Source organism: Chiloscyllium punctatum, chromosome 52 (genome assembly GCF_047496795.1).
Source record: "Chiloscyllium punctatum isolate Juve2018m chromosome 52, sChiPun1.3, whole genome shotgun sequence".
Taxonomy (NCBI): Eukaryota; Metazoa; Chordata; class Chondrichthyes; order Orectolobiformes; family Hemiscylliidae; genus Chiloscyllium; species Chiloscyllium punctatum.
The window spans coordinates 47041452-47185630 of record NC_092790.1 but is presented as its reverse complement, the minus strand read 5'-3'; the positions used below and the strand labels follow the sequence as shown (position 1 = coordinate 47185630).

General features: G+C 49.4%; 1 long non-coding RNA gene across 3 annotated transcripts; it reads left to right on the top strand.

The window, feature by feature from the left end:
- Nucleotides 1-29629: 29629 nt before the first annotated feature.
- Nucleotides 29630-114846, top strand: LOC140470564 (uncharacterized). Of its 3 annotated transcripts, none has more exons than XR_011956525.1 (3): nt 29630-29654; nt 44765-44931; nt 114739-114846. It is a non-coding gene; the product is annotated as an uncharacterized lncRNA (long non-coding RNA). The 3 variants fall into 3 exon arrangements; XR_011956527.1 differs by lacking the exon at nt 29630-29654 and adding an exon at nt 44486-44633; XR_011956526.1 differs by lacking the exon at nt 29630-29654 and adding an exon at nt 44486-44637.
- The last annotated feature ends 29333 nt before the right edge of the window (nt 114847-144179 follow it).

Here is a 144179-nt window from a genome sequence, read left to right as displayed (position 1 = left end):
AAGAAATAGTGGGGGACAGAGAGGGAGGGAAAAGTGGGGTGTGGGGAGAGAGATGGGGCTGAGAAAGGGGACAGAAAGTGGCAGAGATAAGGAATAGAAAGTGGGGGAGTGAGATTGGGGGAGAGAGTGGGAGCAATTGAGAGAGAGAGAGGGAGAGTGAGAGGGTGAGAGAGGGAGGGGGAGAAAGAGGGTGGAGAGAGGGGAAAAGAGGGGGAGAGAGAAAGAGGGAGCGGGAGAGAGGGGAGTGAGATGGCAGTGAGAGTGGGGGAAGATATTGGGAGAGATTGGGGAAAGACAGCGGGGAGAGAGGGGAGAGTAAGAGGGGGAGAGAGGGAGGGAGTGAGAGAGGGAGGGTAAGAGAGGGGAGAGATTTAGGTGACAGAGTGGGGGAGAGAGTTAGTGAAGAGTGAGAGGGGAGAAAGAGATTGAGGTGTAGAGAGAGGGAGTGAGCGGCGGGTGGAGAGAGAGGGTATAAAGAGGGAGTGATGGAGGCGTTTAGAGAGAGGGGGAGAGAGAGGGGGAGAGAGGGGGAGAGAGAGAGGGGAGCGAGTGAGAGAGAGGGGAGTGAGTGGGGGTGAGACAGGGGAGTGAGAGGGGGTGAGAGAGGGGAGAGTGAGAGGGAGGGAGGGAGAAAGGGAGGGGAGTGAGAGAAGGAGGGAGAGTGAGGTGACAGAGTAAGGGGAGGGAGCTAGTGAAGCGAGAGAGATGGAGAGAAAGGGGTAGAGAGAGGAGGTGAGAAAGAGAGGGGAGGGAAAGGGGGAGAGATAGAAAACGGTAAGAGAGAGGGTGAGACGGAGGACAGAGTAGGCGAGACAGAGGGTGTGAAAGAGGGGGACAAGAGAGAGAGGCGAGAGAGAGGGGGAGAGGGGGTAGAGAGGGGGAGAGAGTGTTTGGGAGAGTGGGAGAGAGAGAGGTTGGTGTAACGGGAGAGAGAGTGGGGAGGGAGATGGGTGAGACAGAGGGTGTGAGAGAGAGGGTGTAAGAGAGGGAGTGAGAGGGGGGAGAGAGTGGGGTTGAGAGAGAGAGAGCACGCGAGAGTGGGGCGAGGGAGAGGGGTGAGAGAGAAGGGGAGAGAGAGGGTGAGAGCGAGGGGGTGAGAGAGAAAGGGGTGAGAGAGAGGGGTCGGGGGAAATGTGGGGGTTGGGGAAGAGAGGGGACAGAAAAAGGGGGGAGAGAAAGGGGGAGAGAAAAATGGTGAGTGTGATTGGGGGATAGAGTGGGGAGAGAGTGGGAGGGAGAGAGGGGGACAGTGAGTGGGTGAGAGACGGAGGAGGAGAGAAAGGGGAAAGAGAGAGAGGGGAGAAAGCTGGGGATGAGAGTGGGGGAAGAGAGTGTGGGAGAGAGTGGGAAAAGACAGTGTTGGAGAGAGGAGAGAGTGAGACGGGGAGAGAGGGAGGAGAGTGGAGAGATGGAGAGTGAGAGATTTAGGTGACAGAGTGGGGGAGAGAGGGGGGGAACAGAGAGGGGGGGGGGAGAGAGATTGAGGGGTACAGAGAGGGGGTGAGCGGGATAGAGAGAGGGGTGAGAGAGGGCTGTGGAGAGAACGGGGAGAGAGAGGGGGGGAGAGTGGGGGAAGAGAGAGGGGAGAGTGGGGGACAGAGACGATAGTGAGTGATAGGGTGAGAGACGGAAGGAGGGAGAGTGGGAGGGAGTGAGAGAGGGAGGGAGAGTAAGGTGACAGAGTGAAAAGAGAGAGAGGGCAGCGTGAGGGGTAGAGAGAGAGGGGCTAGAGAGGGAGGGTGAAAGAGGGGAGGGAGAGGAGGCAAGGAAGAGAGAGAGGGAGGGGGAGAGAGGGGGTGTGGGGAGAGTGGGTGGAGATAGAGAATCGTGGGGAGAGAGGGGGTAGAGAGAGAGAGGCAATAGAGAGAGAGGGAGTAGAGAGAGGGGGCAGAGAGCGGAGGGATAAAGAGGGGGAGAGTGAGGGGGAGAGTGAGGGGGATAGTGAGGGGGAGAGTGAGGGGAGAGTGAGGGTGTGATAAACAGAGGTAGAGAGAGGGAGAGAAGGGGGTTGATAAAGTGGGGTGAGAGAGCGGGGTGAGAAAGTGGGGGTGAGGGAGCGGGGATAGATAGTGAGGGGAGAGAGAGAGGGGGAGAGGGGGAGAGAGGGTGGAGAGAGTGGGGTGGAGAGAGTGGGGTGGAGAGAGGGGGGAGAGAGGAGGGGAGAGAGAGGGTGGGAGAGAGGGGGAGAGAGAGGTGGGAGAGAGAGACGGTAGAGAGACAGGAGAGGGGGAGAGAGACAGGAGAGTGGGGGGAAGAGTGGGAGAGAGAGAGAGGGAGACAGAGGAGGACAGAATGGGGGTGAGGGCGGGGGAGAAAGAGCGGGAAGAGAGAGGGAGAGGGGGAGGGAAAGAGAGGGGGAGCGAGGGGAAGAGGGGGAGAGGGAGTAGAGAGCGGGGAGAGAGGGGGGAGAGAGGGAAGAAAAAAGGGAGAGAGGGGGTGAAAGAGGGGGGAGGGGGGAGAGAGGGGTGGAGAGCGGGAGAGAGAGGGGGAGAGAGGGGGGAGAGATGGGGAGAGAGGGGAGAGAGACGGGGGAGAGAGAGAGGAGAGTGAGTGGGGAGAGAGAGGAAGGGAAAGAGAGGAGAGTGAGTGGGGAGAGAGTGGCAAGAGAGTATGGAGCTAGAAAGGGGGCGAGGGAAGAAATTATGGGGAGAGAGATGGGGAGAGAGTCGGGAAGAGACGGGAAGAGAGTTGGGGAGAAAGGCAGGGAGAGAGAGGTGGGGAGAGAGAGACGGAAGAGAGACGGGGAGGGGGAGAGAGGGGGAGAGAGGGGGCGAGAGGAGGGGAGAGAATTGGCGGAGACAGAGGGGAAGGTAGTGGGCGTGGGATGGGGAGAGAGAGGGGAGGGGGTGAGAGAAGGGGGAGAGACGGGGAGAGAGATGGATGGAGAGTGATGTGGAGAGAGAGGGTGAGGGAGAGGAGGCGAGAGGTAGGGGATGAGAGTGATGGGCAACAGAGATGAGGCAAGAGAGGGCAAGAGAGGGGTCGAGAGAGGGGGAGAGAGAGGGGGAGAAGAGCGAGAGAGGGGAGAGAGAGTGGGGGAGAGAGGTGAGTGAGTGGGGGAGAGTGAGAGGGAGGAAGGGAGAGAGAGGGGGTGTGAGAGAGGGAGGGAGAAGATGTGACAGATAAGGGGAGAGATGTAGTGAAGAGAGAGAGATGGGGAGAGAGGGGGTAGAGAGAGGGGGTGAGCGAAGGAGGGGGCGGGAGAAGGGAGTTAGAGTGGGGCAAGATAGAGGGGAGACGGAGATCAGAGGGGGCAAGAAAGGGGGGCTAGAGAGAGGGGGCAAGAGAGATTGGTTAGAGAGGGGGGAGAGAGGGAGAGAGGAGGTGAGGGGGGAGAGAGAGGAGGGAGAGAGAGGGGAGAAAGAGGGGAGAGTGTGGGGATAGAGAGGGGGAGGGGGAGAGAGTTGGGTAGAGGGGGGAGAGAAGTGGGTTGAGAGGGGGGAGAGGTGGCAGAGAGAGGGGAGAGAGGGGGAGAATGTGGGAGGAGAGAGAGGGTGAGAGAGAGAGGCGAGAGAGAGGAGGCTAGAGGGGGAAGAGAAAGGGGTGAGAAAGGGGGACAGAAAGAAGGAGAGAGAGTTTGGGGACAGAGAGGAGGGGAGAGGGGGAGAGAGAGGGTGAGAGAGAGTGAGTGCAGAGAGAGTGGGGGCAGAGAGAGTGGGGGGGAAAGTGGGGGTGAGACTGGGGGAGAGAGAGAGTGTGGGGAGAGTGGGGAGACAGAGTAGGGAGACAGAGTGGGGGGACAGAGTGGGGAGAGAGTGGGGGGAGAGTGGGGGGAGAGAGTGGGGGAGGGAGAGTGTTAGGGAGGGAGGGAGAAAGAGGGAGCAAATTAGGTGACAGAGTGGGGGAGGGAGTTAGTGAAGAGAGAGGGGAGAGAGAGAGAGATAGCGTAGAGAGGGGGGTGAGAGAAAGGTGTAGAGAGGGGTTGAGAGAGACGTTAGAGAGAGAGGGAGAGAGGGGGAGAGAGAGGGCGAGAGAGGGATGTGGAGAGAGGGTGGAGCGAGAACGAGTCATGGAGAGAGGGGGAAGAGAGAGGAGGTAGACCGAGATAGAGACAGGGGAAGAGAGATGGGGAGAGGGGAGGGGGGAGAGTGAGGGGGAGAGAGAAGGGGAGAGAAGGGGAGAGAGGGGGAGAAAGAGAGGGGGTGGAAGGAGGGAAGTGTAGAGGGTGAGTGTGGGTGTGAGCGAGGGGAGTGAGAGAGTGAGAGGTAGAGAGGGGGTGAGAGAGAGAGAGGTGTAGAGAGAGGGGTTGAGAAAGAGATGGTAGGGAGAGAGAGTGGGAGAGAGGAGGGGAAAGATGGTGAGAGAGGGGGCGAGAGAGGGGTAAGTAGAGAGCGGGGAGTGAGAGAGAGAGTCGTAGAGAGAGGGGGAAGAGAGAGGTGGTAGAGCGAGATAGATACTGGGGAAGAGAGATAGGGAGAGGGGAGAGGGGGGACAGAGAGGAGGAGAGAGGGTGAAGAGAGAGGGGGAGAGAGGGGAGAAAGAGAGGGGGTGGAGGGAAGGAAATGGAGAGGGGGAGTGTGGGTGTGAGAGAGGGGGAGAGAGAGGGGAGTGAGTGGAGGAAATAGAGGATCGTGAGTGACAGGGTGAGAGAGAGAGGGAGGAAGAGAGGGAGGGAGTGAGAAAGGGGGGCAGAGTGAGGTGACAGAGTGAGGGGAGAGAGAGAAGACAGAGAGAGGTGCAGAGAGAGGGGCGAGAGAGGAAGGGTGAAAGAAGGGATGGAGATGAGGCAAGGGAGAAGGCGCAAGGGAGAGGGGAAAGAGAGTCAAAGAGAGAGGGGGAGAGAGACAAGCGACAGAGAGGGGGCAAGGGAGGGGGAGAGAGGGAGACGGGAGGTGGTAGAGAGAGATGGGGAGATGGAGAGAGGCAGTAGAGAGTGAGAGGGGGAGAGGCGGGCAGAGAGCGGGCGAGAAAGAGGGGGAAGAGAAATGGGGAGAGTGAGGGGGAGAGTGAGGGGTGTGAGAGAGCGGAGGTGAGAGAGCTGGGGAGAGTGAGGGGATGAGAGAGAAGGGGAGAGTGAGGGGTGAGAGAGAGAGGGGGGAGAGAGTGGGGAGAAAGGGGGGGAGAAAAACTGGGAGAAATAGGGGGAGATGGGGGAGATAGAGTGGGAGAGGGGGCAGAGAACTGGATGAGAAAGAGAGGAAGAGAGTGAGGGGAAGAGAGTGAGGGGTAGAGAGGGATGGGGAGAGAGGGATGGGGAGAGAGGGAAGGGGAGAGAGGGAAGGGGAGAGAGGTGGGGAGAGAGGTGGGGAGTGAGATGGGGAGATATATGGGGAGATAGACGGGGAGAGAGATGGGGAGAGAGATGGGGAGAGAGTTGGGGAGAGTGGGGAGAGAGTGGGGAAAGAGAATGGGGAGAGAGAGTGGGGAGAGAAAGTGGGGAGAGAAAGTAGGGGGAGAAAGTGGGGGGATAGAGATTGTGGAGAGAGAGTGGGGGAGAGTGTGGCTGGTGAGAGTGGGGGGGAGAGAGTGGGGAGGGAGAGGGTTAGGGACGGAGGGAGTGAGACAGAGAGAGGGGAGACAGTTAGGTGACAGGGTGTGGGAGAGAGTTAGTGAAGAGAAAGAGAGGGGAGAGAGAGTGAGGGGTAGAGAGACGGGGTGAGAGAGACAGTATAGAGAGATGGGGAAAGAGGCGGTGAGAGAAGGAGAGAGGGAGAAAAGGGTAGAGAGGGGGACAGAGGGGGAGAGCGATGGGGAGATTGAAGGGGAGAGAGAAGAGCGAGAGAGGGTAGAGGGAGAGAAGTAAAGAGACGGGGGAGTGTGTGTTTGAGAAAGGGGAGAGAGAGGGGGCAGTGAGTGGGGGAGAGGAATGATAGTGAATGACAGGGTGAGAGAGGGAGGAAGGGAGAGAGGGAGGGAGTGAGAGAGGGAAGGAAAGTGAGGTGACAGAGTGAGGTGAGAGGGAGGGGCAGAGAGAGGGTCAGAGAGAGAGGCGAAAGGGAGGAGGAGAGGAGGCAAGAGAGAAGGGGAGTGAGGGAAGAGGGAGGTGGAGAGAGAGGGAGGGGGAGACAGAGGGGTGAAAGAGAGTGGGGAGAGAGGGGAGAGTGTGCAGGAGAGAGGGGGCAGAGAGCGGGGGAGAAAGAGGGGGAGAGAGAGGTGGAAAGTTTGGGGGAGAGTGAGGGGGAGAGTGAGGGGGGCTGAGAGAGAGAGGGAGAGAGTGGGGAGAGAGGGGGAGACAGACTGGGAGAAAGAGGGGGAGGGGGAGATAGAGTGGGAGGGGGGCAGAGAACGGGCGAGAAAGAGGGGTAGAGAGTGAGGGGGGAAAGAGAGTGAGGGGAGAGAGAGGGGGAGAGAGAGGGGGGAGAGGGGGGAGAGAGTAAGGGGGAGACAGAGAGGGGGAGAGAGTGAGGGAGAGAGAGAGGCGAGAGGGGGAGAAAGAGAGGGGGAAAGAGAGGGGGGCAGAGAGAGTGGGAGAGAGAGGGGAGAGAGAGAGGGGAGAGAGAGAGAGGGAGAGAGAGAGGGGGAATGAGAGAGGGGGAGATAGAGTGGGAGAGAGAGAGGGGGAGAGATAGAGGGGAGAGAGGGGGGAGACGGGGGAGTGAGAGGAGAGGGTGAGGAAGGGGGAGACGGTGTGGGGAGAGAGGGGGAAAGAAAGGGGGTGAGGGAAAGAGAGCGGGAAGAGAGAGAGGGAGAGCGGGGGGTCAAGTGAGAGGGTCCAGTGAGGGGGTTAGATTGAGTGGGTTTGAATGAGAGGGTTCAAGAGGGGGAGAGAGAGGAGGAGAAAGAGGAGGAGCGAGAGGAGGAGAGAGACGGGGAGAGAGGGGGAGAGAGGAGTGAGAGAGGGGGAGAGGGACAGAGGGGGAGAGAATGGGGAGAGAGAGGGGCAGAGTAGGGTAGATTGGGGGAGAGAGTAGGGTAGAGGAGGGAGAGAATGGGAGAGAGGGGAGAGTGGGGAGAGAGGCGGGAGAGACGCGGGAGAGAGAGTGTATAGACAATGGGATATCGAGAGAGTGGGTCGAGTGAGGGGGGGGGCAAGTGAGACGCGGTTGAGTGAGGGGTTCGAGTGAAGGGCTCGAGTGAGTGGGGTAGAGTGAGGGGGGTCGAGTGAGGGAACTGAGAGTGGAGTCAAGGGAGGGGGTTTGAGAGAGGGGGAAAGAGGTGGAGAGAGGGGATTAAGAGAGGGGGAAAGAGAGGGGGAGAGAGGGGATCATGTGAGAGAGAGGTGGAGAGCAGGGGAGAGAGAGGGGTTTCAAGTGAGGCGGTTCGAGTGAAGGGGTCGTGAGGTGGGGTCGAAAGAGGCGGGTCGTGAGAGGGTGTCGAGAGATGGTGTAAAGTGAGGGGGTTTGAAAGAGGGGAGGTCGAGAGAGGGGTATCAAGAGAGAGGGATGTCAAGTGAGAGGGAGAGAGGGGGAAAGAGGGAGGGGGAGAGAAAGGGGGAGAGAGGGGAGGAGAGAGACGGGGAGAGCGACGGGGGTGAGAGAGGGAGAGACAGGATTAGTGAGAGGGGGAGGGTGAGGAAGGGGAGAGGGAGTATGGAGAGAGGGGAACAGAAAGGGGGTGAGTGGGGAGAGAGAGTGCTTTCTGAGAGGGGGAAGAGAGAAGTAGAGAGAGGGGTGAGAGAGGGAGTCGAGAGAGGGGGTGGAGTGAGGGGATCGAGTGAGGGGGTCGAGTGAGGGGGTTGAGAGAGGGGGGAGGGGGAGAGATGGGGAGAGAGGGATGAGAGAGAGGGAGTCGAGAGAGGGGGTAGAGTGAGGGGGTTGAGAGAGGGGGAGAGAGGGAGGAGGGGGAAAGGGGGTGGAGGGGGGATAGAGGGGTTGGGAGAGTGAGAGGGAGTCGAGAGAGGGTGTCGAGAGAGGGAGTTGAGAGAGGGGTAGAGTGAGGGGTTTGAGAGGGGGAGAGATGGGGAGGGGTGAGAGAGAGAGTGGGGAGAGAGGGGGTGGAGAAAGGTGGGTAGAGAGAGAAGGGTTGAGAGCGCGGGGTCGAGAGAGGGGCTCGAGTGAAGGGGTCAAGTGAGGGGGTCGAGAGAGTGGATCGAGAAAGTGGGGGAGAGAGAGGGAGAGAGGGGTGAGAGAGAGGGGTGAGGTGGGGAGAGAGAGAGGAAAGAGAGGGGGGTCGAGAGAAGGGGTCGAGAGAGGGAGGTCGAGAAAGGGGGTCGAGAGAGGGTGTGACAGAGGGTGTCACAGAGGGGGTGAGAGAGGGGTGAGAGAGGGGTGAGAGAGAGGTGTGAGAGAGGGGTGAGAGAATGGGTAAGGCGGGGAGAGAAAGGGGAGAAAATGGGGAGAGAGGGCGGAGAGAGAGTGGGCAGAGAGAGGGGGAGAAAGTGATGGAGAAGGGAGAGAGAGTGAAGGGAGAAAGAGGGAGAGAGCGAGGTGTGAGCAAGAGAGACGGGCGAGAGATGGGGCGAGCGAGAAAAAGAGAGAGTGAGTGAGTGGACAGAATGCGAGAGAGAGTCTGGGAGATCGAGAGAGCGAGAACGATAAGGGATTGAGAGAGAGAAAGAGAAAGAGAGTAAGATAGAAAGAGGGGAGAGCGAAATAGGGAGAGATACAGGGCGGGCCAGTGAGAAAGGGACATAAGGGAGAGGCACGCGAGGGAGAGAGAGAGAGGTGCAAGTGTGAGTGAGCGAGGGGACGAAAATGAGAGACAGACTGAGAGATCGAGAGAGAGCATGAAGAGGGGACAAGAGAGAGAAAGAGAAAGAGAGTAAGATAGAAAAAGGGGGAGAGCGAGCTAGGGAGAGATACATGGTGAGCCAGAGAGAGAGGGATGTGAGGGAGAGGCACGTGAGGGAGAGAGAGAGAGTTCGGTGAGAGACAGGAATGAGGTGGAGAGTGAGTGAGGGGGTGGGAGCAAGAGTGAGTGAGAGGGTGAGAGAGAGAGAATGAGTGAGGGGAAGAGATTTGGAGAGAGAGGGTGAGAGGGGGTGAGAGAGAGAATGAGAGTGGGTGGGTGAGAGAGGGGATAGAGAAAAAGAGACAGAAAGTCAGAGAGATATGTCTCAGGGAGGACCAGTCCAGCAGAGGTGAAAGCAGGTCCCTCACAAGATGATGTGAATGAAGCCTAGAATGTAGCTGTACCTTACCCAGCTCTGTGTCTATGTCCTGTCTTCCAGGTCTGAATACAGAAGCTCACTAACTCCTCCCTGAGCTGTTTACTGTGAGTGGTCTTACCGGCTGCAGGATTTACTGAAGGCTCCAGATCTCCCTCTCCATGTCTCTCTGACTGACTAAGCGTCTTTGATGTGGTTATGGCCGAGACAGGAGTTAGGAATTCGGCTGAGACAAGAACATCCTGATGACCTACAGGAGACAGAGAAACAGACAGAATGGGAAATTAGACTGATGCAGTGAGGGTTACACAGAATCCCACAGAGATCTGGAAAATCCCAGGCTCCATCCCTGGCCTGTGCTACTGCGTCTCTCTGGAATGGGGAATTCCATTGGCTCAGGATCTAGAGAAGCTGCAAGTGTGAGGGACACTGACAGAGACAGCAATTAGACCCACACAGTGAGGGATACCACATGGAGAGAGACTGAGTGATATCACCAGAGTGCAGGAAGGTATCAGGATCACACAATGGTCATGATGAAAGGGTTGGGATTCATGGTGCACGGGGATCCGTACTCAGTGACAGGTGAGCTACGAGTGGGACAGGTGATGGCCTCGTACTATTCTCACCCGACTGTTCATCCAGATGTTAATGCCGGCGTCCAGTATAACCCATCTAACTGCTTAATATCCTTTTAGGAAGGAAATCTATTATAGACAGCTGGTCTGGTCTACACATGATCCAGACCCAGAGCGATGGGGTTGACTCTAAACAGCTCTCTGTAATGATCCAGCAAGGCACTCAGCTCAAGGGCAGCTCGGGGTGGGCATGCGATGCTGACCAGCCAGAGACAGCAACATCCCATGAGTGAATTAAACACAACACTGCTGGGAGCAGTGTCCTAGACAACCATGTCGGTAAGCTCATGGGCAGGACTTTAAACTGACAGAGAGGATGCAGGGCCAGGGTTCAGGTGAAAGGAGCTTTCCAAATCCAAAGAGAAATGGCAATGTAGCTGAAGACAAGCAGAAAGGAACAGGAAGAGACAGAGTTTAACTGAAACTGTACATCAGTGAATTGGACTGTGACAAGAAATTGTGGAAAGAGTCAATCGTAATGTTCTTTTTTGGAATGGACAAAGTCTCTGCAATAAGGTGGATGGACTGGGGCACAGAGATAAATGAGATTTAGTGGTGACAGGGTGAACAAAAGGTGGAACATGAATATTTTATTGTCCACCTCCTTGAGGGGTGTCAGGGAGTGCAGGATGGGTAACCCTGACAGTAATGGGTAACAAAGTCATTACAGAGAAAGCATTTGGCCTCAGATGATGAAGCTGAATCAGTCTGAATGCAGATTCTGGGTAACGTGTGTCAAAAACACAAGCAGGAGAACATTTTAGAGGCTGCCTAACAGCATTTCATTGCTCAGACCCTGTTACACATTCCAATGTATTCCTGTGTAATACAAAGGCACTGTGATAATTCTGGGAGACTTCAGTCTTTGTATAATCTGGGACAGTCACATCGGCAAAAGGGATGTTCTCCGAACTCCTCTTTGGATGTTTCTGTCAGTGTTTCTTTGAATAACACGTTGTGCAAACGGCCAGGGAGGTGACTATCTCAGATCGACCGTTGGGTGATGACGCTGAGGGAAGGAGTAATGTCACACTGAGATATCCTCTGGGAAATTGTAGTGTAATGGAATTCAGTGAGATGATGGATTTTTAAAGTGACCATAAAGCACACCCTACAATCACAACCAAAGCCATTGACATGTGTTTGAGAGGAGAACTGACCAAGGTAAACAGGGGAAACAGTGAAGTGTTTGGCTGGAAATGGACAGTACAAAACATTTACAGTCAGAGAGATGTCCGGCACAGAAACAGGGCCTTCGGTCCAACTCATCCACACCACCCACATATCCTAACATAATCTCATCACATTTGCCAGCACTTGGCCCAAATCCCTCTCAACCCTTCCTGTTCGTATACCCATCCAGATGCCTTTTAAATGCAGTAATTGTACCAGTCTCCACCACTTCATCTGGCAGGTCATTCCATACACGCAACACCCTCCACATCAAAACGTCCTTTACGCTCCTTTTATATCTTTCCCCTCTCATCCTGAACCTAGGCCCTCCAGTTCTGGACTACCCCACCCCAGGGAAAAGACCTTGTCTGTTAAACCTAACCATGCCTCTCATGGTTTTATAAACCTCCATATGGGTTACCCCTCGGCCTCAGACATTCCAGGGAAAACATCCCCAGCCCATTGAACCTCTCCCTTTTGCTCAAATCCTGCAATCCTGTCAGCGTCTTTGCAAATCTTTTCTGAACCCTTTCACTTTACACAACATCATTCCGATAGGGAGGAGACAAGAATTGCACGCAATATGCCAAAACTGGCTTATCCAATGTCCTGTACAGCCACAACATGACCTCCCAACTCCTCTACTCAATGCACTGATCAGTAAACACAAGCATACCAAACACCTTCTTCACTATCCTATCAACCTACAATTCTCCTTTCAAGGAACAATGAACCTGCACTCCAAGGTCTCTTTGTTCAGAAACACTCCCTGGGACCTTAACATGAAGTGTATCAGTCCTGCGAAGAGTTGCTTTCCCAAAATGCAGCCCCTCCCATTTATCTAAATTAAACTCCATCTCCCACCCCTCAGCCCATTGGCCCATCAGTTCACTATCCCATTGTAATGTGAAGTAACATTCTTCACTGTCCATTACACCTCCAATTTTGGTGTCATCTGCAAACTTACTAACTATATCTGCTGTGTTCACATTGAAATCATTTATACAATCAATGGAAAGTAGTGGACACAGCACTGATCCTTGTGGCACTCCACTGGTCACAGGTCTCCAGTCTGAAAAAACCACCCTCCACAACCACCCTCTGTCTTCTACCTTCGTGCCAGTTCTGTATCCAAATGGCTGGTTTTCCCTGTATTCCATGAGATCTATCCTTGCTCTCCACTCTCCCATGTGGAAACATTTCGAATACCTTACTGAAGTCTATACCACTCACATCCACCGCGCTGCCCTCATCAATCCTTTTGTTACTTCTTCAAAAAACTCACTATCTTGAGCCATGACTTCCCACGTACAAAGCAATGCTGACTATCCCCAATTTGACATTGCCTTTGTAAACACATGTAATTCCTGTCCCTCATGTATCCGTCTCTCAACGTGTCCACGACTGATGTCAGGTGAACCAGTCTGTAGTTCCCTGACTTGTCCTTACCGCCTTTCTTAAACAGTGGCACCATGTTAGCCCAACCTCCAGTCTACTGGCACCTCACCTGTGAATATCGATGATACAAATATCTCAGTAAGAGGCCCAGCAATCACTTCTCTAGCTTCCCACAGAGATCGAGAGTACACCTGATAAGGTCCTGGGGATTTATCCACCTTTAACCATTTCAAGACATCCAGCACCTTCTCCTCTGTAATGTGGACATTTTGCAAGATGACACCATCTATTTCCCAATGCTATTTCCCAAACCATCATTCTATTCTTTATCTTCCTGGTCCTCCTCTACAGGAAATGTTTGTTCAGTTTCTCCCCCATCTCCTGCAGCTCCACGTGCAGGCTGCCATGATAATTGAGGGGCCTTATTCTCTCCCCAGTGACCCTTTTGTCCTTTATGGATTTATAAAAACATTTTGGATTCGCCTTAAATCTCTTTGCCAAAGCAATCTCATGTCCCCTTTTTGCCCTCCTGATTTCCCTCTATCCCTACACAACACTACACTAATCCCCTCCCTGACTGATCCCTACCCAACACAGCAATCACCCCCTCCCTGACTGATCCCTACCCAATACTGCAATCTCCCCCCTCCCTGACTGATCCCAACCCAACTCTGCAATCACCCCCTCCCTGACTGATCCCTACCCAATACTGCAATCTCCCCCTCCCTGACTGATCCCAACCCAACTCTGCAATCACCCCCTCCCTGACTGATCCCTACCCAATACTGCAATCTCCCCCCTCCCTGACTGATCCCAACCCAACTCTGCAATCACCCCCTCCCTGACTGATCCCTACCCAACACTGCACTCACCCCCTCCCTGACTGATCCCTACCCAACACTGCAATCTCTCCCTCCCTGACTGATCCCTACACAACACTGCAATCTCCCCCTCCCAAGGAAAAAAATAATAACTAGAGAGAAAATAGGACCCTTCAAGGACCAAAGTGGACATGTGTTGCAGAATCGCAGGAGTTATTTCCCCTCTGTGTTGACTGTGGAGAAGGACATGAAGGCCTGGGAACTTGGGAAAGTTAGTGATGATCTCTTGGGGTCAGACCATATCACAGGAGAGGATGTGTTGAATGCATTAGAATGTATGAAGGTGGATAAATCTCCTGGACCTGACCAAACATATCCAACAGCACCTCAAGAGGCGAGGGAAGTACTTGTGGGGTCCCTGCTGATCTTTTTGCCTCACCTTTAGCCACGGGTGAGGTCCCGGAAGACTGGAGGACAGCATATGTTGCGCCCTTATTCAAGAATGGCTGCAAAGATAAACCTGGGAACTATAGATCAGTAAACCTAACATCCGTGGTAAGTAAGTTACTTGAGAAGATGCTGAGAGATTAGATAGACATGCATTTGGAAATACATTTGATTGGGAGTAGTCAGCAAAGCCTTGTGCATGGGAGACCATGCCTCACAAATTTGTCAGCGTTCTTTATTGAAGTGATCAGGAAGTTTGACGAGGGCAGGCCAGTACATGTAGACTCTACAGATTTCAGGAAGGCCTTTGATAAGGTTCCACATGGTACCTTGCTCTGGAAGGTTACATCGCATGGAATCCAGGGGGCGTTGGCAAGCTGAGTACACAATTGGCTTGATGGTAGGAAGCAGAGGGTAACAGTCTGACTGCAGGCCTGTGACTAATGGTGTGCGTCAGCGGTCATAGAATCATAGAATCCCTCCTCTGTGGAAACAGGCCCTTCGGCCCAACAAGTCTACTGGTCCTCTGATGATTATTCCACCTAAACCCATTCCCCTACTTTATTACTCTACATTTACCCCTGAGTAATGCAACTTACTTACATATCCATGAACATTTTCGGCAATTGAGCATGGCCAATTTACTTGACCTGCACATCTTTGGATTGTAGGAGGAAACCGGTGCACCCAGACAAAACCCACGCAGACATCGGGAGAACGTACAAACTCAGTTGGGGTGGCATGGTGGCTCAGCGGTTGGCACTGCTGCCTCACAGCGCCAGGGACCCGGGTTTGACCACAGCCTCGGGTGACTGTGTGGAGTTTGCACATTCTCCCTGTGTCTGCGCGGGTTTCCTTTGGGTGCTCTGGTTTCCTCCCTATTCCAAAAATGTGCAGGTCAGATGAATTGACCAGGCTAAATTGCCCATAATGCTAGGTGCATTCGTTAAGGGTAAATGTTGGGTTGGGAGAATGGATCTGGGTGGGTTACTCTTCAGCAGGTCGGTGTGGTTTGTTGGGCCAAATGGCCTGATTCCATACTGTAGGAAATCTAACCCTAACAGGATCTAACCCACACAGACCATCCTGTGAGGTTGGAATTGAACCCAGATCGACAGTGCTATAAGGCAGCAGTGCTAACCACTGGGCCATTGTGCCGCTGAGCTGGTCAGTGCTCGGCCCATTGCTGTTTGTTATCTATATCAATAATTTGGATGCGGGTGTTTAAGGGATGATTAGAAAGTTTGCAGATTACACTAAAATAAGTGAGGAAGGTTCTCAGCAATTGCAACAGGGCCTTGATCAGCTGGGGAATTGGGCTGAGAAACGGCAAATGGAGTTTAATACAGACAAGGGCGAGATCTAGCATTTTGGAAAGTCACATCAAGAGAGAGGTTTCATGGTGAATGGTAGGGCCTGAAGGAGTGTAGTGGAACAGAGGGACCTTGGATTCCAGGAGCACGGCTCTCTGAACTCAGGGAGACAGGGCAGTGAAGAAGGGTTTTGGCACAATGAGCCCTTCACCAGTCAGGGCATGGAATATCGAAGTTAGGAAGTTCTGTTGTAGTTGTGCAGGATGTTAGTGAGGCCGCACTTGGAGTATTGTGTTCAGTTTTACCCACCTTGCTATAGGACGGATGTTATTAAACTGGGAAGAGTACAGAAGGATGTTGCCAGAACTCAACTAGACAGATATAGAGAGAGGTTGGACAAGAAAGGACATTTTCTTTCGTGTGTAGGAGACTGAGGGGTATCCTTATAGAGGTGTATAAGATCATGGGAGACATGGATAGGGTGAATTCACTCAGTCTTTATCCAAGGCTTGGGGAATCAAGGACGAAAGGGCATCAGTTTAAGGTGAAAGTTGAATGATTAAAGGGAACCTGAGGGACAATGCTTTTACCCAGAGGGTGTTACACATACGGAATGAACTACTAGTGCAAGTGGTCAAGGAGGATACATTTAATAACATTTAAAATGCACTTGGACAAATACATGGAGAGGAACGTATTGGAAGGATATGGGCCAAGTGCAGGGAAACGGGGTTAGTGTGGATGGACCAGTTTGGGCCAAAGAGCCTGTCTCCATGCTGTAGAACTCTATGACTCTATGAGTATACCCAGGTGTCCCATAATATAGAAGCGACCAAAGCAATAGGAACACGAGCAGGGACAAATGTGGAACAGTCCTGCAGAATTTGGCAGGAAGCCAGCCTGGCCTTGCAGCGAAGGATTCCTGGTACAGGAGCTATGGTGAGATGCCCATAGAGAACTGGGGAAGGAAGCTGGAAAGCTCACTCCATTGCCGATAGCCTGGAGGACCCCCAGCTGGGATAAGGCAGCTGGGATCCGGTCACCCCAGGGAAAACTACAGGCTGTGACAGAGCTAGGTCTCCGATACAATGAGCAGGACAGAACGTTGTCGGAAAATCTCACCCAAATGGGACTACTCCAGTTCCAATTGGGAAGAGCCCAATCCAGTGAAAGGAGGGTCTCTGGGGATGGGGAGGCAGCCTCAGGTTACATTGACAATCTGGAAGGACAGTGTATGAGTTCCAAACAGCTGCATGGATCCTGTACACCTGCAACACGGAGCAACACACATCAGGCCCTAGTAGGGGGTGTCAGGAGCAAATACAATCCCTAGGGAACTAGGACCCCTCCCAGAATGGGATAATGTGTGCCTTTGGGGTTCTACCTCCCCAGGGAGATAATGACAGGCTCCACACTGACACATCCACACCCTCTCACAGATGGGGACTCCCACTGCCTGTCTCCCAGGTAACTGCACCTTTTGCCCCCAGCCCTGACCCACAGACGGACCCAGATTCCATGAATCCTGTGGTTACCAAGAGTCAAACAGCTGATGGTCTCACTCCATACACAACAGCCGTTCCAGGCACCCAGCTGGTGGGCAGCACCAAAAAGGCCACTCTGTTTGATCCTGTCTCAAACCCAGATACATTTTTGGTTGAGACAGACTGACAGTCTGTCATACACGGACTGGATGCTGACAAACAAATTAAATCAATCACCATGTGACTTTGTCCACCAGGCCATTCATCCCTCCCTGAGGGACAACAGTGAGGGGGGGGGCATCCATTATGAAATGAAGGCAGCAGTCCTCACTGCTCGAGAGAAGTCCCATCCCGGATTAGTGACAAACAGCGGAAATATTTGTTCCAGGAGAACACCCACACTAACATGTCTTACTGTCAGTTACAGCAGCTCACCAAGGGCTGGGTTAACGACAGCTGTAAGGACACTTTCGGTGGGGCACTGGGCTTGGTGCGAGGGATTCCAGTTATCCCAAGTGACAATGTTAGGATGGGGATCTTTGAAGTCGAAAGTATCGGAATTACATTAAAGAAGGTATTTGGATGGGTTATCATGATTCCCTCCCACATGCTGTGGAGATAGAGGGGACATTGACAAGGACCACACTTACGTAAATGTGAAGGATCAGGCCATACCATGGCATTCCCATCGCCTGTCATGAACGAATTCGGCTCCTCTCACATCAAGCTGTGGTCCTAACCGCACTCACCTTGATATATCTCGGGATACCGGTGGTTAGGATTGCAGGCTGTAACAGATGGGTACGATCATGGTGAATAATGCCCGGATACACCCCCAGGGACTGGAAGGTAGATGGAACTCCCCGGGTGATCACCTTAGTTTCATTCATTTGCAGTGTTTGAGTGTTCCTGTCTGGGCCCAGTATTGATTGCCTGTCCGTAGCTGCTCGGGAGCTGGTTTTGGTGGTGAGCTGCACATTGAACTGTTGCAGGTGATAGACCCACAATGTCCTTAGGAAGGGAATTCCTGGAGTTTGAGCCAGGAGGTCTCATTCACTTGCATTTATTCTGCTCACTGGATGTTGGCTCTGCATCACTATTCTCTATGGATTCTCAGAACGGAATGTGTTTTGTTGAAACAGTTTGGAGAGCCACAGTCACTCAGTGGTTAGCACTGTTACCTCACAGCGCCAGAGACCTGGGTTTGATTCCACTCCTGAGCGACTGTCTGTGTGGAGTTTGTACATTCTCCCTACATCTGTATGGGTTTTCTCCCACTGTTCAATGGTGGGCATTTTTGACAGATTGCCGGTAGTGCCGAGGGATATTCAGGTTAGCTGGAATAGCCATGGGAAATGCAGGGTTTCAGAGATATCATCAGGGGATAGATCTGAGTTGGATTCTCTTCAGAGGGTCATTGTGGTCTCGATGGGCTGAAGGGCCTGTTTCTGCTCTGTAGGGATTCTATGATATCACTTATCAGCCATATGACAATCGGTTTGACCAATGTACAAAATGGTTTTCGCTCAAACAGCAGGCTACTCTGACAACAAACATAACCAGCTTTTAAAATTAGGTTTGTAATTCATTGTATAAGCTTCTTTCTATTCAAAAGACTGGGTGGGGGAGGGGGAATGGGTGAAATGTTGCTGCCTCCTTGCTAAAACACAGATAGACAGCTAAGAGATGCTGGGTATATTGGACAAGTTATACTCCCAAATCACAAAAGCCAGACAGCAGCCAGATGGTTATCCCATCAGCATAATGTAAAAGGCAACAGTTCCCCAGGGCAGACACGTCCCTAATAACGTCTCCACCAAACAAAGGAGGGCCCAGACAGGAAGGTACCGGGTCCTGCTACACAAAGAAACTGACAGGAACAAGCCATCCAAATGATTAGCAACGCTTCAAACTATTAACTGATTCTTTGAATTGGCCAGAAGTATCGAAAGTTCTGGGAAACCATCCAGAAATGAACAAAACCAGGGATCACCTGCAGACTGATCTCTTGAATTTTCTGGAGGCTTTCTGAGGTGACCAACATGGCAAGGGACAGAGACCAGCTCACCATCCAGAGAGAGGGAGAGAGAGAGGGAGAGAGAGACAAGCTGAAGGAAACCCCAGGAGCATGGGAGAGAGGGAGTGTGAAAAACCATTGAGAGAGAGAGAGCTGGAACCAACTGGAATACTGAGTGTCACCCCTCCAGTCTGTCCATGCTTTAACGCCTGTTTGTCTCAGTCTGACTTCCCCTTCTCTCTTTGTCCTTCTCTCTCCCTGTCTGTCTCTTTCTCTCAATCTGCCTTTCTCTCACACCCTCCCTCTCACTGTCTGTCTCTGCCCCATCTTTCTCTCATCCCCCTTCTCCATCCCCACTCGCTCTACCTCTCTCTCTTTTTCTCATCCTCCCTTTCTCTTTTTCTTTATTTCAGACCTGAAAGTGCTCACCCAATTTTGACCCCGCTAAAAACATTTGCCCCTCATTTTAACTCTCCTCCCAAATTTATTCCCTTCCCCAAATACCTTCCCTCCCAAATACCTACCTTACCAACTGTGCCCCCCTCAAATATTTCGCTGCCCCCCCAACATTGCTGTGAGCCCCACTCCCTGAGGCAGAGGGATTTGAGTGGAAAAGTGTGGAGCTGGAAAAGCCCAGCAGGTCAGGCCTGACCCATCGACTCTCCTGGCTGACCTGCTGTGCTTCTCCAGCTCCACACTTTGTAACTCTGACTTTCCAGCATCTGCAGTCCTCACTTTCTCACACCAGTAAGCGAATCTGGGTTGACTGACTCGCCTGAGAGGATTTTAATGTACAGCATGATCCCAGTCCGAGAATTACAGAAGGTTTGCATCACAGATGGAGTCCTTTCTGCCCATCATCCCCCCTCACCCATTAAATGATCCTGGACCGGTTCAGGATCCTCAGGATTGGCCCCTGAATGGCCTCATTGACTATCCTTCCTGTGGAGACCTCTTCACAACCCTGTCTCAGATTTTGCATCACATGTTATCCCTCCCTCCATCTCTCTCTGACAACAGCCCCTCCTTTCTCCACCAACCCCAAAACTCCATCAAACCCTCCCCCTGTCTCTGGCTGTCCCACTCTCTCCTTGTCTCCCACTCTCCCCCTTCCCATGCAGACTCACAGTCCCTGGGCTGGAGGACATAGTGCAGAGACTAACTCACCTTTTGACTGACTGCAGTAATGCACAACAAGATCCCACTCTGAAACTATCGCCAAGTACACACACTGTCCATCTCCCTAAATATATGCCCTTCTCACTCTCTCTCTCTCTCCCTGTCTCTCTCACTCTGTCCTTTTCTCACTCCACCTCCTTGACTCTTACTGCCCATTTCTCTCTCTCCACTTTCTCCATCTCCACTCTCTCCATGTCTCTCTCTCTTTTTATCACTCTCCCTTTCTCTTTCTCTTTTTCTCTATTTCAGACACACTCAGAAAAGTACTTCATGTTCCTTCCACTCACCCCCTCCCCTACAGTGGGGGTAAAACCTAGGAGAGACCAGGCACTGAGGCAAGCTCTTCCCAATGCCCCTTCCCCCAGTCGCTAGGACAGAGCAGAGGGGTCCAGGGAGAAAGAGGGAGAGCAACTACACGAGAGAAAGAGAGATGGATGGACAGACAGTGAGAGGGAGGGAGAGAACAAGAGAAAGACAGGCAGGCAGAGGGGGGTAGAGGAAGTGAGAAGAACTGAGAGAGAGCAGACAGAGACAGACAGAGAGAGAGAGAGAGTGAAACTCCAGGAAGAGAAATACAATGTCAGACAGATACAAGGAGAAAATGGGATGAGAAAGACAGGGAGAGTTCAGGCAGACAGCAAGACAGAAATCCCAGGGAGAGATATAGGACAGAGAGAGAGAGGAGTTACAACAGCAGAGAGATAGAGCTGAGAGAGTGGGGTGGTAGTGGGGGCTATGATGTTGCTAGAGTGATGTACAGACAGGAATAGCAAGATCCCACAGAGCTGAGAGACAGATGCAGAGAGAGATGAGCAAGGTGTTAGTTTTGTGAAAGACTGAATGATTAAGCATTCCTGAAAAACCAGGTGAGGTGACAAAGGGGGAAGGGAATCTACTGGGAAATGTAAACAGGACAGAGATGTGAAGGATGGTGAGAGATAGGGATTGAAGGAAAGATGTGGGAGAGAGAACTGGGAAAAACAAAAACAGACATGAGAGCTGCAGAGAGAGAGGGAAGGAGTGAAATCTGTGGGATCAGATCCCTCTCCAGCATTATGCTCCTTTGTCTCTCCCCGTTCCCACAGACGGCCTGAATCCCACAATTTGTGTGTGTGTGTGTGTGTGTGTGTGTGTGCTCTCGTCTGATAATTCCGTATTGCAGAATAATTTGATTCTCTGTCTCTGTACTGTCCAGGTTTCAGCTCCCAAATCAATACTAAATCATTCACGATTCTATTGAATAGTAGAGCAGGCTCGAGGGGCAGAATGGTCTCCTCCTGTTCCTATTTCGGATGGTCTTATGTCCTTAACACTACCTCCCAGCTCTTGGCCCCCACACTGGAGGTTATGACTCCACAAGGCCCTGATCTGTAGAGTGCTGCACTCTTCCGTGAGTCTCGGAGGGAACCAGCCTGATTTGGATTGGAGTTGCAGCCTCTCAGTGAGAAGTGAAATCTCCTCGAGATTCCCCTCAGTCTCTCATTGTAAGGTGGAGCAGGACAGTCTCGGGGAAGCAAACAGCAGGCCAGGTCTGCCCTGTCCTCCAGCTCCATTTCAGAAGGCCACATGGGAGGGGCTTGGTTCCTTCATCAGCTTCCCGTGCTCTCCCTTCTGGGTTAGGGTGGGGGCCGAATGGCCTTGCTCCTGGCTCTTATTGAGGTGCAGGCTGGCTATGATTGGGTTATACAGGACATGCCCGTGGAGTGAGGTTGGTTACCTGAGTTGGCTGGTCAGTTAGCTTACCACACTAGCTAAAGTTACTCTGAAGGACTCTCCTTCCCAACCTCTCCCCTCAGCTGGGCCATGGTGACCCTCTGATTAAATCCCCACCAGACCCCACTCTGTAATTAGGAGCTGTCCCATGCTCTGGTAAGACTATGGTGACATTACATTGGTTTGTACCTGGAGCTCTGTGTGCAGGACTAGTCACTGCATTACCAGAGGGGTGTTAGTGTGTGGGGAAGGTTTACTGGATGAATCCCCACTGGAATGAACAGCACTCTCCCCCAGTTAAGCCACCCTGACAGGTTTTGTGTCTTTGGAGACACAAGGACCAATTCACCTGAACCAGCAGCTGGATTTTATATTCATGGGCACCTGATAGATTGGCTAGTTTACACACACACACACACACACACACACTCTCTCTCTCTCTCTCACAGACACTCACTCTCTCAAACATACACACACTCTCACTCCCTCAAACACATACACACACACTCTCTCACAAACACACACTCAGACAGACACGTACAAAAACACATAATCCCTCTCTCACACACACAGACACACAGAGATACACACACATGGACTCTCACACACACGGACAGACACTCGCTTTCTGTGTCTCTCTCTCACAGAGATAAACACACAAAACCACGGTTACTGTACAAACGTGGAGGGTACAAACGTGGAGGAAGGTTCAATGGAGAGATCACTTTCCTAGGACTGAACCCTGATCTCGCATGATGACTGCTCTAGGGAGACAGACAGCAACTGTAAATGACTTGTTGGATCTTCCTGTGCACCGCATCTTGCATCGACAGCATTGGTTTGTTTGGGTGCCTGCTTTTCTAGAGAGTCTCCAAGCATCAAGTGACCATACATTGACAACAGTTTTTCTCCAATCCATGTTTAAGACACATGGTGATGTGATTTTTCACTGATTGTTTAAAAAGATCTGAATCTTCTAAAATGGACGTGGCCTCCATCCCAAACCATTTCCACAAGCCATGCTGACCATCCCTAATCAATCCTTGCTTTTCGAAATGCATGTAAATTTTCACTCAGAATGCCCTCCAACAGCTTACCCCCCACTGCCATCAGGCTCACAGCTCCATAGTTCAATGGCTGTTCCTTGCAGCCTTACTTCAATAATGGCCCATCATTAATCACCCTCCAGTCTTCAGGCACCTCACCCGTTGTTACTGATCGGTCCATCTGACAAGGTCATCTCCATCGTTCTGTAATCTAAGGCTATCCTCCTCAGTATTTATCACGCAACCAATCTTCATATCATTCATGAACCCAATGATTAACCATCCACCATTCAAACCTAAATCTTTTCTATCAACCACATCAGTAAGACCCCAACAGTAAGACATGAATAGACAGAGATTTCTAATTGGGCCATCACTGTCTACTTCCTGCCACTCAGCATTCTGCGCCAAATTCCTTGGATCTTGAGTTTTTATGTTCACTATCAATTTCCAGTATGGATCCTGATAAAAGCCTTACTGACCTCCAAGCAGGCGACAGGAAAATATTGCCCTTGTTTACACACGGGGTCACATCCTTAAAAAGTGCAATCCCATTGGTCAGACCTGACCTCTCCTTAACATAACAATTCTGACTGGTCTTCATGAACTCCAGTCTCTTTAAATGCTGATTAATTCTATCTCCCAAAATTGCTTCCAACAGACGTCCCACCCACGATATTAGCCTGACTGGCCTGTAGCTGCCTGGTATATCCCATGCTCCTTCTTGAATAACAGTACCACATGGTCAGTCCGACGACACCTCTCCTGTGGCCAGAGGGGATTTGAAAATGTTTGCAAGTGTACCTGCTACTTCCTCCATCACCTCATTCGGTAAACTGAGATACATTTCCACCGTCTTTGGAGATTTATTGGGTTGTACGAAGGCCACACCACTCAGAACCATCTCTCTCTATATATATGCTCATTCATTTAATTGTATCACAGAGCATCTTCACAATTTCATATCAACACTGTGCCAATGAGCATTGACAAAATGAATCCATTCACTGTAGCCTCTGGGTCCATGCACAAATTCGCACTGTGTTCCACAACCTACTCTTTCTATCATTATCAATTCACCCTTAATGTCACTGTAAAGTCCTTTCAGATATTTATTTCCTCTCTTCGCACTCCTCTCTCCCAGGCAATTAGCCTGCGATACGATTTGGAGGAGTGTGGATTTGCAGTGGGAAGCTCAGAAATAAGGAATACCTGAGTGTGGGGCAGTGGGATTCATTTGGGATAAGCACATGGAAGCTGAGGAATAAACCTCAGTCCTGCAGCATGAAAATATCCCTTTGAGCTGGCAGGTCAGTCACACGAAACGAAAACTCCAACACTGGGAAAAGAGGGTGGTAACCAAATGAAGACGGTCTGTTTGAACACAGTCTCTGGAATCTGGACGTGGGAATCATTGCTGAGCAGGGTATGTAGGAAGCAGATGCAGAAATGTACTGAACAATTTCAGATATTCCTCTTAGGCCACAAGCTATGGGAGCAGAAATTAGGCCATTCAGCCCATCTGATAGTGTGGAACTCACTCAGTGCTGACTCTCTCACAATGCAGGTATCCCCCAAACTGATGCGCTGACAGTGCAGCACTGCCTCAGTAATGATCCTCTGACAGTGCAGCACTCACTCAGTACTGACTCTCTGACAGTGCAGCACTCCCTCAGTACTGACATTCTCACAGTGCAGCACTGCCCCCAGATTGACCCTCTGACATTGCGGCAATCCCCCATTACTGACCCCCTGATAGCGCAGCACTCCCTCAGGAATGACCCTCTGACAGTGCAGCATTTCCACAGTACTGACCCTCCGACAGTACGGCTCTCCCGCAGTGCTGACTCTCTGACAGTGCAGCCCTCCCTCAAACTGACCCTCTGACAGTGCAGCAGTCCCTCAGTACTGACCCTCTGACAGTGTGGCACTCCCTCAGTAATGACCCTCTGACAGTGCAGCATTTCCTCAGTACTGACCCTCTGATAGTGCAGCACTCCCTCAGTACTGACCCTCTCACAGTGTAGCAATCCCTGAGTACTGACCCTCTGACATTGCGGCGCTCCCACAGTATAGACCCTCTGATAGTGCAGCACTCCCTCAGTACTGACCCTCTGACAGTGCAGCACTCCCTCAGTACTGACCCTCTGACAGTGCAGCACTCCCTCAGTACTGACCCTCTGATAGTGCAGCACTCCCTCAGTACTGATCCTCTGACAGTGCAGCACTCCCTCAGTACTGACCCTCTGACAGTGCAGCACTCCCTCAGTACTGACCCTCTGACAGTGTGGCACTCCCTCAGTAATGACCCTCTGACAGTGCAGCATTTCCTCAGTACTGACCCTCTGATAGTGCAGCACTCCCTCAGTACTGACCCTCTCACAGTGTAGCAATCCCTGAGTACTGACCCTCTCACAGTGCGGCGCTCCCACAGTACAGACCCTCTGTTAGTGCAGCATTCCCTCAGTACTGACCCTTTCACAGTGCGGCGCTCCCACAGTATAGACCCTCTGATAGTGCAGCACTCCCTCATTACTGACCCTCTCACAGTGTAGCAATCCCTGAGTACTGACCCTCTCAAAGTCCGGCACTCCCACAGTATAGACTCTCTGATAGTACAGCACTCCCTCAGTACTGACCCTCTGACAGTGCAGCACTCCCTCAGTACTGACCCTCTCACAGTGCAGCACTCCCTCAGTACTGACCCTCTCACAGTGCAGCACTCCCTCAGTACTGACCCTCTGACAGTGCAGCACTCCCTCAGTACAAACCCTCTGACAGTGCAGCACTCCCTCAGTACAGACCCTCTGACAGTGCAGCACTCCCTCAGTACTGACCCTCTGACAGTGCAGCACTCCCTCAGTACGCTTCCTATGACACTGCAGTACTCCCTCAGAACTGACCCTCTGACACTGCAACAGCTCCTTGGCCCTGCGCCCCTGACGGCGCTGCAATCCCTCAGTACTGTCCCTCTGACAGTGCAGCACTCCCTCAGTACTGACCCTCTGACAGTGCAGCACTCCATCAGTACTGACCCTCTGACAGTGCAGCACTCCCTCAGTACTGACCCTCTGACAGTGCAGCACTCCCTCAGTGCTGACCCTCTGACAGTGCAGCACTCCCTCAGCACTGCTCCTTTGACACTGCAGCACACCCTCAGAAATGACGCTCTGACACAACAGCATTCCCTCAGTACTGACACTGACTCTGCAGCACTCTCTTTACACTGACATTTCTACAGTGCAGCATTTCCTCTGTACTGATACTCATACAGTGTGGCATTCCCTCAATACTGACCATCCGACAATGTAGCCCTCCATCAATATAGATGCGCTTCCAGTGCAGCACTCCTTCGGTACTGACCCTCCGATAACGTGGCATTTTCTCAGTACTGACTCTCCGACAGAGCAGAACTCCCTCAGTACTGACACTCTGACAGTGCAGCACTGCCTCAGTCCTGCACTTCTGATAGTCCAGCACCCCCTCAGTATTGACCCTTTGGCAGTGCAGCTCTCCCTCAGTACTGACCCTTTGGCAGTGCAGCTCTCCCTCAGTACTGACCCTCTGTAACAAGACTCACTCAGAACTTACACCCTGACCGTGTAGGGCTCCCTCAGTAATGACCCTTTGAGTGTGCATCACTCTCTCAGTACTGACCCTCTGGCAATGCAGCAATCACTCAGTACTGACTGTCCGACACATAGTGTGGAGCTCCCTCAGTACTGAACCCCTCACAGTGCAGTGATCCCTCAGTACTGACCCCCTCACATCGCGGTGATCCCTCAGTACTGATCCCCTCACAGCACGGTGATCCCTCAGAACTAATCCCCTCAGAGTGTGGTGCTCCCTCAGTACTGACCCCCTCACAGCGCAGTGATCCCTCAGTACTAATCCCCTCAGAGTGTGGTGCTTCCTCAGTACTGATCCCCTCACAGCGCGGTGATCCCTCAGTACTAATACCCTCAGAGTGTGGTGCTTCCTCAGTACTGACCCCCTCACAGCGCGGTGATCGCTCAGTACTGACCCCCTCACAGCGCGGTGATCCCTCAGTACTGACCCCCTCACAGTGCGGTGATCCCTCAGTACTGACCCCCTCATAGCGCGGTGATCCCTCAGTACTGACCCCCTCACATCGCGGTGATCCTTCAGAAGTAATCCCCTCAGAGTGTGGTGCTCCCTCAGTACTGACCCCCCTCACAGCGCGGTGATCGCTCAGTACTAATCCCCTCAGAGTGTGGTGCTTCCTCAGTACTGATCCCCTCACAGCGCGGTGATCCCTCAGAAGTAATCCCCTCAGAGTGTGGTGCTCCCTCAGTACTGACCCCCTCACAGCGCGGTGATCGCTCAGTACTAATCCCCTCAGAGTGTGGTGCTCCCTCAGTACTGACCCCCTCACAGTGCGGTGATCCCTCAGTACTGACCCCCTCATAGCGCGGTGATCCCTCAGTACTGACCCCCTCACATCGCGGTGATCCTTCAGAAGTAATCCCCTCAGAGTGTGGTGCTCCCTCAGTACTGACCCCCCTCACAGCGCGGTGATCGCTCAGTACTAATCCCCTCAGAGTGTGGTGCTTCCTCAGTACTGATCCCCTCACAGCGCGGTGATCCCTCAGAAGTAATCCCCTCAGAGTGTGGTGCTCCCTCAGTACTGACCCCCTCACAGCGCGGTGATCGCTCAGTACTAATCCCCTCAGAGTGTGGTGCTCCCTCAGTACTGACCCCCTAACAGCGCGGTGATCCCTCAGTACTAATCCCCTCAGAGTGTGGTGCTCCCTCAGTACTGACCCCCTCACAGCGCGGTGATCCCTCAGTACTAATCCCCTCAGAGTGTGGTGCTCCCTCAGTACTGATCCCCTCACAGCGCGGTGATCGCTCAGTACTAATCCCCTCAGAGTGTGGTGCTCCCTCAGTACTGACCCCCTCACAGCGCGGTGATCCCTCAGTACTAATCCCCTCAGAGTGTGGTGCTCCCTCAGTACTGACCCCCTCACAGCGCTGTGGTCCCTCTGTACTAATCCCCTCAGAGTGCGATGATCCCTCAGTACTGACACCCTCACATCGCGGTGGTCCCTCAGTACTAATCCCTTCAGACTGCGGTGCTCCCTCATTTCTAACCCTTTCACAGTGCAGTGCTCCCTCAGTAGTAACCCTCTCACAGTGCGACACTCTGACAGCATGGCCATCCATTAGAACTAACCGTCAGAGAGTGCGCACTTCATCATTACTGACCCTCTCACTGCACAGCAATCCCTCCATCTGACTCACTGACAATGCAGCACTCCCTCCACACTGATCCTCTGACAATGCTGCACTCCCTCCATACTGACCCTCTGACAATGCTGCACTCCCTCCACACTGATCCTCTGACAATGCTGCACTCCCTCCACACTGATCCTCTGACAATGCTGCACTCCCTCCATACTGATCCTCTGACAATGCTGCACTCCCTCCACACTGACCCTCTGACAATTCTGCACTCCCTCCACACTGACCCTCTGACAATGCTGCACTCCCTCCACACTGATCCTCTGACAATGCTGCACTCCCTCCACACTGATCCTCTGACAATGCTACACTCCCTCCATACTGATCCTCTGATAATGCTGCACTCCCTCCACACTGACCCTCAGACAATACAGCACTCCCTCCATACTGACCCTCTGATAGTGATGCACTCACTCAGTACTAACCCTCTGACAGTGCAGCACTCCCTCAGTACTGACCCTCTGACAGTGCAGCACTCCCTCAGTACTGACCCTCCGACAGTGCAGCACTCCCTCAGTACTGACCCTCTGACAGTGCAGCACTCCCTCAGTACTGACCATCTGACAGTGCAGCACTCCCTCAGTCATGACCGTCTGACAGTGCAGCACTCCCTCAGTACTGACCTTCCGACAGTGCAGCACTCCCTCAGCACTGACCTACTTTTTTTCTTTTTCACAGAGTCTTGTGGAAATTTGGAGACATAGGGTTTGCAGATTCTGAGGAAGCATGAGAGAGACACACAAACCAAACCCTGTCTGAAACTCTCTGCAATAGACTATTCAGAGGCACAGAGTCACAGAGATGCACAGCTTGGAAATGGACACTCCTGTCCAAGTTGTCCATACCAACCAGATATTCTCATCTCATTTCATTCCATTTGCTAGCACTTGGCTGATATCCCTCTAAACCCTTCCTATTCACATACTCATCCTGATACCTTTTAAATGTCGCAATTATCCCAGCCCCCATCACTTCCTCTGGCAGCTACCTGCATGCCCTTGAATAAGTGCTCAAACATTCATACTGTCGATACAAACTCTAATAAACACCAACCTACGAAAGGATATCATTGTCATTTTCAACCGACCCTTAGCTTCTTCATTACGCTGATTTCAACAGAGGTAAAGAAACAGAGTTAGTGACCATCCACCGTGACCCTGTTATAAAACTTATTTCCAAATGTGGCTTGTGTGTGATTCCCACCCCCTCTAATAGTTGCCTGGAAGGTGGGGGTGGGGTGTACTCTCTTGCTGCAGTCCTTGGGTGTCCCACAGTGATGTTAGGGAGGGAGCTCCAGGAGTTTGACCTGAACCATGTAAAGAGCTCTCTTACTGGAGTGCCCTTTTTAAAGTTGGGAAGTTATTATAGACCAGGAGGACCCGAGAGCTGCTGTCTTGTCAGAGAGAGAGGACTGGTGGGTCACACACCTCAGGTGAGGGGAGAGGTTGAGAAGCTGGGGTCTTCATGGTCATTTCAGACATGATAGAGATTGAACTAACAATGTTGGCATCACGAACCTGTTAGCTGTGGTAACTGACCGCCCTTTGTAGCTGAGGGATTCAATCCCTTTAATAGAGTAAGCTTGAGAATTCAACACTAAAATCAATCTGTACGGACGCACTAGAGACCTGAAACATCAATACAGAGATTGCTGAAGAAGCTAAACATGTCCGGCAGCATCTCTGAAGGGAGAGGGAGAAAGAGACAGAGAGAGAGTTCACCTTTCAATCCAGTGATTTCTGCGGGAAAGTTCCTTCAGAACAGACCGTTTTGAGGAAGAGTCACTTGGAATGTGAATTGTTCCTCTCTCTCTTCACCGTTGCTACCTGCTGAATTGTGCTGAATTACCCCACCATCTGTTGACTTGAGAACTTCACCTGATCCAAGTGTCACTGAGTAATTCAGTCTGTGTTCAATGCCCTGAGGCTGCTTCTGCTGAAAGTTGACAAACAGGTTTAAGGCTGTGTAAGGTATTGTATTCGGAGGGCGGGCTACATGGGAGAACAGATACAGAACAAAGGCACACTGAAATGTTAGGTCTGAGCTGTTCCTTCTGAACTAACATCACAAAGTTACATTGATCAGGATTTTTGTGAAGTGCCTTTGTCAAGTGACCCTTCCTCAAAACGGTCTGTTCTGAAGGAACTATCCCGCAGAAATCACTGGATTGAAAGGTGAACTCTCTCTTTCAGGTCAAACTCCTGGAGCTCCCTCCCTAACATCACTGTGGGACACCCAAGGACTGCAGCAGGAGAGTACACCTCACCCCCACCTTCCAGGCAACTATTAGAGGCTGTGGGAATCACATACAAGCCACATTTGAAAATAAGTTTTATAACAGGGTGACGGTGGATGGTCACTAACTCTGTTTCTTTACCTCTGTTCAAATCAGCGTAATGAAGAAGCTCAGGGTCAGTTGAAAATGACAGAGGGTCAGTACTGAGGGAGCACCATACTGTCAGAGGGTCAGCACAGAGGGAGCGCCATACTGTCAGAGGGTCAGCACAGAGGGAGTGCCACACTGTCAGAGGGTCAGCACAGAGGGAGCACCATACTGTCAGAGGGTCAGCACAGAGGGAGTGCCACACTGTCAGAGGGTCAGCACAGAGGGAGCACCATACTGTCAGAGGGTCAGCACAGAGGGAGTGCCACACTGTCAGAGGGTCAGTACAGAGAGAGTGCCACACTGTCAGAGGGTCAGTACAGAGGGAGTGCCACACTGTCAGAGGGTCAGTACAGAGAGAGTGCTACACTGTCAGAGGGTCAGTACAGAGAGAGTGCTACACTGTCAGAGGGTCAGTACAGAGGGAGTGCCACACTGTCAGAGGGTCAGCACAGAGGGAGTGCCACACTGTCAGAGGGTCAGTACAGAGAGAGTGCTACACTGTCAGAGGGTCAGCACAGAGGGAGTGCCACACTGTCAGAGGGTCAGTACAGAGAGAGTGCTACACTGTCAGATGGTCTGTACAGAGAGAGTGCTACACTGTCAGATGGTCAGTATTGAGGCACTGCTGGACTGTCAGAGGTGCAGGACCGAGCCAGAGGGTTAGTACTGAGGGAGTGCTACACTGTCAATGGGTCAGTACTGAGGGACCACAGCGATGTGAGGGGGTCAGTACTGAGGGATCACCACGCTGTGAGGGGGTCAGTACTGAGGGATCACCGCGCTGTGAGGGGGTCAGTACTGAGGGATCACCGCGCTGTGAGGGGGTCAGTACTGAGGGATCACCGCGCTGTGAGGGGGTCAGTACTGAGGGATCACCGCACTGTGAGGGGGTCAGTACTGAGGGATCACCGCACTGTGAGGGGATTAGTACTGAGGGATCACCGCACTGTTGGGGGGTCAGTACTGAGGGAGCACCACACTATGTGTCGGACAGTCAGTACTGAGTGATTGCTGCATTGCCAGAGGGTCAGTACTGAGAGAGTGATGCACACTCAAAGGGTCATTACTGAGGGAGCGCTACACAGTCAGTGTGTCAGTTCTGTGGGAGTGTTGTTACAGAGGGTCAGGACTGAGGGAGTACTGGACTATCAGAAGTGCAGGACTGAGGCAGTGCCGCACTATCAGAATGTCAGTACTGAGGGAGTTCTGCTCTGTCGGAGGGTCAGTACTGAGAAAATGCCACGTTATCGGAGGGTCAGTACCGAGGGAGTGCTGCACTGTAGAAATGTCAGTGCTGAGGGAATGCTATTGTGTCAGAATTTCATTTCTGAGGGTGTGCTGCAGTGTCAAAGGACCAGTGCTGAGGGATTGCAGCACTGTCAGAGTGTCAGTACTGAGGGATTGCAGCACCGTCAGGGGCCAAGGGGCTGTTGCAGTGTCAGAGGGTCAGTTCTGAGGGAGTATTGAATGATCAGAGGATGCGCCTGTCTTAAAGTCAGTATGAAGGTGCGCCACACTGTGGGAGGGTCAGTGTACGTGCAATGCTTCACTGTCAGTACAGAGGGTCAGTACAGAGGGAGTGCCGCAGTGTCATAGGAACAGTACTGAGGGGAGTCTCACTGTCAGAGGGCCAATACCAAGGGAGTGCTGCACTGTCAGAGGGTCAGTACTGAGGGAGTGCTGCACTGTCAGAGGGTCAGTACTGAGGGAGTGCTGCACTGTCAGAGGATACTACTGCAGGAGTGCTGCGCTATCAGGGGGTCAGTAATGGGGAATAGCTGCAATGTCAGAGGGTCAATCTGGGGGCAGTGCTGCACTGTGAGAAGGTCAGTACTGAGGGAGTGCTGCACTGACAGAGGATCATGACTGAGGGAGCGCTGCACTGACAGAGGATCATTACTGAGGGAGCGCTGCACTGACAGAGGATCATTACTGAGGGAGTGCTACACTGTCAGCGCATCAGTCTGGGGGATACCTGCATTGTAAGAGAGTCAGGACTGATTGAGTGCCACACTATCAGATGGGCTGAATGGCCTAATTTCTGCTCCCATAGCTTGTGGCCTAAGAGGAATATCTGAAATTGTTCAGTATATTTCTGCCTCTGCTTCCTACATACCCTGCTCAGCAATGATTCCCACGTTCAGATTCCAGAGACTGTGTTCAAACAGACCGTCTTCATTTGGTTACCACCCTCTTTTCCCAGTGTTGGGGTTTCTGTTTCGTGTGACTGACCTGCCAGCTCAAAGGGATATTTTCATGCTGCAGGGCTGAGGTTTATTCCTCAGCTTCTGTGTGCTCATCCCAAATGAATCCCACTGTCCCACACTCATCACAGTCGTGTGTTCCTTATTTCTGAGTTTCCCAATGCTAATCCACATCCAGACTGACATCCCACACTCCTCCAAATCGTATCACAGGCTAATTGCCTGGGAGAAAGGAATGCTAAGAGGGGAAATAGAATTCTGAATGGACCTTACAGTGACATTAAGGGTGAATTGATAATGACAGAAACACAGTGAGAATTTGTGCATGGACCCAGAGGCTACAGTGAATGGATTCATTTTGTCAATGCTCATTGGGACAGGGTTGGTATGAAATCGTGAAGATGCTCTGTGATACAATTAAATGAATGAGCATATATATAGAGAGAGATGGTTCTGAGTGGTCTGGTCTTCTTACAACCCAATAAATCTCCAAAGACGGTGGAAATGTATCTCAGTTTACCGAATGAGGTGATGGAGGAAGTAGCAGGTACACTTGCAAACATTTTCAAATCCCCTCTGGCCACAAGAGAGGTGTCGTCGGACTGACCATGTGGTACTGTTATTCAAGAAGGAGCATGGGATATACCAGGCAGCTACAGGCCAGTCAGGCTAATACCGTGGGTGGGACGTCTGTTGGAAGCAATTTTGGGAGATAGAATTAATCAGCATTTAAAGAGACTGGAGTTCATGAAGACCAGTCAGAATGGTTGTGTTAAGTGGAGGTCAGGTCTTACCAATGGGATTGCACTTTTTAAGGAGGTGACCAGGTGTGTAAAAAGGGGCAACACTTTCCTGTCGCCTGCTTGGAGGTCAGTAAGGCTTTTTATCAGGATCCATACTGGAAACTATAGTGAACATAAAAACTCAAGATCCAAGGAATTTGGCGCAGAATGCTGAGTGGCAGGAAGCAGACAGTGATGGCCCAATTAGAAATCTCTGTCTGTTCATGTCTCACTGTTGGGGTCTTACTGATGTGGTTGATAGAAAAGGTTTAGATTTGAATGGTGGAGGGTTAATCATTGGGTTCATGAATGATATGAAGATTGGTTGGGTGATAAATACTGAGGAGGATAGCCTTAGATTACAGAAGGATGGAGATGGCCTTGTCAGATGGACCGATCAGTGGCAACGGGTGAGGTGCCTGAAGTCTGGAGGGTGATTAATGATGGGCCATTATTGAAGTAAGGCTGCAAGGAACAGCCATTGAACTATGGAGCTGTGAGCCTGATGGCAGTGGGGGGTAAGCTGTTGGAGGGCATTCTGAGTGACAATTTACATGGATTTGGAAAAGTAAGAATTGATTAGGGATGGTCAGCATGGCTTGTGGAAATGGTTTATCCAACTTGATAGAGGTTTTGAAGGGTTGACTGAGAAGATAGATGAGAAAGTTTCACATGGGAGACTGGTTAGTAAAAGGTTAGATGACATGACATCCAGGGAGAGAGAACAGCACGGTGCCGCAGTGGTTAGCACTACTTCCTCACAGCACCAAGGATGCAACTTTGATTCTAGCTCCCAGCCACTGTCTGTGTGGAGTTTACACATTCTCCCTGAATCTGTGGGTTTCCTCTGGGTGTTCCGGTTTCTACCCACAATCCAAATATGTGCTGGTTAGGTGGGGTGGCCATGGGAAATGCAACATTACAGGGATAGAATAGAGAGTGTGAGTGTAGGTGGGATGCTTTTCAGACGGCCGATGTGGACCTGATGGGCCGAATGGCCTGATTTTACACTGTAGGAATTCAATGATTAATCAAGAGACCCAATAATGTTCTGAGGATCAGGGCTCCAATCTTGGACTGCGGTGGATGTCGGTCCTTACAATCTGAAGGGGTTTGTGGATAAATGCAGTATGAAAGTTGGGCAGGGCTGTGTTCTGAGGTGTTAAGGGTGTGAATATTTTGTGGAGGTACTGTATGAGGGGCATTGTGGGTATACACAATAGAGTGGTGCTTTCTGAGGTATGAGGGAGCACTGTCTGGTGGTACAAGGTGCAGAATGTAGGAAGGTACAGATACACTTCCCTGATCATTCCCTCAGGGTCCGCAAGGCACACTGGTGTCGCAATTTGGGATGGAGGCCACGTCCATTTTAGAAGATTCAGATCTTTTTGAACAAACATTGAAAGATAACATCACCATGTGTCTTAAACATGGATTGGAGGAAAACTGTTGTCAATGTATGGTCACTTGTCGCTTGGAGACTCTCTAGAAAAGCAGGCACCCAAACAGACCAACGCTGTCGATGTAAGACGTGGTGCACAGGAAGATCCAACAAGTCATTTGCAGTTGCTGTCTGTCTCCCTACAGCAGTCATCATGCGAGATCAGGGTTTAGTCCTAGGAGAAGTAATCTCTCCATCGAACCTTCCTCCATGTTTGTACAGTAATCGTGGTTGTGTGTGTGTATCTCTGTGTGTGAGAGAGAGACAGAGAGCGAGTGTCTGTCTGTGTGTGAGAGAGAGAGTGCATGTGTGTGTATCTCTGTGTGTCTGTGTGTGTGAGAGAGGGATTATGTGTTTATGTATGTGTCTGTCTGAGTGTGTGTTTGTGTGCGTGTGTGTGTGTGAGAGAGGAATGTGTGTGTGTGTTTGAGGAAGTCAGAGTGTGTGTTTGAAAGAGAGTGTGTGTTTGTATGTATGTGTGTGAGAGGAATGTGTGTGTGTGAGAGAGAGGAATGTGTGTGTATATGTTTGAGAGTGTGTGTTTGGGAGAGTGAGTGTCTGTGAGAGTGTGTGTGTGTGTGTGTGTGTGTGTGTGTGTCTGTCTGTGTGTGTGTGTGTGTGTGTGTGTCTGTGTGTGTGTCTGTGTGTGTCTGTGACACAAAGGAGACACAAAGGTGCAAAATCCTAGAGAGGGGGCAGCTGCACAGTCTGATCCCACCGATCTCACTGCTTCCCACTCCCATGAGAGCTCTTATGTATATTTCTGTGTACCCAGCTGTCTCTCCCACATTTTTCCTTCACTCCCTATCTCACAACATCCTTCATATCTCTGCCCTGTTGACATTTCCCTGCAGATTCCCTTCCTCCAACACTCTGCCCCATTGTCACCCCATCATGTTTTTCAGGAATGTTTAATCATTCAATCTTCCCCAAAACCAACACCTTGCTCATCTCTCTCTGCATCTTTCTCTCAGCTCTGGGGGATCTTGCCTTTCTTGTCTCTAAATCATTCTCATTGCATCACAGCAGCCCCCCCCCCCACCCACCCCTCAACTCTCTCAGCTCTATGCTGCTGCTGCAACTCCCACCCCCACCTCTCTCTCTCTCTCTCTCTGTCCTATATCTCTCCCTGGGATTTCTCTCTTGCTGTCTATTTGAACTTCACTCCCTGTCTTTGCCTCCCCTTTTCCCCCTTAAATCTGTCTGACATTGTATTTCTCTTCCTAGGGTTTTACTATCTCTCTCTCCTTTTCTCTCTCTGCCTCTCTCCTGCTCTTTTTCAGTTCTTCTCACTTTCTCTCCCACCCTCTGCCTGCCTGTCTTTCTCGTGTTCTCTCCCTCCCTCTCACTGTCTGTCTACCCATCTCTCTGTCTCTCTTGTAGTTTCTCTCCCTCTGTCTCCCTAGACCCCTGTCCCAGTGACTGGGAAAGGGACATTGGGAAGAGTTGGTCTCTGTGTCACTGGATGCTGTACAGTTAATGCGGGGGATCAACCTTTTCCTGGTCTCTCCCGAATGTTACCCCGACTGTGGGGAGGGGGTTAGTGTAAGGGACATAAAAGGACTTTTCTCATTGAGTCTGAAATGAAGAAAAAGAAAAGGGAAGGGTGACAAAAAGAGAAAGAGAGAGATGGAGAGAGTGGTGATGGAGAAATTGAGGAGAGAGAGAGATGGGGAGTGAGAAACAGGGAGAGGAAGAAGGACACATATGAAGGGAGAAGGACAGTGTGTGTGGCTGAGGAATGGTTGCAGAGTGGGATCTTTCTGTGCATGACAGCAGTCAGTCAAAAGTTGTGTTCGTCTCTGCACCATGTCCTCCAGCCCAGGAGCTGTGGGTCTACATGGGAAGGGGGAGATTGGGAGACAAGGGGGGAGTGGGACAGCCAGAGATGGGGGACTGTTTGATGGGGTTTTGGGGTTGGTGGAGAAAGGAGGGGCTGCTGTGAGAGAGAGAGAGATTGAGGGAGGGACAGCATGAGACACAAAGTCTGAGACAGGATGGAGAAGAGGTGTTCAAAGTTTGGGAGAAGATTTGTAGCTCGGGTGCTCGTTGTTGTGGTTCTGTTCGCCGAGCTAGGAATTTGTGTTACAGACGTTTCGTCCCCTGTCACATCGACCTGGACCCAATATACCGGCTACTGCAGTGGACAGCTGGAACTGACAACCGGAAGCAGCAGAGACAGGCCACTATACATGTCAGAGGAAACATCACAGAAGCGCTTCACAGGAGGCTCCCAAACACTGAGGATGTCACCTAGACAGGGGACGAAACGTCTGTAACACAAATTCCCAACTCGGTGAACAGAACCATAACACGGAGAAGAGGTTTCCACAGAAAGGATAGTCAGTGAGGCCATTCAGGGGACAATCCTGAGGATCCTGAACAGGACCAAGATCATTTAATGGGGGAGGGGGGAATGGGCAGAAAGGACTCCATCTGTGATACAAGCCTTCTATAATTCTGGGACTGGGATCTTGCTGTGCATTAAAACAGCCACAGGCCAGTCAGTCAACCCAAACTCATTTACCTGTGTGAGAAAGTGAGGACTGCAGATGCTGGAAAGTCAGAGTTACAAAGTGAGGAGCTGGGGAAGCCCAGCGGGTCAGCCAGGAGAGTCGATGGTTCTGGCCTGACCTGCTTGGCTTTTCCAGCTCCGCACTTTTCCACTCAACTCCCTCTGCCCCAGGGAGTGGGGCTCACAGCAATGTTGGGGGGACAGCAAAATATTTGAGGGGGGGGGCACAGTTGGTGAGGCAATTATTTGGGAGGGAAGGCATTTGGGAAAGGGGATAAATTTGGGAGGACAGTGAAAATGAGGGGCATAGTATTTTTGACGGGGTACAAAATTGGATGAGATCTTTTAGGTCTGAAATAGCGAAAAACAGAAAGGGAGAGTGAGAAAAAGAGACATAGAGATGGAGAGAGTGGGGATGGAGAAGGGGATCGGAGAAAGATAGGCAGAGAGAGACAAGGAGAGGGAGAGAGTGAGAGAAAGAGTGTGTATGTGTGAGAGAGAGAGAGACAGACAGAAGGACAGAGAGAGAGAGGACAGAGAGAGGGAGAGAAGGGGAAGTTAGACTAAGACTAAGGAGTTAAACCATGGACAGACTGAAGGGGTGACACTTGTTATTCCAGTTGGTTCCAACTCTCTCTCTCAATTGATTTTCACATTCCCTCTCTCCCATGCCCCTGGGGTTTGCTTCAGCCTGTCTCTCTCTCTCTCCCTCTCTCTCTGGTTCTGCCTCTGGGTCTGTGAAACTGTTTTCTCTTGCCCTCTCTCTCTCTGGATGGTCAGATGGTCTCTGTCTCTTGCCATGCTGGTCTCCTCAGAAGGTCTTCAGAGATTCAGGCAATCAGTCTGCAGATAAACCCTGTTTTTGTTCATTTCTAGATGGTTTTCCGGAACTTTCTATCGTTCCGGCCAATTAGGTGAATCTGTTAATAGTTTGAAGCATTGCCAATCATTGGGATGGCTTGTTGCTGTTAGTTTCTTTGTGTAGCAGGAGCCGGTGCCTTCCTGTCTGGGCCCTCATTTGTTTGGTAGATACGTCTGTCCAGAATAACTGTTACCTTTTACATTATGCAGTGTTTGCGCTGTGCCTGGTGTGCGGGTTTTGTGATTTGGGAGATTTCTTTGGCCAATACACCTTGGCTGTCTCTCTGTGTTTTAACCAGGAGTTTGTGACATCTCCCCCAACTCATCCACTTGAAAGGAAAGAAAAGAAGCTTATGCAATAAATTACAAACCTAATTTTAAAAGCTGGTTATGCTTGTTGTCAGAGTAGCCAGCTGTCTGTGCAAAAGCCATTATGTACGTTTTCCAAACCGATGGTCTTATAGCTTCACTTGGAGGTCCCCACTGATGATGCTACCCAGCCAGGTAACGAAACGTCTGGATATCAAACCTATCACCGAGCAAACCTACACCCTAAGTCTTAGAGCTGATAAGTGATATCATAAAATCTTGAGAGAACAGAATCAGACCGTTCGGCCCATTGAGTCCACAATGACCCTCTGAAGCGAATCCAACTCAGACCCACTCCCCCCAAAATATCCCTGAAACCCTGCATTTCCTATGGCTATTCCAGCTAGCCCGAATATCCCTTGACAAAATGGGCAATTTAATATGGCCAATCTGTCGTAATGGCAACTTCAGACAGGCAATCAATACTGGGCCCAGCCAGGAACACTCAAACACTGCAAATGAATGAAACTAAGGTGATCACCCGGGGAGTTCCATCTACCTTCCAGCCCCTGGGAGTGTATCCGGGCATGATTCACCATGATCGTACCCATCTGTTACAGCCTGCAATCCTAACCACCGGTATCCCGAGATATATCAAGGTGAGTGCGGTTAGGACCACAGCCAATGTGAGAGGAGCCGAATTCTTGGATAACAGGCTATGGGAATGTCATGGTATGACCTGTTCCTTCCCATTTACGTAAGTATGGTCCCTGTCAATGTTCCCTCTATCTCTACAGTAAGTGGGAGGTAATCATGATAGCCCATCCAAATATCTTTTTTATACAACTCCGATAATTTGGACTTCATCCTACCTTTGGTCAATTGGGTTAAATAGAATCTCTCATACCAAGCCCAGGTGTTCCACCGAGAGTGTCCTTACAGCTGTTATTAACCCAGCCCTTGGTGAGCTGCTGTCACTGACAGTGAGAGAACTTGGTGTGGGTGTTCTCCTGGAACAAATATTTATTCTGTTTGTCACTAACCCGGGATGGGACTTTCCCTTGGCTGGCCTGCCTGAGCTCCTCCCTCAGCTGTTCCAACATCCCGTTACTGCACAGGGTGTGGTTTTACTGCTCACCATAATCTCTGATTGGGCCGTGGATGATCTGGTTAATCGTGTTGGCCTGACCCTCCAGTTTGGTCACTAAGTGATGGTTAGCCTGATTTTCCACGAATTGTCCCATGGTCTCCTCTGTGTTTTCTGTATTCAGTCTTTCTCAGGCTCATTAGAGAGTTGTTGGGTCAGGATCCTGAGTTTATTCTCCAAATTAGCCAAGTCAGGTGTACTGACCTGTAACACTCCTGCCCTGGGAGTGGACTCGTATACTGTGGCTAAATCATTAAGGAGTTCCCTTTTCTTTTGTCTGTTAATTACTTTTCTGCGTTCTGTGTTTTCCCTCAAATATCCCTGTCCATTGTCCCATTATCATGTGGTCAGTTGGGAACATGATTATTTTAATGGGGAAGGACACCACTGTGATTACTGTATCCCTGATACATTCATTATGATTAGTGTCAGGTTGTGATAAATGTTCGTGAACAAGGAATTCCCTGTGAGTTTAATGCCCAGTCCATTGCGAGAGCCTCGTATGTGTGGGACAAGCTGGAGGAGGAGCCTTCCCTCCTGGTCACAGCCCGTTTTTAATTTTGTTTCTGAGGAATCCTCCCTGGTGGACTTCCTGGGATATTACTGTCCGAAAATGACCCCGAGTCCAGGCAGGGATCTTGGTATCCTACTACCATGCACCCATTCTCGGGGAAACCCTAACAATCGCTTCTGATCCCTGAGCTCCTTTAACACAATGTGGAAATCCCTATTTCATATTCAGCAATTAATTAGCAGAGAGCCCAAGCCTCATTACGGGCACGATTTTGGGTCGAATCCCAGGTGTCCCTCCTCCTTTCTGAGACATGGGAGACAAAGGGTCGGGCCCAGTTTCTCATCGCTAAGAGAGGTGCAGGTCATATCCCCAAAAATCCAGACAAATTGGAACTAGAGTCTCTGGGTGAAGTTGACAGGGGGGAGGGGGGAGCATTCCCCTGGTTGTTGTTCTGCAGTTATGTAGCGCCTCTGCAGGTTATGCCTTATCCTGCCCTCGAGCAGTGAGGATCACTGTCTTCATCTCATCATGGATACCCCTCCCTAGCTGTTGGCCCTCAGGGAGGGCTGAATGGCCTGCTGGACTAAGGCACATGGCGATTCATTTGGTTTGCTCCTCAGCGTCCACTCTGTGTATGACAGACTGTCAGTCAGTATCTGTGACAGAGACGGGACCTTTTTGGTGCTGCCCACCAGCTGGGTGCCTGGAATGGCTGTTGTGTACGGAGTGAGACCATAAGCTGCTTTACACTGGGTAACCACAGGATTCATGGAATCTGAGTTCGGCTGTGGGTCAGGGCTGGGGGCAAAAGGTGCAGTTACCTGGGAGACAGGCAGTGGGAGTCCCCATCTGTGAGTGGGTGTGGATGTGTCAGTGTGGAGCCTGTCAGTATCTCCCTGGGGAGGTAGAACCCCAAAGGCACACATTATCCCATTCTGGAAGGAGTCCTAGTTCCCTAGGGATTGTATTTGCTCCTGACACCCCCTACTAGGGCCTGATGTGTGTTGTTCCATGTTGCAGGTGTACAGGATCCATGCAGCTGCTTGGAACTCCCTACACTGTCCTTCCAGATTGTCAATGTAACCTGAGGCTGCCTCCCCAACCCCAGAGACCCTCCTTTCACTGGATTGGGCTCTTCCCAATTGGAACTGGAGTAGTCCCATGTGGGTGAGATTTTCCTGCAACGTTCTGTCCTGCTCAATGTGTCAGAGACCTAGCTCTGTCACAGCCTGTAGGTTTCCCTGGGGTGACCGGATCCCAGATGTCTTATCCCAGCCGGGGGTCCTCTAGGCTATCGGCAGTGGAGTGAGCTTTCCAGCTTCCTTCCCCAGCTTCTCTATGGGCATCTCACCACAACTCCTGTACCAGGAATCCTTCACTGCAAGGCCAGGCTGGCTTCCTGCCAAATTCTACAGGACTGTTTCACATTTGTACCAGCTCGTGTTCATGTTGCTTTGGCCGCTTCTGGATGATGGGACACTTAGGTATGTTCATAGAATTCTACAGCATGGAGACAGGCTCTTTGGCCCAAACTGGTCCATCCACACTAACCCCGTTTCCCTGCACTTGGCCCATATCCTTCCAATACTTTCCTCTCCATGTATTTGTCCAAGTGCATTTTAAGTGTTCTTAAATGTATCCTCCTCGACCACATGCACTGGTAGTTCATTCCGTATGTGTACCACCCTCTGGGTAAAAGTGTTGTCCCTCAGGTTCCCTTTTAATCTTCCCCTTTCACCTTAAACTGATGCCCTTTCATCCTTGATTCCCCAAGTCTTGGATAAAAACTGAGTGCATTCACCCTATCCATGCCTCCCATGATCTTATATACCTCTATAAGGACACCCTTCAGTATCCTACACACTAAAGAAAATGTCCTTGCTTGTTCAACCTCTCTCTATATCTGTCTAGTTGAGTTCTGGCAACATCCGTGTAAGTTTCTTCAGCACTCTTTCCAGTTTAATAACATCCTTCCTATAGCAAGGTGGGTAAAACTGAACACAATACTCCAAGTGCGGCCTCACCAAAATCCTGCACAACGACAACAGACCTTCTCAACTTCGATATTCCATGCCCTGACTGGTGAAGGGCCCAGTGTGCCAAAAGCCTTCTTCACTGCCCTGTCTCCCTGAGTTCAGAGAGCCGTGCTCCTGGTATCCAAGGTCCCTCTTTTCCACGACACTCGTTCATGCCCTACCGTTCACCATGAAACCCCTGTCTTGATGTGACTTTCCAAAATGCAAGATCTCGCCCTTGTCTGTATTAAACTCCATTTGCCATTTCTCAGCCCAATTCCCCAGCTGATCAAGTCCCTGTTGCAATTGTTGAGAACCTTCCTCACTTATTTTAGTGTAATCTAAAAACTTACTAATCATGCCTTAAACATCCTCGTCCAAATCATTGATATAGATAACAAACAGCAATGGGCCTAGCACTGACCAGCTCAGCGGCACAATGGATCAGTGGTTAGCACTGCTGCCTTATAGCACTGTCGATCTGGGTTCAATTCCAACCTCACAGGATGGTCTGTGTGGGTTAGATCCTGTTAGGGTTGGATTGCCTACAGTATGGAAACAGTCCATTTGGCCCAACAAGCCACACCGACCTGCTGAAGAGTAACCCCCCCAGAATCATTCTCCCCACCAATGTTTACACTTGACAAATGCACCGAGCACTGTGGGCAATTTAGCCTGGCCAATTCATCTGACCTGCACATTTTTGGAATGGAGAGGAAACCAGAGCACCCAAAGGAAACCCACGCAGACACAGGGAGAATGTGCAAACGCCACACAGTCACCCGAGGCTGGGGTCGAACCTGGGTACCTGGCGCTGTGAGACTTCAGTGTCAACCACTGAGCCACCATGCCACACCAACTGAGTTTGTACATTCTCCCCATGTTTGCGTGGAATTCCTCTGGGTGCACCGGTTTCCTCCCACAATCCAAAGATGTGCAGGTCATGTAAATTGGCCATTCTCAATTGCCAAGAATGTTAATGGATGTGTAAGTAAGTTGCATTACTCAGGGGTAAATGTAGAGTAATAAAGTAGGGAAATGGGTTTGAGTGAAATAATCTTCAGAGGGCCAGTGGCTAACAGTGAGGCAAAAAGATCAGCAGGGACCCCACAAGTACTTCCCTCATCTCTTGAGGTGCTGTTGGATATGTTTGGTCAGGTCCAGGAGATTTATCCACCTTCATACATTCTAATGCATTCAACACATCCTCTCCTGTGATATGGTCTGACCCCAAGAGATCATCACTAACTTTCCCAAGTTCCCAGGCCTTCATGTCCTTCTCCACAGTCAACACAGAGGAGAAATAACTCCTGTGATTCTGCACACACATGTCCACTTTGGTCCTTGAAGGGTCCTATTTTCTCTCTAGGTATTCTTTTTACCTTGGCAGGGGGAGATTGCAGTGTTGGGTAGGGATCAGTCAGGGAGGGGGTGAGTGCAGTGTTGGGTAGGGATCAGTCAGGGAGGGGGAGATTGCAGTGTTGGGTAGGGATCAGTAAGGGAAGGGGTGATTGCAGTGTTGGGTAGGGATCAGTCAGGGAGGGGGAGATTGCAGTGTTGGGTAGGGATCAGTAAGGGAAGGGGTGATTGCAGTGTTGGGTAGGGATCAGTCAGGGAGGGGGAGATTGCAGTGTTGGGTAGGGATCTGTCAGGGAGGGGGTGATTGCAGTGTTGGGTAGGGATCAGTCAGGGAGGGGGAGATTGCAGTGTTGGGTAGGGATCATTCAGGGAGGGGGAGATTGCAGTGTTGGGTAGGGATCAGTCAGGGAGGGGGTGATTTCAGTGTTGGGTAGGGATCAGTCAGGGAGGAGGAGATTGTAGTTTTGAGTAGGGATCAGTCAGGTTGGGGGAGATTGCAGTGTTGTGTAGGGATCAGTCAGGGAGGGGAGAATGGCAGTGTTGGGTAGGGATCAGTCAGGGAGGGGGAGCTTGCAGTGTTGGGTAGGGATCAGTCAGGGAGGGGGTGAGTGCAGTGTTGTGTAGGGATCATTCAGGGAGGGGAGATTGCAGTGTTGTGTTGGGATCAGTCAGGGAGGGGGGATTGCAGTGTTGTGTTGGGATCAGTCAGGGAGGGGGAGATTGCAGTGTTGGGGAGGGATCAGTCAGGGAGGGGGATAGTGCAGTGTTGGGTAGGGATCAGTCAGGGAGGGGGAGATTGCAGTGTTGGGTTGGGATCATTCAGGGAGGGGGAGATTGCAGTGTTGGGTTGGGATCATTCAGGGAGGGGGTGATTGCAGTGTCGGGTAGGGATCAGTCAGTGAGGGGGATATTGCAGTGTTGAGTAGGGATCAGTCTGGGGGAGGGGTGACTGCAGTTTCGGTGAAACTGGTTTTTTGGTGACAGTAAAGATGGATGTACAGTCTGTATCTGGAACTGTAACCAACGAATCCACATTGTTCCAAAGCCAATAGAGTGTATGTTGGCTGCAAGATAGAAAGTGCTTTTTGAATTTAAGCACAGCCTCACCTGCCATCTGAGAGATGAGCTGTTCCAAAATAGATAAATGTTCTTGAGGTTTGGCTGCTGTTTTGACCACAATTCCAATTTACCCAATTAGTTTAAGTTGTGCCCAGGATACCAGCAACCACTGGCATTTGGTTTGATTGTTTTGACACCTTGATACTGATTCTAAGAGTTTATTTAGTCGTGGGTGTTATATAAACCCGGTATTTTGAAAGTATGAGGGAGAGCAACTGCCATCGAATAGCGAGCAACTGCTGCCGAGCCCGAGAGCGAAATGGCCATCTCACATCTTCCTCTCAAAGAAATTAGAAAACAATTTTAACCAAAGTACCTTTTCATGTAAAACCTTCAAACAGTGAAAAAAACGAAACAAGATTGCCCAGCGAGATCAGCAGCCAGAGGATTGAATTCAGAGGAACCTGTTTGGTCTTGAGATTAAGTTAAAGCAATGCTTAATAAGTGTCGAGTTTAATAATTGGAACAGTGTACTTTTGTGGTGTTGGAGTCAGATACTAAGTAGGTAAAAGAAGACGACTTGGATTTGTGAACAGTTGTTGTTTAGTGTTTAGTATTAGAGCTAAGAAAATGATTATAATTTTCTTAATGTATTGGAATTTTAGAGTTCTCTGTCCCTTTTACTTTAACAGATTACAGAGTGAACCAAGACTCTCTGGGTGTTTGGTTTAATTAACAGAGACGTTCGACCTCTGCATCGTAACCAATGGCAGGAAATTTCTGATGAGACTGCAATGGATAAGCAGCCCAAAGAAACTGAAAGCTTGATGCTGAAAAATCGAGGCCAGCCATTTCTTTGGTGAGTGGGTTCTAATAATATTATGTAATCACCTGCCACGATTTCTCACTTCACAACAGCTCATAGGTCGCTATTTGGGACATTAGTATAGGGTTGGTTGACATGGAATATTGACAGATTAACTCGTCTGTTTAACTGGCTCAGTACCCATTGAAGAATTTGATTTTTGATGGACACTTAGAGGGTTCCAAGCTGATAGGACTTACCCAGTAGGAAATTTCACTTTCCTGGACAATTCCTTTGGATTATGCTAAGATGGGGAATCTGCTGGTTCCCAGCTCAAACCTGCCTCTACACTGGGATAAAGATTCTCTGTAGGATGTGATGGAATATGCTCCACTTTCCTGTATGAATGCAGCTCCAATAAACACTCAAGAAATTTGACACCATCCAGGACAAAGCAACCTGCTTGATTGGCACCCCACCCACAAATATCCACTCCCTCCACCAAAGATGCTCAGTAGCAGCAGTGTGTCCCACCTACAAATGCAGTGCAGATATTCACGAAAGATCCTCAGACAGCACCTTACAAACCCACAGCCACTTCCATTCAGGATAATGGCAACAAATACATGGGAACACCACCTAGTGTAAATTGCCTTGCAAGCTTCTCACCATCTTGAAGAGGAAATATATCCCTGTGTCAAATTCCTAGAATTCCTTCCCTAACAACGTTATGGGTTGACCTACATGGACAATAGCGGTTCAAGAAGGCAGTTCACCACCAACTTCTCAAGGGGCAACTAGGGATGGGTAATAAATACTGGGCCTGGCAGTGATGCCAACATCCCATGAATGAATTTGAAAAATTGTTTCATGTCGGGAACAACAGGACCCTCCTGTGGCTTCACTAAGGAGTTTTATATATTCATTATGCAAGGAATTTGTGTAAGTCGTTCCTTTGCTGTGTTAGTGATCTTCACTCTGAACCGAGATAATGTTGCTGCAAAAATAAACTTGTTTGTGCACCAACTTAGGGTCTGCAGCATATAACCAAGTTTTGTGAAGTTATGCAGGAAAAGTGAGTCATCTTCAGGATGGACTCCTTGAATAACATAATGTAAGAAACTTAAAACAGAGATGAACAACAGGAGGATGAAGCTCCAAGAGATGATAAGGAGCAAAATCACAGATTTCCTCCTGTTCTCCATCTTTGGGTCTCTGAGCTGTAGATACTCCACAGAATGCAGTTCTGTTGCCCACCGTCATTATTGCTGGTTCACTCTGTGCAGTATCTGCAGTAACAGGATGAGGGAGGAGTTCAGACAGGCCAGCCAAGGGAAAGCCCCACAGCAAATTTGTGACAAATAGTGTAAACATTTGTTCCAGGAGAAGACCCACCCCAATATCTCTCACTGTCAGTTTAAATTACATTCCCTATAATATGGAAACAGGCTCTTCAGCCCAACAAGCCCATACTGGCCCTCTGAAAAGGAACCCACCCAGACCCATTTCCCTACCCTATATTTACCCCTGCCAAAGCACCTAACACTATGAACAATTTAGCATGGCCAATTCACCGAACCTGCACATCCTTGGCCTGTGGGTGGAAACCCATGCAGACACGGGGAGAATGTGCAAACTCCACACAGACAGTCGTCCAAGGCTGGAAATGAAGCCATGTCCCTGATGCTGTAAGGCAGCAATGCTGACCACTGAGCAACCATCCACCCCAATTACAGCAGCTCACCAAGGTCTGGTTTAATGGCAACTGCAAGGGCACTCTCAGTGATAGGGGCTCCAATTATCCCAAGTGACGAAGTTAGGATGATGTCCAAATTAACGGAATTATATTTTTAAAAATGTATTTAGATGGCTTATCATATCGTCCTCCCAGATAATGTGGAGATAGAGGGGACATTGACAGGGACCACCCTTAAGTAAATGTGAGGGAACAGGCCATGCCATCACATGCCCATAGCCTGTCATCCATGAATTCGGCTCCTCTCACATCCAGCTGTGATCCTAACTACACTCCCCATGAAATATCTCGGGATAGTGGTGGTTATGATTGTAGTTTGGAAAAGGCACCTATCCCCACACATGGGTATGATCCTGATGAATACAGACCAGGGGCTATAAGGTAGATCGAACTCCCAGTGTTATTATCACTTTATTCGTATCCATTAATGGGATGTGGGCATCACTGGCTGGGCCAGTTTATTACTCATCCCTAGTTGCCCTTTGGGAAGGATGGAGAATGACAATAAGAGTGACATCAGTGATACCTCCATTGTTGGAAGCCCATCTTGTTCACTCAATCCCCTTCCTCCAGGAAAGCCCTTCATGTACCCCTGGAACCTGGGCCATTAGGGATGAGGAATAAATGCTGACCTCGGCAGTAAGGCACACATTCAGTGTGTATGAAGAATCACATTTCAATCAGTGAGTGAAATGCTCTTGTTTGAAGAGGGCAGCTCCTACTCTAGAGAACAGAATAACAGCTCTGAGATATATTTTCACACATGGAATAAACTGGCTCGATGCAGCATTGGTTGAAATTATTTGTGATCTCGTGATGGGGCTCGCGGTATTTGTGTGGGCAGCATTATTGCTGGGAGATTCCAGGTTCTGTTTTTTGCTATTTCATTATGATATACTAAACAACAACGCTCCTTCATAATTGGGATTAAACTTGTTATTGTAATGAGTTTGTTCATTGTCAGAGTTTTGACACAAAGCTGAGCAATGCTGTCGTGTCAATCTCCCAAAGGAGCTTTCAGACAGTATAAGGCAGCATCTCTGGGAATACATCAGCCCAGAGTTTCAAACAAGGAGCTTGTCAGCTGCCTGAAGGGACAGATCACCTCACATGAAAACATGCATTGACCAACTCAGCAGGTGGAGAAGGTGTCCTACACCATCCTTGTTATTATTGTTGTTCTTGGTGTGGCATAAAGACATTTTGGACTTACTTTAATCTGCTGCTGATCTGCTCTCTGGTTTTACCTTTTGAACAACAACGTCACCATCTCATTGACTGGTCAGCCATATCCAGACCCCAGAACAGTGATAACAATCCAGTGAGCAGCGTTCATGGTACAATTTTCCATTGATGGAGACTCTCAAAGTCACTGCTGCTGCAGAATGTCCTGACTTAAGTATTCTCTCCTCTGTTCTGGTTTCGTATATTCTGAAGGTATGAAGAGAAATCATGCAACTTAGTTCTGAAGAAGGGTCTCCGGACATGAAACATTTACTCTACTTACTCTCTCACAGATGCTTGCCAGACCTGCTGAACAATTTCTGTTTTTTGATATACAAACGAAGCCTGTGTTCACAAGGATCTTGAAGGTTAAGGGCTGATCTGAGTGAAGTCCTCCAAAACATTAACAGAAAAAGATAAATGATTTCCATTGGCTGGCAATTCTCTACCGAGGAGGCACAGTCTGAGAATGAGAGCCAGAGCGTTCAGGAGGAATGTTAGGATGCACATCTACACACAAAGGATGGGAGAGGTTTGGAACTCTCTTCCACAAACGACAGTGCATACTGGAACTGTTAGTCAGTTTAAATGAGGAAGTTTTTTTAACAAAGGAACTGAAGGATACACGTATTTTGATTTGTGAAGCTACATCCATCTACCATGCCACCCAGAAATGTACTCGTTCTCACAGTCTCTGATTAGAGAATTCAAGTCTTGACAGATTGCCCTCCTGGTCTCTGTACGTTGAGGTGTTTGTCATGTACAGATGTGTAGATTTAGAGTGTAAATATCACCACAGTGCAAACACACCCTTGTTGTCACTAAGGGAGCCCTAAATGCTCTGATATACTACACTTAGTCATAGAGATGTACAGTATGGAAACAAGCCCTTCGGTCCACCTCATTCATGCCAACCAGATATCCTAACCTAATCTAGTCTCTATTGCCAACACCTGGCCTGTATCCCTCTAAACTTTACTATTCATATACCCGTCCAGATGCCTTTTAAATGCTGTAATTGTACCAATCTCCACTACTTCCTCTGGTAGCTCATTCCATACACACACCATCCTCTATGTGAAAAAGTTGTCTCCTTTGGTCCATTTTACATCTTTCCCTCTTACTCTAAGCCTATGCCCTCCAATTTGGGACTCTCTCACCCCAGGGAAAAGACTTCGTCCGATCCATGCCCCTTGTGATTTTATGAAACTTGAGTAGTCTCCAACACTCCAGGGAAAACAGCCCCAGACTATTTCAGCCTCTCCCTATAGCTCAAATCCTCCACCCTGGCAATATTTTTGTAAATATTTTCTGAACCCTTTCAAGGTTCACAACATTCTTCGTTTGGAAGGAGACCAGAATTGCACGTGGCCTAACCAATGTCCTGTACAGCCACAACATGACCTCCTAATTCCGATACTCAATCATCTGACCAATGAAGGAAAGCATGCCAAATGTCTTCTTCATTATCCTATCTGCCTGCAACTCTACTTACAAAGAACTATGAACTTGCACTCCAATGTCTCTTTGTTCAGCAACACACCCTTACCTTTAAGTGGATATGACGTGCTCTGACTTGCTTTTCCAAAATGCAGTACCTCGTATTTATCTAAACTAAACTCCAACAGCCACTGCTCGGCCCATTGGCCCATTTGATCAAGATCCCATTGTACTCTGAGGAAACTTTCTTCACTGTCCACTGCACCCCCAATTTTGTTGCCACCTGCAAACTTACTAACTGTACCTCCTATGTTTGCATCCAAATCATGTATATAAATGATGAAAAGTAGTGGACTCAGCACCGATCCTTGGAGCACACCACTGGGCATAGGCCTCCAGTCTGAAAAGCAACCTTACACCACTACCTCTTGCCTTCGAGACAATTCAAATGGCTAATTCTCCCTGTATTCCATATGATGTAACCTTGCTAACCAGTATTCCATGGGGAACCTTGTCAAGCACCTTACAGAAGTCCATACGGATCCCGTTCACCGCTCTGCCCTCATCAATCCTCTTTGTTACTTCTTCAAAAAAATCAGTCAAGTTCGTGTGACATGATTTCCCACAGAAAAAAACCATTGCTACTTTAAAATTAATCAAATTTTGGTCACGGAAGAATGGGGACCACACAACAATCAACAGACAGGAGGGTTTCCTCCCAGTTCGGGAACACTTCAGCGGTCCAGGACATTCAGCCTCTGACCTTCGGGTGACCATCCTCCAAGGTGGACTTCGGGACAGGCAGCAGAGGAAAGTGGCCGAGCAGAGGCTGATAGCTAAGTTCAATACCCATAGGGAGGGCCTCAACCGGGACCTGTGGTTCATGTCACATTACAGGTGATCACCAGTGCACTACACCCACACACAGATATTCCTACACACACACCCTCACATGCACACGGACACACGTACACACAGACGCACACACAGACACCCACACACACCCTTATAGACACACATACTCCCAAACATGCACCCCCTCACAGACTTAAGACGCTCTGCACTCACTGCACACACACACACACACACACACACACTTTCTCACACTCACAACCCCCACCCCAGACAGACACACACACAAAGACCCACATGCACACATATACTACATGTAGTTTGTTCAAAAGCTGCATACATTCATGTAGAACTCTGAGCTCAAAAATGTATGAATTTATGGAAAACTCTGTTATCTCACTTTTTAGATTAGAATCAATCTAAACATCAGGTCATAGACAGAGAACACAGGGGGCTAACACCTTCAACATATTGTCTAGCTATCACCATTGTTAACAGCTAACCCGAGAATGCAACTTTAAACAAAAGGGTTTTGTGATTTACACATGACAGAAGTGAAACTATCACTGTATTCTAACAGATGTTAGGCTGAACAGACAATCAATTTTTAAATGTATAATTTCAGTTAGATCACACTGTAAATTTTTGCTATAAATTCTGTGTTACGATCGAGCCCTCCACTATCACCTGATGAAGGAGCGTCGCTCCGAAAGCTAGTGAGCTTCCAATTAAACCTGTTAGACTATAACGTGGTATTGTGTGATTTTTAACTTGGTACACCCCAGTCCAACACCGGCATCTCCGAATCTTAACCAAACAAAGTTGCCTTCTTTAAGACTTAAGAAATCAAGTGTCTTCCGGCTCTTGTCTCAATTTTAATGTTTCTTACAAGGAGTCACCCATGAAGGAAGCGTTGCTGCAGCTGTTCCCAGTTTTACTGAGATCACAGCTGGAGGACTGTATCGGGCTTTTTAAAATCTCTTTACCTCAGAATGAATTTAATTACACGAGAAGGTGTATGGACATAGCTCACTCAGTTGATTCCTGGGATGACAAGTTCATCCCACGTGGAAATGTTGCGCTGTTTGGATGTATACCCTTTGAAGTTCAGCAGAAATAGGCATGATCATATTGAGACATAACTGAACCTGAGAGGACTTCACAGGCTGGATGCTGAGAGGATGGATCCCCACGTGTGGGTGTGTCGAACTAGGGGAACTGGAGAATGTTTGAAAATGTGGCCTCTTCCATTTCAGACTAAGATAAGGATGGATCTGATAATGTGTTGCCCAGAGAGCAGTGAAGGCTGAATTTGATAGATATTTGATCAACTAGACAGCCAGTGCTTATGTGGGTCAGGTTTGTTGTGGTTGAATGGTCTACATCTGTTCTGATTTGTTGCGCATCATGTCACAAATAGGAGGTGATTTGGTCCAAGGACAATCGCTTTAAATGTAAGGGTGCTCCCATTTCAGATTGAGGTGAGGATGCTCCTTTGTCCTGAGGGATGTGATAACTGTGGCATTCTCATCTGCATGGAGCAGTGAAGATATTCAAGGCTGAGCTCAGTAGCTCCTTGATGGTCGAGGAAGCCCATGTTTATTGGGAACAGAGATGGACAGGGAGTTCAGCCACAGTCAGATGAGCTCTGATCTGTCTGAATGGTGTATCAGAGACCGAATGGCCAACTGGAGCTCATAGCTCCCATGTAATGTCACACAACACGTCTCTGACAGAATTCCTCATGGCTATTACTGAGGCACAGGAATAAACCATTCAGCCCCTCTAAAGAGTTGCAGAGAATCTTGTATTCAACACTTAGAACGTACTGCACAGTGTACCAAGGAGATGATTTAACTCTTTTAAACAACTCCTCCTCATCTGACCAGATTCTGTGTATGTGTAGGGTTTGTCCATAGGGTCAGGCTGTTTTAATATGTTTTGGGTGGAAGCTGGAGAAGTGTAGCATTGTGAGGTTATCTGCGGGTTTGCAGTAGAGTAAGGTGCCCATCCTTGATGGAGATACATGTGTCCAAAATGAGACAGTAGAGAGTAGTCCATTGTGAGTGTGATGATGGGATGAAATTTGTTGATATCACTGTGTAGTTTTATCAGTGACTCCTCGCCATGGGTCCAGAGGAAGAAAATGTCGTTGATGTACCTGGTGTATAGTGTTGGTTGGAGGTCCTGCGTAGAGAAGAAATCTTGTTCAGACATGTGCCTAAAGATGTTGGCATATTGGGGTGCAAATTTGGTCCCCGTGGTTGAACCATGTGTCTGGATGAAGAACCTGTTGTCAAAGGTGAAGACATTGTAATTGAGGATAAAGCGGATGAGTTGTCGGACGGTGCTCGGAAATTGGCAGTTGTTGCTCGGCTTTAAAGAACTCCCAAACCTCAAACAGGTGAAGGGGTAAATGTAGGGGAATGGGTCGGTGTGGACTTGTTGGGCCGAAGGGCCTGTTTCCACACTGTAACTAATCTCATCTAATCTAAACTATAGAGGAAACAGAGAGTAATGAATAACGAACAGTACAGCACAGGAACAGGCCCTTCAGCCCACCAAGACTGTGCTCACACTTGATGCCTTTCCAAATGAAAAACCATTTATCTTTTCATGGTCCATATCCCTTGATTCCCTACCTATTCAAGAAATTGCTATTGTATCCACCTCCACCATTACCTTTCAGAAGCACATTTCAGGTACTTATCACCATCGGTGTAAAAAAGCTGTCTCACATCTCCTTTAAATTTTCCCTTCTTACCTTAAAACTATGTCCCCTTGTTATTGAGATGAGTATCCTGGGAAAAAAGGCTCTGACTATCCACAGTAATAGCCTGGGGCTCTGATTGCAAGTGTAGTGATATTATCACAATCCCACTGACTCTCCTGAAGTCAGCACCTCTCAGGGAGAACACACAACATTTCTGGTCAAAGTTTGTGAGAAGATTTGTAGCTCGGATGATCGTTGTTGTGGTTCTGTTCGCCGAGCTGTGAATTTGTGTTGCAGACGTTTCGTCCCCTGTCTAGGTGACATCCTCAGTGCTTGGGAGCCTCCTATGATGCGCTTCTGTGATGTTTCCTCCGGCATTTGTAGTGGTTTGAATCTGCCGCTTGCGGTTGTCAGTATAACTACTGTTATAGGACAAGCCAAAAAGAGAACAGACAAGGAATTCCTAGAGGCATGGCACTCATCCACAGATTCAATCACTAAGCACATCGACCTGGACCCAATTTACCGGCCACTGCAACGGACAGCTGGATCTGACAACCGGAAGCAGCAAATTCAAACCACTACAAATGCCGGAGGAAAGATCACAGAAGTGTTTCACAGGAGGCTCCCAAGCACTGAGGATGTCACCTAGACAGGGGACGAAACGTCTGTAACACAAATTCCCAACTCGACGAACAGAACCATTTCTGGTATAATTATTTTTGGCAGGAAGAGAATAGGAACAGTTGAATCTGGATATAACAAAGGTGCAGATGATGGTTTATTCAGCAGGTAGACTGAGACAAAATGGTAGACCTGAGATATTGCGGAGTTGATAGTGAACAGGATTGATGCTGGAGAGAATATGGAAATAGATATCAGCTTAGAGCCGAAGTACATGTTGGAGTTATACGCAGTTTGATTCCACTTCAGATATTGGCTTTAAAATTGCTTGGTTAGGAATGGAGTTTGTGGACAGAAGTCATGGCAACAGCTTCCTATTTCTCAGTATTTAAATTATGAGGACAGTAAGTTAGTTCAACAAAGATTGATGAATTCATAGTCAGATAGAAAGACTTACCAGGAATAATAGTGAGGAGAGGATAGAAATCAGCTTGAATCAGCCAAAGCACACTTAAGGTCCACCCAATCTTGAGGAAGATTGTGAAGACCCAAATGTAAACCCCTGGTCAGTTTTGGAACATTCCAGTCTATTGTTCCCATATTCTGGTCCATTGTTGGAACACTCCAGTGCATTGTTCTCAGACTCTGATCTCTTCTCTCCCTCACTCTTGAACTGTGGATCCTGGGTAGTGCTGCAAGTGAAGTTCCTACGGATACTATGTGATAATATTGTAAGACCCCCTTATTCATAGGAAGTAAACCTTTTAGTGAAATAATTTGATGCATGGAGAATGACATTAACTACAATCACTGAACGAGCAGGTTCACTTAACCCCATTCAAACCAATTTGTTTTATACCATGGTAAATTAATACATTTGATCAGTCTGGATGGGATGTCTGAGTGTTTCTGAGGAATAGACACAACAGCAAAGTGATTGATCTTAACTATTTAATGCTCCATAGATATGGAAATGTTGTCAGAGGACTGAAGAGTTTTCAATTATCATCTCTTTTCATAAAAGAAGAGGCAAACCCTGTAATAAAGAAAAGCCAATATAATATAATTAAAATATTGAGGAGACTTCTAGAGTCCACCATTTGGGGAGAATAATCTGTTCCTCAGAAACATTGGATTTACACAAAACAACTAGAATAGAGACGCAAATGGAAAACACATGTATCGACAAGAAAGGTCAGTTTATTAAGCTAGTATCAGAGCAGATCAATGAAGATGGTGCTGTAGATTTTCTCAACTAAAATACAATCAAGGGTCATTGTCGTGGAAATTAAATCTACTCAACTCTTAGCAGGAGCAAAGAAAGGTCTTTATTTTGAATCCTGCAGGATTGACTCACTACGCTACGCCAGATGCCTTAATACAAAGAGCACTGAAACATTGTACAGATGCTTGCCATATAGTGTTCCTTATCACACTCTCAAGGTCAACTCCCTGGTCTTTCAGACATAATGGTTCTTCAGCCTTCACTGAGTTCGACTATCGCAAGGTCAAGTAGAATGTTTACAGAATTCACACAGAGTTAAGCTGACTGCAACCCTTCATCAAAGCATCGTTTACAAAGATCAGTACAGCATTGAATTAAAGAAAAGCATTCTCTTTAAATTTCGCAGCAAATGGATAATTAATTTCACAGTAAATGGATAATTTCCTATTTCATTTTCCCCCTTTTTGTCATTTTATGACATCAAGCCCAACTACAGCAACAACTACAAAGAAATACAGAGCCGTAATAGTTATACATCAAAAAAAGTTTAGGAAACACCAGGCCTTTCCTCAGATACCACCTACCCGAAACACAGCTTTGTGGTGGTATCTTCCCTTGCTCTGGTGTGCCCTGTACACAGCCCATGTGTGAGCTGCGGCAGCTCCATAACCGTATGAGGCTTCTAATCACTACTTGCACTTAATTGGTTCTGGTGCTGTCCGATATCTCCTCGGCCCCAGCTACACGCCTATAATGGCTGGTGTGTATCCACTTGGTTTTCTGCGATCTTAACTGCTGTCTGTGTTGTGAGGAGCACTTGAAATGGTCCAAGCCACCTCTTCGGCATACACATGTCAATCTGCTCAGTTGGCAGCTGCTGGGCTGCCGTTCTTGCTGCTGAGTCTGCCCTCGCATTGCCTTGGGAAATAAGATCATTATTTTTTGTGTGAGCTTCACACTTATACACAGCGATTGATTTAGGCAACAGGACTGCTTCCAGGAGGTCGGAAATCAGGTCGCAGTGTGTGATGGGCTTTCCGGTGGAGGCCAAGAATCCCCTGTGTTTCCACAGGGTTCCAAAATCATGTACAACCCTAAAGGCATATCTGCTATCGGTGTAAATATTCACTGTCCTTCCCTCAGGCAACTTACAGGCCTCAGCCAAGGCAATCAGCTCCGCTGCTGGCACTGACAGATGAGAAGGGAGTGATCCCACTTTGGCTACCTCGTACATAGTCACTGCATCATACCCAACACAATTCTGGCCTGTCCCCTTGCTCCTGAATGCTGACCCATCCACAAAAAACTCCATATCTGGATTCTGACATGGTCAATCCTGCAAATCTGATCTAGGGCTGCAAATTTCATTAGTTACAGCAACAGAATCATGTGGGTCTGTCTCCTTCTGTGGGGAGAAGGCTAGCAGGGTTAAGGGCGTTACATCGCTTTATTAAAATTGTTAGGCGTCTCCAATAACACAGTATTGTATCGGAGCCAACGTGCTGCTGAAATGTGTGCGGTCGTTTGCTCGGAAAGCAGTCAGGATCCTGCATGTGGGACCAGAAGGGTTAATTCACCACAGCCGACTATATCCCTGGATGCTCCAACAGCCTTTTCAGCTGCGGCCACAGCTCACAGGCATTGAGACAATCCTGCTGCTACAGGGTCAAGTTTAGCTGAAAAATATGCTCCCGGCCTCAATCTTCCCCAATGATCCTGGAACAGCACAGATGTCATGCAGCCACGCTAATCATCTACAGTTTGTACAAAAGGCTGGTTTGGGTTCAGAATCCCAGTGTAGGTGTAGTTTGGAGAGCCCCTTTTTAATTCAGCAAAGGCACTCTCGGCCTCTGGGGTCCACTGTAATGGACTCCGGTTCTGCAACCCTTTTCCATGGGCTATGTCACTTAGGGAGCCTCAAGGGTTGTGTAATGTGCGATAAACATCCTACAGTAGGAGCATATACCCAAAAAGGAGAGCAATTGTCTCTTCGTATGAGGCTTTGGAATTTGCTGGATTGCTTGACCTCTGTCTTGACCAATAGCCTTCCCTTGTTCAGATATTAGGTGACCTAAGAACTTCACCTGTTGTTGCATAAATTGTAGCTTTGTGAGACTGCCTTTGTGCCCTTCCCGCGTTAGATGGCAGAGCAACGGAAGGGTCTACTTCTCACATTGTTCCTTTGTTGGTGTCGCAGTCAAGCAATCATCTCCATCCTGCAGCAGCACTGACCCCGGGGTTTGAACAAGAGTCTCCAGACTCCTGTGTAGAGCCCCATTATATATGGTGGGAGACTCACAGTAACCTCGCGTGAAGGTATATGATTTCCCTTTGAATGAAAAAGTGAACCAGAATTGACTATCTGGGTGTACCGGTACACTAAAGGAGGCATTTGTTAAATCCACAACAGGGAACCATTTCCTGTCCGGTGGAATTTGAGCCAATATAGTATAGGGATTGGGAACGTTTGGGGCATGTGGAACAACAGCGTCATTGACAGCCTGCAGGTCTTGAACAAATCTCCATTCCTCCGGTTCACCGGGAATGTTTGTCTTTTTGAACGGATAAATGGGGGTCCTCACCGGTGAGTTTACACAAAGGATTATCACTCCAGCTTTTAGGAGGGATTCAAAGACTGGAGTAATTCCTTCTTTGCCTTCGGGTTTTAACAGGTATTGTGCTCTACAAGGACGATACTCAGACTTCGGGGTTATCCTTATGGGCTCACAGTCCCATATGAGTCCCATATCATGTTTGCCCTTTGTCCACAACTCAGTAGGGACCATTTTTAATCTTGGGTTTGAGACTTCAATCTTAGGGAAATGCCAGGCTATCTCCCTAGGCTTCTCAGGGCTAGCGGGCCTTACCTGGACTGTCCTATCTGCCTGATTTTGCCAGTTTAATTTATTCTTATATGTCCGCATATCTGCATTTAACTAGATACCCACATCATCCCTGAAGACCCAACCTTTCATTCTTTGTGCCTTTAGCACCCATGCTCCTCAATCCTACCACCTATCACTAGACGCCTTCGCCAGTGACACGTGAGACCAGAACCTTCCACATCAACAAGATAGGGTCTACTTGCCGTCACAGATACTTTAGATAAGTTCCAATAAAATTCACACAATAACAACTGATCTGGTTTCACCAATCTCCTGAACCAATCCTTCTCATATGGTTCGTCAGGGCCAACGTTATGTATGTGTGCTGTGCAGTGCAGCATGTCTCCAGCAAGAAAATTGGTGTTAAATAGGATTAATATAATTACTTGCTTCCAGTGCGAGGGAATTGCTCACTGAACTTATCGCTCTCTGTATTAATAGCCACTCATAGACATACATCAGGGGTCGTAGGTCATATTTTACAGCCTCCACTGGGTAAATCGTTTCTTTGAATTATCTACAAGCCCGTCGGAGTACGGATCAAATCCAATCCCAGTCTCTGTATGAGATCCCAGCCCATCAAATTTAAAGGAGAAAATTCCGATAACAAGAAGGAGAATTGGAATGTTTCCCTTTTACTAGAGGTGCAGAAAATCTCTCCCGCATCATGACTCCTGATGCACCCATTGTGTTCAGGAACCTTTCACTCATCTTTATTTGTGTCGATTGTCTAAACGGGCCTAAGGTAAGGACTAAGTATGTTGCCCTGTATCTACCAAAAAGGTAACTGATGTACTTTCACATATAATATAGAGGTGTGCATCAACTTATACACATCATTGTGATATTGGACATACTGTCCACACTTTGCAATCTCAGTGCTGAACATTGAGTTGTGATATGTCTCAATGTGTGAAAGGTTAGTAGAAGAGATTAGCATAAGCGAGTCTTCGTTGCCAAGCATAAAGGAAAGAGGCTTACCTGTACCTTGTGGTCTACCCACCTCCACCTCAGCCTTCCCCTGTTAGTCACCCTCATGTCCCACCTCTAGGGCCGAGTGAGGCTGTCTGTGTGGGCACCATCTCACCCAGTGGTCCATTACTCTGCAAACAAATCACCCACCAGATCTCCCTCTATCAGTGCCTCTTTTGTGACCTCTTCCTCTTCAGTGACCTCCCCCTCTGCCTCTCTCTCTTCCTGCAGCACCTCCCTCCAACAGCTGGGTGACCATTTGCATCAGAGTAAGCTGAGCTTTATGTGTTTGCTGTTCCATCTTTAGTTTCTGATTATCCTTCTCTTGGGTAAGTAATATTTCAGCATGTATTGCATGTTGTTCTATCAAATTCAGCTTTCCCGTGTCCCAGGTCTTTTACCTTTTTCACTATTTCTTCCTTCTTTCCATTGATGAAGCTGTTCCTCAGGTGTGCCTCATACAGTGTGATTTCTGCCGTCGTTATGTCCTCATCTCGTCTCAGTGCACTATGGGTGTTATGGACTTCAGTGAGATACTGGGACACTCTCTCACATTCCCATTGTTTTCACATTGCTGTTTTGGTCATGTCCATTCGCAATGGGAATGCCTCCCTACAGGCGGTTGCCAGCGCTGCAACAAAAGCATTAAAGTCTCCCTTCTCTTCCACTTGCGGGTTGGCTGCTCTTGCATGGACGTTTGCAGCTGGCCAGTTATACTTGTGTTTGGTGACATTGGCACCTAGTTTTCATCCCAGGAGACCTCTCATCTCTTGTGACGTGGGACGGAACTCAGTACAGAACTTTGTCACTTCTTATTAGCTCCAACCTCGCGTGGGTCAGGCAACTGCCCACAGGCACTTTCCAGATCCTTCATGGTCCATGGCTGGTGGGCCAACACTGGTCACCCTTCTGGACCTGCAACTTCAACCATTGGGTCTTGCAGAACGACCTGGTTAGATGATCGTACGCCAGTACCCTCACCGCGTGACTCATCATCCGTCGGGGGGTGATCATGGACAGGCCTTGGATGCCTTTCCACCTTGGAGTGGTCGTCCTTCTTTTGGCCTTCTTGCTTCGGTCTGTTGTGGGTATGATGTGCTCTCGGTGATCCAGCAGGCCCCGAGGCGGTGGCCGCTGACGTGGAACTTTCACCAGGCAGATCCCGTAGGGGGGGCTGCAGGTCTCGGAGGGCAGTCATCAAGGTCAGGGTCTGAAACAGATTTAAGACACTGTACAGCTTCGTTAGGTTGTTTCCCACATGGGCACTGGTGGTTGTACGTGTATTTGATCTATCCTTTACTTGAGAATTCCTTTCTCTGATATCAGCCTCAGCCTTCCACATACAAGAAGCACTCCGATTCATAGCTTCGATCTTTCCGACCCTTTTCTCCTTCTCTCTCTCCTCCTACCTCAACCTTAATATTTCCAGCTGTTTTTTTACTAAAACTTCCTCCCTCCGGAAAACCACATTCCTTAATCCACAATTCTAACTGCTTTACACATTCTGGGCGGTACTTATTTAGCATGTATTGTAATTTTGGTTGGCCATTCCAAATTTTGTGTGGACTCCCCCTTTGTTTGCTCTTGCTGGAGCCCATTTCTAGTGTAACTGGAAAAGTGTTCAGCTCTCTCTCTCTCTCTCTATCTCTCTCTCTGTCTCTCGCTCTCGTGGTACAGTTATCTTTTCCCTTTTGACTTGTTTTTACCTCCGGAGGTCCCCTCTCACATTGAGCACGTCCGCCTCAAGGCCTTGGTTTTCGTAAACCAAGAAACCCCGTACCTGGTACGTCTTCGGCGAGTCCAACTCAGCCAGTGGTGGTTCCAAGTCTAAAACCAGCCTTAACCTTGCTGTCTCCTAAACACCCTTCAGACAGCAATCCCCTTCCCCTGGAGTTTTACTCTAATACCACGTGAGAGTTCACTGAACCCTTTTCCTGCTGTATTTATTCTCTAAGAATGACTCTCTATGTAGGATTACTTAAACCACGACTATTACCCAACCTTAATTGATTTGAAACCCTGTGCTAGGGCAATCCACAGATTCCCAGTCCTCTCATGCAAAAGGGTCAATTCAGCGCTCGAGATGAAGTGAGAGACCTTCAAGGCGCTGGCACCTGCGCTTCCTGGGAAGCTTCAGAATCTCATCCAGTCGCGGAGTCCCAGGACGAGCCCCCAAGTTTACTGTCATGGAAATTAAATCGACTTGACTTCAATAATTAGCAAGAGCAAAGCAAAGGTCTTTATTAAAAATTTTACAAGATTGACCCATTACACCTAGTCAAATGCCTCAATTCAATGAGTACTCAAACATTTACACAGACACCTGCCTTCTCGCATTCCTTATCATACTCTCAAGGGCAGAGACTGGGGAAACTCAAGTTGTTATCCTCTCATCCCCTGGTGCTAGACATAACAGTTATTCAGCTTTCGCTGAGTTCGACTATCGCAAGGTCGAGTTGAATGCTTACAGAAATCAAACAGAGATAAGCTAACTGCAACCTTTCATCAAAGCATCGTTTACAAAACTCAGCACAACATTGACTTAAATAAAGCATTCTCTTTAAACTTTACAGTAAATGCATAATTAATTTCACTGTAAATGGATAGTTTTCTATTAGAGTCACAGTGTGTTCAGAGAGTCAGAGGGTGTCACAATGTGTCTCAGAGAGAGCCACAGTGAGTCAGAGTGTCATAGTGTGTCTCAGGGTGTGTCTTAGAGAGGGTCTCAGTGGGTCCCATTGTGTCTCAGAGAGTGTCACAGTGTATCAGAGAGAGGCAGGGAATGTATCAGTGTGTCAGAGAGTGTCGCAGTGTGGCAGAGAATATCACAGTGTGTCTCAAAGACAGTCAGAGCGCGTCAAAGTGTATGTCCCAGACAATGTCAGAGAGTGTCACAGTGGGACTCAGAGAGAGTCAGATAGTGTCACAGTGTGTCACAGTCTGTTAGAGAGTGTCACAGTATGTCTCAGAGAGCGTCAGTGATTATCAGTGTCTTAGAGAGGGATACAGGATGTCTCTGAGAGTGTCAGAAAGTGCCACAGTGTCTTAGAGAGTGTCACAGTGTGTCAGAGATTGTCATAGTGTGTCAGATAGTGTCACAGTGTGTCTCACAGAGTGTCAGAAAGTGTCAGAGCATCTCAATGGGTGTCACAGTGTGTCAGGGATTGTCACAGTGTGTCTCAGAGAGAGAGTCAGAGAGTGCTTCATACAGAGTCAAACAGTATCACAGTGTGTCACCGTCTGTCAGAGAATGTCACAGTGTTTCTCTGAGAGTGACAGAGAGAGTCAGAGAGTGGCACAGTGTGTTTCAGAGAGTGTCAGAGAGTGTCAGAGACAGTCAAAATGAGTCACAGTGTGTCACAGTCTGCCAGAGAGTGTCACAGTATGTTGCAGAGAGTGTTAGAGAGGGCCACAGTGTGTTTCAGAGAGTGTCACAGTGTGTCTCAGAGAGTGTCACAGTGTATCAGAGATTGTCACAGTGTCTCACAGTCGGTCAGAGAGTGCCAACAGAGTCAGAGAGTGTCACAGTGTGTCTCTGACAGTGTCAGTGAAATTTAGATAGTGTCAAAGTCTGCCAGAAAGTGTCACAGTTTGTCTTGGAGATTTTCAGAGAGTGTCTCAGTGTGACACAGTTTGTCAGAGAGAGGCAGTGTGTCTCAGAGAGTGTCAGAGAGTGTCACAGTGTGTAACAGTCTGTCAGGGAGTGTTACAGCGTGCCTCAGAGAGTGTCAGAAAGTGTCACAGTTTGTCACAATCTGTCAGAGAGTGTCACAGTGTGTTGTGTTGTGCCTCAGAGAGGGTCAGAGAGAGTCAGAGAGTGTCACAGTCTGACTCATAGAGGGTCAGAGAGAATCACTATGTGTCTCAGAGAGAGTCACAGAGTGTCTCAGAGAGTCAGATAGAGTCAGAAAGTGTCATCGTGTGTCTCAGAGAGTGTCACAGTGTCACAGTCTGTCAGAGAGTGTCACAGTGTGTCTCTGACAGTGTCAGTGAAAGTTAGATAGTGTCAAAGTCTGCCAGAAAGTGTCACAGTTTGTCTTGGAGATTTTCAGAGAGTGTCTCAGTGTGACACAGTTTGTCAGAGAGAGGCAGTGTGTCTCAGAGAGTGTCAGAGAGTGTCACAGTGTGTAACAGTCTGTCAGGGAGTGTTACAGCGTGCCTCAGAGAGTGTCAGAAAGTGTCACAGTTTGTCACAATCTGTCAGAGAGTGTCACAGTGTGTTGTGTTGTGCCTCAGAGAGGGTCAGAGAGAGTCAGAGAGTGTCACAGTCTGACTCAGAGAGGGTCAGAGAGAGTCACTATGTGTCTCAGAGAGAGTCACAGAGTGTCTCAGAGAGTCAGATAGAGTCAGAAAGTGTCATCGTGTGTCTCAGAGAGTGTCACAGTATCACAGTCTGTCAGAGAGTGTCACAGTGTGATTCGGAGAGTGTCAGAGAGTGTCGCAGTCGGTCTCAGAGAGGGTCAGAGTGTGTCACAGTGTGTCACAGCCTGTCAAAGAGTGTCATAGTATGTCTTAGAGAGTGTCACAGTGTCACAGTCTGTCAGAGAGTGTCACAGTGTGTTAGAGAGTGCGTCAGAGAGTGTAACAGCCTTTCTCAAAGAGGGTCAGAGAGTGTTACAGTGTTTCACAACCTGTCAAAGAGTGTTATAGTATGTCTCAGAGAGTGTCAGAGAGAGTCAGAGAGTGTCAAAGTGTGTCTCAGAAAGTTTCACAGTGTGTCACAATCTGTCAGAGAGAGTCAGAGAGAGTCAGAGAGTGTCACAGTGTGTCATACTGTGTCTCAGAGAGTGTCAGAAAGTGTCAGTGTTTGTCTCAGAGAATGTCACAGTCTGTCAGAGAGTGTTACAGTGTGTCTCAGAGAGTGTCAGAGACGGTCAGCATTTGTCTCAGAGAGGGTCATAGTGTGACTCAGAGAGTGTCAGAGAGTGTCAGAGATGGTCAGAGAGGCTCAGTGTCTCTGAGAATGTCACCGTGTGTCAGAAAGTGTCATAGTGTGTCAAAGTGTGTTTCAGAGTATGTTAGAGAGTCTGAGAGTGTCACAGTGTGTCGTACTATATCTCAGAGAGTGTCAGAGAGAGCCGGAGAGTGTCTCAGTCTGTGTCAGAGTCAGAAAGTGTCACAGTGTGTCTCAGAGTGAGTCAGAGAGTGTCACAGTGTGTCACAATCTGTCAGAGAGAGTTACAGTGTGTCTCAGAGAGTGTGAGAGAGGCTGAAAATGTGACAGTGTGTCACACTGTATCTCAGAGAGTGACCGAGTGTCTCAGAGAGAAGCAGGGAGTGTCATAGTGTGTCTCAGAGAGTGTCACAGTGGGTCTCTGAGGGTCAAAGAGAGAGAGACAGATGTGTCACAGTGTGTCTCAGAGAGTGTCACAGTGGGTCTCAAGAGTGTCGAAGCGAGTCAAATAGTGTCATAGTGTGTCTCAAGAGTGTCAGAGAGAGTCACAGAGTGACACTGTGTCTTAGAGTGTCAGTGAGTGTCATAGTGTGTCTCAGACAGAGTCAGAGAGGGCGGTGAGTTTCACAGTGTGTCTCTGAGAGCGTCAGAGTGTGCCTCATAGTGGCAGAGTGAGTCAGAAAGTGTCACAGTGTGTCTCAGGGAGTGTCACAGTCTGTCAGAGAAGGTTACAGTGTATTTGAAAGTGTGTCATAGAAAGTCAGTGAGTGTCACATTGAGTCGTACTGTGTCTCAGAGACCGTCAAAGAGGGTCAGCATTTGTCCCAGAGAGGGTCGCAGTCTGTCAGAGAGTGTTACAATGTGTCTCAGGGAGTGACAGAAAGAGTCAGAAAGTGTCACAGTGTGTCTCATAGGGTGTCAGGGAGAGTCAGAGAGAGTCATAGACTGTCACACTGAGTTTCAGAGAATGTTAAAGAGAGACAGAGCATGTCACAGTTTGTGTAAGGAAGTGTTGGAGAGAGTCAGAGAGTGTGACAGTTTATCACAATCTGTCAGAGAGTGTCACAGTGTGTCTCAGAGATTGTCTGAGAGTGTTACAATGTGTCTCAGACAGTGTGAGAGAGAGTCAAAAGATGTCATAGTGTGTCACAGTGTGTCTGAGAGAGTGAACGAGTGTCTCAGAGAGAGGCAGAGAGTGTCACAGTGTGTCTCAGAGAGTCAGAGAGAGACAGAAAGTGTCACAGAGATTGTCATAGTCTGTCAGAGAGTTTCACAGTGTGTTTCAGTGAGTGTCAGAGAGAGTCAGTGAGTGTCATAGTGTGTCTCAGAGAGTGTCAGAGAGAGTCACAGAGTGTCACCGTGTGTCTCAGAGATGGTCAGAATGTGTCACAGTCTGTCAGAGAGTGTCAGAGAGTTTCACAGTGTGTTTCAGTGAGTGTCAGAGAGAGTCAGTGAGTGTCATAGTGTGTCTCAGAGAGTGTCAGAGAGAGTCACAGAGTGTCACCATGTGTCTCAGAGATGGTCAGAATGTGTCACAGTCTGTCAGAGAGTGTCATAGAGTGTTACAGTGTGTCTCAGAGAGGGTCAGAGAGTTTTACAGTGTCTCTTAGAGAGTCAGAGACATTCACAGTGTGTCACAGTCTGTCAGGGATTGTCACATTGTGCCTCAGAGAGTGTCAGAGAAAGTCAGCGAATGTCACAGTATGTCATAGACTGTCAAAAAATGTCACAGTTTGTCTCAGAGCGTCAGAGAGAGTCAGAAAATGTCGCAGTGTGTCTCAGAGAGTGTCACAGTATGTCACGGTCTGTCAGAGAAGGTTGCAGTGTATTTCAGAGTGAGTCAGGGAGAGTCAAAAAGTGTCACAGTGTGTCATACTGTGTCTCAGAGGGTGTCAGTGTTTGTCTCAGAGAGAGTCACAGTCCGTGAGATAGTGTTACAGTGTGTCTCAGAGAGTGTCAGAGAGGGTCAGCATTTGTCTCAGAGAGTGTCACAGTCCATGAGAGAGTGCTACAATGTGTCTCAGAGATTGACAGAAAAAGTCAGAGAGTGTCACATTGTGCCTCAGTGTCAGAGAGTGTCACAGTCTGTCTCAGAGAGTGTCAGAGAGAGACGAAGTTGTCACAGTGTGTCTCAGAGAGTGTCACAGTGTCTCAGAGAATGTTACCATGTGTCAGATAGAATCACAGTCGGGCAGAGAGTGTCACAGTGTGTCAGAGAGTGTCACAGTCTGTCAGAGAGTGTGACAGTGTGTTTCAGAGAGTGTCCGAGAGAGTCAGAAAGTGTCACAGTGTGTATAAGTGAGTGTCAGAGAGTGTCACAGTGTGTTTCGGAGAGGGTCAGAGAGAGTCGGAGAGTGTTACACTGTGTCGCAGAGAGGGTCAGAGAGTCTCAGAGAGTGTCGCAGTGTGTCGCAGACAGTGTCACAGCGTGTCTCAGAGTGTCCGAGAGAGTCATTGAGTGTCATAGTGTGTCTCTGAGAGAGTCAGATAGTTCAGAGAGTGTCACAGTGTGCCTCTGAGAGCGTCAGAGTGTGCCTCAGAGTGGCAGAGTGAGTCAGAAAGTGTCACAGTATGTCTCAGGGCGTGTCAAAGTTTGTCAGAGAAGGTTACAGAGTGTGTCAGAGCGAGTCGTGAGTGTCACACTGAGTCGTACTGTGACTCAGAGTGTCAGAGAGGGTCAGCGTTTGTCTCAGAGAGGGTCACAGTCTGTCAGAGAGTATCACACTGAGTTTCAGAGAATATCAGAGAGAGAGAGAGAGTGTCACAGTTTGTCGAAGAGAGTGTCGGAGAGAGCCAGAGAGTGTGACAGTTTGTCACAATCTGTCAGAGAGTGTCACAGTGTGCTTCAGAGAGTGTCATAGTGTGTCTCAGAGATTGTCAGAGAGGGTCACAATGTGTCTCAGACAGTGTGAGAGAAAGTCAAAAGATGTCAACGTGTGTCACAGTGTGTCTGAGAGAGTGACCGAGTGTCTTAGAGAGAGGCAGAGAGTGTCACAGTGTGTCTCAGAGAGTCAGAGAGAGACCGAAAGTGTCACAGAGATTGTCATAGTCTGTCAGACAGTGTCACAGTGTGTCTCGGTGAGTGTCAGAGAGAGTCACAGAGTGTCACAATGTGTCTCAGAGATGGTCAGAATGTGTCACAGTGTTTCACAGTCTGTCAGAGAGTGTCATAGAGTGTTACAGTGTCTCTCGGAGGGTCAGAGAGTTGTACAGTGTGTCTCAGAGTGTCAGAGAGAGTTAGTGACTGTCACAGTGTGTCTCAGAGAATCAGAGAGTATCACAGTGTGTCACAGTCTACCAGGGATTGTCACAGTGTATCTCAGAGAGTGTCAGAGAATGTCACAGTGTGTCATAGACTGTCTGAAAGTGTCACAGTTTGTCTCAGAGCGTCAGAGAGAGTCAGAAAGTGTCGAAGCGTCAGAGAGTATCACAGTCTGTCTCAGAGAGTGTCAGAGAGAGACAGAAAGTGTTCTAGTGTGTCTCAGAGAGTGGCACAGTGTCTCAGAGAATGTCAGTGTGTCTGATAGATTCACAGTTGGGCAGAGAGTGTCACAGTGTGTCAGAGTGTCACAATTTGCTTCAGAGAGTGTCAGAGAGAGTCGGAGAGTGTTACGGTGTGTCTCAGAGAGTGTCAGTGTGTTTCATAGTGTGTCTCAGAGAGTGTCACAGTGTGTCTCAGAGGGTTAGAGAGTGCTAGAAAGTGTCACAGTTTGTCTCAGAGAGTGTCACATTGTGTCACAGTCTGTCAGAGAAGGTTACAGTATTTCAGAGTGTATCAGACAGTGTCAGAGAGAGTCAGCATTTTCTCAGAGAGGGTCACAGTCTGTCAGAAGGCGTTACTGTGTGTCTCAGAGAGTCAAAAGTGTCGCAATATGTCTACGAGAGTGTCACAGTGTCACAGAGAATGTCACCGTGTGTCAGAGAGTGTCACAGTCTGTTTCAGAGAGTGTCACAATGTGCTTCAGAGAGTGTCAAAGAGAGTCGGAGAGTGTTACACTGTGTTTCAGAGGGTCAGAGAGTGCTAGAAAGTGTCACAGTTTGTCACAGAGAGTGTCACAGTCTGTCCGATAAGGTTACAGTATATTTCGGAGTGTATCAGACAGTGTCAGAGAGGGTCAGCATTTGTCTCAGAGAGGGTCACAGTCTGTCAGATGGTGTTACTGTGTGTCTCAGAGAGAGTCAAATGTGTCGCAGTATGTCTCCGAGAGTGTCACAGTGTCACAGAGAATATCACTGTGTGTCAGAGAGTGTCACAGAGTGTCAGAGTATGTCCTAGTGTGTCAGAGTGTCACAGTGTGTCACAGTGTGTTCCAGAGAGTGTCAGAGAGTGTCACAGTCTGTCTCAGAGAGTTTCATGGAGTCCACAGTGTGTCTCAGAGAGGGTCAGATAGAGCCAAAGTGTCTCACAGTGTGTCACAGTCTGTCAGAGAGTGTCACAGTGTGTCTCAGTGTGTCAGAGAGAGTCACACAGTGTCACAGCATGTCTAAGAGAGTGTTACAGAGCGTCAGGGAGTGTCACAGTCTCTCTCAGAGCGGGTCAGATCGAGACACAGTCTGCCAGAGAGTGTCACAATGTTCCTCAGAGATTGTCAGAGAAAGTCAGAGAATGTCACAATGTGTCATAGTCTGTCAGGGAGTGTCGTAGTATGTCTCAGAGAGTGTCAGAGAGAGTCAGAGAGTGTAACACTGAGTCTCAGAGAGTGTCACAGTGTCTCAGAGAGTCAGAGTCAGTGAGAGTCAGAAAGTGTCACAGTGTGTCTCAGACAGTGTCACAGTGTGTCAGAGGAGGTTATAGTGTATTTCCAAGTGTGTCAGAGAGAGTCTCAGAATGTCACAGTGAGTCATACTGTGTCTCAGAGAGTGTCAGACAGGGTCAGCATTTGTCTGAGAATGTCACAGTCTGTGAGAGAGTGCTACAGTCTGTCGCAGAGAGGGTCAGAGTGTGTCACAGAGAGTGAAAGAATGAGGCAGAAAGTGTTACAGTGTGTCTCAGAGAGTGTCTCCGTGTGTCACATTCTGTAAGAGAAGGCTACAGTGTATTTCCGAGTGAGTCAGAGAGAGTCAGACATTGTCACAGTGTGTCATACTGTGTCTTAGAGATTTTCAGAGACAGTCAGCATTTGTCTCCAAGAGGGTCACCGTCTGTGAGAGAGTGTTATAGTGTGTCTCAGAGAGTGTCAGGGAAAGTCAGAATGTCACAGTGTGTCACAGTCTGTCAGAGAGAATCATAGTGTGCCTCAGAGATTGTCAGAGAGAGTCAGAGATTGACACAGTGTGTCACAGTCTGTCAGAAATTGTTACAGTGTGTTTTTGAGAGTGTCAGAGAGAGTCAGAGAGCGTCACAGTGCATCGTACTATGCCTCAGAGGGAGTCAGAGAGTGTAACAGTCTATCTCAGAGAGGGTCAGAGCGTGTCACACTGTCACAGAGTATGTCACAGAGTGTCGGAGTGAGTCACAGTGTGTCTCAGAGTCAGTCAGAGAGTGCCACAGAGTATCTCAGAGCGAGTCAGAGAGAATCTGTGAGAGTCACAGTCTGTCAGAGAGTTTTACATTGTGTCTCAGAGACTGACGAAAAGAGTGAGAAAGTGTCACAGACTGCCTCAGAGAGTGTCAGAGAGAATCAGAGAGTGTCACAGTCTGTTTCAGAGAGTGTCAGAGAGTGTCACAATGTCTCAGAGTATGTCACAGAGTGTCGGAGTGAGTCACAGTGTATCTCAGAGTCAGTCAGAGAGTGCCACAGAGTATCTCAGAGCGAGTCAGAGAGTATCAGAGAGTGTCACAGTGTGTCACAGTCTGTGAAAGAGTATCACAGTGTATCTCAGAGAGTGTCATTGAGAATCAGAGAGTGTCACAGTGTGTCACAGTCTGTCAGGGAGTGTCACAGTGTGTTTCAGAGAGTGTCATTGAGAATCAGAAAGTGTCACAGTATATCACAGTCTGTCAGGGAGAGTCAGTGTGTGTCTCAGAGAATGGCAGAGAGTGTCAGATAGAGTCACAGTTTGTCTCAGAGAGTGTCACAGTGTGTCATACTGTGTCTCAGAGAGAGTCAGAGTGTGTCACAGTCTGTCTCAGAGAGTTTCAGAGAGGGTCTGAGTGTGTGACAGTGTGTCACAAAGTGTCCGAGAGTCAGAGAGTGTTACAATGTGTCTCAGAGAGAGGGAGTTAGAGAGTTTCACAGTATGTGTCAGAGAGTGTCACAGTTTCTCAGAGAGTGTCAGAGAGAGTCACAGAATCTCATAGTGTTTCTCAGAGAGTGTCAGAGAGAGTCAGAGAATCTCATAGTGTTTCTCAGAGAGTGTGAGAGAGTGTTACAGTGTGTCTCAAAGAGTGTCGTAGTGTTTCTCTAAGAGTTTTACACTGTGTCTCAGAGACGGTCAGAGTGAGGCAGAGAGTGTCATATTGTGCCCCCGAGAGTGTCAGAGAGAGTGTGAAAGTGTCACAGTGTGTCTCAGAGAGTGTCAGGGAGTGTCATAGTGTGTCTGAGTGAGTGTCAGAGCGATTCAGAGAATGTTACAGAGTGTCTCACAGAATGTCAGAGTATGTCTCAGAGTGTCAGAGATAGTCAGAGTGTCACAGTATGCCAAGGAGGGTGTCACTGTGTGTCACAGTCTGTCAGAGAGTGTCACAGTGAGCCTCAGAGAGAGTCAGAGAATGTCACAGCGTTTCATAGTCTGTCAGAGAATGTCATGCTGTGTCATAATGTGTCTCAGTGAGTGCCAATGAGTCTTACAGTGTGTCTCAGAGAGTGTCAGAGGATGTCAGAAAGTGTCACAGTCTGTCAGAGAGTGTCGCAGTGTGTCACTGAAAATGTCACAGTCTATGACAGTCGGTCAGAGAGTGTCAAAGTGTGTCAGACAGTGTCACAGTGTGTCTCAGAGAGTGTCACAGTGTGACTCAGAGCGTGTCACAGTGTCTCAGAGAATGTCACCATGTGTGAGAGAGTGTCACAGTCGGTCAGAGAGTGTCACAGTATGTCTCAGAGAGTGTCAGAGAATGTCAGAGAGTGCCATAGTGTGTCTCAGAGAGTGTGAGAGAGATTCACAAAATGTTGCAGTGTGTCTCAGAGAGTGACCGAGTGTCTCAGCGAAAGAGACAGAGTGTCACATTGTGTCTCAGAGAGTGTCACAGTATGTATCAGAGTGTCAGAGAGGAAAAGTAAGTGTCACAGTGAGTCTCAGAGAGTGTCACAGTGTCTCAGAAAATGTCACCGTGTGTCAGATAGTGTAACAGTGTGACAAAGAGTATCACAGTGTGTCAGAGAGAGTGTCAGAGAGAGTCAGAGAGTGACACAGTGTGTCTCAGGGAGTGTCAGAGAGTGCCACAGTGTGTCTCAGAGAGTGTCAGAGAGTGTCATAATGTGTCTTAATGAGTGTCAGAGCGATTCCGAGTGTGTTACAGCGTGTCTCCCAGAGTTTCAGAAAGTGTCACAGCGTGTCTCAGAGTGTCAGAGAGAGACAGAGAGTGTCAGTGTCTCAGAGAATTTCACCATGTGTGAGAGAGCATCTCAGTCAGTCAGAGAGTGTCACAACGTGTCTCAGAGAATCAGAGAATGGCACAGTGTGTCACAGTCTGTCAGAGCGTGTCACAGTCTGTCAGAGAGTGTCACAGTGTGCCTCAGAGAGTGTCAGAGAATGTCACAGTGTGTCAAAGCCTGTCAGAAAGTGTCGTAGCGTGTCTCAGAGAGTGTCAGAGAGGGTCAGAGAGTGTCACAATGTGTCCTAGATAGACAGAGATAGCCAGAAAGTGTCACAATGTGTCTCAGACAGCGTCACAGTGTGTCACAGTCTGTAAGAGAAGGTTACAGTGTATCAGAGAGAGTCAGAGAGTGTGACATTGTGTCATACTGTATCTCATAAAGTGTCAGACAGGGTCAGCATTTGTCTCAGAGAATGTCACAGTCTGTGAGAGAGTGTCACAGTGCGTTAAGAGTGTCAGAGAGAGTTACAGTGTGTCTCAGAGAGAGCAAGAGAATGTCACAGTGTGTCTCAGAGATTGTGAGAGAGATTCAAAAAATGGCACAGTTTGTCTCAGAGTGTCAGAGATACTCAGAGAGTGTCACAGTGTGTCTAGGAGAGTGTCACAGTGTGTCACAGAGTGTCACAGTGTGTCTCAGAGGGTGTCAGAGAGTGTCACAGTGTGTCACAGAAAATGTCACAGTCTATCACAGTCAGTCGGAGAGTGTCACAGTGTCTCAGAGAATGTCACCATGAGTGGGAGAGTGTCACAGCGTGTCAGAGAGTGTCACAGTCTGTCACCGAGAGTGTTACAGTCCGTCACAGTCTGTCAAAGATTGTCACAGTGTGTCTCAGAGAGTCAGAGAGAGTCAAAGAATGTCACAGTGTGTCAAAGTCTGTCAGAGAGTGTAACACGATGTTTCAGAGATGGTCAGAGAGTGCCACAGTGTGTCTAAGAGAGTGTCAGAAACGATCGGAGATTGTCACAGCGTGTCTGAGAGTGTCAGAGAGAGTCAGAGAGTGTCACAGCGTGCCACAGTCTGTCAGACAGTGTCACAGTGTGCCTCAAAGAGAGTCAGAGAGTGTCTCAGCGTGTCTGAGAGTGTCAGAGAGAGTCGTAGAATGTCAGTCTGTCAGAGAGTCTCACAGTGTGTCTAAGAGTGACTCAGAGAGAGTCAGAGAGTGTCACAGTCTGTCAGAGAGTCTCACAGTGTGTCTCAGAGTCAGAGAGAGTCAGTAAGTGTCACATTCAGTCTTTAAGAGTGTCTCAATGTGTCACAGTCTGCCAGAGTGTCACAGTGTGTCTAAGAGAGTGTCCGAGGGAGTCAGGTCTGTCTCAGAGAGTCTCACAGTGTGTCTGAGAGAGTCAGAGAGAGTCAGAAAGTGTCACAGTTTGTCTCGGAGGATGTCACAGTGTGAAACAGTCTGTCAGAGAATGATACAGTATATTTCAGAGAGTGTCAGAGGGAGTCAGAAAGTGTCACAATGTGTCATACAGTGTCTCAGAGAGTGTCAGTGAGGGTAAGCATTTGACTCAGCGAGGGTCCCAGTCTGTGAGAGAGTGTCACAGTGTGTCTCAGAGAGTATCAGAGTGAGTCGGAGAGGTTCACAGTATGTCATACTGTGCCTCAGAGAGTGTCAGAGAGTCAGACTGCCTCACAGTGTGTCTCAGAGAATGTCAGAGAGTGTCACAGTCTGTCTCAGAGAGTAATCGAGCGGGTCAGACAGTGTCACAGTGTGTCAGGGAGTATCACAGTGTATCTCAGACTGTGTCAGAGAGGGGCAGAGAGTGTCATAGTGTGTTCCAGAGTGTCAGAGAGAGACACAGAGTGTCACAGTGTGTCGCAGAATGTGTCAGAGAGTGTCATAGTGTGTGTCAGTGAGTGTCAGAGCAATTCAGAGAGTGTTACAATGTGTCTCAGAGAGGGACAGAGAGTGTCACAGTGTGTTCCAGAGTGCCAGAGAGAGTCACCAAGAGTCACAGTGTATCTCAGCATGTCAGAGAGAGTCAGAGAGTGTCACAATGTGTCTCAGAGAGTGTCACAGTGTGTCTCAGAGTGTCAAAGATATTCAGAGAGTGTCACAGTCTGTCACAGTCTGTCAGAGAGTGTCACAATGTGCCTCAGAGAGAGTCAGAGAAAGTCAGACAATGTCACAGTGTTTCATAATCTGTCAGAGAGTATCATAGTGTGTCTCAGAGAGCGTCATAGAGTGTTACAGTGAGTCTCAGAGAGTGTCAGACAGTGTCTCCGTCTGTCAGAGAGTGTCACAGTGTGTCGGAGAGTCTCATGTGTGTCTCAGAGAGAGTCACAATCGGTCAAAGAGTGTAACAGTGTGTTTCACAGAGGATCTGCGAGTGTCACAGTGTGTATCAGAGAGTCAGAGAGAGTCTGAGAGTGTTACACAGTGTCTAAGAGAGTGTCATAGAGCGTCAGAAGGTGTCACAGTTTGTCTCAGAGAGGGTCAGAGAATGTCACAGTCTGTCTCAGAGAGAGTCAGAAAAAGTCAGAGAATGTCACAGTGTGACATAGTCTGTCAGAGAGTGTCATAGTGTGTCTCAGAGAGTGTCAGAGAGAGTCAGATTGTGTCACAGTCTGACTCAAAGAGTGTCAGAGCGGGTCAGAGAGTGTCACAGTGTGTCTCAGGGATGGTCACAGTGTGTCAAAAAATGTCATCGTGTATGAGAGAGTGTCACTGTCTGTCAGAGAGTGTCACAGTGTTTCTCAGAGAGTGCCAGAGTCTCACAGTGTGTCTCAGAGTGTCAGAGAGAGTCACAGTGTGTCTCAGGGAGAGTCAGAGAGTGTCACAGTGTGTCTCAGAGAGTATGAGAGAGAGTCAAAAAATGTCACAATATTTCTCAGAGAGTGACCGAGTGTTTCAGAGAGATACAGATAGTCAGAGAATGTCACAGTTGGACCTAGTCTGTCAGAGAGTGTCATTGTGTGTCTCACAGTGTGTCAGAGATAGTCAGAGAGGGTCACAGTGTGTTTCAGTCTGTCAGAAAAGATTGCAATGTATTTCAGAGTGTGTAAGGGAGAGTCAGAGAGTGTCACAGTGAGTCATACTGTGTCTCCGAGAGTGTCAGAGAGGGTCAGCGTTTGTGTCAGAGAGGGACACAGTCTGTGAGAGAGTGTCATAGTGTGTTTCAGAGAAAGACAGAATGAGTCAGAGAGTGTCACAATGTGTCTCAGAGAGTGTCAGAGAATGTCACAGTGTTTCAAAGTCTGTCAGAGAGTGACACAGTGTGTTTCAGAGAGTGTCAGAGTCTGTCTCAGAGAGTGTCTGATAGGGTCCGAGAGTGTCATAAAGCGTCTCAAAGTGTCAGAGAGAGTCAGAGAGTGTCACAGTGTGCCTCAGAGAGAGTCAGGAAGTGTCGCAGTCTGTCAGAAAGTGTCACAGTGTCTCATACAGTGTCTCATACATTGTCTCAGAGAGTGTCAGAGTTTGGCTCAGAGATGGTCACAGTCTGTGACAGAGTGTCACAGTATGTCATACTGTCCCTCAGTGAGTGTCAGAGAGAGCCAGACTGTCTCACAATGTGTTTCAGAGAGAGTGAGAGAGTGTCACAGTGTGTCTCAGAGAGAGTGAGAGAGTGTCAGGGTCTGTCTCAGAGAGTGTCAGAGCGGGTCTGAGAGTGTCACAGTGTGTCTGAGAGAGTCAGAGAGAGACAGAAAGTGTCACAGTGTGTCTCAGTCAGTGTCAAAGTGTCACAGAAAATGTCACTGTGTGTCAGAGAGTGTAACAAGTGTGTCAGAGAGTATCGCAGTGTGTCTCAGAGAGTGTCAGAAAGTGTCATAACGTGTCTCAGTGAGTGACAGAGCGATTCAGAGAGTGTTACAGTGTGTCCCAGCGAGGGTCAGAGAGTGTCACAGAGTGTCACAGTGTGTCTCAGAGTGTCAGAGATAGTCAGAGAGTGTCACAGGATGTAACAGTCTGTCACAGTGTGCCACAGATTGTTTCAGAGAGAGTCAGAGAAAGTCAGAGAGTGTCACAGTGTTTCATAATCTGTCAGAGAGTGTCATAGTGTGTCTCAGTGAGTGTCATATAGTGTTACAGTGTGTTTCAGAGAGTGTCAGAGAGTGTCAGACAGTGTCACAGTGTGTCTCAGAGAGTGTCACAGTGTGTCACAGAAAGTGTCACAGTCTGTCACGGTCTGTCAAAGAGTGTCACAGTGTGTTTCAGAGAGTGTCAGAGAGGGTCTGAAAGTGTCACAGTGTGTCTCAGAGAGTCAGGAAGAGTCAAATAATGTTACAGCGTATCTAAGAGAGTGTCTGAGAGCATAGGAAAGTGTCACAGTCTGTCTCAGAGAGGCTCAGAGTGTGTCACAGTCTGTCAGAGATTGGCACAGTGTGCCTCAGAAAGAGTCAGAGAAAGTCATAAATGTCACACTGTGTCATAGTCTGTCAGAGAGTGTCACAGTGTGTCTCAGAGTGTGTCAGAGATAGTCAGAGAGTGTCACAGTGTGTTTCAGAGAGCGTCATAGTGTGTCTCAATGAGTGTCAGAGATAATCAGAGAGTGTCACAATGTGTTTCAGAGAATGTCACAGTGTGTCTCAGTGAGTGTCAGAGATAGTCAGAGTATCACAGTGTGTTTCAGAGAGTGTCACAGTGTGTCACAGTCTGTCAGAGAAGGTTACAGTGCTTTTTAGAGTGTGTCAGAGAGAGTCAGAGAGTGTCACACTGTGTTTCAGAGAGTGTCACAGTGTGTCACAATCTGTCAGAGAAGGTTACAGTGCTTTTTAGAGTGTGTCAGAGAGAGTCAGAGAGTGTCACACTGTGTTTCAGAGAGTGTCACAGTGTGTCACAATCTGTCAGAGAAGGTTACAGTGCTTTTTAGAGTGTGTCAGAGAGAGTCAGAGAGTGTCACACTGTGTTTCAGAGAGTGTCACAGTGTGTCACAATCTGTCAGAGAAGGTTACAGTGCTTTTTAGAGTGTGTCAGAGAGAGTCAGAGAGTGTCACAGTGAGTCGTACTCTGTCTCAGAGTGTCAGAGAGGGTCAGCGTTTGTCTCAGAGAGGGTCACAGTCTGTCAGAGAGTGTCATAATGTGTCTCAGAGTGGGTCAGAATGAGTCAGAGAGTGTCACAGTGTGTCTAAGAGAGTGCCAGAGAAAGTCAGAAAGTGTCACAGTTTATCACAATCTGTCAGAGAGTGTCACAGTGTATCGTGCTGTGCATCAGAAAGAGTGAGAGAGTTTAACAGTCTGTCTCAGACAGGGTCAGAGGTTGTCACTGTGTCTCTCAGAGAGTGTCAGAGTCAGTCAGAGAGTGTCACAGCGTGTCTTAGAGAGTGTCAGAGAGGGTCACAGTGGGTCTCAGAGTGTCAGAGAGAGTCAGGGAGTGCCACACTGTGTCTACGAGAGCATCAGAGAGCGTCAGAATGTGTCACCGTGTTTCTCAGAGAATGTCACAATTTCTCAAAGAATGTCACCGTGTATCAGAAAGTGTCACAGTCGGTCAGAGAGTGTCGCAGTCTGTCAGCGATTGGCACAGTGTGTCTCAGGGAGTCAGAGAGAGTCAGAAAGTGTAACAGTGTATCTCAGAAAGTGTCAGAGAGTGACACAGTGTGTCACAGTCTGTCAGAGCAAGTCATGGTGTGCCTCAGAGTGTGTCAGAGAGTGTAACAGTCTGTTAGAGAGTGTCACAGTGTGTTTTAGAGTCAGAGAGTGTCACAATGTGATTCAGAGAGTGTCAAATAGGATCAGAGAGTGTCACAGTGCGTCTCAAAGTGTCAGAGAGTCAGCGAGTGTAACAGTGTGTCTAGTTGAGTGTCAGAGAGTGTCAGCGAGTGTAACAGTGTGTCTAGTTGAGTGTCAGTGAGTGTCAGCGAGTGTAACAGTGTGTCTAGATGAGTGTCAGAGAGAGTCATAGTGTCACAGTCTGTCAGAGAGTGTCACGGTGTGTCTCAGAGACAGTCAGAGGGTGTCATAGTGTGTCATAATGTGCCTCAGAGAGAGTCAGAGAGAGTCAGACTGTATCACAGTGTGTCTCAGAGTGTGTCACAGTCTGTCTCAGGGAGTGCCATAGTGGGTCAGTCAGTCAGAGAAGGTTACAGTTTTTTTCAGAGTGAATCAGAGGGAGTCAAAAAGTGTCACAGTCTGTTTTTGAGAGTGTCACAGTGTGTTACAGTCTGTCAGAGAGCATCACGGTGTGTCTCAGAGACAGTCAGAGAGTGTCATAGTGTGTCATACTGTGCCTCAGAGAGTGTCAAAGAGAGTCAGACTGTATTACAGTGTGTCTCAGATTGTGTCACAGTCTGTCTCAGGGAGTGTCATAGTGGGTCACGGTCTATCAGAGAAGGTTACAGTATATTTCAGAGTGTGTCAGAGGGAGTCAGAAAGTGTCACTGTCTGTTTTTGAGAGTGTCACAATGTGTCTCAGATAGTGTCAGAGAATGTCACAGTGTGTCACAGTCTCTCAGAGAGTGACACAGTGTGTTTCAGAGAGTGGCAGAGAGTGTCATAGTGCCTCACAGTCTGTCAGAGAGTTTCACAGTGTATCACAGTCTGTCAGAGAGTGTCAAGGTGTGTTTCTGAGAGAGTCAGAGAGTGACACAATATGTCTGAGAGATTGTCCAATAGGATCAGAGAGTGTCATAGTGTGTCTCAAATTGTCAGAGAGCGTCACAGAGTGTCACAGAGTGCCTCAGAGAGAGTCAGAGAGTGTCACAGTGTGTCTCAGAGAGTGTCCGATAGGATCAGAGAGTGTCATAAAGCGTCTCAAAGTGTCAGAGAGAGTCAGAAAGTATCACAGTGTGCCTCAGAGAGATTCTGGGAGTGTCACAGTCTGTCAGAGAGTGTCACAGTGTGTCTCAGTTAGTGTCACAGTGTGTCTCAGAGATTCAGAGAGAGTCAGAACGTGTCAGTCTGTCTCAGAGAGTGTCACAGTCTGTCAGATAAGGTTACAGTATATTTCGGAGTGAGTCAGAGAGAGTCAGAAAGTGCCACAGTCGGTCTTTGAGAGTGTCTAAGTGTGTCACAGTCTACGTGGGTCAGTGTTTCTCTCTGAGTGGGTCACAGTCTGTGAGAGAGTGTCACAGTGTGTCTCAGAGAGTGTCAGAGAGGGACAGAGAGTGTCACAGTGTTTTCCAGAGTGTCAGAGAGAGTCACAGAGTGTCACAATGTGTCTCAGAGAGTCACAGACAGTCAGAGAGTGTCACAGTGTGTCACAGTGTGTATCAGAAAATCAAAGAGAATAAGAAAGTTTCACAGTCTGTCTCAGACAGTATCAGATCGTGTCACAATGACTCACAGACTGTCAGAGCGTGTCACAGTGTGTTTCAGAGAGTGTCACAGTGCGTCCCAGTGTGTCTCAGAAAGTCAAAGAGAATCAGAAAGTATCACAGTCTGTCTCAGACAGTGTCAGAGAGTGTCACAATGAGTCACAGACTGTCAGAGCGAGTCACAGTGTGTTTCAGAGAGTGTCACAGTGTGTCCCAGTGTGTCTCAGAAAGTCAAAGAGAATCAGAAAATATCACAGTCTGTCTCAGACAGTGTCAGAGAGTGTCACAGTGAGTCACAGTCTGTCAGAGAGTGTCACAGTGTGTTTCAGAGAGAGTCAGAGAGTGTCACAGTTTGTCTAAGTAAATGTCAGAGAGAGTCGGAGAGTGTTACAGTCTCTCAGAGAGTGTCACAGTATGTCACATAGCGAGTCAGAGAGTGTCAGTGTGTCATACTGTGCCTCAGAGAGTGTCAGAGAGAGTCAGACTGTATCACAGTGTGTCTCAGAGTGTGTCACAGTCTGTCTCAGGGAGTGTCATAGTGGGTAACAGTCTGTCAGAGAAGGTTACAGCATATTTCAGAGTGTGTCAGAGGGAGTCAGAAAGTGCCACAGTCTGTTTTTGAGAGTGTCACAGTGTGTCACAATCTGTCAGAGAGTGTTACAGTGTGTCTCAGAGAGTGTCAGATAGGATCAGAGAGTGTCACAGTGTGTCTCAAATTGTCAGAGGGAGTCAGAGAGTATTCCAGTATGTCTCAGCGAGTGTTAGAGTGTGTCAGAGTGTGTCACAGTCTGTCACAGTGTTTTTCAGAGAGAGTCAGAGAGTGTCACAGTATGTCTCAGAGAGTGTCCCAGTGCGTCTCAAAGTATCAGAGAGTGTCAGAGAGTGTCAGATAGGATCAGAGACTGTCACAGTGTGTCTCAGAGCGTGACTGATAAGATCAGGCAGTGTCACAATGTGTCTCAGAGAGTGTCTCAGTCTGTCTCAGAGAGTCAGAGCGAGACAGAAAGTGTCAGAGTGTGCCTCAGAGAGAGTCAGAGTGTCACAGTGTGTCTCAGAGTGTGTCACGGTCTGTCTCAGAGAGTCAGAGAGAGTTAGAACATGTCATAGCCTGTCTCGGAGAGTGTCACAGTCTGTCATAGTCTATCAGAGAAAGTTACAGTATATTTCAGAGAGAGTCAGAGAGAGTCAGAAAGTGTCACAGCCTGTCTTTGAGAGTGCCTCAGTTTGTCACAGTCTGTCAGCGAGTGTCACAGTGTGTCTCAAAGAGTGTCAGAGAGAGTCAGAAAATATCACAATCTGTCTTTGAGAGTGTCTCAGTGTGTCACAGTCGTTCAGAGAGTATCACAGTGTGCCTTCGAGAGAGTCAACGAGAGTCAGAGAATGTCAAAGTGTGTTTAAGAGAGTGTCAGAGAGGGTCACAGTATGTCTAAGAGAGTGTCACAGTGTGTCTCAGAGAGTCAGAGAGAGTCATAAAATATCACAGTCTATCTTTGAGAGTGACTCAGTGTGTCACAGTCTGTCAGAGAGTATCGCAGTGTGCCTTAGAAAGAGTGAGAGAGTCAGAGAATGTCACAGTGTGTCTAAGAGAGTGTCAGAGAGGGTCACAGTTTATCTAAAAGAGTGTCACAGTGTGTCTCAGAGAGTCAGAAAGAGTCCGAAAGTGTCACAATATGTCTCAGAGAGGGTGACTGTGAGACTCAATCTGTCAGAGAATCTTAAAGTGTATTGCAGAGTGTCTCGGAGAGAATTAGAAAGTGTCACAGTGTGACATACTGTGTCTCAGAGAATGTCAGAGAGTGTCAGATAGGCTCAGAGAGTGTCCCAGTGCGTATCAAAGTGTCAGAGAGTCAGAGAGTTTCACAGTGTGTCTCCGAGAGTGTCATATAGGATCAGAGAGTGTCACAGTGTGTCATAGTCTGTCAGAGAGTGTGACAGTGTGTCTCAGAGCATGTCAGATAAGATCAGACAGTGTCACAACGAGTCTCAGAGAGTGTCTCAGTGTCACAATGTGTCTCAGAGAGTGTCACGGTGTGTCTCAGAGAGTCAAAGAGAGTTGGAATGTGTCACAGTCTGTCTCAGAGAGTGTCACAGTCTGTCAGAGAAGGTTAAGGTATATTTCAGAGAGAGTCAGGGAGAGTCAGAAAGTGTCACAGTCTGTCTTTGAGAGTGCCTCAGTTTGTCACAGTCTGTCAGCGATTGTCAGATTGTGCCTGAAAGAGTGTCAGAGAGAGTCAGAAAATGTCACATAGAGTATCACAGTGTGCCTTAGAGAGCTTCAGAGAGAGTCACAGAATGTCACAGTGTGTTTAAGAGAGTGTCAGAGAGGGTCACAGTGCATCTAAGAGAGTGTCACAGTGTGTCTCAGAGAGTCAAAAAGAGTCAGAAAGTGTCACAATATTTCTCAGAGAGTGTCACTGTGAGACATAATCTGTCAGAGAATCTTACAGTGTATTGCATAGTGTCTCAGAGAGAGTCAGAAAGCGTCACAGTGTGACCTACTGTGTCTCAGAGAGTGTCAGAAAGGGTCACAGTCTGTGAGAGAATGTCACAGAGTGTCTCAGAGAGTGTCAGATAGATCAGGGAGTATTGCAGTGCGTCTCACAGAGTGTTAGATAAGAAAAGTGCGTGTCACAGTGCGTCTAAGAGAGTGTCACAGTGTGTCACAGTCTGTCAGAGAGTGTCAATGTGAGCCTCAGAGAGTGTCTGATAGGATCAGAGATTTTCACGGTGTGTGTCAGAGACAAAAGGAGAGTCAGAAAGTGTCACAGTCTGTCTCTGAGGGTGTCACAGTGAGTGACAGTCTGTCAGAGAGTGTCACAGTGTGTCTCAGAGAGTGTCACAGTGTCTCAGAAAATGTCACCCAGAGTCAGAGAGTGTCACCTTCCATCAGAGAGTGTCATCGTGTGTCACAGAAAGTGTCACAGTCTGTCACAGTCTGTCCGAGAGCGTTACCGTGTTTCTCAGAGAGTGTGAGAGAGCGTCACAGGGTATCTCAGAGTGTCAGAGAGAGTCACAGTGTGTCTCAGAGAGAGTCAGAGAGTGTCACAGGGTGTATCAGGGAGTGTGAGAGAGAGAGTCATAAATGTCACAGTGTGTCTCAGAGAGTGTCACCGTGCTTTCCAGAGTGTCAGAGAGAGTCACAGAGTGTCACAATGTTTCTCAGAGAATCAGAGACAGTCAGAGAGTGTCACAGTGTGTCACAGTGTGTCTCGGAAAGTTAAAGTGTATCAGAAAGTGTCACAGTCTGTCTCAGAGAGTGTCAGAGCGTGTCACAATGAGTCACAGACTGTCAGAGAGTGTCACAGTGTGTTTCAGAGAGTGTCAGAGAGTGTCACAGTTTGTCTAAGTAAATGTCAGAGAGAGTCGGAGAGTGTCCGGGCTCTCAGAAAGTGTCACAGTGTGTCTCAGAGACAGTCAGAGAGTGTCATAGTGTGTCATAATGTGCCTCAGTGAGTGTCAGAGAGAGTCAGACTGTATCACAGTGTGTCTCAGATTGTGTCACAGTCTGTCTCAGGGAGTGTCCTAGTGGGTAACAGTCTGTCAAAGAAGGTTACAGTATATTTCAGAGTGAGTCAGAGGGAGTCAGAAAGTTTCACAATCTATTTTTGAGAGTGTTACAATGTGTCACAGTCTGTCAGAGAGTGTTACAATGTGTCTCAGAGAGTGTCAGATAGGATCAGAGAGTGTCACAGTGCGTCTCAAATTGTCAGAGGGACTCAGAGAGTGTTCCAGTGTGTCTCAGCGACTGTCAGAGTGTGTCAGAGTGTGTCACAGTCTGTCACTGCGTGTTTCAGAGACTGTCACAGTGTGTCTCAGAGAGTGTCAGATACGCTCAGAGAGTGTGCCAGTGCATCTCAAAATGACAGAGAGAGTCAGAGAGTGTCACAGTTTGTCTAAGTAAATGTCAGAGAGAGTCGGAGAGTGTCACAGTCTCTCAGAGAGTGTCACAGTGTGTCTCAGAGAGTGTCAGATAGGATCAGAGAGTGTCACAGTGCGTCTCAAAGTGTCACAGTGTGTCACAGTCTGTTAGAGAGTGTGACAGAGTGTCTCAGGCCGTGTCAGATAAGATCAGACAGTTTCACAATGTGTCTCAGAGAGTGTCTCAGTGTGTCTAAGAGAGTCTCTGAGAGTGTCAGAGTGTCACAGCGCGTCTCAGAGAGTCGGAGCGAGTCAGAAAGTGTCACTGTGTGCCTCAGAGAGAGTCAGGGACTGTCTCAGAGAGTCAGAGAGAGTTAGAACGTTTCACTGTCTGTCATAGAAAGTGTCACAGTCTGTCAGAGAAGGTTACAGTATATTTCAGAGAGAGACATAATGTGTCACAGCCTGCCTTTGAGAGTGTCTCAGTGTGTCACAGTCTGTCAGAGAGTATCACAGTGTGCCTTAGAGAGAGTCAGAGAATGTCAACAGTATGTTTAAGAGAGTGTCAGAGAGGGTCACAGTGTGGCTAAGAGTGTCACAGTATGTCTCAGAGAGTCAGAAAGAGTCAGAAAATGTCACAGTATTTCTCAGAGAGTATCACTGTGAGACACAGTCTGTCAGAGAATCTTACAGTGCATTACAGAGTGTCTCAGAGAGATTCAGAAAGTGTCACAGAGTGACATACTGTGTCTCAGAGAGTGTCAGAGAGTGTCAGCATTTGGCTCAGAGAGTCTCACAGTCTGTGAGAGAATGTCACCGTGTGTCTCAGAGAGTGTCAGAAAGGGTCAGAGAGTGTTGCAGTGCGTCTCAGAGAATGTTAGATAAGAACAGTGTGTGTCACAGTGTGTCTAAGAGAGTGTCAGAGAGTGTCACATTGTGTCACAGTCTGTCAGAGAGTGTCACAATGTGCCTCAGAGAGTGTCCGATAGGATCAGAGATTTTCCCAGTGTGTGTCAGAGACACAGGGAGAGTCAGAAATTGTCACAGTCTGTCTCAGAGAGTGTCACAGTGTGTCTCAGAGTGTGTCAGAAAATGTCACAGTGTTTCACCGTCTGGAAGAGCATGGCATAGTGTGTATCAGAGAGTGTCACAGTGTGTCTAAGATAGTATCAGAGATCATCAGAGAGTGTGTGAGAGAGTCACAGTGTATCTCAGAGTGTGAGAGAGAGTCACAGTTTGTCTCAGAGAGAGTCAGAGTGTCACAGTGTGTCCCAGGGAGTGTGAGAGAGAGAGTAATAAATGACACAGTGTGTCTCAGAGAGTGTCAGAGTGGGACCGAGAGTGTTGCAGTGTTTTCGAGAGTGTCAGAGAGAGTCACAGAGTGTCACAAAGTGTCTCAGAGAGTCAGAGACAGTCAGAGAGTGTCACAGTGTGTCTCAGAAAGTCAAAGAGAATCAGAAAGTGTCACAGTCTGTCTCAGAGATTGTCAGAGCGTGTCACAATGTGTCTAGGACTGTCAGAGAGTGTCACGATGTGTGTTTCACAGAGAGTCAGAGAGTGTCACAGTTTGTCTAAGTAAATGTCAGAAGAGTCGGAGAGTGTCACAGTCTATCAGAAAGTGTCACAGTGTGTCTCAGAGTGTGTCAGAGGGTGTCATAGTGTGTCATAATGTGCCTCAGAGAGTGTCAGAGAGAGTCAGACTGTATCACAGTGTGTCTCAGAATGTGTCACTGTCTGTCTCAGGGAGTATCATAGTCGGTCACAGTCTGTCAGAGAAGGTTACAGTATATTTCAGAGTGTGTCAGAGGGAGTCAGAAAGTGTCACATTCTGGTTTTGAGAGTGTCACAATGTGTCACAGTCTGTCAGACAGTGTCACAGTGTGTCTCAGGGAGTGTCAGAGAGAGAGTCATAAATGTCACAGTATGTCTCAGAGAGTGTCAGAGAGGGACAGAGAGTGTCACAGTGCTTTCCAGAGTTTCGGAGAGAGTCACAGAGTATCACAGTGTGTCTCAGAGAGTCAGAGAGTGTCACAGTGTGTCTCAGAGAGTGTCAAAGCGTGTCACAGTGTGTCTCCGAGAGTCAGAGAGAGGCAGAAAGTGACACAGTATGTCTTTGAGAGTGTCTCAGTGTGTCACAGTCTTACAGAGAGTATCACAGAGTGCCTCAGAGAGTGTCACAGTCCATCTCAGAGAGTGTCAGAGCGTGTCACAGTGAGTCACAGTCTGTCAGAGAGTGTCACAGTGTGTTTCAGAGAGAGTCAGAGAGTGTCACAGTTTGTCTAAGTAAATGTCAGAGAAAGTAGGAGAGTCTCACAGACTCTCAGAGTGTGTCACGGTGTGTCTCAGAGACAGTCAAAGAGTGTCATAGTGTGACATGCTGTGCCTCAGAGATTGTCAGAGAGGGTCAGATGGTATCACAGTGTGTCTCAGAGTGTGTCACAGTCTGTCTCAGGGAGTGTCATAGTGGGTCATAGTCTGTCAGAGAAGGTTACAGTATATTTCAGAGTGAGTCAGAGGGAGTCAGAAAGTGTCACTGTCTGTTTTTGAGAGTGTCACAGTTTGTCACAGTCTGTCAGACAGTGTAACAGTGTGTCTCAAATTGTCAGAGGGAGTCAGAGAGTGTCTCAGCGAGGTTCAGAGTGTGTCACAGTCTGTCAGAGCGTGTCACAGTGTGTTTCATAGATAGTCAGAGTGTGTCACAGTGTGTCTCCTAGAGTGTCACAGTGCATCTCAGAGAGTCAGAGTGAGTCAGAAAGTGTCATAGTGTGTCTCAGAGAGAGTCAGAAAGTGTCACAGTCTGTCTCAGAGAGTGTCACAGTGTGTCACAGAGAGTCAGAGAGTGTCACCGTCTGAATCAGAGAGTGTCACAGTGCATCTCTGAGAGTCAGAATGTGTCACAGTCTGTCTCAGAGAGTGTCACAGTGTGTTTAAGAGACTGTCACAGAGTGTTTCAGAGAGAGTCAGAGAATGTCACAGTGTGTCTAAGAGAGTCTCAGAGAGAGTCAGAGTATCACAGTCTGTCAGAGACTGTCACATTGTGTCTCAGAGAGAGTCAGTGAGTGTCACAGTGTGTCACAGTTTGTCAGAGAGTGTCACAGTGTGCCTCAGAGAGTGTCAGAGAGAGTCAGAAAGTGTGACAGTCTGTCTTTGAGAGTGTCTCAGTGTGTCACAGTTGTTCAGAGAGTATCGCAGTGTGCCTTAGAGAGAGTCAGAGAGAGTCAGAGAATGTCAAAGTGTTTTTAAGAGAGTGTCAGAGAGGGTCACAGTGTGTCTCAGAGAGTCAGAGAGAGTCAGAAAATGTCACAGTATTTCTCAGAGAGTGTCACTGTGAGACACAATCTGTCAGAGAATCTTACAGTGTATTGCATAGTGTCTCAGAGAGAGTCAGAAAGTGTCACAGTGTGTCTCCGAGATTCAGAGAGAGTCAGAAAGTGTCACAGTCTGTCTCAGAGAGTGTCACAGTGTGTCAGAGAGTGTCATAGTGTGTCTCAGAGAGTGTCACAGTGTGTCACAGTGTGTCAGAGAGTGTCATAGTGTGTCTGAGAGAGTATCAGAAAGTGTCACAGTGTGTCACCGACTGTCAGAGCGTGTAACAGTGTGTCTCAGAGATTCAGAGGGAGTCGGAAAGTGTCACAGTCTGTCTTTGAGAGTGTCACAGTATGTCACAGTCTGTCTCCAACAGTGTCACAGTGTTTCTCAAAGAGTGTCAGATAGGATCAGAGAGTGTCGCAGTGCGTCTCAGAGAATATTAGATAGGAACAGTGCGTGTCACAGTGTGTCTAAGGGAGCGTCAGAGAGTGTCACAGTCTGTCACAGAGTGTCACAATGTGCCTCAGAGAGTGTCCGATAGGATCAGAGATTTTCACAGTGTGTGTCAGAATCAGAGTCAGAAAATGTCTCAGTCTGTCTCTGAGAGCGTCCACAGTGTGTCACAGTCTGTCAGAGAGTGTAACAGTGTGTTTCAGAGAGAGAGTCACAGCGTGTCACAGTCTGGCAGAGAATGTCGCAGTGTGTCTCAGAGAGTGTCAGGCAGTGACACAGTGTGCCTCAGAGATTCATAGAGAGTCAGAAAGTGTAACAGTCTGTCTCAGAGAGTGTCACAGTGTGTCACAGTCTGTCAGAGTGTAACAGTGTGTTTCCGAGAGAGTCAGAGAGTGTCACAGTGTGTCTCAGCGAGTGTCAGAGTTTGTTATAGTGTGTCACAGTCTGTCAGAGTGTGTCACAGTGTGTTTCAGAGAGAGTCAGAGGGTGTCACAGTGTGTCACAGTCTGTCAGAGAGTGTCACATTGTGTCTCAGAGAATGTCACAGTGTGTCAGTCTGTCAGAGAATGTCACAGTGTGTTTCAGAGAGTGTCAGAGAGAGCCAGAATGTGTCACAGTCTGTCTTTGGGACTGTCTCAGTGTGTCACAGTCGTTCAGAGAGTATCACAGTGTGCCTTAGAGAGAGTCAGAGAATGTCAAAGTGTTTTTAAGAGATTGTCAGAGAGTGTCACAGTGTGTCTCAGAGAGTCAGAAAGTGTCACAGTATTTCTCAGAGAGTGTCACTGTGAGACACAATCTGTCAGAGAATCTTACAGTGTATTGCAGAGTGTCACAGAGAGAGACAGAAATTGTCACAGTCTGTCTCAGAGAGTGTCACAGTGTGTCAGAGTGTCATAGTGTGTCTCAGAGAGTGTCAGAAAGTGTCACAGTGTGTCACTGTCTGTCAGAGCATGGCACAGTGTGTCTCAGAGAGTGTCACAGTGTATCAGAAAATGTCACCCAGAGTCAGAGAGTGTCACCATCCATCAGAGAGTGTCATCGTTTGTCACAGAAAGTGTCACAGTCTGTCACAGTCTGTTAAAGAGTGTTGTAGTGTTTCTCACAGAATGTGAGAGAGCGTCACAGGATATCTCAGAGTGTCAGAGAGAGTCACAGTGTGTCTCAGAGGTAGTCAGAGCGTGTCACAGTATATCTCAGAGAGTGTCAGAGCGTGTCACAGTGAGTCACAGTCTGTCAGAGAGTGTACAGTGTGTTTCAGAGAGTGTCAGAGCGTGTCACAGTGAGTCACAGTCTGTCAGAGAGTGTCACAGTGTGCTTCAGAGAGAGTCAGAGAGTGTCACAGTTTGTCTAAGTAAATGTCAGAGAGTCGGAGAGTGTCACAGTCTCTCAGAAAGTGTCACAGTGTGTCTCAGAAACAGTCAGAGAGTGTCATAGTGTGTCATACTGTGCCTCAGAGAGTGTCAGAGAGTCAGACTGTATCACAGTGTGTCTCAGAGTGTGTCACAGTCTGTCTCAGGGAGTGTCATAGTCGGTCACAGTCTGTCAGAGAAGGTTACACTATATTTCAGACTGAGTCAGAGGGGGTCAAAAAGTGTCACAGTCTCTTTTTGAGAGTGTCACAATGTGTCGCAGTCTGTCAGAGAGTGTAACAGTGTGTCTCAGAGAGTGTCAGATTGTGCCACACTGTGTCTTAAGTTGTCAGAGAGTGTCTCAGTGAGGTTCAGAGTGTGTCAGTGCGTCACAGTCTGTCAGAGCATGTCACAGTGTGTTTCAGAGATAGTAAGAGTGTGTCACAGTGTGTCTCCTAGAGTGGAACAGTGAGTCTCAGAGAGTCAGAGGGAGTCAGAAAGTGTCACAGGGTGCCTCAGAGAGAGTCAGAAAGTGTCGCAGTGAGTCTCCGAGAGAGTCAGAAAGTGTCACAGTCTGTTTTTGAGAGTGACACAATGTGTCACAGTCTGTCAGAGAGTGTAACAGTGTGTTTCAGAGAGTGTCAGATAGTGTCACAAATTATCAGAGAATGTCTCAGCGAGGTTCAGCGTGTCACAGTGTGTTTCAGAGATAGTCAGAGAGTGTCACAGTGCGTCTCAGAGAGTCAGAGGGAGTCAGAAAGTGTCACAGTGCATCTCAGAGAGAGTCAGAGTGTCACAGTCTGTCTCAGAGTGTCACCTTGCATCTCAGTGCGTCTCTGAGAGTCAGACAGTGTCACAGTTTGTCTTTGAGAGTGTCACAGCGTGTCAAAGTCTGTCAGAGAGTGTCACAGTGTGTTACTGTCTATCAGAGAGTATAAAAGTGTGTATCAGAGAGAGTCAGAGAGTGTCACAGTGTGTCTATGGGAGTGTCAGAGTTTGTCACAGTGTGTCACAGTCTGTCAAAGCCTGGCACAGTGTGTTTCAGAGAGAGTCAGCGAGTGTCACAGTGTGTCTCAGGGACTGTCACAGTGTGTCTCAGAGACTGTCACAGTGTGTTTCAAAGAGATTCAGAGAGTGTCACAGTGTGTCTCAGACAGTGTCAGATAGGTTCAGAGAATGTCCCAGTGCCTCTCAAAGTGTCAGAGAGAGTCAGAGAATGTCACAGTGTGTCTCAGAGATTGTCAGTTAGGATCAGAGAGTGTCTCAGTGCATCTCAAAGTGTAACAGTGGGTCAAAGTCTGTCAGAGTATGTCAAGGGTGTCTCAAAGAGAGTGGGATAGGATCGTAGAGTTTCACAGTGGGTGTCAGAGAGACAGGGAGTGTCAGAAAGTGCCACAGTCTGTCTCTGAGAGTTTCACAGTGTGTCACAGTCTGTCAGAGAGTGTAACAGTGTGTTTAAGAGAGAGTCAGCGAGTGTCACAGTGTGTCTCAGGGACTGTAAAAGTGTGTCTCAGAGACTGTCCCAGTGTGTTTCAGAGAGAGTCAGAGTGTCACAGTGTGTCTCAGAGAATGTCACAGTGTGTTTCACAGAGTGTCACAGTGTCTTTCAGAGAGAGTCAGCGAGTGTCACAGTTTGTCTCAGAGAATGTCACAGTGTGTCTCAGACACTGACAGTGTGTTTCAGAGAGTCTCAGAGAGTGTCACAGTGTGTCACAGTGCGTCAAAAAGTGTCACATTGTGTCTCAGAGAGTGTCACAGTGTGTCACAGTCTGTCAGAGAGTGTCACAGTGTGTTTCAGAGAGTGTCAGAGAGAGTCAGAAAGTGTCACAGTCTGTCTTTGAGAGTGTCTCAGTGTGTCACAGTCGTTCAGAGAGTATCACAGTGTGCCTTCGAGAGAGTCAAAGAGAGTCAGAGAATGTTAAAGTGTGTTTAAGAGAGTGTCAGAGAGGGTCACAGTATGTCTAAGGGAGTGTCACGGTGTGTCTCAGAGAGTCAGAGAGAGTCAGAAAGTGTCACAGTCTGTCTCAGAGAGTGTCTCAATGTGTCACAGTGTGTTTCAGAGAATGTCACAGTGTATTTCAGAGGGTGTCACAGTGTGTTTCAGAGAGTCAGCGAGTGTCACAGTGTGTCTCAGAGAGTGTCACAGTGCGTCTCTGTGAGTCTCAGAGAGAGTCAGAGTATCACAGTCTTTCAGAGAGTGTCACATTGTGTCTCAGAGCGTGTCACAGTGTCTCACAGTCTGTCAGAGAGTGTCACAGTGTGTTTCAGAGAGAGTCAGAGAGTGTCACAGTGTGTCACAGTCTGTCAGAGAGTGTCACAGTGTGTTTCAGAGAGAGTCAGAGAGTGTCACAGTGTGTCACAGACTGTCAGAGAGTGTCACATTGTGTCTCAGAGAGTGTCACAGTGTGTCAAAATCTGTCAGAGTGTCACAGTGTGTCTCAGAGAATGTCACAGTGCGTCTAAGAGGGTCTCAGAGAGAGTCAGAGTATCACAGTCTGTCAGAGACTGTCACATTGTGTCTCAGAGAGAGTCAGAGAGTGTCACAGTGTTTCATAATCTGTTAGAGAATGTCACAGTGTGTTTCAGAGAGTGTCACAGTGTGTTTCAGAGAGAGTCAGAGTGTCTCAGTGTGTCACAGTCATTCAGAGAGTATCACAGTGTGCCTTAGAGAGAGTCGAAGAGAGTCAGAGAATGTTAAAGTGTGTTTAAGAGAGTGTCAGAGAGGGTCACAGTGCGTCTAAGAGTCATAGAGAGTCAGAAAATGTCACAGATTTCTCAGAGAGTTTCACTGTGAGACACAATCTGTCAGAATCTTACAGTGTATTGCACAATGTCTCAGAGAGAGTCAGAAAGTGTCACAGTCTGTCTCAGAGAGTGTCTCAATGTGTCACAGTGTGTTTCAGAGGGTGTTACAGTGTGTCTAGGTGAGTCTCACAAAGAGTCAGAGTATCACAGTCTGTCAGAGAGTGTCACATTGTGTCTCAGAGAGTGTCACAGTGTGTCACAGTCTATCAGAGAGTGTCACAGTGTGTTTCAGAGAGAGTCAGAGTGTTACAGTGTGTCTAGGTCTGTCAGAGAGTGTCACATTGTGTCTCAGAGAGTGTCACAGTGTGTCACAATCTGGCAGAGAATGTCACAGTGTCTTTCAGAGAGAGTCAGAGAGTGTCACAGTGTGTTTCAGAGAGTGTCACAGTGTCTTTCAGAGAGAGTCAGCGAGTGTCAAAGTCTGTCTCAGAGAATATCACAGTGTGTCTAAGAGAATATCAGAGAGAGTCAGAAAGTGTCACAGTCTGTATTTGAGAGTGTCTCAGTGTGTCACAGTCGTTCAGAGAGTGTCACAGTGTGCCTTAGAGAGAGTCAGAGAGAGTCAGAGAATGTCAAAGTGTGTTTAAGAGAGTTTCAGAGAGGGTCACAGTGTGTCTAAGAGAGTGTCACAGTGTGTCTCAGAGAGTCAGAGAGAGTCAGAAAGTGTCACAGTATTTCTCAGAGAGTGTCACTGTGAGACACAATCTGTCAGAGAATCTTACAGTGTATTGCAGAGTGTCTCAGAGAGAGTGAGAAAGTGTCACAGTCTCTCTCAGAGAGTGTCACAGTGTGTCCGAGAGTGTCATAGTGTGTCTCAGAGACTATCAGAAAGTGTCACAGTGTGTCACCATCTGTAACAGCGTGTCAGTGTGTCTCAGAGATTCAGAGGGAGAGAGAAAGTGCCACAGTCTGTCTTTAAGAGTGTCACAGTGGGCTTCTGAGAGACTCAGAGAATGTCACATTGTGTCACAGTTGGTCAGAGAGTGTCACAGTGTGTCACAATCTTTAAGAGAATGTCACAGTGTGTTTCAGAGAGAGTCAGAGAGTGTCACAGTGTCTTTCAGAGAGTGTTAGAGAGAGTCAGAAAGTGTCACAGTCTGTCTTTGAGAGTGTCTCAGTGTGTCACAGTCGTTCAGAGAGTATCACAGTGTGCCTTCGAGAGAGTCAACGAGAGTCAGAGAATGTCAAAGTGTGTTTAAGAGAGTGTCAGAGAGGGTCACAGTATGTCTAAGAGAGTGTCACAGTGTGTCTCAGAGAGTCAGAGAGAGTCAGAAAGTGTCACAGTCTGTCTCAGAGAGTGTCTCAATGTGTCACAGTGTTTTTCAGAGAATGTCACAGTGGGTTTCAGTGGCTGCGACAGTATCTTTCAGAGAGAGTTAGTGAGTGTCACAGTATTTCTCAGAGAGTGTCACTGTGAGACACAATCTGTCAGAGAATCTTAAAGTGTATTGCAGAGTGTCTCAGAGAGAGTCAGAGAGTGTCACAGTGTGTCTCAGAGAGAGTCAGAAAATGTCACAGTGTGTCTCAGAGATTCAGAGAGAGTCAGAAAGTGTCACAGTGTGTCTCAGAGATTCAGAGAGAGTCAGAAAGTGTCACAGTCTGTCTTTGAGAGTGCCCTAGTGTGTCACAGTCGTTCAGAGAGTATCACAGTGTGCCTTCGAGAGTCAGAGAGAGTCAGAGAATGTCAAAATGTGTTTAAGAGAGTGTCAGAGAGGGTAACAGTATGTCTAAGAGAGTGTCATAGTGTGTCTCAGAGAGTCAGAAAGTGTCACAGTATTTCTCAGAGAGTGTCACTGTGAGACACAATCTGTCAGAGAATCTTACAGTGTATTGCAGAGTGTCTCAGAGAGAGTCAGAGAGTGTCACAGTGTGTCTCAGAGAGAGTCAGAAAGTGTCACAGTGTGTCTCAGAGATTCGGAGAGAGTCAGAAAGTGTCACAGTCTGTCTCAGAGAGTGTCACAGTGTGTCACAGTCTGTCAGAGAGTGTCATAGTGTTTCTCAGAGAGTATCAGAAAGTGTCACAGTGTGTCACCGACTGTAAGAGCTTGTCACAGTGTGTCTCAGAGATTCAGAGGGAGACAGTAAGTGTCACATTTTGTTTTTGAGAGTGTCACAGTATGTCACAGTCTGTCTCTGACAGTGTGACAGTCTGTCTCTGACCGTGTCAAAGTCTGTCTCAGAGAGTGTCATAGTGTGTCACAGTCTGTCAGAGAGTGTCACAGTGTGTCACAGTCTATCAGAGAGTGTGACAGTTTGTTTCAAGAGAGTGTCACAGTGTGTCTTAGCGAGTGTCAGAGTTTGTCACAGTGTGTCACAGTCTGTCAGAGCGAGTCACAGTGTTTTTCAGAGAGAGTCAGAGAGTGTCACAGTGTATCTCGGAGAGTGTCACAGTGTGTTTCAGAGAGAGCCAGAGGGTGTCACAGTGTGTCTCAGAGAGTGTCAGATAGGCTCAGAGAGTATCCCAGTGCATCTCAAAGTGTCAGAGTGTGTCACAGTGTATCTCAGAGATTGTCAGATAGGATCAGAGAGTGTCTCAGTGCGTCTCAAAGTGTCTCCGTGTGTCACAGTCTGTGAGAGAGTGTCACAGTGTGTGTAAGAGTCTTAGAGAGAGACAGAGAGTGTCACAGCCTGTCAACGAATGTCACAGTGTGTCACAGTGTGTCAGAGAAGACTGCAGTATATTTCCGAGTGAGTCAGAGAGAGTCAGAAAGTGTCACAGTCTGTCTTTGTGAGTGTCTCAGTGTGTCAGTCTGTCAGTGAGTGTAACAGAGGGTCACAGTGAGTCTAAGAGAGTTTCACAGTGTGTCTCAGAGTGTTAGAGAGAGTCAGAAAGTGTCACAGTTTTTCTCAGAGAGTGTCACAGTGTGACACAATCTGTCAGAGAATCCTACAATGTATTGCAGAGTGTCACAGTGTGTCATACTGTGTCTCAGAGAGTGTCAGCATTCGGCTCAGAGACAGTCACAGTCCATGAGAGAGTGTTGCAGTGTGTCTCTGAGAGAGTCAGAGAGTGTCACAATGTGTCATATTGTGTCTCAGAGAGTGTCAGAGGGAGTGTCAGCATTTGGCTCAGAGATGGTGACAGTCTGTGAGAGAGTGTTACAGTGTGTCTCAGATATGTCAGAGTGAGTCAGAGTGTGTCACAGTATGTCATACTTTGCCTCAGAGAGTGTCAGATAGAGTCATACTGTATCACGGTGTGTCTCAGAAAGTGTCAAATAAGATCAGAGAGTGTCACAGTCCGTCTCAGAGAGTGTCACAGTGTGTCACAGTCTGTCAGAGAGTGTCACAGTGCTTCTCATAGAGTGTCAGATAGTGTCACAGTGTGTATCAAATTGTCAGAGCGGGTCGCAGCGTGTCACAGACAGTGTCAGAGTGTGTCAGAATGTGCCAGAGAATGTCACAGTGCGTTTCAAATTGTCAGAGAGGTTCCCAGTGCATCTCAGAGAGTCTCAGAGAGTGTCACAGTGTGTCACAATCTCTCAGAGAGTGTCACAGTGTGTTTCAGAGAATCCCAGAGACACGCCGTCACCAGCCTGTCTCTCACCGCCATCCACACACTGCCCCCTCCGCCTGAAACCCACTGTCATTAACGCATCGACCTGAGTCTGACCGTCCCCTCCGAACATATACCACCCCCTGCCTGACACCCAACGCCACCTAAAACCACCCCCAGCCTGAATCTCACCGCTGCCCAAACACCGCCCCTAGACTGACCCTCACTACTGTCCACCAACCACTACGAGCCTGACCCCACCACTATCCACCAACCGCCCCAGCCTGACCCCACCACTGTTCAACACTGCCACAAGCCTGACCCTCACCACCACCCTCACAACGCCCAGCCTGACCCTCACCGCCACCCACACACCATCTCCAGCCTAACCCTGACTGCCATCCAACAATGACCCCAGCCTGACCCTCACCACCACCCACACACTCCCCAGCCTGACCCTCATCGACGTCGAACACACCACCCATAGCCTGATCCTCACCGCCGTCCACCAACGGCCCCATCCTGATCTCCACTGCTGTCCACCAACTGCCCCCAGCCTGACCCGCACCACTGACAAACACTGCCACAAGCCTGACCCTCACTGCCATACAATACCACCCAAGCCTGACTTTCACTGCCGCCAACACACTGACCCTTGCCTTATCCTCACAGACGTTCACACACCACCCCCAGCCTGACCTCACCACTGTCCACACACCACCCCCAGCCTGACCTCACCACTGCCCATACACCGCCCCAGCCTGACCACCACCGCCACTCAAACACCATCTCCAGCCTCACCCTCACTGTCGCCCAACAATGACCCCAGCCGGACCCTCACCACCGTCCACTTTCGACGCCAGCCTGACCCTCACCGTCGTCAAAACACCACCCCAGCCTGACCCCCACTGCCATCCACCAACCACCCCCAGCTTGACCCCCACCACCGTCCAACACTGCCACAAGCCTGACCCTCACCGCTGTCCAATACCGCCCCAGCCTGACCCTCACTGCTGCCCACACAGTGACCCTAACCTTATCCTCACAGCCATTCACACACCACCCCCAGCCTGACCCTAAATGCCTTACACACACCGTCCTCAGCCTGACCCTCACTGTTGTGCACACACTGCACCCAGCCTGACCCTCACTGCAGTCCACAAGCCAACCCCAGCCTGTCCCTCACTGCCATCCACACAGCACCCCCAACCTGACCCTCACTGTCATCCATACTCGTTCCCAGACTGACTCACAACACCACCCACACACCGCCCCCAGCCTGACCCTCACGACTGCCCACACACCGCCCCCAGCCTGACCATCAACGTCAACCACACACCATCCCCAGGCTGACCCTCATTGACGTCGAAAACACCGCCCCCAACCTGACTCTCACTGCCGTCCAAACGCTGCCCCCAGCTTGAACCCCACCATCGCCCACACACCGACCCCAAATTGACCTGCACTGCAATCCAACACCACCCCCAGCCTGACCCTCACTGCCATCCTCACACCACCCCCAGCCTGAACCTCACCACCATCCACACACCGCCCCCAGACTGACCACCACTGCCATCCACCCTCTGCGCCCAACCTCACCACAACCGCTTTCTACACATCGCTCCCAGCCTGACCCTCACCACCATCCACCAACCACCCCCAGTCTGACCCCACCGCTCTCCACCAACTGCCACCAGCCTGACCCCCAACGCCGTCTAACACTGTCACAAGCCTGAACCTCACCGCCACCTAAACACCACCCCCAGACTGACCCTCACCACCATCCACCAACCGCCATGAGCCTGACCCCACCGCTATCTATCACCCTCCCCAGCCTGACCCCATCACCGTCCAACACTGCCACAAGCCTGAACCTCACCACCGCCCACACACCGCCCCAGCCTTATCCTCACTGCCATCCGCACACCACCGCCAGCTTGACCATCACCGAGACCACACAAAGCCCCAAGCCTGACCCTCACCACTGCCCGCACACTGCCTCCAGCCTCACGCTCACTGCCGTCTAACACTGACCCAAACCTGACCCTCACTGCCATCAGCACACCGCCCCCAGCCTGACCCTGAGCGCCGTCCACACACCACCACCAGCCTGTCAACAATGCCCCCAGCCTGAACCTCACCACTGGCCACACATCGCACCCAGCATCACCCTCACTGCGATCTACACACTGTTCCCAGCCTGACAATCTCCACCTTCCACACACCACCCCCAAGGTGACCCACACCACCGCCCACACACCACCCCCAGCCTGACCATCACCACCGCCCACATACCACCCCAGAATGACCCTCAATTCCGTCCACACACCACCAACAGCCTGACCCTCACCGCCGTCCACACACCACCCCCAGCCTGACCTTCACCGCCACCCTCACACCGTCTCCATCCTGACCCTCTCAGCCGCCCACGCACCAACCCCAGAATGACCCTCACTACCGCCCACACACCACTGCAAGGCTGACCCTCACCGCTGTCCACACACCGTCCCCAGCCTGAACCTCACTGCCGTCTACACACCGCCCCCAGCCTGACATTCTCCACCATATACACACCATCCCCAGCCTGAACCTCACCACCGCCCACACACTGCCCCTAGCCTGATCCTCACCACCGCCCACACACCACCCCCAGAATGACCCTCACTACCATCCACACACTGCCACCAGCCTGACACTCACCGCCGTACACACCACCCCAAGGCTGACCCTCACCACTGCGCACACACGGCCCCCAGCCTGACCGTCACCGCCGGCCAACAATGACCCCAGCCTGATCCTCACCACAGTATACACACTCCCCAGCCTGACTCTCATCGACATCGAACACACCACCCCCAGCCTGACCCTCAGCGCCATCCACACTCTGCCCCCAGCCTGTTGCTCACTGCCATCCACACACCGACCACATCCTGACCCTCCCCTCCGAACACACACCGCCCTAGCCGCCGTTCACACTCTGCGCCCAACCTGACCCCCAATGCCAAGCACACACCGCCCCCAGCCTGACTGTCACCACTGCCCACACAACGCCCCCAGCCTGACCCTCACCACCACCCACACACCACCCCTAGCTTGACCCTCAACATCACCCACACACTGCCCCCAGCCTGACCCTCACCCCTGCCCACACACTGCCCCAGCCTGACCCTCCCAATCGCCCACACACCATCTCCAGACTGACTCTCATTGACGTCGAACACACCCCCAGCCTGACTCTGACTGACGTCCAAAATTAGCACCCAGCCTGACCCACACTATCTACCACTCAACGCCCCCAGCCTGACCCTCACCACCGCCCATGCAATGCCCCCAGGCTGACCCTCACCACCATCCACTCACCACCCCCGGCCTGACACTCACTGATGTCCACGCACCATCCCCAGCAAGACCCTCATCGACGTTGAACACACTGCTCACAGCCTGACCCTCACCGCCGTCCACCAACTGTCCCCTGGCTGACCCCAACTACCGTCCACCCATCGCCCCCAGCCTGACCCCAACCGCCGTCAAACACTACCACAAACCTGACCCTCACCGCCATCGATACACCACCCCCAGCCTGACCCCTACTGCTGTCCCACACCGCCCCCAGCCTGACCCTCGCAGCCGTCCACACCCGTCCCCAGCCTGATCCTCACCATCATCAACACACCGTCCACAGACTGTCCAATTCAGTCCACACACCACTCCCAGCCTGAACTCCACCACTGTCCACACACTGCCCCCAGTCTGAACCTCACGCCATCCAACACTGACCCAGCCTGACCCTCAGCGCCGTCCGCACACCGCACCCAACCTGACCTTCAATGCCATCCACACACTGCACCCTGCCTGACTCTCACTGCTTTCTACACACCGCCCCTAGCCTGACCATCACTGCTGTCCACACACCACCCATAGCCTGAACCTCATCGCTGCACACACACTGCACCCAGCCTGACCTTCACCGCCGTCCACACACTACACCATCCCTGACCTTCACTGCTGTCCACACACTGCACACTGCCTGACTCTCACTGCTGTCTACACACCGCCCCTAGTCTGACCTTCACCGCTGTCCACACGCTGCCCCCCATCCTGACCCTCATCAACGGCAAACCCACTGTCCACAGTGTGACTCTCACCACAGTCCACTACCGCCCCCAGCCTGACAAACACCTCTGTCCACCAACTGCCCCTAGCCTGACCCTCACCACCATCCACATACCACCCCCAGCCTGACACTCACTGACGTCCACTCATCACCCCCAGCGTAACCCTCATCAACATCGAACGCACCGCTCACAGCCTGATCCTCACCGCCGTCCACCAACTTCCCCCAGGCTGACCCGCACAGCCGTCAATACACCGCCCCCACCCTGTCCCTCACTGCCATCCACACACCGCATCAAGCCTGACCCCTATCGCTGTCCACACGCCGCCCCCTGCCTGTCCCTCACTGCTATCCTCACACGCCCCCAGCCTGACCCTCACAGCCGTCCACACACCGTCACCAACCGGAACCCTCACTGCCATCCACACATTGCCCCCAGCCTGACCCTCACTGCCGTACACACATTGTACCCAACCTGAGCCTCACCTCCGTCAATATGCCGCCCCCATCCTGCCCCTCAATGCCATCCACACACCGTCCCTAGCCTGACTCTCACTGCTGTCCAGCACAACCCCAGCCTGACCGTCACCGCCATCCACACACCACCCCAAACCTGACATATTGACGTTGAACACACAGCCCCCAGCTTGACCCTCACTGCTGGCCACCAACCTCCACCAACCCGACCCACATCACCGCACACATTCAACCCTCAGCCTGACCCTCATTAATGTCGAACACACCGTCCATAGCCTGACCTTCACCGCCGTCCACCAACCGCCCCAGCCTGACACCCACCTCCATCCACACACCACCCCCAGCCTGACCCTCTCCGCCAACCACACACCACCCCAGCCTGACCTTCACCACCGCCCACACACAGCCATCAGCCTGACCTTCACTGCTGCCCAAACACCGTCCCTAAATTGACCCTCACTGCCATCCAACATCGCCCCCAGCCTGACCCTCACCACTGTTCACTTTCCGCCCAGAGCCTGACCCCCACTGTTATTCACACACAGACCCCAGCCTGACCGTCCCCTCCGAACACACACCGCCCCCAGCATGAGCCCCACCCCGGCCAACACTGACCCAGCCTGACCCTCACCACTGCACACACACTACTCCCAGCCTGACCCTCACCGACGTCGAACACACCGTCCACAGTCTGACTCTTATCGCCATACACACCACCCCCAGCCTCACATCACCATTCACCAACCTACCTCAGCCTGACCCCCACCGCTGTAGAACACTGCCACAAACCTGACCCTCACTGCCGTCCACACACTGCACCAGGTCTGACCCCTACCGTCGTCCACACACGACCCCCAGCTTGTCCTTCACTGTCAACTACACATCGCCCCTAGCCTGACCCTAACCGCCAACCACACTCCACCCCCAGCTTGACCCTCACTGCCATCAACACACCGCACACAGCCTGACCCTCACTGCCATCCACACACCGCCCCAGCCTGACCCTCACCACTGCCCACACACCGACCCCAAATTGACCCTCAGTGCTATCCAACACCGCCCCCAGCCTGACCCTCACCTCTGTCCACACAACACCCCCAAACTGACCCCCACTGTCGTTCTCACACCGAACCCAGCCTGAACCCCACCACCACCCAACATCGCTCCATCCTGAACCTCACCACCGCCCACACACCGCCCCCAGCGTGACCCTCCCCTCCACACACACACCACCCCCAGCCTGACGCCCACGGCCGTCCGCACACCGCACCCAGCCTGACCCTAAACCCGTCCACACACCGCCCCAGCCTGACCCTCAGTGCTGACTGCACACCGCCCCCAGCCTGACCCTCTCCACTGCCCACACACTGCCCCCAGAATGACCCTCACGGAGGTCCACACACCACCCCCAGCAGGACCCTCACCGCCGTCAACACACCGCCCCCAGACTGACCCTCACCACCTTCCACACACCGTCTCCAGCCTGACCCTTATCTTCGCCCACACAACGTCCCCAGACTGACCCTCACCGCTGTTCACACAGCGCCCCAGCCTAAACCTCAACACCATCTACACACTGCCCCCAGCCTGACCTTCATTGACCCTCACTGCCATCCACACACTGCCCTCAAGCTGACCCCCACCATCGTTCACAAACCGACCTCTGTCTGACCGTCCCCTCCGAACACACACCGCCCCCAGCATGAACCCCGCCGCCGCCCACACACCACCCACAGCCTGAACCCCACTGCCATCCACAAACCGCCCTCAGGCTGACACCCACCGCCAACCACACACTGACCCCAGCTTGAACCCCACCGCCATCCAAACACCAACCTCAGCCTGACCCTCACTGCCGTCCAACACACTGCCCACAGCCTGACATCCACTGCCACCCACACTCTGCCCCCATCCTGACCCCCACGGCCATTCACACACCACACCCAGCCTGATCCTCAATGCCATCCACACACCGCCCACAGCCTGACACTCACCACCACCCACCAACACACCCCAGCCTGACCCTCACCACCGCCCAACACTGCCCACAGCCCGACCTTCAACTCCGTTCAACACCACCACCAGCCTGACCCCCACCGCTATCCACACATTGCCCCCAGCCGGACCCTCACTGCCATCCACACACCGCCCCCAGCCTTGCCTGAACCACTGTCCAGGAATTCCCCCCACTTGACCCACACTTCTGTCCACACACTGCCCCCAACCTGACCCACCCCTCCGCCCAACACCACCCCCTGCTTGACCCTCACACCATCCAACACCGCCCCCAGCCTGACCCTCATTGCCTCCAGCCTGACCCTCACCACCATCCACAAACTGCCCCCAGCCAGACCCCAAACACAGTTCACACACCGCCCTCAGCCTGACCCCTCACTTCCGTCCACACAGGGCCCCCACCCTGAACGCCACCACCGTCCACACACTGCACCCAGCCTGACCTTCACCGCCCCATCCTGTCTCGCACTGCACTCAACCTGACCCTCTCCCACATAGCCTGACCCTCACCGTGTCCAACACTGCCCCAGCCTGACTCTCACCACCACCCCCAGCCTGACCCTCACTGCCGCCCACACACCATCCCCAGCCTGACCCTCACTGCCGCCCACACACCATCCCCAGCCTGACCCTCACTGTCATCCACACACCGCCCCAGCCTGACCCTCACTGCTGTCCACACACCGCCCCAGCCTGACCCTCACTGTCATCCACACACTACCCACAGCCTTACCCTCGTCGCCATCTACACACTAACCCCAGCCTGACACTCACCACTGTCAACACCGCCCTCAGTCTGACCCTCACAGCTGAAGCACACCGCCCCCAACTTTGCCCTCACTGCCATCAACATACCTCCCAAAGCTTTGCCCTCACAACCTCCACCAGCCTGGCCATCACTGCTGTCCATGCACTGCCCCCAAACTGACCCTCACTGCCCTCCAACACCGCCTCCAGCATGAACCTTACAGGCCCTCAACACACCGCACCCCACCTGCCCCCACCACCTTACATCACTGCACCCCCATCCTGACCATCACCACCATTCAATACCGCCTCTAGCCAACCCTCACCGCTGTCCACACATTGCCCCCAGCCTGACCCTTCCCTCTGCCATACACAGACACTGCCTCCAAGCTGACCCACCCCTCCGCCCAACACCACCCCCAGCCTGACCCTCACTGTCCCCAGCATGACCCACACTGCTGCTCACACACCGCCCCCCAGCCTGACCCTCACCACCACCCACACACCGGCCCTAGCCTGACCCCAACCACAGTCCACACACTGCCCTCAGCCTGACCTCCACCGCCATCCACAAACCGCCCCCACCCTGAACCCCACCGCCAACCACACACCACCCACAGCCTGACGCTCACCGCCCCAAGCATGTCTCTTACCGCACCCAACCTGACCCTCACCGCCCCCAACCCGACCCTCTCCCACTTTGCCTGACACTCACCATGTCCAACACTGCCCCAGCCTGACTCTCACCACCCCCCAGCCTGACCCTCACTGCCAGCCACACACTGTCCCCAGCCGGACACTCACTGCTGTCCACACACCGCCCCCAGCCTGACCCTCACTGATGCCCACTCACCACCCCAGCTTGACCCCCACCACTGCACAGCACCGATCCCAGCCTGACCCTCAACACTGTCCAATTCTGCCCCCAGTCTAACCCTCACCGCTACCACACGCCACCCCCAACTTTGCCCTCACTGCCATCCACACACCGACCCAGATTTGTCTTCAACGCCTTCCACAGACCTCCCCCAGCCTGCCCCTCACAACCGTCCACACACCACCCGCAACCTGACCCTCACTGCCATCCAGCACCGCACCCAGCCTGCACCCCACCACCGTCCAACTGCACCCCCAGCCTGACCATCACCACCATTCAATACCGCCCCTAGCCTGGCCCTCACCCCTGTCCACACACCGCCCCAGCATGACCCTCACCACCGTCCACACATAGCCCCCAGCCTGACACCCACTGCCATCCACACACCGCCCCCAGCCTGACCCTCACCGCCATCTAACACCGCCCCCAGCCTGACCCTCACCGCCATTTAACACCGCCCCCAGCCTGACCCTCACCGCCATCTAACACCGCCCCCAGCCTGACCCTCACCACTATCCACACACCGCCCTCAGCCCAACCCTCACTGCTATCCAAACACTGACCCGAGACTGACCCCCACCGCCATCTAACACCGCCCCCAGCCTGACCGCACCGCCATCCATACACAGCCCCCAGCCTGACCTTCACCACCATGCACACACCACCCCCAGCCTGACCCTCACCTCTGCCCACACACCGCCTCCAGCTTGGCACTCACCACTGTCCGCACACCGCCCCCAGCCTGATACCCTCTGCCATCCACACACTGCCCCCAACCTGACCCTCACCGCCATCCACACACCGCCCTGAGACTGACCCCCACCGCCGTCCAACACCACCCCCAGCCTGAAGCTCACGCTTGCACACACCACCCCCAGCCTGACACTCACAACTGCACACACATCGCCACCAGCCTGACACTCACCGCTGTCCACACGATGCCCCCAGCCTGACCAACACCTCCATCCAACACCGCCCCAGCCTGACCATCACTGCTGTACAACACTGCCTCCAGCATGAACCTCACCGCCCCCAGCCTGACCCTCACCGCTCCCAACCTGACTCTCAACACCGTTTAACACCATCCCCAGCCTGACCCTCACCAGCGCCCATACACTGCCCCCAGCCTGACCCTCACCACCTTCCGCACAGTATCCACAGCCTGACCCTCACTGCCGTACAACACCACCCCCAGCATGAACCACACTGCCGTCCAAACACCACCCCCACCCTGACCATCACCACCACCCACACAACGCCCCCACCCTGTCCCTCACTGCTGTCCAACACTGCTCCCTGCCTGCCCCTCACCGAAACCCACTCACCGCCCCCAGCCTGACCCCCACCACCGTCCAACACCGCCCATTGTCTGACCCTTACCGCTGTCCAAACAATTCCCCCAGCCTTGTCCTCATCACCACCCACACACTGCCCCCAGCCTGACCCTCACCACCGTCCAACACCACTTCCAGCCTGACCCCACTGCCATCCACACACCACTCCACCCTGATACTCACCACCATTCACACCGGCCCCAGCCTGACCCACACCGCCATCCAACAGCCACCCCAGACTGACACTCACTGCAGTCCACACACCGCCTCCAGCATGAATCTCACTTTCATCCAACACCACCCTAATCCTAATCCTAACTGACGCACACACACCACCACAGCCTGACACTCACTGCTGTCCACACACCTCACCCAGCCTGAATCTCACCGCTGTTCACACACCGCCCGCTCACCACCCCCAGACTGACTCCCACCACCGCACAACACCGCCCCCACCCTGACCCTCACTGCCATCCACACGCCGCCCACATCCTGGCACTAATCGCTGTCCAACACTGCCCCCAGAATGAACATCAATGCCCCTCCACACACCGCCCACAGCCTGACCCTCACCACCCGTTCAACACCGTCGCCAGCCTGTCCCTCACCACCGCCCACACACTGTCCCCAGCCTGACCCTCACCTCCATACAACTCCGGCCCCAGCATGAACCACACCGCCATCCACACACTGCCCCCACCCTGACCCTCACCGCCTTCCAACAATGCCCTCAGCCTGACCCCCACCACCACACAACACTGCCCTCAGCCAGACCCTCACCACCGTTCAACACCATCCCCAGTTTGACCCTCACAGCCGTCCACACACCACCCCAGCCAGACTCTCACCGCCGTACAACACAGGCCCCAGCATGAACCACACCGCCATCTCACACTGGCCTAACCCTAACCCTCACCGCCGTCCAACACCACCCATAGCCTGACCCTCACCATCGCCCACTCACCGCCCCCAGCCTGAACCCCACCACTGCACAAAACCGCCCCCAGCCCAACCCTCACCACTGTCCAACACCGCCCACAGTCTGACCCCCACCGCTGCCCACACACTGCCCCCAGCCTTGCACTCATCCCCATACACACATCGCCCACAGCCTTGCCCTCACTGCTGTCCACACGCCGCCCTCAGCCTGCCCCTCACCACCACCCGCACATGGATACCCAGCCATAAACTCAATGCCGTCCACATAATGCCCCTAGTCTGATCCACACCGCCTTCCAACAGTGCGCCCCAGCCTGACACTCACTGTCGTCCAAATCCACCTCCAGCCTGACCCTCACTGCCACAAAACACCGTCCCCAGCCTGTCACTCACTGCCGTCCACACACCGCCCCAACCCTAACCCTCACTGCTGCCCACACACCATCCCTAGCCTGACCCTGACTGCCGCCCACACTTCTCCCCAGCCTAACCCTTAGTGCCATCCACTCACCGCCTCCAGACTGACCCCACCACTGCACAACACCGCCCACTGCCTGACCCTCACCACTGATCAACACCATCCCCAGCCTGACCCTCACAACCACCCACACACCGTCCCCAGCCTGACCATCACCACTGCCCATACACCGCACCCAGCCTGATCCTCACCGCCATCCATACACCACCCCCAGCCTGATGCTCACAACCACCCACACACCGTCCCCAGCCTGACCATCACCACTGCCCATACACCGCACCCAGCCTGATCCTCACCGCCATCCATACACCACCCCCAGCCTGATGCTCACAACCACCCACACACCGTCCCCAGCCTGACCATCACCACTGCCCATACACCGCACCCAGCCTGATCCTCACCACCATCCATACACCACCCCCAGCCTGATGCTCACCACCCCCAAACTGACTTTTACCACTATTCAACACCATCCCCAGCCTGACCCTCACCACCGCTCACATACCGCTCCCAGCCTGATCTGCATTGCCGTCTACACATTGCCCCCAGCCTGACCTTCACCGCGGTCCAACTCCGCCCCAAGCCTGACCCTCACTGTCTTCCAACAACGCCCCCAGCCTGACCCTCACCACCATCCACACAACATCCCCAGCCTGACCCTCACCTCCATCCACACACTGCCCCCAGCCTGGCTCTCGGAACCGTCCACACACCACCCTCAGTCTGACCCGCACCGCCATCCACACACCATCCCCAGCCTGACCCTCACCGCCATCCACTACTGCCCACAGCCTGACCCTCACCGCAGTCCACACAACGCTCCCAGCCGACCCTCACTGATGTCCAACACCGCCCCAACCCTAACCGTCACTGCCACCCACACACTGCCCCCAGCCTGACCCTCACTGCCGTCCACACACCGCTCTCAGCTGGAATCTGTCACCAATGCCCACTCACAGCCTCCATCCTGTCCCTCACCACCGCACAACACCATCCCCAGCTTGACGCTCACCACCGCCCACACACTGCCCCAGCCTGACCCTCACCGCCGTCCACACACTGCCCCCAACCTGACCCTTACTGCCGTCCAACACCACCCCAACCCTAACCCTCACTGCCGCCCACACTCTGCCATCCAAACCTGCACCCAGCCTGATCCTCACTAGCATTCAACACCGCCACCTGCCTGACCCTCACCAGCATTTAACACCGCCCCCAGCCTGACCCTCACCACTATCCACACACCGCCCTCAGCCCAACCCTCACTGCTATCCAAACACTGACCCGAGACTGACCCCCACCGCCATCTAACACCGCCCCCAGCCTGACCGCACCGCCATCCATACACAGCCCCCAGCCTGACCTTCACCACCATGCACACACCACCCCCAGCCTGACCCTCACCTCTGCCCACACACCGCCTCCAGCTTGGCACTCACCACTGTCCGCACACCGCCCCCAGCCTGATACCCTCTGCCATCCACACACTGCCCCCAACCTGACCCTCACCGCCATCCACACACCGCCCTGAGACTGACCCCCACCGCCGTCCAACACCACCCCCAGCCTGAAGCTCACGCTTGCACACACCACCCCCAGCCTGACACTCACAACTGCACACACATCGCCACCAGCCTGACACTCACCGCTGTCCACACGATGCCCCCAGCCTGACCAACACCTCCATCCAACACCGCCCCAGCCTGACCATCACTGCTGTACAACACTGCCTCCAGCATGAACCTCACCGCCCCCAGCCTGACCCTCACCGCTCCCAACCTGACTCTCAACACCGTTTAACACCATCCCCAGCCTGACCCTCACCAGCGCCCATACACTGCCCCCAGCCTGACCCTCACCACCTTCCGCACAGTATCCACAGCCTGACCCTCACTGCCGTACAACACCACCCCCAGCATGAACCACACTGCCGTCCAAACACCACCCCCACCCTGACCATCACCACCACCCACACAACGCCCCCACCCTGTCCCTCACTGCTGTCCAACACTGCTCCCTGCCTGCCCCTCACCGAAACCCACTCACCGCCCCCAGCCTGACCCCCACCACCGTCCAACACCGCCCATTGTCTGACCCTTACCGCTGTCCAAACAATTCCCCCAGCCTTGTCCTCATCACCACCCACACACTGCCCCCAGCCTGACCCTCACCACCGTCCAACACCACTTCCAGCCTGACCCCACTGCCATCCACACACCACTCCACCCTGATACTCACCACCATTCACACCGGCCCCAGCCTGACCCACACCGCCATCCAACAGCCACCCCAGACTGACACTCACTGCAGTCCACACACCGCCTCCAGCATGAATCTCACTTTCATCCAACACCACCCTAATCCTAATCCTAACTGACGCACACACACCACTACAGCCTGACACTCACTGCTGTCCACACACCTCACCCAGCCTGAATCTCACCGCTGTTCACACACCGCCCGCTCACCACCCCCAGACTGACTCCCACCACCGCACAACACCGCCCCCACCCTGACCCTCACTGCCATCCACACGCCGCCCACATCCTGGCACTAATCGCTGTCCAACACTGCCCCCAGAATGAACATCAATGCCCCTCCACACACCGCCCACAGCCTGACCCTCACCACCCGTTCAACACCGTCGCCAGCCTGTCCCTCACCACCGCCCACACACTGTCCCCAGCCTGACCCTCACCTCCATACAACTCCGGCCCCAGCATGAACCACACCGCCATCCACACACTGCCCCCACCCTGACCCTCACCGCCTTCCAACAATGCCCTCAGCCTGACCCCCACCACCACACAACACTGCCCTCAGCCAGACCCTCACCACCGTTCAACACCATCCCCAGTTTGACCCTCACAGCCGTCCACACACCACCCCAGCCAGACTCTCACCGCCGTACAACACAGGCCCCAGCATGAACCACACCGCCATCTCACACTGGCCTAACCCTAACCCTCACCGCCGTCCAACACCACCCATAGCCTGACCCTCACCATCGCCCACTCACCGCCCCCAGCCTGAACCCCACCACTGCACAAAACCGCCCCCAGCCCAACCCTCACCACTGTCCAACACCGCCCACAGTCTGACCCCCACCGCTGCCCACACACTGCCCCCAGCCTTGCACTCATCCCCATACACACATCGCCCACAGCCTTGCCCTCACTGCTGTCCACACGCCGCCCTCAGCCTGCCCCTCACCACCACCCGCACATGGATACCCAGCCATAAACTCAATGCCGTCCACATAATGCCCCTAGTCTGATCCACACCGCCTTCCAACAGTGCGCCCCAGCCTGACACTCACTGTCGTCCAAATCCACCTCCAGCCTGACCCTCACTGCCACAAAACACCGTCCCCAGCCTGTCACTCACTGCCGTCCACACACCGCCCCAACCCTAACCCTCACTGCTGCCCACACACCATCCCTAGCCTGACCCTGACTGCCGCCCACACTTCTCCCCAGCCTAACCCTTAGTGCCATCCACTCACCGCCTCCAGACTGACCCCACCACTGCACAACACCGCCCACTGCCTGACCCTCACCACTGATCAACACCATCCCCAGCCTGACCCTCACAACCACCCACACACCGTCCCCAGCCTGACCATCACCACTGCCCATACACCGCACCCAGCCTGATCCTCACCGCCATCCATACACCACCCCCAGCCTGATGCTCACAACCACCCACACACCGTCCCCAGCCTGACCATCACCACTGCCCATACACCGCACCCAGCCTGATCCTCACCGCCATCCATACACCACCCCCAGCCTGATGCTCACAACCACCCACACACCGTCCCCAGCCTGACCATCACCACTGCCCATACACCGCACCCAGCCTGATCCTCACCACCATCCATACACCACCCCCAGCCTGATGCTCACCACCCCCAAACTGACTTTTACCACTATTCAACACCATCCCCAGCCTGACCCTCACCACCGCTCACATACCGCTCCCAGCCTGATCTGCATTGCCGTCTACACATTGCCCCCAGCCTGACCTTCACCGCGGTCCAACTCCGCCCCAAGCCTGACCCTCACTGTCTTCCAACAACGCCCCCAGCCTGACCCTCACCACCATCCACACAACATCCCCAGCCTGACCCTCACCTCCATCCACACACTGCCCCCAGCCTGGCTCTCGGAACCGTCCACACACCACCCCCAGTCTGACCCGCACCGCCATCCACACACCATCCCCAGCCTGACCCTCACCGCCATCCACTACTGCCCACAGCCTGACCCTCACCGCAGTCCACACAACGCTCCCAGCCGACCCTCACTGATGTCCAACACCGCCCCAACCCTAACCGTCACTGCCACCCACACACTGCCCCCAGCCTGACCCTCACTGCCGTCCACACACCGCTCTCAGCTGGAATCTGTCACCAATGCCCACTCACAGCCTCCATCCTGTCCCTCACCACCGCACAACACCATCCCCAGCTTGACGCTCACCACCGCCCACACACTGCCCCAGCCTGACCCTCACCGCCGTCCACACACTGCCCCCAACCTGACCCTTACTGCCGTCCAACACCACCCCAACCCTAACCCTCACTGCCGCCCACACTCTGCCATCCAAACCTGCACCCAGCCTGATCCTCACTAGCATTCAACACCGCCACCTGCCTGACCCTCACCAGCATTTAACACCGCTCCCAGCCTGACCCTCACTGCCATCCACACACCGCCCCCAGGCTGACCCTCACTGCCGTCCACACACTGTCCCCAGCATGAGACTTATCGCTGTCCACACACCGCCCCCAGAAAGAACCTCATTGCCATCCACACACTGCCTCCAGCTTGACCCACACTGCCATCCGCACACCGCCACCAGCCTGACCCTCAACGCCTTCCACTCACTGCCCCCAGCTTGACCCTCACTGCCGTTCACACACCGACACCTGAATGAACCTCACCACCATCCTCCCACCAACCCCAGCCTTACCCTCACCACAATCCACTCACCCCTCCCAGCCTGACCCTCACTGCCATCCACACACCACCCCAGCCTGACTCTCACCGCGGTCCACATGCCACCCCCACCCTGACCCTCACCGCCATCCACACAAAATCCCCAGCCTGACCCTCACCGCTATTCACACACCACCCCCACCCTGACCCTCACTGCCATCCACACAAAATCCCCAGCCTGACCCTCACCGCCATCCACACACCACCCCAACCTGACCCTCACCGCCATCCACACAAAATCCCCAGCCTGACCCTCACCACCCCCAGCCTGACTCTCACTGCCGTCCACACACCACCCCCAGCCTGACCACCACCGCCATCCACACACCACCCCCAGCCTGACCCTCACCGCCATCCACACAAAATCCCCAGCCTGACACTCACCGCCATCCACACACAGCCCCCAGCCTGACCCTCACCGCCGTCCACACACTGCCCCCAGAATGAACCTCATCGCCATCCACACACCGCCTCCAGCCTGACCCTCACTGCTATCCACACACTGCCCCCAGCCTGACTCTCACCGCCATCCACACACCACCCCCAGAATGAACCTCGCTGCCACCCATACACCGCCCCCAGCCTGACCCTCACCGCTGTCCACACACTGCCCCAGAATGAACCTCACCACCATCCACACACCGCCCCCAGCCTGACCGTCACCACTGTCCAACACCGCCCCAACCCTAACCGTTACTACCACCCACACACTTCCCCCAGCCTGACCCTCACCACCGTCCACACAGCACCCCCAGCTTGACACTCAAGGCCGTCCACACACAGCCCCCATCATGAACCTCACTGCCGTCCACATAACGTCCCCAGCCTGACCCTCACCGCCATCCACACACTGCGGCCAGCCTGAATTTCACCGCCGTCCACCCACACCACAGCCTGACCCTCACTGCCGTCCAACATGACCCCCGCCTCCCGCACTCAGCACCACACCCCACACCCAAATCCATGCCCACTGCTCCCATCAAACACTGCTACCCTGCTACGAATCCACTCCCCAACCCCGTCCAACACCTCCACCTCCCCAACACTGTCCCCTCCCCAACCCCGTCCAACACCGCCACCTCCCCTACACCGCCCAACACCGCCCCCTCCCACAACCCTGTCCAACACCACCCCGTTCCCCCAACCCCATCAAATATCGCCCCCTCCCCAAACCCATCCAACACCGCCCTCTCCCACAACGTCATCCAACACCACCCCCTTCCCCAACCCCATCAAATATCGCCCCCTCCCCAAACCCGTCCAACACCATCTCCTTACCCAACCCAATCCAAAACTGCCCCCTTCCCCCAACCCCATCCAACACCACACCCTCGCCAACCCCATCCAATATCGCCACCTGCCTCAAACCCCTGCCTCACACTCCATCTCCCCTCTCTCCATCCCCTCTCTCCCCCTCTCACTCTCCCCTCTCTCTCTTCCCCTCTCTCTCTCCCTCACTCTCTCGCCCCCACCTCTTTCTCACCCACCTCTCTCTCCCCCCCTCGCTCTTGCCCTCTCTTTCTCAACCCCCCTCGCTTCCCTCTCTCTCTCAACCCCCTCTCCCTGTCCAACCCCTCTCTCCCTCTCTCTCAACTCCCTCTCTCTCTCGTCCTCACTCTCTCTCTCACTCGCCCCCACTTTCGCTCCCCCGCCTCTCGCCCCCCTCTCTTTCGCCACACCCTCTTACGCCCCTCCTTTCGCCCACTCTCTCTTTCACTCCCCCTCTCTTTCACCCCCCTCTTTCGCGCCCCTCTCCTTTCCTATCTCCTCTTTTGCCCCCTCTCTTTCTCCCCGTCTCTTTCGCAATTCCTTGCCCCCACTCTCTCTCGCCCCCTCTCTCTCTCACCCACTCTCTCTATCATCCCCTCTCTCTTGCCCACCTCTCTCTCTGCCCCCTCTCTCTTGCGCCCCTCTCTCCCCCCTCACCCTATCTCTCCCTGCTCATTCACTCTCCCTGCACATTCTCTCTCTCTCGCCCACTCTCACTCTGTCGCTCTCTACCCACCATCTCGTCACTCTGTCTGTCTGTCTCCCTCTATCTCTTTCTCTCTCTGTCACTCTCTCTCTTTCTCTCTCACTTTCTCTCTCTCTGGAGCCATCTCCTCCCTTGCTCTCTCTCTCTCTCTCTCTTTCAAGTCACTATCGCCTCATCTCTCTCTCTCTCTCCCCTTCTCTCTCTCGTTATCGCCCCCTGTCTCGCTTTCACTTACCACCATCCCCTACCTCTCTTCCCCCCCCCGTATTGCTCAGCACCTCTCTTTCTCTCGCTCAGCCTCTCTCTCTCTCAATCTCTCTGTCGCTCATTCTCTGTCTCACCCTCTATCTCTCGACTCCTCGCCCTCTGTCTGTCCTTCTCTCTCTCTCTCTCTCCTCTCATGTCTCTCTCTCGCTATCTCCCTCTCTCACATCCTCTCTCTTGCCCCACTCTTTCACTCCCTCGCTCTCACCCTCTCTCTTCCGCTGCCACCCTCGTCCCTTCTCTTTCGCTCTCGACAACCCTCTCCCAGCCTTCTCTCCTTCTCACCCATCCTCTCTCTTTCCTCTCTCTCACCATCGCTCCATCGTTCTCTCACTCACCCTGTCTCTTTATCTCTCCCCTAACTCTCTCTCTCTCTCTTTACATTGCTCTCGCTGACTCTCTTCGGTCCCCTTATTCTCTCTCTCCCGTTTCTTTTCTCCCTCTCTCTCTCTCACTCTACCTCTCTCTCTCTCTCTCTTTTTGTCTCGCCCTGTCTTGCCCCTGCGCTCTCGCTGACACCCTTTCTCTCTCCCACCCTTTCACTGTCAAGCCTCCTCTCACGGAGCCCTCTCTCTCCTTCTTGACATTCCTCTCCCTCTCTCTCGTCTCTCTCGCCCTCGCTCACTCCCAACACAACACTCTCTCTCTCATCCTCTCTCTCTCTCTCTCTCGCCCACACTCTCTTTCTTGCCCTCGCTCTCGTTCTTGCCCTCGCGCTCTCTCTCTCAACCCCTTTCTCTCTTCTTCGCGCCCTCTCTCTTACCTCCTCTATCACTCTTTTGCCTCCATCTCTCTCAAACACTGTTTTTGTCTCTTGCTCCTTTTATCTCTCTTGCTCCCTCTCCCTCTCTCGCCCCTCAATATCTCTTACCAATCTCTCTTTCTTGATATCTTAACGCCTCCCTCTCTTGCTTCTTCTTTCTCTCACCCCCTCTCTCCTTCCCCCTCCTTCTCTCTGTCTTGCCCTCCCCTCTCTCACTCCCTCTCTCTCACCTCTATGTCTATCTCATCCCGTTTTTCTCTCTCTCACTCACCTCATCACTTTCTCACCCACTCTAACCCTCTCTTGCCCAGTCTCTCTCGCCCTCACAAACTCTCTCTCACTCGCCCTCTCACTCACTCTCCCGCCTGCTTCCTTGCCTCTCTCTCTCTCGATCCCCTCTTCTCTCTCTCGAGACCCCTCTTTCTCGACCCTTTCTCTCTTGCCGCCTCTATCTCTCTCGACCTCCCGCTTTTTTGCCCCTCCCTCTATCTTTCACACCTGCCTCTCTCTCATTCTCTCAGCCCTCATTCTCTTTCTCTCTTCCCTCTCTCCTCTTCGCTCTCTCTCGCCTCCCCATCGCTCTCTTCCACTTTCTCTCTCCTTTTCCCTCTCTCTCTAAGACTTGCCCCCTTTCTCTCTCGTTCCCTCCCTCGCACCTCTCTGTCTCTCTCTCTCTCTATTGCCTCTGCCTCTCATTATCTTCTCCCCTGTCTCTCTCTCTCTCCCTATTTCACCCTATCTCTCTCTTGCCCCCTGTTCTCTCTCTCTGCTCCTTCAAGCTCTCTCCCCGTTATCTCACTCGCGATACCCCTCCCTCGGTGTCTCTCTCTCCCCACCTCCCTCCGTTTATCTCTGACTGAATCTCTCTTCCTTCTGTCCCTCCCTCTCTCTCTGACACACTGTCTCCCTGGCCCTTCCCACTTTCTCTAACCCAGAGACTTGGGGTTAGTTGTGAGTCTGCGTGTGGGGATGGGGTGAGATGATAGAGAGATGTGGGAAATGGGAGGAGGGAAAATGGGGTAGAGAAGGAATTGCGGGAGGGAGACAGAGACGGCAGGAGAGAGAGAGTAAGGATGAGGGGGAGAGTGAAGAGTGGAGGCAGGTGGAGAATCTCATGTTGGGGATTTGAGAGAGAGAGGGGGAGGGGGATGGAGAAACAATAGTGGAGGCAGGTGGAGAAATCGGGGTTGAGGAGTGTCTGAGAGGGGACGAGAGAGTGAAAGGGAGAGGAGGTGGGAAAGAGACAATGTGCAGAAAGAGAGGGAGAGGAGGAGAAGTGATGAGAAAGAGTAGGGGAGAGGAAATGGGGAGGCCAGGTTGGAGTGGGAGGGGTGCAGAGGGAGTTAAACCCAGCTCCTGAGCTCAGGGCGCGGTGCCCTCCCCTTCCCTGAGGAACAGGACTTGGGGCTGAGTCTGTCTCTCTCCAGCTGAGCTTCTCCAACACAAAGACACACAACAACATCGGTCACTCTGCTGCTCGGCACGCTTTAATCAACATTTTTATTGATTACTAATGGAAGCAATGGATACAGTCAGTGGGATGGTGCCTTTTCTCACTGGCCCCCGCATTGTGAGAAACATTGAAATGTTTCCCTGTAACCCCCCTGTGGGATAAAGATGGACAAACCAGCGCTACCCTCAGTCTGTTACCAAAGCGACAGGCTGCTCCATCTCGCTGAAACACTGAACTGAAATGAGAAAATTCCGGATGCATTGATTAATGAAGGAATTTGATGGATGGATGGATTTGGGTGAAGGGATATTTCAGCACATTCTTCAGCTGCTGCCTGAACTTAGTCTGGGTCACGGCATAAATCGCGGTGTTTGTGCAGCAACTGAGGAGCTGCAGCATGAAGCCCAATTCCTGCACAAAGAGATGGAGATACACAGGGGTATACACAATCCACGACATCCGGAACCATAAAGAATACAGCATTAACGTTGACCATAACAGGATGAAATTGGCCGAGATCACAAACAGTAAAATGATGGATTTTTTTCGGTTCCTCATTTCAGTGTCAGACTGAGCGTCCCCATTGGTGTGAGCGCGGAGTCTCCTGCGGGCTCTGCTGGTCACTAAAATGTGTCTGACGGTGAGAACATTGAGCAGCAGAATCAGGAGAAATGGGACACACGGGGTTAGAATGTGGTGGAGGAACTCGATTGTGACCCAGACAATGGACCTTCGAACAGCGATTGTTACATCACAAAACCAGGGGGCGTTCATCAGCCAATACCGAGCCGTGAACAAAAAATACCAGGAAATGTTCTTTAAACAGCTCAGCACAGTCACTGCTCCCAGAACCACAGCCGCCGTTTTCTCACTGCAATATTTACTTTTCAGCTTCTGGCAACAAATGGCCACAAACCGATCAAAGGTGAAAGTGACGGTGAACCAGACAGAGCAGTCAGTGGCTGCATAAAGCAGGACGGCGTGGATATTACACACGGGGACGGAAAACATCAGGAAATAAAACTGTTCCCGATAAACAATGGGAATGTGTCTCAGGATCAGGTCGAGGATAATGACCAGGAGATCCACCGCTGCCATGGCCCCCAGGTAACGTCTGACACATGGAGACAATCCACAATCTTTATAAAGCAGGACGTAGATGGTCACTACGTTAACTGTGAGGAAGGAAAACAAACCCATTATCCATCAGCCTGGAGGCAAAGGGACCCGTTTGATCGGGGACCCAGTGAGATTTTCAAATGTGTCCCTGTATTCAGGGATTTATTAAAATAATTGGAGCTGGAATAACAAATGGGAAGGTCGGAATTACTGACAAAAATGTGACATAAACCACAAGAAACCCTCCCTCCCCAAACACACAGAGACACATCCATCAGGACAGATGGTTTCTAGAACATTCCCACACAATCGATCGCTCGAGAGCAGACACAGGTCACTCCATCCCAGTTCCTAATGCGGAAGGTGGAAACGTTGCTGTCCTGAAGGATTCTCTCCCAGTTTCCTGAAGACAAACAGAGTTTGGGAATTTCTGTATTTTGTCTAAATTGTGGTCGATCCTGTGTCGTGGAGAAATGTAAACGCAGGGAAAACGTATTCCCCCCTTTAACTGCCTGAGGGTCCTTCGGAACAGTGTCTCCTTCTCCCTGGAACGGGATCTCTTCCCTCGGGATCTTACCGTTTGTTCAATTCACTGACGTCCGGCCGTTCACAAACAATGTCAGGGACCGAACGTTCTGGGGAATGTCAGTTATAGAATGTCAGGGACAGAACGTTCTGGGGAATGTCAGTTATAGAATGTCGGGGACAGAACGTTCCGGGGAATGTCAGTTATAGAATGTCAGGGACAGAACGTTCTGGGGAATGTCAGTTATAGAATGTCGGGGACAGAACGTTCCGGGTAATGTCAGTTATAGAATGTCGGGGACAGAACGTTCCGGGTAATGTCAGTTATAGAATGTTGGTGGCAGAACGTTCTGGGGAATGTCAGTTATAGAATGTCGGGGACAGAACGTTCCGGGGAATGTCAGTTATAGAATGTCGGGGACAGAAGGTTCCGGGGAACTCCTTGACCTGTCCATGACCTTTTCCCCCTACCCACCCCGCCAACATGATGTACTGTACCTGGACACACTGTAACATTAATAGGGTGAGACACGGAGGGTCCAATGATAGGAATGGGAACTAAAGGAATTGCCAGATCAGCTGAAATGGTTAGATATACCACATTCTCAATCCACCTCCCAGAACCAGCCCGGACACCACACACCCAGAGGGAGATATCTGTTCACCGGGGAACACTGTACAGGCCAGGCCAGTGTCCTGCTCAGTACAACCCAGCAATCTGGACAGATTCATCCATTACACTGGTCAATACAACCCAGTAATGTGGCCAGAGTGATACACTGCGAAGACCTCAGCAGTGCATTGATCGATAAACCCGGACTAGATATCTGTCCAGGACGGGGAGCTGTGCAGACCACAGCAGTGAATTGATCTATAAACCCGGACTAGATATCTGTCCAGGACGGGGAGCTGTGCAGACCACAGCAGTGCATTGATCTATAAACCCAGACTAGATATCTGTCCAGGACGGGGAGCTGTGCAGACCACAGCAGTGCATTGATCTATAAACCCGGACTAGATATCTATCCAGGACGGGGAGCTGTGTAGACCACAGCAGGGCACTAATGTGTGAACCTGAAACAAATATCCATCCAGCAGGAGGGGCTGCACAGACCACATCACTGCAGAATCTATAAACCTCAAACCAGACAGTCTGACCAGCACAGGGAACTGTGCAGTCATCACCCGTGAATTAATCTGTAACCCAGGAGCAGTTACCCTCCCAGCATGTAGGACTGTGCACCCCACCCCAGTGCATTGATCTGTAACCCAGGAGCAGTTACCCACCCAGCATGTAGGGCTGTGTACCCCACCCCAGTGCATTGATCTGTAAACCAGGAGCAGTTACCCTCCCAGCATGTAGGACTGTGTACCCCACCCCAGTGCATTGATCTGTAAACCAGGAGCAGTTACCCTCCCAGCATGTAGGACTGTGTACCCCACCCCAGTGCATTGATCTGTAACCTAGGAGCAGTTACCCTCCCAGCATGTAGGACTGTGTACCCCACCCCACTGCATTGAACTGTAACCCAGGAGCAGTTACCCTCCCAGCATGGAGGACTGTGTACACCACCCCACTGCATTCCTCATTAACTCTATATTAGATCCCTGCCCAGTGTGGGGAAAGTTGCAGACCGGGCTGGAAGTGTCAGGATGTGCAGCTCCCACCCATTTACAGCTCCATATCTCCATTGTTGCCCTGACAAGGGGGTGCTGTGGGTGTGAACATCACTGCCAGAGAGACCAGGCGGGGGAATCAGTTTAAATATCACCGCATGGGAGGGGTTTGGGGTATAGACAGAGAGGGGGAGACTGAGAGACAGTGTCATGGAAGGATGTGTTCCCAGGTTGCAGAATACTGAAATCGAGACACTTCGATAACATCCTGTAACATGAGCCTGTCTTCCCAGGAATAATGGGAAAATGGGATATTGTTGTGAGGTCAGATGATGGAGAGTTTTGGATGAGCATTTGTTCCACAGCTTTGTAAATGGTGTCCTTCATGGTTGGAGGTGCACCCCATCACCCAGATGCCCCTGGATATCCCGTGATCCCTGACAGTGGGGCCATCTTTAAAAGGCCAATGGGCACACGATTGAGCTTTCTCAGTTTGGAGCTGCCCTGGACAGTTTACCCCGAGCCTGGCAGATAAGGGGCAATTACACTATGGTTTGTCAACAGGGGCACGGAGGGCCTGGTGGATGTGCTAGTACAGAGGGGGACCATTCTCTTCCCAGAGGGGGCGACACCACCAGACCCACTGAGCATGGTCTGAGCTCACCACCCAGCTCAGTGCAGTATCTGCGGTCTGAAGAAATGTCCAGCAATACAGGACAAACATCAATAACCTTCCCTGCTCTGTCAGGATAAGGGTCACTGTATTCTCTCTGCTCCCTCACACTCACTGTATATCTGTTATAGCACCGACCCCCGAACAAGGCTCATGGTCCAACACTGTCATTGCTGCATGAAGCACCATCCCTCTCTCTCTCTGTCTCTGTCTCTCTCTCTCTCTCTCTCCCCCTCTCTCTCCCCCCCTCCCTCCACTTCACCCCCACACTAATAACACTGCATGAATACAACACTGTGGACTGGCTCCCTCCAGACACCTCACCATGCCCCCCTCCCCACCTACACCAGCACTAACAGCAGGACCACCCACTCCCACCCTCACTCTCTCCCTCCCTTTCTCCCATTCCAGGAGAAACAGCCTGGAATAGGTCAGAAATGGCCAAGCCAGGTGGTGGAGTGCCCGATATCCGTTCCCTCACCCCCCCCCCCCCGCGCCATGTGGGGAGGACCCTGGTAGGAGCCGGAGACGACAGGGACGCCTCATGTGGAGATTCTGAAACATCCACGTCCCACCGACCGAGTAAGGAGCAATGTTCAGCGAAGGGCAATTCTCACTTTAAACCCACTGGCAGCTCCGTTTCCCCCCGGCACAACTTAGAAGCCGTGGCCCTGATGCCATCTCCCTTTTGTGTCGAGCTGGTACAAATGGAATCCCCACGGTCTCGGTGGGCAGGAGGGTGGGCTCACAACACATCGTTACCACCACCTCCCAGGAAGGGAGCACGGAGACTCCCTCCTACACCTCCCCCTGTAAACAGCTCAGATACTGAAACTAGTCTGTGATAGTTACTGCTCTCCTCATTGTCCTGACATCTTCAACAATCTGTGCACATATACACCCAGCGCTCTCTGCTCCTGCAGCCCCTTTATAATGGCACAGTCTGTTTTAAATTGTCTTTCATTGTCTTTCCTACCAAAGTGTATCACCTCAAACTGCTCTGCACTGATCCCCATCTGCCAGAAACTGAACACTGCAGCAACGTGTGATTGTCCTGTTATAATTCCACACTCTCCTCCATAGACTTCAGATAACTTCCAGGTTCGGTGCCACCTACAAACATTGAGATTGTTATAGTGTCACAGTCCCCATGAAACAACTGAAATCCTGCCCCACACACATGAGTGTGAGTAAGTGAAATACTGATATATTCCTATGGACAGAGTCGAATAATGACATGCTGTCAATGGAGCAACAAAAGTCCTGACACACACCAGACGGAGCGAATGAAATATTGACAAACCACAGAACAAGAGAAATCGGATAGGTCCCACTTATCGATATTCATCAGGGTATAATGTGATGAAGTTGGAACAGAGAGGGAATACTATTCTAAACTGAGAGCTTTCAAGCACCTGTGGTATGAGAGGATAGAAAACCCAGAAACAGTATATTGCTATAGAGCTGGAGTCGGGTAATAAGAAGTTAAGAGATAGAGGGTCCCAGAGTTGTGAATAGTTCATGTAAAATGTTCACTTTCAGAGTGAAAAAAATAAATTGATGATTTTATTTAAACAGTAGAATTTGGCAGATCTGTCCCGCATATTTTAACAGTTTACGAGACGAATTGAGTATTTCTTTTTGTTTCATTTAAGTTACCAGATGAGCTTCACGCAGTGCCCTAACCATCCCCGTGTGTGTATCTGTGTGTCTCTGTGTGGGGCAGGTCTGCCAGTCTCTGTGGTGCTTAAAGTGATGCAATGCCACCCTCTGCTGGCCTCCCCACGCTACTGCACAGGCATTGGCAGAGGGTGAAAACCAACAGGGATTCATTCAGAGAGGAGGGGGCAGAGGGCAGCTGCTCACAGCACCATCCAAACTGATGTCCTATCCATGGACTGATCTAAATGTCCTTTAAACGTTGTAACTGTACCTGCTTTCACCACTTCCTCTGGAAGTTCATTCCACACACAAGCCATCTTCTGTCTAACATAATTACCTCTCATGAATTTCGTAAATCTTTTTTCCTCGCACCTTAAAACTCCCTCAGTTTTGAATCCTCAACCCTAGAGAAAAGAGATCTATTTAACCCTCATTATTTTATAAACCTGTGCAAAGTTACCCTTTAATCTCATATTCTTCAGTGAAAAATGTCCCAGTCGATCCAGTCTCTCCTTAGAGCTCACTCCCTCCTTTCCCACCAACATCCAGGTTATTCTCTTCTCAATCCTCTCCAGCTTAATAATATCAACGTCAGTAATATCAAAGTGAATAGTCAAGGTATTTTCTAAGGATACGCGGAGCCCAAAACTAGAGGACATAGGCTTAAGGTGAGAGTGGAAATATTAAAGTGACCTAAGGGGCAGCTTTTTCACCCAGAGGGTGGTGTGCCTATGGAATGAGCGGGCAGGATGACCAGACTAGACACAGTGTTCCAGAAGAGGTCTCAGCAATATCCTGTACAACCACAACATGACATCCCAATTCCGATACTCAAAGGTCTGTCCTATGAAGACAAGTGTGTTAAACACCTTCTTAACCACACTATGTATATGAGATGCAAATTTTAAAGAATTAAATCTGACGGCCTAGGTTTCTGTTCTACAACACTGCCAAAGACCCTACTTTTAATTGTATAGGTCCTGCTGCCGTTTGATTTATCAAATCCAATATCTCGCATTAATCCAAACGAAACTCCATCAGCCACCCCTCAGCCCAGTGTGTGATATTACTGTCACCTCCCCCTCCCCCTTCAATTTTAAAATGCCCATCCCTCTCCAGGAGGCCTGCACACTCCGGCCTTGATTTTCACAAAGACCCTGAGCTTGGTTTGCCTTGTGTGGTTAGGGGGAGGAGGGACAGATTGCAGACACAGTGAGTGGGGAGGAGAGGCTAGACAGTAATCAGCGGCCTGGTGTCATTTCATGGTTTTAGGAAAAGGGGAGTCACACGTGAGAGTTGGGAAGAGTGATCGGTGTTTTGGGGCCAGAAATTAAGCTCTTCCTTCGTCTCTGGTGTTCAGTAATAAATATCTATTTGAGACCCTTCATTGGGCAGAGTGTGTCTGCAGGATTTCTTTCCTTAATATTGCATACTACAGATAATAGCACTTAAAGATGGTCATAGTTAATTTCAATGGCATAGCATATACACTCAATATCCTACAGTTGAGACAAATATCTTGCATTTGTTTAACAATACAAAGTGTTGTTTGTAATTCAGTAATGGGAACCTGATTATAATAAATCCACATCAAGCTGAAAGTGGGCACTAAAGTATGACCCAAAATCTGGGTATGGTAGTGCAGTGGGTAGTGTCCCTGTCTCTGAGCCAGAGCTCTGGATTTGATTCCAATTCCTGAACTTGTGTGGTAGTGTTCCTAGCTCTGGACTAGAAGTTCTGGATTCAGGTCCTGCCTGTTGCAGAGGTATGTCCCAGCATGTCAGGACAGTCTGATGAACAAACACACAGGAGAATACTGTTACAGCTTTATGGGTATTGTTGAGTGATGCTAGTGTCCCTACCTCCGGGCACAAAGGTCTAGGTGTAAAGCCCACAGAAGTGTCTCAGGATTATCTGAACAAACTGATTAAAGTGGATTTAGATTGTGACTGGATGGAGAAGGAAGAGGTGTCAGTATGGCACTTCAGAATTTAGGCCCAGAATGACTGAAAGTTCAGCCATTCGTGTTGATTGGGGTCGCATTTTGCAGCCGTAAAGGTTTATAAAATCAAAATGGCCATAGATAGGGTGAGTAGTCAGGGGTTTTTCCCCAGGTTTGGGGCATCCAAAACTAGAGGGCATTGGTGGAAAGTGAGAGGGGAAAGGTTTTGAGGAGGCCTAAAGGGCACCATTTCACACAGAGGGTGGTGTGTGTATGGAATGATCTGCCAGAGGAAGTGGTAGAGGCTGGTACAACTACAGCATCTAGGTACTGAGAGACCTGGCGAGCTTTTCCAGCAATTTCTGTATTTCTTTAAAACAATGCATTCAGTTTAACACAGGTATTCTGAATAAGTTAAACATTTTTATTTTTTAATGACGCAGGGACATATAAAAATATCTTCAAATTGACCGAGACCATTTTCTGCTCAGGGTATGGCTCTGTCTATGACAGCAGCAATGATGCACCTACATGGAACAGGGAATGTGATGGAGACATAGTGTGGACAATGTACAAGGAGACCTCACATGGTCCAGTTTGGGAGAGGATGACATTACTGTGTGATTCAGCTCAGAGAGGGAGACAATGTAATCTGCCTGAGAAGGAATGGCCTATTGCACTCTCTCTCCTTCATTGTTCCTCATCACAGCAATGTGTGCGAGCTAAAAAAAACCCTCGACAGTCATCGTTACCATTCTTATTTTTATGGAATCCCTGCAGTGTGGAAACATGCCCTTCGACCCAGCAAGTCCATACCAACCTTCCGAACCCATTCCCCTATATTTACCTCTGACTATTGCACATAACCTAGAAATCCCTGAACACTACGGACAATTTAGCATGACCAATCCACCGAACCTACACAGTTTGTGGTAGGAAACTGGATCACCCATTAGAAGCTCACACAGACAAGGGGAGAATGTGCAAACTCCACACAGATAGTCACGCAAGGCTGGATTCGCCCCCAAGTCCCTGGTGCTGTGAGGCAGCAGTGCTCACTACTGTACTACCCTTTGGATGATCCCGAACCAGAATTCACTGGAATCTCCTCACTGCCGAAAGCAAAGGGAATTCAGCCAAATCTAAACTCTCCCAGGATGAAATCCCATTGCTAGCAGCTGTGTGAGTACAATATCTTCAGAAGCAGAATAACGTTTTGGACAATCTCACAATTTTTCCTTTGTCACGAGTTTCAATAATATCTGGACCAAGTTATTTCAAGTTAAAATTGCAGAGATTTTGTGTGTGTGTGTGTGTGTGTGTGTGTGTGTGTGTGTGTGTGTGTGTGTGTCAGCATTTTTAGAAAGGGAAATATTGATTATATAATTGCAATACCCAAACAGTTTGCTGTTCATCTTTCCATCATAGTTTGAGTAACATTGCTCTGGATCATAAACGTGTTGTTTTAGCAGATTAAAGAAACTAGCCTGACTTGTTCCTAAAACTGACCCTGACCCAGTCTGAGACCGATATCATCGGCCATATCACCAACCTGGTCACATTTAACATTTGTTTTGAGCAGTGGAGTAGTGGGACAGGAAAAGGAAACAGTGACCCCAAAACCCGGGGAACTATAGACCGGTGAGCCTGATGTCAGTGGTGGGTAAGTTGTTGGAGGGGATTCTGAGGGACAGGATTTACATACATTTGGGAAGGCAAGGGCTGATCGGAGTAGACAACGAAGCTTTCTGCATGGGAAATCATGTCTCATTAATATGGTTGCGTTTTTTGAAGAGGTGACAAAGACGATTGATGAAGGCAATTTGGTGGACATTGTCTATATGGACTTCAGCAAGGTGTTCATTTAAAGAACAAAGACCAAAGAAAATTTACAGCCCAGGAACAGGCCCTTCTCCCTCCAAGCCTGAACCGATCCAAGTGTACTGTCTAAATCTGTCGGTCAATTCCTAAGCATCTGTATCCCTCTGCTCCCCACCAACTCATGCATCTGTCCAGACGAATCTTAAATGAATCTACCGTGCCTGCCTCTACCACCTCTGCTGGCAACGTGTTCCAAATGTCCACCACCCTCTGTGTGAGGTACTTACCGCGTGTATCCCCCTTAAACTTTCCACCTCTCACTTTGAAAGCATGACCTCTCGTTATTGAATCCTTCACCCTGGGAAAAAGCCCTATCTATCCACCCTGTCTATACCCATCATGATTTTGGAAACCTCAATCAGGTCCCCCCCAATCTCCTTTTATCTAGTGAAAATAAACCTAACCTACTCAGCCTTCCTTCACAGCTAGTATTTCATCCTGATTGGTAGACAGATTAGTAAGTTTCAGTCACATAAGATAGTCACAAATGGCGTGAAGGAAGAGGGATATTTTTCAGCCTGGAGGCTTGTGACCAGCAGTGTGCTGCAAGTATCAGTACTGAGTTCACTGCATTTCATCATTTATGTAAAGGATTTAGATGTGAATATTGGGGCAATAGTTAGTACGTTTACAGATGACATCAGAAAGGTGGTGTAGTCGATTATCTCAGAGTACAACAAGACCACAATTAGATGAGACAAAGGGTCAAGGAGTAACAGATGAAGTTTAATTTAGATAAATATGAAGCTTTGCATTTTGGGAAGGCAAATCAGGGCAGATATTATATACTTCATGGTCAGGTCCTGGGGCATGTTGTGAAACAAAGGGGCATAGGGCTGCAGGTTCATTGTTCCTTGAACGTGGAGTTGCAGGTAGACAGAGTGGTGCAGAACACATTTGGCACATTTGCCTTAATCAGTCAGAGCATTGAGTATAGGAGTTGTGGTGGTATGTTGCATCTGTACAGGATGTTGGTGAGGTCACTTTAAGAATACTGCATACAACTCGGTTTTCTGCAGAAATGACTTACACGGATGTTCCAGGACTGGAGGCTTGAGCTAAAGGGAGAGGCTGGTTAGGTTGAGGTGTTTCCCCCTGGAGTGTCAGAGGCTTAGGGGTGACATTATAGAGGTTTATAAAACCATCAGGTGCATGGATATTCTGAACAGCCACGTTCTGCTCTCCAGGATTGGGGAGTCCAGAACAAGAGGGCAGAGGTTGAAGGTGAGAGGGCGAATAATTTAGAAGGGACCTGAAGGTAAATGTTTCACACAGAGAGTGGTGTGTGTACAGAAAGTGCTGTAGTGAAGTAGTGAAGTAGTGAAGGTGGTTACAATCGCACATTTAAAAAGTATCTGAAAGAAGAGGGATATTTACCAAATGCTGGCAAATGGGACTGGATCGGATTTGATATCTGATCGGAGTGAACAGATTGGACTAACTGGTCTGTTTCCATTCTGCATGACTCTCTGATTCTATAAGAGGGATGATGAAAAATTCTGTAAGGTCCTTTCAAGTCGTACTTCTCTTCTCTGGAAGTTTATCGTGCCTCTATGTTTACATTGATTGAAAGCTGCATTAGTGAAATATTTGACAAAGAAGTGAGTCACGGATAATGGGATACAGACAGGAAAGTGGGGCTGAGGCCCCAATCTGATCAGCCAGAATCTTACTGCCTGCTGGAGAAGGCTCAAAGTATCTAATGACTCACTCCTGCTCCTCAGTCCCATGTTCCTGTGTTCCATTCAGCCCCTCAAACCTGCTAGACAGGAACAGTTGGAGGCCACTTGCTCCTATAACCTGGTGCACAGAAACAGAGGAGACCATTCAGTCCCTCAGTACTGTCCCACATGCTTTGAGGTGATTTGGGAAATGTAATTGGAAAATCCAGGCTGGGTGTGAAAGAGGCCCCTCATCTTTCTTTAGAAAGCTTCCCCTATCTGCAGCTTGAGCTCCATTTGTTGATCATGTTGTAGACCCAGATTCACTGTGAAAACAGCCCACATACCTCACCCAGAGATGGCTCACAAAATCACCTGGTCTCCCTGACTGCAATATGCAATACCAGAACATTCATAAAAATAACACTCACTAACTTTCCAATAACAGAATGTGAGAGCATCAGAAACAGGGGCATGTCGTTCACTCCCCAAACTTGCCTTGCCCTTCACGAAGATCATGGCTGATCTGCTTCTGGCCTCAAATCCTCTTTCATACCCAATTCTTCATAGCCCTCACCTCTCTGACAGGTCAATATCCATCTACCTCCTCTTCAAATACTTTCAGTCATCTCGCTCCCCGAACACTCTTGAGAAGAGAAATCCTGACATTCAATCCCACCTGTTTGAAGAAAACACTTGCTGCTCCTATATCATGGTTTATTGATATGAACAAAAGAGGTTGAGACAAGGTTGCCGGTAAAAATAACTGGCCCTGATATCAAGACAATGGTTGACTTCTGTTGACATCAAGGAGCTGAACTTAATGGGAATCAGAGTAACCTCTCCAGTGTTTGGGGTCAAACCTGGCACAAAGGAAGATGTTCACCATCTCAGTCCTGGGTCACCTCTGTGGGAGATCCTCAGGGTAGCTTCCTCTTCACAAACATCTTCAGCTGCTTCATCAATGTCTCCCCGCCCCCACCTTCCCCACCATAAGATCAGAAGTGGGGATGGTCACTGAAGATTCCACAATGTTCAGAACGTTTTGTCCCCCATCAGCTCCTGAACTGGTCTGTGTCCATGTGCAACAAGACCCAGACTCCATTCAGGCGTGTGCTATTAAAGTATCAGTAACAATCATGTAACAGCACTGCCTGACACTGCACATTGCCACAGTAAAAAAAGAGTTCATTCAGCACCTCACACTGGTTTGACGGGAATATGAGGAAGCCATTCAGCCCATTGACACTATTGGAGAAGAACAGGGATAGCCCATTCAGTGCCTCCAGCTTATTACTCAGGAAGAGAAGGAGTCTAGTGTGATGGACTAGAGCCCCTCGAAAATATTTGAAGGCAACATCCTAGACCTTTATGTTTTCTTAATTTAAAGGAAATGAAAAGTATCTGTTACAGATGCAATGTGACTGGTCAAACTCCTCGGAGTGAAGCAAAATACCATCTATTTCAACATGAAAGAAGAAATAACACCACAGAAAGAGGAATTTAGAATAACGTAATTCTATTGGACAGCTTAACAGAATAATATATCTAGGAACTATTACTAATGAACTGTTCCAATATAGGGACATCCCATAAACACAGCCCTTGGCAAAAAGAAATATTCAGACACAGAATGTCACAAATATTTCTCCAATCCAGGAATTAAAAACAGCATCAAGAGAAAATTCAGAGAGAGTAGCAGCCAGGAGACATTTACTGAAGCTTCCAACTCTATGGAGACCCCAATAGTTTCTGATGTTACTGAGAAACCAAAACCCAGTGATCCTATTCTGTGAGAGCTGGCCACACCCATTCAGGCTGCATTAAAATAAACCCAAGGCCTCCCTCGCTGTTACTCAAGTGGTCTTAACTAACCAGCTTCGTAACGATCGTTCAATCTCTCTTAAAGGAAACCCGGACAAAATAACCTCTTAAAGCTGAAGCACCATCACACTTGTCACTACATCGAGCTGTCAAACAGGAACCAGGGATAACCCAGTCAGGCCTTTGGCCCTGCCCAATTGGACAAGGAAGAAGCCAGTCAGTCCCTTGAGTCACTTATACAGGAACAGCAGGAGGCCATTCCCACCTCAATACACTTACACGGGGGCAGAATGAGGAAATTGATTCTGATTCCTGATGAATGTCTTATGCCCAATACGTCGATTCTCCTTCTACTAGGATGCTGTCTGACCCGCTGTGCTTTTCCAGCAATCGACTCTCTTATCTGATCTCCAGCATCGGCAGTCTTCAGTGTTTCCTGAATGATGCTCTAACATGATGAACAAGTGGAGCAGAGGCTGCACAGACAGAGTGCTCCACGATGTTCCTCTTGGCTCTGTTGCTTATGATACACACGTGGGACTTTAACGTGGTTTTCAAGAGGTGAGCAGGGAAGCCATATGTCTTGTGCGAAGTCTCAAGAAGGCATCTTTCATCTCTGAGAAGGCAGTCTGGTGTTCTCTATGTAGGGTGGAAGTTGGTGGGAATGTCTACCAGTTTCAGATGGAAGGTATTGTGGCTGCTGTTGGGGATTGTGAGCAATCTGACGTTCAGTACAGGGTTCACACGCCGACTGCACAATAACGTGGGGAGAGTTAATTTAGGCATATAAACTATTAGAAAGGTCACGTTAGACTGATGAATTGACTCTCTAAGATCAAATAATGGTGATCTTGTTCATGTTGACCTTGTCTAGTGCACGTCCTGTTCAGTGTAACCTGTATGCCTTACTCAGTCCAAGTCTATTTCCACCCTATGATCTGTCTGGCCATGCTTACTCTGATCTTCCTCCACTGCTCATAAACAAAGTGTTTCCCTGTACTGAGGTACACGTGACAATAAATCACACCAATCAATCCTGGGTAAAGTATGGAATTTCTCTCCCTGTCAATGTCTCTTTTGGAAATAAGTGATCGCTGCCACTCCTCGTGTTTCAGCATCACCATTTCTTCATCTCTCACAGCTCTACAGATTAAACACTCAGCTTATTCACTCTATCCTCATGTTACCATCACCCGTGTCTGTGGTAAGGGAATCATTCCTTACAAAGGAGATCAACTCTGTAGAGAGTGCCCCAAATGCTCTCTCAGCAAGGCTCTACAACAGCCGGAAGATGGCTTTACTTATGTACTCGAATCATCTTACAATGAAGCACAGCATACCATTGACTGCACCCATTACTTACACAGGGTTTGATTCAGAGCAGTCAGCATAGACTTGTGAGTGGGAGATCATGCTTCCCAAATTTCTTAGAGCCCTTTGCTGAAGTGACCAAGAAGGTTAATGAGGGCAGAGCGGTAAACATAGTGTCTATGGATTTCCATAAGGCCTTTGATAAGGTTCCACATGGCAGGCGTGCTCTAGAAGGTTACATCATGTAGAATACTGGGGGAACTGGCCAATTGGATACATAGTTGAGTTGATGGTAGGAAGCTTGTTAGACTGGAGGTTGGGTCCATAGCTTTTTGTTATCTATGATTTGGATGAGAATATACAAGGCATGATTAGTAAGACACTAAAATAAATGGCAGCATGATCAGTGAGGACGTTTATCAGAAATTCCAGCAGGACCTTAATCAGGTGGGGAAGTGGGCTGAGAAATGACAAATGGAATTTAATATAGAAGTGTGAGGTCTTGCATTTTGGAATCTCAAATCAAGGTAGGAGTTTCACGGTGAATGGGCGGGCCTTATGGGGTGTAGTGGGCAGAGACACCTTGGTGTTCAGGTGCACGGTTCCCTGAGAGTGGAGTCACAGGTAGGCAGGGCAGTGAAGAAGGCTTTTGACACACTGGCTTTCGTCAGGCAGAATATTGAGTATAGAAGTTGGGAATTTATGTTGCAGTTACACAGGACTTTGGTAAGGCCGCATTTGGAGGATTATGTTCAGTTTTGTCAACTTGTTATAGGGAGGATATAATGTAATTAGAAAGAGTGCAGAAGAAATTTACAAGGACATTGCCAGGACCCAATGGTCCGAGTTATAGGGAGAGGTTGGACAAGCTAGGACCTTTTCTTTAGAGTGTCGGAGACTGAGGGAGTCCCTATAGAGCTGTATAAGATCATGAGGTATATGGATAGGGTGAATGCTCTCAGTCTTTTCCAAAGTTTAGAGAATCGAGTACGAGAGGGGACCAGTTTAAGGTTAAAGGGAAAGGAATAAAAGGGAACCTGAGGGACCAATTTTTTAACTTAAATGGCTGTTACGTGGATGAGCTGCCAGAAGATGTGGCTGAGGGGGAATTATTAACAACATTTCAAAAGAATTTGGATAAATATGTGGATAGGAAAGGACTAGAAGGATATGGGACAACTGCAGGGAAATGGGGTTAGTGTGAATGGACATTTACAAGGTGGAGTCGAACCTCTTTGTTAATTAAAACCAAACACCCAGAAAAGCTCGCCTCACCTCGTAATCTGTTAACATATGAGTGACACAGATCTCCTACATTCCACTATTTAAACAAAAATTAGCAAGTTAGTTTCTTAACTTTAATAGTGAACACTAAACAAAAACTATTCGCAAATACAAGCCCCTCTTTTCTTACCTACTTACTATCTGACTCCAACTCTGTAAAAAATATGCTGTTCCAACAACCCACATATTAAACGTTACAATCTCAAGACCACACAGTCTCTATCTTCCCCACTGTGTTCACTCTTTCAGCTGCTGATCTCCCTGGGTCATGTTTTATTTAACTGCAAATATGTTTACATGAACATGTGTCTTTGACAGAGAGTGTTTGAGATGGTCAGTTAGCACTCCTGCTCTACAGCAGTTACTCTGCTGTTGGATGGCAGTGACTCTCCCTCTATTTTCAAAATGCTGGATTTATATACTCTCCATGATACAATAATTCTCATAATTTGATTGATTTCCAGGTGTATGAACAATAATATTCAAATTACATTGGCTTCAGATATTCTGAGCATTATTTAAAGTCTTTGATTGCATTTGAATTGCTGTCTAAACAGCAACCAAAACTCAGGCTTCCATTTCCCAGCTAATTGTTACATTTGGAACAGTCTGACCTTTAGCTGGCATCTGTGGCTGTACTTTCGATTCAGCAAAACCCGTCCGTTCTAAAAGTGAACAGACATTGATTAGCTTCCAGGCAGTAACTCACTCCGGGCTATCTGTTATTCTGTATACTAATCTCCTTGAACCCCTCGATTAGATTCCAGGCCGTAACTCACTCTGTGTTATCTGTTATTCTGTATATAATCCACGCTGAACACCTCGATTCGATTCCAGGCTGTAACTCACTCCGGGGTATCTGTTATTCTGCATATAAACCACCCTGAAACCCTCAATTAGATTCCAGGCTGTAACACACCCCAGAATATCTGTTATTCTGTATATAAACCACCCTGAACCCCACGATTAGATTCCAGGCTGTAACTCACTTCGGGCTATCTGTTATTCTGTATATAACCCACCCTGAACACCTCTATTCGATTCCAGAATGTAACTCACTGCTTGCTATCTGTTATTCTGTATATAACCCACCCTGAACCCCTCGATTCGTTTCGAGGCTGTAACTCATTCTGGGCTATCAGTTATTCTATATATAAACCACCATGAACACCTCGATTCTATTCCAGGCTGTATCTCACTCTGGGCTATCTGTTATTCTATATATAAACCACCATGAACACCTCGATTCGATTCCAGGCTGTAACTCACTCTGGGCTATCTGTTATTCTGTATATAAACCACCCTGAACCCTGCGATTAGATTCCAGGCAGCAATCTCCTGTCAGGGTTGAAAGGGAAGGCTGGTAGTTATCGGGAATGCTGGCTGACTAAAGAAATTGAGTGTTTGGTTCAGAAAAAGAAGGAAGCATATGTCAGGTATAGACAGGATACATCGAGTGAATCCTTAGAAGAGTATAAAGGAAGTTGGAGTATACTTAAGAGGGAAATCAGGAAAACCAAACGCGGGCATGAGATTGCTTTAGCAAATAGAATTAAGGAGAATCCAAAGTGCTTTTACAAATATATTAAGGACAAAGGGTAATTAGGGAGAGAATAGGGCCCCTCTAGGATCAGTAAGGCGGCCTTTGTGTGGAGCCACAGAAAATGGGGGAGATTTTAAATGAATATTTTGCATCAGTATTTACTGTGGAAAAGGATATGGAAGATATAGACTGTAGGGAAATCGATGTTGACATCTTGCAAAATGTTGCAGATATACAGAGGAGGAAGTGCTGGATGTCTTGAAATGGTTAAAGGTGGATATGTCCCCAGGACCTGATCAGGTGTACCCGAGAACTCTGTGCGAAGCTAGAGAAGTGATTGCTGGGCCTCTTGCTGAGATATTTGTATCATCGATAGTCACAGGTGAGGTGCTGGAAGACTGGAGGTTGGCAAACGTTTTGCCACTGTTTAAGAAGGGTGGTAAAGAGAAGCCAGGGAACTATAGACCAGTGAGCCTGACCTCGGCGGTGGGCAAGTTGTTGGAGGGAATCCTGCGGGACAGGATGTACATGTATTTGGAAAGGCAAGGACTTATTCGGGATAGGCAACATGGCTTTGTGCGTGGGAAATCATGTCTCACAAACTTGATTGTGTGTTTTGAAGAAGTAACAAAGAAGATTGATGAGGGCAGTGCAGTAGATGTGATCCATATGGACTTCAGTAAGGTGTTCGACAAGGTTCCCCATGGGAGACTGATTAGCAGGTTAGATCTCATGGAATACAGGGAGAAGTAGCCATTTCGATACAGAACTGACTCAAAGGTAGAAGACAGAGGGTGGTGGTGGAGGGTTGTTTTACAGACTGGAGGCCTGTGACCAGGGGATTGCCACAAGGATCACTTTTGGGCCCTCTACTTTTTGTCATATATATAAATGATTTGGATGCGAGCATAAGAGGTACAGTTAGTAAGCTTGGAGATGACACCAAAATTGCAGGTGTAGTGGACAGCGAGGAGGGTTTCCTCAGATTACAACAGGATCTGGACCAGATGGGCCAATGGGCTGAGAAGTGACAGATGGAGTTTAATTCAGATAAATGCGAGGTGCTGCATTTTGGGAAAGCAAATCTTAGCAGGACTTCTACATTTAATGGTAAGGTCCTAGGGTGTGTTGCTGCACAAAGAGACCTTGGAGTGCAGGTTCATCGTTCCTTGAAAGTGGAGTCGCAGGTAGATAGGATAGTGAAGAAGGCGTTTTGTATGCTTTCCTTTCTTGGTCAGAATACCAAGTACAGGAGTTGGGAGGTCATGTTGTGGCTATACAGGACATTGGTTAGGTCACTCTTGGAATATTGCATGCAATTCTGGTCTCCTTCCTATCGGAAAGATGTTGTGAAACTTGAAAGGGTTCAGAAAAGATTTACAAGGATGTTGCCAGGGTTGGAGGGTTTGAGCTACAGTGAGAGGCTGAACAGTCTGGGACTGTTTTCCCGGGAGTGTCGGACGCTGAGGGGTGACCTTATCGAGGTTTACCCTGGGATAAGGGAGTCCAGAACTAGAGGGCATAGGTTTAGTTTGAGAGGGGAAAGATATGAAAGAGACCGAAGGGACAACTTTTTCACGCAGAAGGTGGTACGTGTGTAGCGTGAGCTGCCAGAGTAAGTGGGGTGGAGGCTGCTACAATTGCAACTTTTAAGAGGAATTTGGATGAGTATATGAATAGGAAGGGTTTGGAGCTGGGTGCTCGCACGTGGAACTAGATTGGGTTGGGACATCTGGTCGGCATGGACAAGTTGGAGTGAAGGGTCTGTTTCCATGCTGTACATCTCGATGATTATGTAACTCTATAACTCACTCGGGCTACCTGTTATTCTGCATATAAACTACACTGAAACCCTCGATTAGATTTCAGTCTGTAACACACTCTGGGGTATCTGTTATTGTACACAAAATCATCCCGAATCCCCTTGATAAAATTCCAATCTGTAACTGACTTCCAATTTTAAAGGACTCTGCACATTAGCCACTTCAATCGTTTGATTAGATTCCAGTCTGTATCACACTCCCGGGTATCTGTTAGTTTGTATATTAACCATCCAATCCAAACCCTGTTAAAATTGCCCATAGTGTTCAGGGATGTGTATGTGAGGTGCATTAATCAGGGGTATATGTGGGGAAATGGGTCTGGATGGGTTATTCTTCTGTGGGTCAGTGTGGTCTTGTTGGGCTGAAGGGCTTGATTCACCACTGTCGGGATTATATGAATCACCCGGAACCCTCTCGATTAGATTCCAACGTGTAACTCACTTCCATCTATGTGTGACTGGCATGTTTCAAAAACACCCCAAAACCTTCAATTCTATTCCACTTCGATAAACACGAGGCGCTGCATTTTGGTAAAGCAAATTTGAGCAGGATTTATACACTTAATGGTCAGGTCTGAGGGAGTGTTGCTGAACAAAAGAGACCTTGAACTGCAGGTTCGTAGCTCTGTGAGAGTAGAGTGGCAGGTGGATAAGATAATGAAGGCAGCATTTGGTATGCTTTCCTTTATTGGTCAGTGTTTTGAATATAGGCATTGAAAGGTCATGTTGTGGCTGGAATGGACATGGGTTAGGCCACTGTTGGAATATGGCGTGCAATTCTGGTCTCCTTCCTATCGGAAGGATGTTGTGAAACTTGGAAGGGTTCAGAAAAGATTTACAAGGAGGTTGCCAGAGTTAGAGGATTTGAGCTACAGGGAGAGGCTGAATAGGCTGGGGCTGTTTTCCCTGGACCATCAGAGGCTGAGGGGTGACCTTATTGAGTTTTATAAAATCATGACGGGCATTGATAGGATAACTAGACAAAGCCTTTTCCTTTGGGTGGGGAGTCCAGAACTAGAGGGCATAGGTTTAGTGTGAGAGGTAATATGAAAGAGACCTAAGGGGCAACTTGTTCACTCAGAGGGTGGTACATGAATGGAATGAACTGTCAGAGGAAGTGGTGGAAGCTGGTGCAATTGCAACATTTAAAATGCAGCTTGATGGGTATATGAATGGGAAGATTTGGAGGGAGATGGGCTATGTGTTTGAAAAAGAGTCTAGGGTAGGTTAGGATATCAGGTCGGCATAGACGGGTTGGACCAAAGGGTCTGTTTCCATGCTGTACATCTCTATGACTGTATGACTCCGCGATTTTGTGACTCACGACTTGTTATCTGTTATGCTGTATGTCAACCACCTCAAACCTCTCGATTAGATTCCACTCTGTCCCTCACTCCTGGGTATCTCTTATGCTGTATGTAAACCCTTAACCCCTCTATTAGATTCCAGTCTGGAACTCACTCCTGGGGATCTGTTATTGGATCTATGAAGTGATCCTTGTTGGATGTTAGACCGAAGACAAGATAAACTAAATGGTCAAATGTTACATTGGGAGCAGGAACACAGAAAGCTGCTGGTTCATTTCTGTCCTGTTACATATCTCCAAGTTTCAGATTGGGGCTGAATTTCTGACACAATGGGGAAAGTCTCAAAAGCTGTTTACTGTCCTGCATGAATGCATCATCATAACATGAATTCTCTGGCAAGATAGGAAATGGAGACAGCTTCTGGAAGGTGTCTGTATCCCTGTGTGTGTGATTCGGTGTGTCTGTGATTCTGTGTGCATGTTCAATGTTTTATATATTTTCAAACTGTATTGATGTCGCCAGTCTCTCTTGCTTTTCCTTATTTATAAACTCAATGTCATCGTTTTGCTGATATAAAATGGTGGCTGTGGACAAATCTAAAATGTCTGCCTGACTGATTTGTGTCAGGAATACTTTCAGCAAGGGAGAGGGGGCAATGTGTCAAAAGTCATTTCCATTCATTGATGCCAGCAGAGATAGGAAATGGAGACAGCTCTTTGAAGGTGGTTAAAATGTAAATCCCAGAACCTGTTTACAGTGAATGCGGAGAGACAATGTGACATTCCAGTAAGGTCTGCCTTACTTTCCAAGCTCCTAATATATTAGAGAAACATAATATACAAAACCTGATAGAGCTCAGCCACTGAATTGTAGATTTGCAGCGTTGGATCAGAATTTTGCCTGGCCAGGCCTCATCCCAAATTGAAGGGTTTCTCAAATCCCACACTGACCTTTTGTGGGTTCAAATTGTGTGCCGTCTACAAATAAAAGAAAATAATGCACCTGCAATTGAACAAAGCTCTTTCTGGAACATTGTGCATCTCCTGTTTAAGTATCTTTCAACAGGATTGAAGATAAATGAGACAGTGAGAGATAGGTAGCACGATAACCAGAATGGCAGTGCAGTATAAAAGGTATAATAATAATTTCAGTGAAAGGGGAAAACAGAGGAGGAAAGTCCTCAAACAAGGAAAGTTGGGATTCAGTAAAGTTTTGTAGTTTGTGACTGCATTATGTTTATGTGAGTCAAGATTTCAAAGCACTTGGCCAATAGTACACTTTGTGACTCACTCCCAGTTACAAGTTATTTCACATAACAAGGTTAACATATCCCTCGATTAGATTCCAGGCTGTAACTCCCTCCGGGCTATCTGTTATTCTGTATCTAAAACTCCCTGGACCCCTCGATTAGATTCCAGGCTGTAACTAACTCCAGGGTATCTGTTATTCTGTACATAAACCATCTTAAATCCCCCGATTAGTTTCCAATCTGCAACACACTCCAGGCTATCTGTTATTCAGTAAGTAAATCACCCTGAACCCCTCGATTAGGTTCCAACCTGTAACACATTCCAAGCTATCTGTTATTCTGTATATAAACCACCCTGAACCCTGCAATTAGATTCCAGGCTTTAACTTAATGCGGGCTACCTGTTATTCTGTATACAAACCACCCTGAAACCCTCGATTAGATGCTAGGCTAGGCTGTAACTCACTCCGGGGTATCTGTTATTTGTATATAAAGCACACTGAACCCCTCAATTAGATTCCAGATTGTAACTCACTCCGGGGTATCTGGTATTCTGGATATTAACCATCCTGAACCCATTGATTTGATTTCCCTTCCTGACATGTTAAGCTCATGTTCCCAACACAATCTAATCTCAATAATGATCAATGTATCACTGGTCCTCCAATCTGCTGGCACTACCATCATGTTAACTTACTGATGTTTACGTACATGATCACCTGTAGCAGTGAGTCGCAGGTCGACAGTGTGGTGCTGAACACATTTGGCACATTTGCCTTAATCAGTCAGAGCATTCAATATAGGGGTTGTGGTGGTATAGTGCATCTGTACAGGATGTTGGTGAGGCCACTTTAAGAATACTGCGTACAACGCGGTTTTCTGCAGAAATGTCTTACACGTATGTTCCAGGACTGGAGGTTTGAGCTATAGGGAGAGGCTGATTAAATTGAGGTGTTTCCCCCTGGAGTGTCAGAGGTTGAGAGGCAGCATTATATAGGTTTATAAAATCATCAGGGGCATGGATATTCTGAACAGCCACGTTCTGCTCCCAAGGATAGGGGAGTCCAGAACAAGATAGAATAGGTTGGAGGGGAGAGGGCGAATCATTTAGAAGGGACCTGAAGGTAAATATTTCACACAGAGAGTGGTGTGTGTACAGAAAGTGCAGTCAGAGGAAGTGGTGAAGGCGGGTACAATCACAGGAGGAATATTGGCCAAATGCTGGCAAATGGGACTAAATCAGATTTGATATCTGATCGAGTGAACAGATTGGACTAATGGGTCTGTTTCCATTCTGCATGACTCTCTGATTATATAAGAGGGATGACGATTAATTCTGAAAGGACCTTTCAAGTCGGAATTCTCTTCAGTGGAATGGTATCGTGTCTCTATGGTCACATTGATTGAAAGCTGCGTTAGTTAAATATTTGTTAAAGAAGTGCACAATGGGACACAGACAGGAGAGTGGGGCTGAGACCACAACCTGATCAGCTACAATTTTAGTGCCTGGTGGAGAAGGCTCAAAGTATCTAATGACCGACTCCTGCTCCTCAGTCCCATGTTCCTGTGTTCCATCCAGCCCCTCAAACCTGCTGGACAGGAGCAGTTAGAGGTTACTTACTCCTATAACCTGTTGCACAGAAACACAGGAGACCATTCAGCCCCTCAGTACTGTCCCACGCGGTTTGAAGTGAATTGGGAAATGTAATTGGAAAACCCAGGCTGGGGACAAAACAGGCCCCTCATCTCTCTTCAAAGAGCTTCCCCTCTCTGCAACTTGTGCTTCATTTGTTGGTCATGTTGTACACCCAGATTCAGTGTGAATACAGCCACCATACCTCACTCAGGGATGGCTCACAAAATCCTCTGGTCTCCCTGTCTGCAACATTCAATAACAGAACATTCATGAAAATAACAGCCACTAACCTTCCAATAACAGAATGGGAGAACATCAGAAACAGGGGCATGTTGTTCACTCCCCAAGCCTGCCTTGCCCTTCTTTAAGATCATGACTGATCTGCTCTTTGTCTCAAATCCTCTTTCATACCCACTTCTTCATAGCCCTCAACTCTCTGGCAGGTCAATTTCCATCTACCTCCTCTTCAAATACGTTCAGTCATCTAGCTTCCCGAACACTCTTGAGAAGAGTAATCCTGACATTCAATCACACCTGTTTGAAGAAAACACTTGCTGCTCCTATATCATGGCCTATTGATGTGAACAAAAGAGGTTGTCACAAGGGTTCAGGCAAAAATGACTGGCCCCGATATCAAGGCAGTGGTTGACTTCTGTTGACATAAAGGAGCTTAACAAATCTGAACTTAATGGGAATCAGAGTAACCTCTCCAGTGTTTGTGGTCAAACATGGCACAAAGGAAGATGTTCATCATCTCAGTCCTGGGTCACCTCTGTGTGAGATCCTCAGGGTAGCTTCCTCTTCACAAACATCTTCAGCTGCTTCATCAATGTCTCCCCTCCCCACCCCCACCATAAGATCAGAAGTGGGGATGGTCCCTGAAGATTCCATAATGTTCAGAACATTTTGTCCCCCGTCAGCTCCTGAACTGGTCTTTGTCCATGTGCAGCAAGACCCAGACTCCATTGAGGCTTGTGCTGTTAAAGTTTCTGTAACATTCATGTAACAGCACTGGTGGGCACTGCACATTGCCACAGTAAAACAAGAGTTCATTCAACACCTCACGCTGGTTTCACAGGAATATGAGGAAGTCATTCAGTCCATTGACACTATTGGAGAAGAACAGCGACACCCCATTCAGTACCTTCAGCCTATTACTCAGGAAGAGAAGGAGTCTAGTGTGATGGGCCACACCAGAGCCCCTCGAAAATATTTGAAGGCGGTAGCATAGATTCTAATTTTTTTTACTTTAAAGGAAATGTCAAGTGTGTGTTCCAGATGCAATGTGACTGGTCAAACTACTCGGTGTGAAGAAAAAAACACTATCTACTTAAACAAGAAAGTGAAAATGAAACCAAAGAAAGAGGAATTTAGAATAACGTAATTTCATTGGCCAAGTTAACAGAATACTAGATCTAGGAACTATTACTCATGAACTGTTCCAATATAGGAAACTCCCATAAAGACAGCCCTTGGCAAAAAGAAATATTCAGACACAGATTGTCACAAATATTTATCCAATCCAGGAATTAAAAACAGCATCAAGAGAAAATTCAGAGAGAGCAGCAACCAGGAAACATCCACTGAAGCTTTCAAATCTGTGGCGACCCCAATAGTTTCTGATGTTGCTGAGAAACCAAAACCCAGTGATCCTAATCTGTGAGAGCTGGTCACACCCATTCAGGCTGCATTAAAATAAACCCAAGGCCTCCCTAGCTGTTACTCAAGTGGTCTTAACTAACCAGCTTGGTAACAATCGTTCAATCTCTCTCATAAAAGAAGCCCGGACAAAATAACCTCTTAAAGCTGCAGTATTGTCATACTAGTCAGTACAATGAGCTGTCAAACAGGAACCAGGGTTAACCAGTCAGGCCCTTGGCCCTGTCCAATTGGACGAAGAAGAAGCCAGTCAGTCCCTTGAGTCACTTACACAGGAACAGCAGGACGCCATTCCCACCTCAATGCACTTACACGGGGGCAGAATGAGGTAAATTTTGCTGATTCCCGATGAATGTCTTATGCCCGAAATGTCGATTCTCCTAGTCCTCGGATGCTGCCTGACCCGCTGTGCTTTTCCAGCAATTGATGCTCTACTCTGATCTCCAGCATCGGCAGTCTTAAGTGTCTCCTAAATGATGCTCTAACATGATGACGAAGTGGAGCAGAGGCTGCACAGACAGAGTGCTCCACGTTGTTCCTCCTGGCTCCGTTGATTATGATACACACGTGGGACTTTAACGTGGTTTTTTTTTGTGGTGAGCAGGGAAGCCATATGTCTGGTGTGAAATCTCAAGAAGGCATCTTCCATCTCTGAGAAGACAGCCTGGTGTTCTCTATGTAGGGCGAAAGCTGGTGGGAATGGCTACCTGTTTCAGATGGAAGGTATTGTGGCTGCTGTTGGGGATTGTGAGCAACCTGACGTTCAGTGCAGGGTTCACTCACCGACTGCACAATAACGTGGGGAGAGTTAATTTAGGCATATAAACTATTAGGTAAGCTACGTTAGACTGATGAATGGACTCTCTAAGTTCAAATAATGCTGATCCTGTTCATGTTGATCTTGTCTAGGGCACGTCCTGTTCAGTGTAACCTGTGTGCCTTACTCTGTCCAAGTCTATTTCCACCCATATGATCTGTCTGGCCATGCTTACTATGATCTTCCTCCACTGCTCATAAACAAAGTGTTTCCCTGAACTGAGATACACGTGACAATAAATCAAACCAATCAATCCTGAGTAAAGTATGGAATTTCTCACCCTATCAATGTCTCTTTTGGAAATAAATGATCGCTGCCACTCCTCGTGTTTCAGCGTCACCATTTCTTCATCTCTCACAGCTCTACAGATTAAACACTCAGCTTATTCACGCTATCCCCATGTTACCATCACCCGTGTCTGTGGTAAGGAGATCATTCCTTACAAAGGAGATCAAATCTGTAGAGAGTGCCCCAAATGCTCTCTCAGCAAGGCTCAACAACAGCAGGAAGATGGCTTTACTTATGTACTCGAATCATCTTACAATGAAGGACGGCATACCATTGACTGCACCCATTACTTACACAGGGTTTGATTCAGAGCAGTCAGCATAGACTTGTGAGTGGGAGATCATGCTTCCCAAATTTCTTAGAGTCCTTTGATGAAGTTACCAGGACACTTGGTGAGGGCAGAGTGATAGACGTAGTCTCTATGGATTTCAGTAAGGCCTTTCATTAGGTTCCACACGGCAGGCTGCTCTGGAAGGTTCCATCACGTGGCATGTGGGGGGGGGGGGGGAGCTGGCCAATTGGATACATGGTTGTTTTGATGGTAGGAAGCAGAGGGTTTAGTGGAAGGATGTTTGTCATACCAGCGGCTTGGTCCATTGCTGTTTGTTATCCATGATTTGGTTGAGAATGTACAAGGTATGATTAGTAAGTTTGCAGATGACACTAAAGTAATTGGGAGCATGATCAGTGAGGAAATTTATCAGAAATTGCAGCAGGACCTTAATCAGGTGGAAAATGAGCCGAGAAATGGCAAATGGAATTTAATATAGAAGCGTGAGGTCTTGCATTTTGGAAACTCAAATCAAGGAGGAGTTTCATCGTGAATGGGAGGGTCTTAAGGGATGCAGTGGGTAGAGGGACCTTGGGGTTCAGGTGCACGGTTCTCTAAGAGTGGAGTCACAGGTAGACAGGGCAGTGAAGAAGGCTTTTGGCACATTGGCCTTCATCAGGCAGGATATTGAGTATAGAGGTTGGGTCCTTATATTGCAGTTACACAGGACTTTGGTAAGGACGCACTTGGAGTATTGTGTTCAAATCTGTCAACTTGTTATGGGGAGGATGTTATTAAATTAGAAAGAGTGCAGAAGGAATTTACAAAGACGTTGCCAGGACCCAATGGTCTGAGTTATAGGGAGTGGTTGGACAAGCTAGGACCTTTTCATTAGCGCGTAAGAGACTGGGGGAGTCCTTATAGAGCTATATAAAATCACGAGGGGTACGGATAGGGTTAATGATCTCTGTCTTTTTCCAAGGTATAGAGTTTCGAGGATTAGAGGGGATCATTTTAAGGTTAAAGGGGAAGGAATGAAAGGGAACCTGAGGGGCCACTCCTTTACACAAAGGGCTGATACATGGATGATATGCCAGCAGATGTGGTTGAGGGGGGTACATTAACAACATTTCAAAAACATTTGGATAAATATGTGGATCGGAAAGGACTGGAAGGATATGACCCAACTGCAGGGAAATGGGGGGAACGTGGATGGACATTTACAAGGTGGAGTCGAACCCTTCTGTTAATTAAACCCAAACACCCAGAAAAGCTCGCCTCACCTTGTAATCTGTTAAAATATGAGTGACACATATCTCCTACATTCCACGATTTAAACAAAAATTATCCAGTTAGTTTCTTAACTTTAATAGTGAACACTAAACAAAAACTATTCACAAACACAAGCCCCTCTTGTTTTTGCTTCTTACTATCTGTCTCCAACTCTGTAAACATATGCTGTTCCAACAACCCACATATTAAAAATTACAATCTCAAGACCACACAGTCTCTATCTTCGGCGCTGTGTTCACTCTTCCAGCTGCTGATCTCCCCGGGTCATTTTTTTTATTGCAAGTAGGTTTACATGAACATGTATCTTTGATAGAGAGTGTTTGAGATGGCCAGTTAGCACTCCTGCTCTCCAGCAGTTACTCTGCTATTGGATGGCAGTGGCTCTCCCTCCAGTGTTCAAAATGCTGGGTTTATATACTCCCCATGATATAATAATTCTCATAATTTGATTGCTGTCCAGATGTCCAAACAATAATATTCAAATTCTGTTGGTTTCCGATATCCTGAGCGTTATTTAAACTTTTTGGTTGCATTTGAATGACTGTCAAAACAGCAACCAAAACTCAGGTATCCATTTCTCAGCTAATGGTGACATGTGGAACAGTGTGATCTTTAGCTGGCATCTGTGGCTTTAATTTCTATTCAACATACCCGATCTGTCTTAAAGTGTCCATAATTTTTTTTGCTTCATTATATCTCCCCGCTTCAGAAAATAAAATGAACCAGCAGAATGAAAAGATGGCATCATTCCTTTTCCTCTAATTCTTAATCCCAACTATATGAAATACAAAAGTATTAATCTCAGTTATATCATTCATATTAATTCTGCACACCAACACAACACTGTTATAAGTCAAATCTTATCTACACTGCTTTCCTTTAAATCCGCGAAAACCCATCTGCTATCACATTGTAGGAGCCACAGCCTGTACATTTTGTGAGTTTAAAGTCGGTAAGGTAAGACTCCAATTAAATAGTCTCATGTTCTGGTCTTTAAATATTCGAAAACATGCGAGAGATTTGTCGTTGTCCACAACCATCTCCGACAATTTGTTTGTCACATAAAAATTAAAATATTGTCAGACCAGTGTGAAACTTAATCATTCTTGTTCAATAATGGAGATTTTGTATTTTTTTTCTGGTGGATATTGAGTTTTTTCGACAAGTAGCCAATTAGCCATTCAATTCCATCATCCTCTTTCTGTATCAATACATCTCTGTCCCCTATATACCGAGCATCAAACACAATTTTCAAAGGGTTTCAGAATATTTGGTGTCGCTAAAGCTTGCGCGGTGATTAATCCTGCTTTAAATTTCTCAAATGCCTCCTGGCATTGTTCTGTCCACCACAATTCTGTGTTCTTCTTTAATAAATCCATCAGTGGTGCCAATACGCTGCTGAAGTTTGGAACAAACTTCCAATAGAATCCACTCAGTTCCAAAAATCGAAGCACCCTTTTCTTCGAGGATTGTCGTGGAAATTCCTCAAATTCCTTCGTCTTTGTGTTCCATGGGGGTCAACCTTCCATGTTCAATGTAATGTCCCAAGAACGTCACCTCTGCCTTCGCGAATTCTGTTTTCTTTAAGTTTATTCATAAGTTTGAATCTTGTAAATGTTCAGCATGCTTTGCCAGCTGTAACAGGTGAGCTTTCAATCACTTGCTAAAGATCACTATATCATAGAGATAAGGTGCACAATTTGTTCATATGGCCACAACTCTGTTTCTGAGTCTGAAATGTGGCTGGTGCATTATTCATCCATATGAAATACTCGATGAAGTTTTTTGTCATCTCTGATATCTTTACTAGATAGTTTAACTGACTCCACATTTTTTAAAAATTTGAATGGGGCCACTAAACCTGGCTTTGAAGGGATTTCCTACCACTGGTGGCGATACTGATACGTCATTCCCACAGGAAATCTTCAAAGTTTCAGAGTTTTTATCTGCCACCTGCTTCACTCTATGCGATGCTCTTCAGATACTGTTTAGCAAACTCGCCTACTCCATCTACTCTCTCCTTCACCTCACGCACAGAATCCAGGTGTGAGATTTTCAACTTCGGATCTGTCAATTTATGTTTAATTAATTTCAAAGGACCTCTCACATCATGTACGAATATTAACTCAATGGAAGTAAAGTGAGTAGATTTATTTGGGACATCTCTAATGGCAAACAATTTAATGGGGCACCTTTATCCCAAACATTTGGCCAACCCTGACAGTACGCTGTTAACATAGTCTTCAACGTCTGATGCTAACTTTCCAAGGCTCCCTGGGATTCAGGATGGGACGCCCTTGATTTGAAGTGCTGTATGCCTAAGCCATCCATGACTTCCTTAAACAGCTGAGTGGTAAAATGAGACCCTTGGTCTGACTGAATCTCTCTGGGCAGCCCACAGCGAGTAAAGAAAGCTACCAACTCCTCCACTTCCCTTTTTGCCTTGACACTCCAATAATTGAATTGCCTCTGGAAATCTGGTAGACACATCCAAGAAAGTAAGCAAATATTGGTTTCCACTTTTACTTTAGAAAGGGGAGCGACACAATTAATCATAACCCACGTGCAAGGTTCTTTGAATGCAGGAATTGGCAAGAAAGGTGCTGGTTTTATTATGCCTGTTATTTACCTACCATTTGGTATGTACGTCATGTAGAAGAAAAATTAACAGCGTCCCTGTGCATTCCAGGCCAGTGGAAATGCTTCTGTACCTTAGCCTGAGTCTTCTGCACACCTAGGTGACCGCCTGCAGTTAGTTTATGTGCTACCTGTAACACTGTCCATTGCTGCTAATACAATCTGGTGCACTTCAGCCCATTTCCCTTCTGCACGAACCTATCGGGGTCTCCATTTTAATTTTATGATTCTATCTTTAAGTTAATAACGTTCAACAATATATTCTGATTCCTTTTCTGTGTGTGTGTGTGTGTGTATGTGTGTGTATATAT